At 39.0% G+C, this 125,930-nt stretch overlaps 7 protein-coding genes across 13 annotated transcripts in view; 3 read left to right on the plus strand and 4 right to left on the minus strand.

Moving 5' to 3' along the window:
• Positions 1–3,302, plus strand: part of slc25a44a (solute carrier family 25 member 44a) — an 8,026-nt gene extending 4,724 nt beyond the window's left edge. The window contains exon 4 of one of the 2 annotated variants that reach the window (XM_066668367.1): positions 1,458–3,302. In XM_066668367.1, the coding sequence (XP_066524464.1) occupies positions 1,458–1,649 (192 nt within the window). In that variant the 3' untranslated portion in view covers positions 1,650–3,302. The remainder of the gene's footprint in view (positions 1–1,457) is intronic. The other variant, XM_066668365.1, reaches the window with a different exon arrangement.
• Positions 3,303–3,619: 317 nt separating this feature from the next.
• On the minus strand, positions 3,620–10,097 carry skic8 (SKI8 subunit of superkiller complex). 3 transcript variants are annotated; one of them, XM_066668461.1, is made up of 11 exons: positions 9,959–10,097; positions 9,579–9,633; positions 9,307–9,334; positions 9,052–9,157; positions 8,318–8,490; positions 7,113–7,261; positions 6,801–6,894; positions 6,129–6,222; positions 5,833–5,925; positions 5,623–5,701; positions 3,620–4,244 (listed from the first exon to the last, which is right to left on the minus strand). In XM_066668461.1, exons 2-11 carry the CDS (start codon positions 9,588–9,590, stop codon positions 4,155–4,157), a joined length of 918 nt encoding a protein of 305 aa, XP_066524558.1. In that variant the 5' UTR covers positions 9,591–9,633; positions 9,959–10,097; the 3' UTR covers positions 3,620–4,154. The 3 variants fall into 3 exon arrangements, with proteins under 3 accessions (XP_066524558.1, XP_066524560.1, XP_066524559.1); XM_066668463.1 differs by lacking the exon at positions 9,959–10,097 and adding an exon at positions 9,918–9,936; XM_066668462.1 differs by lacking the exon at positions 9,959–10,097 and adding an exon at positions 9,825–9,900.
• A 7,684-nt stretch (positions 10,098–17,781) lies between these two features.
• On the plus strand, positions 17,782–34,623 carry crabp1a (cellular retinoic acid binding protein 1a). The gene is made up of 4 exons (XM_066669431.1): positions 17,782–17,991; positions 20,314–20,492; positions 30,678–30,791; positions 34,277–34,623. The coding sequence occupies exons 1-4, from the start codon at positions 17,919–17,921 to the stop codon at positions 34,325–34,327; spliced, it is 417 nt and encodes a 138-aa protein (XP_066525528.1). The 5' UTR covers positions 17,782–17,918; the 3' UTR covers positions 34,328–34,623.
• An 8,206-nt stretch (positions 34,624–42,829) lies between these two features.
• On the minus strand, positions 42,830–61,548 carry sin3aa (SIN3 transcription regulator family member Aa). Of its 3 annotated transcripts, none has more exons than XM_066668391.1 (21): positions 61,523–61,548; positions 57,071–57,292; positions 56,799–56,975; positions 56,503–56,609; positions 54,851–55,127; positions 54,388–54,636; positions 53,877–54,029; positions 53,556–53,711; positions 52,294–52,383; positions 52,081–52,199; positions 51,728–51,938; positions 51,017–51,133; positions 50,578–50,816; positions 49,950–50,133; positions 49,113–49,698; positions 48,650–48,819; positions 46,452–46,625; positions 45,973–46,065; positions 45,739–45,833; positions 45,381–45,576; positions 42,830–44,835 (listed from the first exon to the last, which is right to left on the minus strand). In XM_066668391.1, the coding sequence occupies exons 2-21, from the start codon at positions 57,260–57,262 to the stop codon at positions 44,605–44,607; spliced, it is 3,816 nt and encodes a 1,271-aa protein (XP_066524488.1). In that variant the 5' UTR covers positions 57,263–57,292; positions 61,523–61,548; the 3' UTR covers positions 42,830–44,604. The 3 variants fall into 3 exon arrangements, with proteins under 3 accessions (XP_066524488.1, XP_066524487.1, XP_066524486.1); XM_066668390.1 differs by lacking the exon at positions 61,523–61,548 and adding an exon at positions 59,388–59,602; XM_066668389.1 differs by lacking the exon at positions 61,523–61,548 and adding an exon at positions 57,735–58,004.
• A 1,200-nt stretch (positions 61,549–62,748) lies between these two features.
• Positions 62,749–85,767, minus strand: ptpn9a (protein tyrosine phosphatase non-receptor type 9a). The gene is made up of 13 exons (XM_066667727.1): positions 85,008–85,767; positions 79,307–79,450; positions 76,384–76,473; positions 74,524–74,648; positions 74,270–74,375; positions 73,899–74,009; positions 73,426–73,742; positions 71,398–71,485; positions 71,197–71,266; positions 71,034–71,112; positions 70,586–70,736; positions 69,213–69,420; positions 62,749–65,770 (listed from the first exon to the last, which is right to left on the minus strand). Exons 1-13 carry the CDS (start codon positions 85,038–85,040, stop codon positions 65,580–65,582), a joined length of 1,713 nt encoding a protein of 570 aa, XP_066523824.1. The 5' UTR covers positions 85,041–85,767; the 3' UTR covers positions 62,749–65,579.
• Positions 85,768–91,276: 5,509 nt separating this feature from the next.
• Positions 91,277–97,995, minus strand: snupn (snurportin 1). 2 transcript variants are annotated; one of them, XM_066667729.1, is made up of 9 exons: positions 97,745–97,871; positions 96,587–96,751; positions 95,420–95,591; positions 95,122–95,226; positions 94,197–94,293; positions 94,008–94,105; positions 93,770–93,847; positions 93,594–93,674; positions 91,277–92,589 (listed from the first exon to the last, which is right to left on the minus strand). In XM_066667729.1, exons 2-9 carry the CDS (start codon positions 96,742–96,744, stop codon positions 92,293–92,295), a joined length of 1,086 nt encoding a protein of 361 aa, XP_066523826.1. In that variant the 5' UTR covers positions 96,745–96,751; positions 97,745–97,871; the 3' UTR covers positions 91,277–92,292. The 2 variants fall into 2 exon arrangements, with proteins under 2 accessions (XP_066523826.1, XP_066523825.1); XM_066667728.1 differs by lacking the exon at positions 97,745–97,871 and adding an exon at positions 97,877–97,995 and having other exon boundaries at positions 91,680–92,589.
• Positions 97,996–98,908: 913 nt separating this feature from the next.
• snx33 (sorting nexin 33) lies at positions 98,909–120,458 on the plus strand. Its single transcript, XM_066669118.1, has 2 exons — positions 98,909–101,443; positions 117,821–120,458. Exons 1-2 carry the CDS (start codon positions 100,027–100,029, stop codon positions 118,072–118,074), a joined length of 1,671 nt encoding a protein of 556 aa, XP_066525215.1. The 5' UTR covers positions 98,909–100,026; the 3' UTR covers positions 118,075–120,458.
• The last annotated feature ends 5,472 nt before the right edge of the window (positions 120,459–125,930 follow it).

Consider the following 125,930-nt stretch of genomic DNA (forward strand, 5'->3'; position numbering starts at 1 on the left):
GTACTTGTTAGATTTGCTGAATATATTATCTACAGATAACACTGAGGCCTTTAGCTGACAGTGGAGCTGGTTTGCCAAAGGAAAGGAATTTATTTCATCTACAAGAAAATCTAAAAATTTCTTGTTGCCATTGCCCAAAGAAAAAACTGAGCCAGCATTCTCATGTTGCTAGTATGTACTGTAAATATGAACCTACTGGTGAATCTTCTTGCTTTAACCATTAATAAAATCACTCATGGTATAAACAGCGTCTCAGCCAGACACCCTGAGAAACTGAGGCTCTGTTCACACGGCAGGGCAATTAGGATTGGTTTCTTAAATCAGATTTTAAGACATTGCCCACACTGCAAGCCACAGGTGAGCAAATCTAATATGTATGGTCAGACTGTAGTCTCACTTGCTGGGGGGACCACGATGGTTGGCAGGCGTGAGGGCAGGGAGGCAAAACGCTTAGTGTCCACATTTTAAATCTGTTCTGCTAGGTTCAGAGGTTCCTCCAGTGGTCTACAAATGTGGCTTAAATCGGATTTGGAAAAACTTAGATTTCATGTGGATTTTTGCCATTTACTCTAAAGAACATAGGATCTGTTCAAATCTGATGTGCTGAAAAATCAGAAGTGTTCTGCCTGTCTGAACTAAGACTTAATGATGAAAGATTGATGTGAGAAAACCTGAAAACAATGTGTTTAGTAATCACTATGATCAGAGATGCACCCTGAATGTAGTATATTTGTCATTGCTCTAAGACCTCAACTCATTCAGACAAATGCACTGAGGATTCAGGTTTTGGAAAGTGAACAGTCAGAGTTGGTACAATTGGTTATTTAAAGGGGCTACCATATTTTTCATGGTGTGTATATTGGTTCAACAGCTGGAGAAAAGAAAAATAGTTTCCACTTTGCTGGTTGCTGGAAGGTATGAGGGGAAAATGAGTGGAATAACCAGAAGAGAATGAGACAATAAAATGGGTGCACATCAGTGTTCTGCTGAAAGACACCCTTTCCAAGAGTAATGCAGGATAGGGCTATATGGAGGAAGGAGTGAACGAAGAGTACTATTATTGGAGAATGCTGCACGATGTTGTAGGAGTAAATTACAACTTTGTGAAAGTGATCATTATGTGGCTTTAACCTAGTATAATACAATACTGTTTAGAAGTCCCTGGAATCTCTGGTAAAGTTAATATTTTTTACAACGAAATGTAACTGAATTAATTTCTGTGCCTGAGAACTTTATTCTATACATATTTTTACACATTTATCTACAGTCACTTCAAACGATTGGTCCCATTTAATTGGTATAAACAATATTGGAGCTGTAGCAGGTTGTAACTGTGTAAACACCCTGTGTTATGACTTTCATTCATTCACTATCATTCTAACATTGTGTTTAGGAACAAAAAACTGAAATATAAATCCCTTTCAGTCCTTCATAGCCTGTCACATTTTCCTTCCAAGGTCGAAGGCCGTTCATCTGTGATTGGGACATTTAAGCAGCTCTTGGCTGAGGAGGGCATGTGGGGTTTGACGAAGGGTCTTTCAGCACGAATCATCTCCTCTACTCCAACCTCAATCCTCATTGTCATCGGCTACGAAACACTGAAGAGACTTAGTCTGAGGCCTGAGCTGGTCCACACCAGACACTGGTGAGAAAAAAAAAAAGAGGACACGGGCATTAAAACACAGTCCAGGAAATGTATACCTCAGGCTGAACTTTGTGGCCCTCCCTCTCCAGGCCTTTCTGCCTTTTAAACAGTTGCCTTTTGTGATATTTTAACAAGTTTTTAGACTGAGTGGTTTTTACAATTTCATTTTGGGAAGAGGACCAGGATTTTTGCTGCGCTCATTCATTCCTATTATTTTGAATATTACATATTTGTAACCCTTGATCAGTGAAGAGACTTGGGCATTGTGTGTGTAAGTGAGTGAGAGAGAGAGAGAGAGAGGTGTGTGGGGGTAAGAGATGTCTATAAAATTTATATTTAAAAAGGTCCATTTTTCAATTCTAGAATGAGTCCAAACTGGATCAAGCTTTGTTAGTTGAAAAATAAGATCAGTTCAGTTCAGACCTTGCAGTGAAGCATGCAGTGAAAAAGCCACAGGGTAACTGCATATCTAATCTCACTTTCCCCTTCTTTTTGTAAACAAGCTCCAGTTTGCTACAAGTCAGGACACATCGACAGTGTCAAATCCCTGAAATGTGATAAATCAGTTATTTATGAAGTGGACCTGAGCTCAAGTCATGTTACTTACCAAATATTCCAAGGGCAGTCAGATTTCTTCTCACAGGAAATGCCTGTCCATTTCGGAAATCTGGGAGGTGCTTATCAGCACATTATCATGCTTCTAACAGTATTCACTGAACACATTGCACCATTACCAAGGTATTCCTTTCATAAGTATGCCAAATGTGATTTGAGTGCACTAATGCCAATATCATGATTCTTTTGTGTCCAATGTCATTTCAAGTGACTTTATCACTGATAAATATATTTTAAATAACCTGGCATCATCTGTATCAGATACATTTTATTTGTAGACACCTCTTATAATTAGTGATTTAATTTCCTTCAGGTTGCACCCATATATAACACAGATGATCAGCTTTTCATGGACAGCTTGTGTAATCTTCATTGCAAAGAATGAAATGGTATAGACCTAAGGCAGTACTTTCAATGCAGGGTGTTGGCTAGAAGGATAAAAAGTCTCCAGACAATAGGCTGTGGTCTCAATTCTGAGGAGTGAGGGAGCTCTATCACCTTTGGGGTGTGTTTGATGAGTTTCAGTGGGCTTTGTGATCCAAAAGTACTAAAACTCACTAACATTCTGACTGAATGTATCCACATCCCCACAAAGGTCTTTTTCTGAAGAAATGTTTTGTCTACAATATTTTCGCCATATAACATTTCACACTCCTGGGGGTGGTTGGAAATGAGTAACGTACAACCCAATGAATGTGCCATTGAAGTGTTAAGTGGTAGTGAATTAGCCACGACCCTGAATGAATGGTAGTGAAAGTTACACATGCATCTTCCGTTTCTCTCATTCTGTAGAACAGTTGTCCATTTGTGTGTTTGTTCTAACAGTTACCTCTGTTTTGTTTTGTTTTTTTGGAGGCCTTGTTGTGCCACAAAAGGTGGTGTGTGTTTTGTTGTCAAATACACTTGAAGTACTGTTTTGTAAATGTAACATATCTTTCTTTAGTTTAGAGTGATATGATTCTTTGTAATGATGTGAAAATATTGTTTCTTTCCAATCCTGAATGTGTGTTATTTACACTGGCGCTCATTAAATGGAGTTCATTAACACATTACACTGTAAAGTGAGATCATTTGGTTGCCGTGTATTAACTCATGAAGGACGATTTTACAACAGGATTATACTTGGCTGATCTGTGGATTGGTTTTTTTTTTATATTCTATTACAGGAAAATAAGGGGCCTTAGTACAGAATTTTGGCAGTTCCAACGGTAATGTACTTGCAATTATTAAGAAAGCTCAGCAGAGGGCGTGCTGGACAATACTTGAAAAAGTTTGGATGCTACTAGTGTTGTTTGAAGATTTCTGAAATGAGATGAAACACGTGATCATTTGAAGAAAGAAAATGTTAAATCAGTAGTATTAAAAAATGTTTAATGTCTGACAAGTTAGCAATGATTCAAAAAACAAACATCATTCCCATAGCATTACCTCAGGGACCATGAGGAACCCATTGTTAGCATGGAGTAGTGGAGGGCTTAACAGCTGGTTCACAGCTGAATTCACCAGCACACTGTACCACAGCTCATCAAAACTGAGATGACTCAATTTCTAGAGAGTGGAATAGTCCTGGAACCTATAATAAGTGAAGTTCCAGGATGCTCAGAGGACTGAAATATAATAGAATATGGGCTGAGGTGTGGAAAATAATCTGTCCATCTGTACAACATTTATAAAAGAAAAAATAATTCTTGAATCAGCTGGGACTGTACACATCATCTAACATTGCTGACCTAGGATCAGTTTTGCCTTTCATACCCTGATTGGGTCACATTTATATCTTGAACCCTGTTACATAGGAGCAGGTGACAGCTGATCCTAGGTTAGCCACCCTTTTAAAGCCTTCTGGCCAAATGGATCTGATGTAAAGGCGGCAGCTTTGGTTCCTTTAGCTGATTCACATAGGACAGTCATATATGTGGATTGCTCTGTCGTCTCCTGCGGAAATGATCTTTGAGCCAGTGCTGTTGTACTTCACGCTCCATACCTACAAACACAAATGTCTTATTTAGATTACAAATTCATATGTAACAACTGATTTAAATGTGGTATTGAATTAAAAGAAACTACATAAACAGTGAATGGTCAAAAATATTAAAAAGTACTGAAATTATTCATGAGTGGACACAAAGCCACACATTGTGATTTACCCACAGCATGAACACAGTAGAGTCACCTGGCACATTAATATATTTTATGATTCGTATCAATTCGTATAAAAGGTCCAAGAAGGGTTTTTACAACATTCACAAAACAGCACAATGTTAAACCAGCAAAAAAAATTGAATGCATGTAATACAGAAGGTACATAGAAAAACAATGATAGTTTGTGTGTTTGTTTTGATGTGGATTGAGGAAACCTTCCTCAGGGAGTCCTGGTCTGATTCAGGGTTAAAACTGGTGCGTTTACATTTGTTCAAAACAACTGCACCAACCGAAAAATCACATTAGGGTTTGGTTTAATCTTCAAAGTGTCAGGACCCCCATAGAGCAGGTATGATTTGGGTGGTGGGTCATTCTCAACTCTGCAATGACACTGACATGGTGGAGGTGTGTTAGTGTGTGTTGTGTTGTGCTGGTAGGAGTGGATCAGGCACAGCAGTGCTGCTTGAGTTTTTCAAGGCCCCAGTGTCACTATTGGACTGAGAAAAATCCAACGATCAAAAACATCCAGCCGACAGCATCTTGTATCCACTGAAGATTCAGAAGACAACCAACACAAAATGTGCATTAACAGATGAGCTACTGTCTCTGACTTTACATCTACAAGCTCAACCAACGAGGTAACCGAGTGAGTGGACACTCCAGCAGCACTGCTGTGTCAGATCCACTTGTACCAGCACAACACGAACTAACAAACAAACACCTCATCGGTGGAACTGCAGCGATGAGAATGATCCACCTGCTCTGTAGGGGTCTTGGCCATTGAAAAGCAGGGTAAAATGGGGATGAGAAAGTATGCAGAGAAACAAGCTGACTACAGTCTCTGACTGTAGAACTACAATGTGCTCCTGTATGGTCAGTGAAGCTGATAAAATGGACAATGAGGTAGGTGTTCTTAATGATCTTAGTGATCATTCAGTGTCCTAATGCACCTAGCTACTATTGCTAGCTCAATAAGCTCTTTTGCTAATGTGACTATAGCTCATCCTTCTGACAATGACAGCAATGCTCAAGTAAAATGACAGTTCAGCTACTACAGTCAGACACCATCATTTACAAGAAAAGACAAATGAAGTTTGTCTGAGGACTAACCCCCCATGAACACAAGGAGAGGTATTAGTGTTGAGACCATGCACTGAACTGCTTCTTTTTATTCTCCAAAACGTACAGCTGTACTACACAAATGAAGCAGAAAAACTCACCTGGTCCTGATGGTCAAAGAATGTGTTCACACATGCTTGGGTGCTCGCCTCCCACACCTTCACGCTTTTATCTGATGAACTGAAGACAAAGACACAAGCAACATAACATTACCAACCAACAATTTTTCAACGTATATAGAAAATAAGAGATATGCTATCATACTTGTTTTCTTCTCGGAAACCAGTTATTAAGAGTTATTCTGTTCCTACCTGGAGACAAAATGTGTGTTATCAGGTGAGAAGGCCACATTAAGGACCCAGGAAGCATGTCCACTCAGTGTGCCTGCCAGATTAGCATGCTGCCTGTTAGATGAACATAAACCTCAGTCAGTCACATGAATATTCACTGTGATAACTATTACACAGCCAAGTTAAGGAGTAATTTAATCTTTCTGGAAGTAATTTTGAATATAAACAATAGATGCCAAAACTGCAGAAAATAAATTAGAAGGCTTCAGAACTCAAGCGAAATCACCCCCTTCACACCTGCATAATGAGAGACTTACACATCATAAATCTTAATGTAGCCGTCGTCGGAGGCTGTGACTAAGAGCTGGGAGTCGGGAGAGAAGGTGAGAGATCGGATGGGCATAGCATGACCTAAAGAGAGAAGAAAGAAACAGACAGTGCAGCAGTATACTGAGAGCTTCACCAGACCCAGACTAAGCCTTAGAAAGAGATCCAAAGTATAATTCCATTCAAATTACCCTTCTATCCAGGACTTGGTCTATAAAAAAATTCTTACAAGCTTAGCTAAGTCACCCAATAACAGAGTTTGCAGTTCACCCTACCATAAAACTCTCTCCAGGCACAGCTTCCACTCATGCTCTATGCTTAAAAGCAAGAGAATTAAGTGACTGATGGAAGAAATGAGACAAGACGGAAAGGTAGAATCACAGAGAGTGGGGGAAAAATGCAGTGCCAAAGGCAGAAGAGCTGAGGTTACAACTGCAGGGGAAGAGCCACGGGAAATGCCTGGGGCAAATGCCCTGCACTTTTCCACTAGAATCCCCACACCTACATTCAGCTTTGATATATTTAACATTAAAGTTCAGCACATCTCTAATTGTATGACTGCAATAATAAAAATTAACAAATAAAAACAAAAGCAGGAGGGATACTAGTAATTTACATATTTCATTAAAAATACATCAAGGATATTTAAAGCATAATTTTACCTTCCAGCGTGTGCAGCAGTTTCCCAGTTGCAATATCAAAGATATTAATGATTCCATCGATGGCACCGCTGGCTAAGTACTTCCCATCTGGGCTCTGGGAACAAAGAGATAGGGGGAGAGAGAAAGAGAATGTGTGAGAGAAAAAAAACCCAATTCTCTTTCTTTCGACATATCCTGCCTCCTGCTGAAAACAACATGCTGTTCAATGACTCAAATATATTCACACTGCATTGTACACATCCTTCCATTGTCAATACAGCTGTTCACATAGTTATATTTTATATATAAAATGTGCAAAGGGGGATGTCTTACATAAGCTATACTCAGAATGAACTTCCCTCTGGTATCCAGGGAATATTCCTTCTTTCCACTCTCAACTCCAAAGATGTTAACCTTCCCAAGATGGCTGCCTGTGGCAATGTATTTGGAATCAGGGGAAAAAGCTACAGTCCAGGCATCAACTGCAACACGAGAAGGAAAAGGTCACTGAATCACATGACACACCTGCAGAAGCATCAGCAGAATCCCCTGAGGTCTGTGTTCCTTTCAATGTGCTCTTGCTCAAGGCAGCATATGGAGGACATTTTTAGTGTACAGCATGGTAAAAAATTACATAAAGAAGACAGAACTTTACAACTACTCTGGAATTTCTGAAGGGAAAAATAAACCCAGATAAATGAATCCCTATAATACAATTTCAGGAAATACAATGCAACAGCTTAAAATATTTATAATATTTTTAATAATTTGTATTTTGCCTTTAAACTGCACTTCTGTTCATGGTTGACAATAAGATTACTAAGATATTTCCATGTATTAGGGTACAGTTTGTTCCATCTAGTGCTTTATAGTCCCCCACAAGGTTGTAATGCAGCCTGTAGTGTGTTAATTAAGCAGTAAAGTGTAAATGCTAACACGTTTAACCAGTTACAAATCGTTTACTTACATGTTTCTGCACATAGCCCTATTCTGATCATGCTTATTATTTTATTATTGACAGCAGTGTGTTTGCTAACTGGTAGGTTATGTTAGCTTGTAAGCTTATCAAACTCCAGACATATCACTCCACTGCTGCCAACCATACCAGTTATCCACACTCTATTCAGGAGTCAGAATGCAGTTCATATTTATTTACCTGTATTCAATTAAATAACATATTTATGTTTTATTATTAATTATTAGCTAGTTAGCTAACTTTACCTTGATATCTACTAACAAAGAAATCACAATCTTCACAACATATGATGGTAGTTTTGTCACATTTATAGTTTTTGTTATCGAAGTGGTACCAAATTATCAGCTCTTATGACACCCCTATTTGTGACATAATTACACAAACCTTTAAAAATTATTTGCAGACCTTCTGCCAATTATGCCGTGGTCAAAGTTAGTCTGCATCCTGGGTATTAAACATTATAAATATAGGTGCTTTAAAACAAAAACAGCTTTCCTGAAAAAACTAAATTCTCATTCATCGTCACTGAGACATATATCTGACCATTTCAGGTTGCCCTTACCTGGGCCTGCATCCATGCATTTGATCTGTTTCCCTGATTCCAGATCCCAGAGGCGGATGTGAGAATCCAAGGAGCTGGAGGCAGCGATGGAGCCATTGTGGCTGATGTCCACCGACACAACACCCAGCTGGTGTCCCTCCAACGTCCACTGTAGCTCTAACTTTTCATCTGACCTGAACGGGGCAGTCAAGAACACAACAACAGAGAAACATTACAACAAAATTTCAGTACACACTATCTAAGAAAATAATATGAGAGTAGAAATAGTCAGCTTACCTAAATGTATACAACAATTATTTTTTTTAACATATTCAAACATAATTCCATTTGAGGAAGCATTTCTTTGATGTTGGTACAAAACCTAACATTTTGAAAATGGTAACTTTACAGAAAAAAAATATTCTCATCTCTCATAGTTTAAGACATTTTATTCCAATCATCAATTTATATTATTAGTATATTTTATTCCAACTGATTGAACTGGTCCATTCCTAAACAAAAATGTTATAATATGAAAAGGGCAAAGAGAAATTGGCAAATGGGAACTATTTTAAAATCTCAAAGAGGGACATTTTGTCCCAAAACAGACATATGTAAATGACAAAAAAAAGTGACATGCCTCACTTGACCAGTGAATCTGCACAACTTTTACAATCCAAACAGCCACAAATGTTAAACAATACAGGAACGATAGCAAAGATACATTATAACGTGAGCTGACCAAAACACATTACCATTTCCACACTTTCACCAAGTCATCCAGGGAGCCAGTGATAATAGTTTCTGACCCATCCTTGTCACTTTTCCCCCATGCTGCTGTCCATATGGCATCATCATGGGCTACAGACACAGAATCAGAAGGAAACACAAATGCATCAGAGGATTCAGCAGAAAATACTGTTTTCATTACCTGGAATCAATAATCTACAATAAGATGAGGATTTCTGTTATGCTTTATTCAAAACCTCGCAATACTTAGCACCACTTACCATGTTCCTGTTTGAACAGGATGCTGTACTGAAATAAAGAAGAGGAAAGTTTAAACATAATGTAATAAACAAGGACTTCTCTAACAACCAGTTTACTAAAAAAAAACGTAAAGGACAAAAAAAAAAAAAGATAAGGATTGCCCGATAGGATCATCATTTATCTCTTTTCTGCTTTGTGGTATACATTTCTGGATAGTACACAGCTGAGATAAGAAAAAAAATAAAGTGTACAGAAACTCCTGCACTGTTCACTCTCTGCAGACTCAATTTACCTGAGTGCTCATATTTTCGTGTTGTCTGTGGCGACGTTCTCCTTCTTAAACCAGTCTGTTACATAAAAAATAACTCTAATCAGAACAAGTCAGGTACAAAACACAGTCCAAACAGTCATGTAAACTCTCGAGTCTGAATGACTGGGCAGCGCTAGCCTGACTGGATATCTACCTAGCACACGGACGCTAACTAGCCATGTTTTACTGTGCCATTAGTAAAGGAAAATAAACCATTAAGTAAATTACTTTAAAAGAGCCCAGTCAGTTACACAAGGGAAGAGAGGTATGGTGTGATTTCAGCTAGAACAAATGTTTAAGGAGAAGAATATAAGCACTAACTCAAGTCGCTCTATGTATCATAAAAACAGCGCTGAACTCACCACACAACCGCCGCCATCACAACAGCGCATGCGCACTCCGTCTCATCAGTCCGTCTGCTGCGCCTGCGCCAGAACCACGACAACAGAACACCAGCGTAGCATCTGACAGCTCAGTTTAAAATACATAAAATGGGTTCAGTGAACATATTGTCTCAGATTTAGATTTTTGGAAACTTAATTACTAGTCTAGTTAATTACCCCCCAACCTGAGTACATTATCTGTAATTAATAGTCCCCAAACACTATAAGGGGTCAGAATTCAGGCCTGTACTACATTTTTTAAGTGTTATTCCCACATTTATGTAGACCAGGGGTGGGCAATCTTATTCGTAAAGGGCCAGTGTGGCTGCTGGATTTTGTTCCAACCAACCAGGTGGTCACATGATCCGTTGTTTTACTGAGAGCAACTAATTAAAGGCGTGAAACCCTGTGCTAAAATCCAGCAGCCACAAAGGCCCTTTGTGGATAAGATTGCCCACCCCTGATGTAGACCCTTAGACATGTGTAGACCGGGGTTTTCACATCACAGAATTTTAATTTTTTTAATGAGGATTATATAGACAACATATCTATAATGCTCTGTATAGTTGAGGACTGATTGTTTTCTTGAAACAGCTCACTAAAAGATGTCTTTCTGTTAGTCCTTACAAACTAAAATAACAGACACTTTGTCTCTACATATTTCATGAGGTTTTATATTTATCACTTACATTACTGAATGTAATACCCTGAACTAAATATGGGGTTGCGGACAATGAATAAATGAATGAGTTACTGTCCATATTTCTGAAGGTTGTAACACTGCAGCTTCTTTTTACACATCTATCCATTTATCCAGCGATATTGTTACAAAATAGACTCTGTTACTGAAGCTCAACTGCACTACGCTGACACATATTTCTTTGCTACAGTTAAGTTTGACCCTTAAAAGTTACATACATTTAAAGAAATTTTAACATTGCATGTAACTGACCTGGGCTTTGGGGAGAGCGAGACAGAGAGAGAGGGTTTGTTACTGGTATTTTGGCATTGCATAGCTTGAACTAAATTATTCTGATTTCCTTGTTCACAAAGGAAATTGTTAGAAACCACTAGGACACATGTTAACATTTAGATTCCTACCCTGGTCTGGACCTTATTATTTGTTGATTTAGTAGATGCTTGAAATAGGAGTAACTCTTTCATTCATTACTAAGAAATTAAAGACATATATGTGGTTTTTGGTTAAACCAATTACAAGAGCAATTATTTTATAGAATTACTAAAATCCGAGGCAACCCAGTTCTTGGTCAGGTATGTTCAGTGCCAACAGGAAAAGGCCTGTTGATGCCCTGGCTTTTCTGAGAATCGTACCTTCTTCAGTCTTTTGAACAGAGTACATGTATTTTCAGAAAAGCGTTTTGTGCATTAAGTGGCAATTAGTAGTTTCTTTAAAAGGCAGGTTTTTTTATGCCAAAGTACATCACTTGACATCCCCTGGCCTTTCTGAATCTGAAATAAGCTCTGGAAGAAAAGAACAAATGGACTCTTTCCCAAATGATGCATTTTTGTTTATAATGAACAAAGGTTTGTTCAGAAACCTGGCTGCTGTCATTAGGCCATGTAGTGGCTCTTTCCCAGAAGTAGCTGAAGAGGTATGTGTGTGATAACTGAACAAGGGCTTTAAGATACTAAGAGATGGTGGCCATTTTCTGCTTTTAACCAATTAATCCAAATACAATTTCTGTACACAGAGTTAATTTGTGCTTCTCAAAATACTTTCAGAGGGTTTTCTAAATATGTCCTCCCGCACACACACACACACACACACAAAAACATGTGCTCTTTGCAGGCTTGTTCCAGTCTAAATGAACTTGAAACATTTATAATGTACAAACCTTATTATTATTATTATTATTAATGATAATAATAATAATAATAATATAATTGACAAGTAAATAATAAACCTATGTGAAACATGTGAAACTCCACATTGATTTGCATTTGCACAATACAGCAGAATCCAACAGAAGACTATAATGAGTATAGGTATTTAACCTTATAAAGTCCAAATTACCATTAAATGATTCAGGGAGTCCAGAAAAATCTCCCAGACCAAAGACAAGAACTGAATGCTTAAGACCTTCAGTTCAGATGGCACTGCAGTTAAACATATCATGTTTGTATAATGGATATCAGCACATGGGCTTGAAAATACTTTAAGAAACCATTGTAATAACACACCACAATTATAAACACAAAAATTAAGACTGTTCTATATATATGTATTTTAAAAATTACAACAACTGACTTCTATGGAAATGGAACTGTATTAGTGTCCATCATAATGCTGACTTACACATCTGTTAAAACAACATTGATGCTGACATACATACACACAAAAAGACTGGCTTTCTTTTTAAACCATGCTGCAGATAATGGGTTCATAAGCTGGTGACTGGTAAACACGAGACCAGTAAAAACTATGTACAAAAGCTAAGAAGGAATGTGATTATGTGTTGTTAAAAGTAAAGATTATGTGACACAACACGACTACATGACACTTTTTCATTAAAGTGAAGTGTGTTCTTGAAAACATTTCAAAGTCTTAAGAAGTAACAGAGACAGGGTTTTATTTAGGTAAGTCTTTGTTGTGTAAGAGAATCTTTGCATTTATTTGAATTTTGCTCTGTCTGATTTCCAAATCACAGAGACAGGACAAATGCGCTTGGCAAAAAGCTTTATGACAGCATGAAGAGATGAGCGTTTTAAGCTGCACCACACCTCCGTCTCCTCATGGGATAAGCCCAGCTTTGAAGACCAAGACCTCAATGAACTCCAAAACACAAAACTCAAAGAGAAACCAAGAGAGCTTAGTCAGCAGGGAAGGCATCCTACACCAAGTCTGTAATATTGTAAACTAAGAACATTCACATTTACATTTACTTTTGTCAGAAAAAAAATCACAAACAAATCTAGGACTCCACATAACTGCCACTCAGAATTTAACTTTGAAATGATGTGAACAGGTGTTAGAAGTAATATAAAATTAAAATCTTTTAGACTATACAGTAATGACCACAGACAGAATTGGACAGTTCCAGTCAGTAAACATGAAGTCCAGCCTACAGCATTTGATATCTATAATTTTCTGCAGTGTAAGTCAGTAGAAGCCTAGGCCTTTCATTTTAATTAAAGGGGAAATCAGGATTTTGATCTAAAAACACATTTTATTATAAAATGCAGAGGATGTTTAATCACCTTTTGCTGCTCGCCAGTCTGTTCGCATGCTCAAAACAGGTCTAATGCTTTTAAGAAGCCCTGCTGTCAGTAAATGACTAAGATAACAAAAGATCTCAGTCCAGTATGCTAGGCTCTGGCTCTGTATCTCTATCTCTCTCTCTCTCTCTCTCTCTCTCTCTCTCTCTCTCTCTCTCTCTCTCTGCTTATGGCTTGGTGAGTTGAATGAGTATTTGATGTACTCATCATTAGAGTTTCTTTTTGCATTGTGATTGTCTGGATGTACACTTCAGACCTGGTCCTTGGTAGCACATGGCCTTTCTCCTACTCAGGAGTTGCACAGGGTTAGAGGCACCAGACAGTCATGGGAATACTCACAAGCCTTGAATTGTCAAGGCTGGTGACAATTCAGCTGGAGTTTGTAAATGAAAGAGTCACCTTAATGGGTCTTCTGCTTGCAGAGAGAGTAACTTTGACTGTTGTGTGTGGGTATGCACCCAACGACAGTTCAAAGTATTCCTTCTTGGAGATAGATAGAGGGGATTCCATGTTCTGACTCCATTGTTTTGCTGGAGGACTTCAATGATTATATCAGAAATGATAGGGAAAGCTGAAGATGAGTGAGTGGGAGGAACAGCCAACTAGATCTGAACCTGAGTGGTGGAATGTTATTGGACTTATGTGCTAGACATATATCAATATCAATATCAATAATGGACACAATGTTCAAACACAAAGTTGTTCATAAGTGTACTTGGTACTAGAACACCTTGGGCAAAAGGTAATTGAACAACTTTGTGGTTGGGTCTTCTGATCAGAGGATGCATGTTTTGGACACTTAGATAAACAGTGAGAATGAGTCATCAATTGATCACCATCTGATGTTGAGTTGGATCAGATGCTGGAGAAAATAGCTAGATAGACCTGGTAGGTCCAAATTTGTAGTCAGGTTTTCCTGGATAAGACTGACAGAGGACTCAGTCAAGACTGATATAAACTCTCACCTCTGAAAGAGATTCTCACACATTCTGAGGGAGGTGGGGGACATGGAGTCTGAATGAACCCTGTTTAAGAATTCTACTGTAGAAGCAGCTGCATATTCCTGTAGCCAAAATTTTGTTGGGACCTGTTATGTTGGCAACCCAAGAACACAATGATGGATGGCAGTGCGGAAAAGGCCAAGAAATGGAAGAAGAAGGCATTTTGATCTTGGCTTGCTTGATGAACTCCTGACTTAGCGGTTGGGTACCAACAGGCAAATAAGACTGCAGCTTTGGTTGTTGCAGAGGCTAAATCTAGAACGTGGGTGGACTTTGGAGAGGCCATGGTAAATTACTTCCAGGCAGCCTCAAAGAGGTTCTGGAAAACAGTCTTGACAGCTCAGGCAGGAAGGTGGGGAGGTGGGGACACTATCCAAGATAGCAAAAAAGGGCGGTGGTTCCAATTTTTAAAAATGTCGACTGGAAATTGTATGCAAAGTAATCAGGGCAACACGCTACTCAGTATCATTGGGAAAGTCTACGTCAAGGTATTGGAAACAAGAAGCCATCCAATAGTCATATCTTCAAATCGAGAGAAACAATGCAGATTTTGTTGTGGCCATGAAATGGCTCACCAGCGCTTCACTGTCCAATAGATAAATGAGTATGGGGTGCTGGGGCAGATGATGCAAGTGATTCAGTCCATGTATGCTTAGTGTTTGAGTTGCTTTCACATTGTCTTTATTAAGTAAGGCTTGTTCACTACTGGCATTGGCCTCCACCAGGACTATGCCTCGTCTCCACTACTGTCCTTCAAATTCTTGGACAGGCTTGGAAGGCACAGTCAGGAATAGGAGGGCTTCTGTCTGGGGTTCTCACAAGGTAGCATCCTTGCTATTTGTGGATGATGTTGTCCTGCTGGCTTCTTTGTATGGAGGCCTCCAGTGTGCATTTGAGTGGTTTGCAGCTGAGTGTGAAGTGGTCAGTATGCGGATCAGCACCTCCAAGTCTGAGGCCATGGTTATCTCTCCTTCAGGTAGGAGACAAGTACTCACCACATATGGAGGAGTTAAAGTATCTCTGAGACATAATGCAAAGCTCTCAATTTACTGGTCGACCTATGTCACATCCTCACCTATGCTCAGTGGCATAGCCAGAAATTGACATTTGGGTGGGCCTGGGTCTGTATTAAATATTCATTCATTCATTATTTGTAACCGTTTATCCAATTCAGGGTCGCGGTGGGTCCAGAGCCTACCTGGAATCATTGGGCGCAAGGTGGGAATACACCCTGGAGGGGGCGCCAGTCCATCACAGGGCAACACAGACACACACAGTCACTCACACACTCACACCTACGGACACTTTTGAGTCGCCAATCCACCTACCAACATGCGTTTTTGGGCTGTGGGAGGAAACCGGAGCACCCGGAGGAAACCCACGTGGACACGGGAAGAACACACCAACTCCTCACAGACAGTCACCTGGAGCGGGAATCAAACCCACAACCTCCAGGTTCCTGGAGCTGTGTGACTGCGACACTACCTGCTGCGCCACCGTGCCGCCCTTGTAATAAATATTCATTCATTCATTCATTTATTATCTGTAACCGCTTATCCAATTCAGGGTCACGGTGGGTCCAGAGCCTACCTGGAATCATTGGGCGCAAGGCAGGAATACACCCTGGAGGGGGCGGGTGTAATAAATATTAAGTTTCTTTATTTAAAATACTACAGCATGGATCCCAAGCAACGACCTGTAAATGTAGATGCTAAGATCAGAGTTTTTGAAGTGACTAAAAATAATCCTCTGTATCCACAAACACTGTACTGTGGTCCCTCCTTGTTGTGCTGTCATACAGTACATGAATTAACCACAACTGGCCATAGAAATCACTCACCCACTGTGTCTGAAATCAGCTGTAAAAAGAGAGACATGCCAACAACTTAATCTACATGGAAAAGTGTAACTTTAGGTGGTCACAATTATTCTTTCTAGCAATTGCACGCTTTATGCAGCATCTCCTTATCATATGCCTTGTGCTCCCATCACGTCTCGGGTTGCCAGCTTTCAGAAATTGAAATAAGGAATGTGAGGACGGGTGGAGACTTTCTAAACAGCAGTAGAGCCCACCAGTGGCTGCGCCCCTGCATATGCTCATAACATTTGGGTAATGACTGAAAGAATGGGATCACAGATACAAGTGGCCAAAATCAGTTTTATCCCATGGGTTGCTGGACATAGTCTTCCATCTACCATCTGGGAGGAGCAAGTTGAGGTAGTTTGGGTGTCTGAAAAGGATATCCCAGGGACAGCTCATTCTGGAGTTATATCAGGCATCAATTAGACCCAGAGCTCACTGTAGGGTCTATGGGTAAATCCCATAACACTAAGCCCTATGCAAACATTTTCCAAAATTTCTTTAAGTGACTGTAACTGTGGTAACAATGACACAACAGCTAAATTGGTAAAAGAAGGGGATAGTTGTTATAAGGGGCAGATCTTCCCATTCTAGTGTTTTAATATGCTTCAGAAAAGAGGGGTCAGAGATATTGGTTAATGCTATGCCCAAAGAGTTTCCCCACACCCATTCTTTTAGTTTCTCATTAGACAACATTTCAAATTGTGTACATCAAACAACCACATTTCTACCTTTATTTATACCTTTTATACTTTTATTAAATGTTAACTTTGTGGAATAGCCTAAAGCAGGGAGTATGAAAAGACAGAGAAATGCAGCATGCAATTTGTTTGTGTCAAATATAGATTCTTAAGTGAAGAACATCAAAGTTCTGAAGCTATTAATGCTGCTGATTTGTATTCAGCTTCTTGTTTTGCCTTCAAAGACTTCCGTCACATTGCAATATATAAATAACTAAGGGCAGAGAGTGGGTAGTGGAGAAGATGTTGCCTGACAAGAGTGTCTGCTAAAGCTTTTGCCATGGCTTACACATGCCAACGACCCACAGCACCATCTGCTTTTGTCAAGAGAATAGAAATACAGTACAGAGAAACATGAAAAAGACCCCAATGATCACTGTTAACCAGCACTGACATATCAGCAACATTAACCCCTTGAACTTGGGATTTTTTTCACTGTACTATATGACCACACCTTTGTGGATAAATTCTCATCAATTTTACTACTAAAATGTTAACAGGGAGTGTAATAGTGAAATATAACTTCAAACATTTGGAAGTATGGTATACATGCAGTATTTGTTGTATTTTAGTATGTTTAAGTACTGAGTAATTGAAACAGAATATGAATCTTATTAACTGTATAAGGAGCCTGTTTAAGGAGTTAAAATATGCTGAGTGCTTTATCAATAAAGCTGTAGGGACATCTGAATTAAAGTGAGTAAGGAGGTCTGTATGTCTATAAGAACAATCATGACATGGGAGTTAAGCAGATGCACAGAGCATTGTAGTACTTCAGCTTCTGCAGAAACAGGCTGCTTAAGGCTGTGGTTTGACAGATAGGGGCGGGACTGAGGAGACAGACTGAGGACCCTGTCTGTAGCGAGTGCTGCAGAGACAGGGAGAGAGAGAGAGAGAGAGAGAGAGAGAGAGAGAGAGAGAGAGAGAGAGAGAGAGAGAGAGAGAGAGAGGCAGTTAAAGCAAGACAGCGAGGGAGAGAAAAGCAGGGAGGGGAGGAATAGAGGGTGAGTGAAGAAAGAAGAGAAGCCGAAGAGCAGAACAGGGAAACAGAGAACATAGAGAGTGCTGCAGGTTCTCCTGGTCTAACCCTGTCTGAGAAAATGCACCCCAACTTTGCTGGCACATGGAAGATGAAGAGCAGTGAGAATTTTGATGAACTACTCAAAGCTCTGGGTAAGACCACTTCTTTTCTTTTCCTGCAGACTTTCATATTTGTCTCTTTTCTCGTGCTCTCTGCTTTTCCTAAGACATCTTAGGAAATACATTTGCTAGATAACAATCACTATCTAATGACTTAATCTGCTCATATGTTCGTTTGTGTTTATAGGAAATCATAAAATAGAAGTTCATGTTTCTTTATTGATACTCAGTGTGGTGTGTGAGGAGCTAACACTTAGACTTCAGTCAGGACAGACAATCTATTGTACAGTAAAAGATCAGGCAGCATGTAGTAGAACATTAAAGTAGAGCAGGTTGGAGCACAGGGAGCTCTCTGAGGTGGAATTCTCTGGTGTGTCTTGGTTTTTGTGTGCGTTTTATAATCTGCATCCCTTTATGTCTGTGAGATGTGTGAAACGTAGCCTTAGAGACCCCGCAGGATAATCTCCACAAACTGGGTCAGTTACATTATGAAGTTCCTGCCACGGATAGATTAGGACACAATAAAAGGATGCACTGTTTTAGATATGTAATAGTAAAGCATGGCTATGTTAGTAGAATTGTTTTAAACAAGCTGTGTCTAAACCTCAGTGATTGTACTTCAGAAACAGACTCACCCGCAAGAACTGTTCAGCTCCTTAAATGTTTGCTGTACTAGGAACAACTGAATTGAAACTGTGGTGTGACAGAAAGGAAACATGTTTGCCCCTGGTTCTTCAAGAGTGCATACCAAACCAGATTGAATTACTCCTCACAATCAAATCTGATCGAGATTGGACTCAGGATGTTTACATTCTGGGAGCAGATAAGTGAGAGCAATATCCTGCTTCATTCTTTAGTATGCAAACAATGACTGAGTGCATTAATTGTTGGTAAATGTTCACTGTCATGTGCGAAAATCAATGAAGAGATGAGACCAGGGCTTCAGCGCTGCTGCCTGAAAGTGAAGCACATGTAGCTAAGTAAAAAAAGGAAAGACGTGGAGGTACCACTTCTTTTTTTACTCCTGTTATATCATCAGGTATCTTAAAGCCTTTTCCTCTCCTCTCTTCCTAAAAGTGGGGCAAAGGGATAGGAGGATAATTATGTATGGTGTAGGTGGTCTGTATTAAATATTAAAGTTCTTTATTTAAAATACTACAGCATGGATCCCAAGCAACGACCTGCAAATGTAGATGCTAAGATCAGAGTTTTTGAAGTGACTAAAAATAATCCTCTGTATCCACAAACACTGTACTGCGGTCCCTCTTTGTTGTGCTGTCATAGAGAACATGAATTAACCACAACTGGCCATAGAAATCACTCACCCACTGTGTCTGAAGTCTTCTGTAAAAAGAGAGACACGTCAACAACTTCATCAACATGGACAAGTGCAACACGCATACAGCACTGCAGTCTTATCTGTCATCAGCTCATGTGTTGGAGCCATGAGGTTTGGCACCATGGTTTGTTGCCTGTCTGATCTGACCTGTGATCAGATTTTTTTCAAGTTTACTTATTGTAATCAGGGTTATATTGGTTTAGACCTGATCTGTCCAAATTTTGCTCTAAAGGTCTTTAGTCTAGCGTAGGTCAGTGTTTTCTCTTAATTTGGTGATTTTTCACCTATGCAGTTGTTTACCAAGTTTGGTAGGAATTGTAAGCAGGGAAAACATCAAACTGTGGTTAACTCTGATCCTCCAGACCCAGAACTTGAGACCCCAGGATTAGACAATGCAGTCACTAAGATGAAATAGAACGGAACTGAAAGAAAATGCATGATGTCCTTCAATGGAAAAACCTGTAGTTGACCTTCCCTTGGGACTATAGGCTCCCTGTATTGACAGACATAACATGCTTATGCCATTCTGTCTGAATGCCACTCACATCCTTACTAGTTTCTTTTCCGCCTTTAAAATCTCTAGCTCTGATCCAGCCCAGTGACACAGAGATTGTGTTGCTTGGTGAGAAAAACAAGTCAAATGTCTAAATCCACAGTTTCAGCATTCCTTAAATTGCTCCTGAGTGACACTGTAATCACAGTCGCTGTCTGGCATTGGTGATGTGAAGAGAAATTCTTCCCACTGGGCTCTGTTTATGCAGACAGAAAATTGAATTATATTACCTGTGAGGGTTAAGATAACGTAACTTGTGAAAACCGATCTGCGGCCACATAATAATAAGTGCTCATGAGTTTTGCAACACTGTATTTTCATTCCAGGGAGTAGTCTCAGATATTGTGTAGGGGTCTGGGATTTTGTGTTTGGGGTTCATGCTCTCAGATGCCTGAGGGCAGGGTGGGGCAGCTGTCTGGACGGCAGAGCTGCTCGTTATGACCCCCATGCTGTGCTCCCTCAGGCGTGAACGCCATGCTCCGGAAGGTGGCTGGGGCAGCTGCCGCCAAACCCCATGTGGAGATCCGGCAGGACAGAGAGCAGTTCTACATCAAGACCTCCACCACTGTGCGCACCACGGAGATCAACTTCCACATCGGAGAAGAGTTTGACGAGGAGACTGTGGATGGCAGGAAGTGTAAGGTACAAAATTCAGGACAGGTGACTCACAACTGACCTCAGATCAGGAGCAAAAAGAGAAATTAGGATCTTATATGCGTTTCAGACCTTACAGAAGCTAATAGTGTAATTTATTGGGATTTTCATTACATTTCTGCACAATTAAAATGTTAAAGTAATTCAGAAAAGTTTGAAAACGTCCATTTTATGGAAACGTATCTGGTCAGAATTGTGTAGTTTTGATGACTGACACAAGACGTCAGTTAAGTTTTGTGTCCAACAAAACTGAATGGTTATGAATAGGTTTCCTGATGAATGAGACATTGTTGTCCTCAATTACTGGTTTTTCTATAGCGTTGAAATTAGGAGCTGGCCAATAACATATTTTTATTTATCATTTGATTATTGTGGAAAGGTGCATATATGCTAATGTGAGGTAAAACCGTCCTCAATGAAAACTTTACACAATGCTTTTTGAACTGATATTTTACATTAACACAATTGCAAAATAAATAATGGGTTACTGATTGTTGTGTATAGAAAAGTGATAAATTTGTAGTGATAAAATTGATAAAACTTTTTAAAAATACCTGAATTAAAGAAGTCCTGAATTAAAAATCACTACCCTACATCATGAAATCTTCTGTGCAGAAATCTAGTCAATCTATAAAAAAGAAAACTTCAGCCTAATTTATAAACAGAGCTGATATGAGCATACACTTACATAAATAGAACTTTCTTATTTGTCAACATTTTCTGTAAATCAGTGAAGCAAAATAAGGAAGAAACAAAACCAAAAAAAAAAATTGATAATAAGTTCTGATACTGGAGGACACAGTGGGAAACACTTTTCATGGACTGCATAATGTTCCTCTTATTAAAATATTTACAATGTTACTGTGAACTCAGTGTGATAAAAATAATTTGTAATGAAGGGTTTAAAACCTTATTTTCTGTGTAAACTAAGCACCAGACATGATTGTGCAAAGAGTTCACAATGTAGACACTGAGTATGTACTGTCACAGAGCCAAGGCATGACATTTTTTGGGCCACATACAGTAAATGGCTTAAAGTTTGTGAACATATATTCAATGCATTTCTTGTGAAATTAATGGATAGGTCGTTGGACCCCCTTTTTTGCACAAATTTTTTCTTTGGTGCGGGCTTTAGAACATATGTTAAAACATGTAAGGATTGTTTGAGAGTATTAATTCAATATTAAAATCCATGCACAAATACAAACTTCAAAAATGTATGAACAGGAGCAAAGATAAACTAAACAAGCCTGGTTTATCCAGACCACCATTAGCCACATAGTCTTTGTCACAGGTTCTTCTGTTATTTCAGAAACAGGAAAGCTCAAAATAAAAAAAATAATAAAAGCACTTGTTATTGGACGGTCTGGAGAAGCGTTGGTGCTTCATATCAATGTCTTTGTTTACAATAATAACAGTCTATAAAAATACACAGTGTGTGTATGATCATGGAACAGTGAGAGTGTGTGTATGATCGTGGAAAGCCTGTTATTTTCTGTTCAAACAAAGCTAAAAAACTGAAGCACTGTGTTGAGATGACATTAAAGCAACTCTTTTACCAGAAAGCAACAAGATAACAAGTTTTTGAACATTTCTTAAACCAAGCATCTTAACATTTTATTAACCAAGTAATCTACACTTAATAAAGGAGCAGGGCACCGCTGGAACTAGATATTTATTATTGACTTACATTTCTGTAATGGTCTGACTGATAAAACTGTGCTGTAACAAATTCACAGCCTCATTTACTTTGAGTAACACCTCGTTGTGGTGTTCTGACTTCAATAATCCATAGATTTAACCCATTTTCATGTAAAGTTAAACAAAAAGCTGTGCAGATGTAAATTAATCATCAGAAAGTCAATAACGGTGAGATTTGTCCCTGTATTCGTGTTGTTATAGGGACAGACAAGATAACTTTCTGTTTGTTAAATATAAAGTAGAAAATGCTGGGTCACAGAAACATTCTCCTCTGTGTAGTGGCGTAACCTTAAGTTCTCTCTGTGAAATATGTTTGAATTAACAGTTCCTACTCACGTGTGCGCGATTCAACATTAGCTGTCAGTCAATCAGTCAGTAAGCAAAAATGCCTCTTCTATACCGCCCAGTAGGCGGTCCAGCAAAAATAAGAGAAAATATATATTCATTGTCTGTAACTGCTTATCCAGTTCAGGGACGCGGAAGATAAAATATAGTAAAATAAAATAAAAACTAACTCACACTATTACACATTCAGCAGTTTGGTAAATTTGTTTACAGTGACTACTTTTGCCCTGTTGGATATTTTTTTAATTGAGATTACACAATGTATTTGTTCACAACTGAATGTATGTGGTTGCACCTTAAAATAGCTGAAGTCTTCTGAATTATAAAGGGTGTTTAAAAAGACATTTAGTGTATCTCTCCAAATCTGGTGTCATGATTAAAATATAAAAATACTACTAAAAACCATATTTACAAAAGCATTGTCATTTGTACCTGTTTGTAAATTGTGGACATATTGCTTCATCATAATCCTTAGTTATGGTACTTTCACTAAGGGAACTCTCATCATTGGTTGTTTCACTACATACATTCAAAGTCTGTTATTTTCCCAAAGAAGAGCTCAAAAACAGTAGAATTTCTGCTGACTGAAGTGTATGATGTGATATTAGTTATTTTCAAACATGAGCAAAAATGACAGGGAAGTTAAGACCTTAGCGACATGAGGGCCATGGCAACTGCCTCTCACTGCTTCGTTCAAAAACAGCTTTGCATGCAAGATGAGGATCAGACAAATATGATATGAACACAGTAACGTTGTTTTTTGGTTGATAAAAAACCAAGAATTCTTCGCCATAAATCATGTGATGAAAAGCTCAGATAATAAAACATGGCCTCCAGTATACAGACATAAAAAGCCAGAAGCAAACATCACTGGGTCAGAATATTAATGTGGCAATTAATGTGTTTATTACTCCAGTCATAACAACCTTCATCATGAATGATGTATGAAAAATTTCTCTAATTAGGCAATCATTTAGTTTGGCCTGCCTCTTCTGTTCATTTTCCGATTAACGTGAAATAAGGCTTAAGTCTTAACTATTAAAGTGTTCTTATTCAAGTAAATGGAGCTTGTTTTATGTCTTACACTGAAGCAGTATATTCACACCAGACAACATTATCACCACATCACCGCAGTGTCGCCATATGAAATGAAAAAAAAACCCATCTGTATACGATTACATAAAGTGGAAGGCTTCATTAAAAGAGCTCACATATTATCCCTCTTAGCATATTCCAACAAAATCTCTTATTAAATACATAGCATTTTATACAATCATAAGCAGCCATGAAATGGTCAGATTTAGTGTCAGTGATCTCAAGAAAAGTATCTAATCCAAAACATGACATCATTATTCAGACAAAGTATAAACCTAAAGCTCAGACACTTCAGAAGACCCTGCCAAAGCAGAACTATATTACTCTGACATTTATAGATTCCCTTAGACGTCTGAGTCTAGCTTTTCTCAGACAGAAAGGGATGAACTAGAAAGAAATGTGTGTGTGTGTGGTTGTATGTGTGTGTGTTGGCAGGTGGGGGGGTACCCCAAGAGAAGCTTACAGAGAACTGCTATGCAATGGTGTGCAGTCATGTAGAGCTGAGTTATATAACAACAATGTTCAAAGAAAAATACAATAAAATAAAATAAACATGTACATTAAATCTGAAAATCATGAGCACAATTTTTGTCAGAAATTAAAGTCAGAATTATGAAGAAGCTGAAGCTGTGTTGATGTAATATTTGTGGTGGGAATTTCTAGGTACCACATGTGTTGACAAGGTTCAGTATGCCAAAGGGGTGATTAAAAAAAAAAAAAAACAACACAGGCAGTTGTAATTTTATGAACATTTTAGGTAAATTTTATACCTTCAAAATGAAGTAAAAACAGCAGAAGAATTGGATTTTTTTTTCATAGAATGATTAGTTTCAAAATTACTTTGTTAACTATTTGTAGAGCCAGGGCTGAGTACAAACCCCACACTTTTTCCCAGCACACTTCATATCAGAGAGTTAGTGAATGGTTAGCTGAATTTTACAAAAAGTGTATTGAATTTGTATACAGATACTTTTACTGATTAAATATTTTACTTTTTAAATTACACACATAAACATGTATGCTAATAGCATCCACTGCTGGAAAATGTAAGCTGTTACACATGCTCTACTTGAGTAAACATGTCTATTTTAAAGCCACGCTCACCCTTAAAGATGACGTTCATGATTGTAATCAAACATTTTTTTTTATAAATTAGTAAACGAGTAAAAAAACAATATGGCTTGGTCAGTCATACTAGGCTTCTTCTCTTTCTCTCTCATGATATAAAAACAGCAAAGCTTCAAACTTTGAAAATTATAAAACAAGTGGAGGATATTGCTTTGTTCCTGCTTCATAGGTGGGCGATACTGAATTTGGGAGCACCAACTGCATTAAAGCAAACAAACCAGAAATGGGGCAGCACGTTGGTGCAGTCACACAGCTCCAGGGACCTGGAGGTTGTGGGTTTGAGTCCCACTCCAGGTGACTGTCTATGAGAAGTTTGGTGTGTTCTTTTTTCCAGGGCTCCGGTTTCCTCCCACAGTCCAAAAACACACATTGGTAGGTGGATTGGCGACTTAAAAAGAGTCCGTTAGTGTGTGTGTGTGTTGCCCTGTGAAGGACTGGCGCCCCCTACAGGGTGTATTCCTGGTTATTCTCATTTAATGATTGTTAAACAAAGAAGCCTTCTTATGTTGAGAATGTTTTCATATGGTTTTGGGCTTTTTACTTAGTTCTCATCTGAGATCAACTCCAAGCTTATGACATATATTTTATAAATTTTATATTTTTTTTTCATTTTATTTCTGTCAAAGCACATAGGGCGTACGTTTAAATGTAGTTTTTTTTTCTTATACAAACAGAGAGGTGGCAGAGGAAAGATGGACAGAATAATAATGCTTTAGAAAAGGACACACTGCTCAGAAAGAGAAAGAAACTTGACCTGATTTTTTTGTTTAGTGAAGTCGACTGTCTGTGTTCTGCCTTTAGAGAGTTAGCAAAGAGTCTTTCCTTTTCTACCTGGACTATGTTAGAGCCATTATCTATCTGTCAGGGTATGTACCCAGAGAGGTAAATGTGTACAAGTGCCCCTCTATGTGCAATTCAAGATGGTTCTGATTATACGTCTATTGCACTCTACCAACCCAAGTGGCTCAGGTATCTCTCTTCTTTAGTCAGTCTTTACTATGATGTGGTTTATTAGGTAATGGAAAATTTTATTTAAATACTTGATCCTAATGTGCAAGAGTTTTACATAAATAAATACACTGATGTGTCAAACCAATACCACTATTTTCAAAATTAACAGAAATATGCTAATATTTTATGTTATGTGGAATTCATGAAAAAAGAGTGTGTGTGTGTATATATATATATATATATATATATATACATACACACAAATAATTGAATTGTCATAGTTGTATTTGGTGAGTCAAATAATTTACTAATAATGATAAACATATTATTGAGAATAGAATGAGAGTGAGAATATAATGATACTTTCTGCCTTTAGCAAGGAGTCAGCTAGCCAAGACTGGCACTGGGTTAAAAGAACTACTTAATCTAGAGATTTGAGGGTGTAATCTCTCTGAGGGGCAAAAGCAGACATACAGAGTAGAAGCTGTGTGTGTTTGTGTGTGTGCGTTTATGTGTGGCAAAGGGGACAACCATGATAATGTTATTGAGTGTGTGTATAAATGAGCAGAATGGTCGTTGATAATGATACTGTATTCCCTCAAGCTAGAGTCTGAATAATGAGATGCAGTTGCACGTGCACACACACACACACACACACACACACACGCACACAGGGACACAGAGACAGAAGTAGGCCGGCAGCTGTGTCTGATGCTAATGTTGTTTCACAATGGCACTGCCATGCTGGCAGGAGCTGCTGGATGCAGCACCTTTGAATAAAAACGCAACACCCAGTTGCCCATCAGTGCCTGTGTTTCCAGTCTGATCACCTCTGAGACTAAGGCTAGTTTCAGCCAGCTTCAGCAACACTAAACATCATCCGTCTGTGCCATTAAATTTGTGTAGATTTGTGTGAGGAAAAGGCAATATGAAATCATGAATTACACATATTATTGCATTTTACATATTATTTGTATCTGAAGGAATATTATATGTTACAAAAAGTTGTGAAAGTAGGCTATAACAAACTAAATGTTCAATATGTAAGTCTGAATGTCTGAAAATTGTTTTTGTTCAACTTTTATTTTTAGGAGTGCTTGATCAGAAGACTGTTAGATTTGGCACTCATCAAAAAAATACAATCAACCTAATTAGTGTAAATGTCCTTTTTAATTCCATTTTTATTCAAAACAAAATGGATGCCAGAAACACATTTTTTGGCCATAGAACAGTTGCACAGTTCTACAGCTGCAATAAGAATATTCCTGCCTTCCTTCTGCATTAACCAGATAATAAAAAAAGAGATATATTGCTTATTGCCACCTACAAAATATGTCATTATAAAGAGCAGAAGAGGGTCTGGTAAATCCTATTTGAAACCACATTTCAGTATTCAGGATTTCCACAAACCCTAATTTCTATTGGTAAAAGTACAATTGGTTCAGTTTTGGAGGCAGCTGCAGCTCTATTGTCTTTGCTGGCAGAAAACTGTAGGACTGAGGTTGGAAGACTTTGACAAATGAAGCCGTTTGCCTGGCTGGTTGCTATAGAGACAGACTTTCGAAGAGTTCACCTGCAACAGTGCAGGAGGGTGAGGGCAAAATGAATTTCTCGAAGCAGAATATCTTTGACAAAGAGTGAGAGAGCCTCATAAACACTTAAAACTAACCCTGATTATCACTGCTGTGCTGAATAATAATCTAGGGTTACCATGCACTGTTTACCCCAAAATTATAACAACAGCTCTCAGAGAACTTGGAGCTCCCTCACACCAGATGACTGTAAGTTTACATTCAGATGTTGGATAAACGGATCTGTGCATATGAAATGCCATTCACAGTGGCATTTCATATACAGATCAATTAATCCAACATCTGAATGTAAAATTATAACCTTCCAAGAGAAGCAGAAGCTGTTACAGAATATAAAAGAGACAAGCGCATGTCTTGGACAACCTCATTCATTTCCCAGTCGAAATGGTCACATACATTCACATATTTAAACTACAGCAGCATTTAGCTTCACTCATTTATGTTGAAATCATAAAGAATAGGTCTTTTTAAATGAAACACAGTACATGGGAACCAGTGAGAACAGAACTCATTTTCAGTCTTAATAACAAAGTTACAAATGAATTACAGGTATTTCTGAGTCCTAAACAAGGAGAATAAATAAAATTTTATAAAAATGTGGGAAATAATTCCTTTAATACCAGTAATTTCAAATGTAGTGTTGATGATGGGGGAAGCTATGGCCTAAAGGTTAGAGAAGTGGGCTTAGGTAGTGCTGGGTAATTAATTACATTCAAAATTTCAAATCAGTGTAATCATGCCTGTATCAATCATGCTTTCTTTCTTTTATTCTCATAATGTTCCCACATGTACTGCCCCCTTAAAGGTTTCACGATTTTAATAAAAATACACTTTTAATAAAATTCTGATGTTTCCTCACCATTTTTTTAGCTCTTCTATCTGTTTGGGTGCGAGAAATGGTGTAATGTGTTTACGAAGTTCCAGTGCCAGTAAGCCATTAAAAATAAAACAAAGGGGCTTGGTCCGACATGCTAGTCTTTCTCTCTCTGCCCATGACAGTGAAAAGACTGTTAGAGAGCCCTCCAAGCATTGAAAATGGAATGATATTAGGATATTGCATTGGAAGCATCATGGAGCAGAACTTAAACACTGAGGAAAACTCAACTTGTAACAAAGAAAAATGCTGTCTGTCATTTGGACATCTTTTGACTTTAGTGAAGACGACACTGAATATAAGCAAGTCAAATGTAAACAGTGACACACACACACAAAGTTGCTATCACATTAGCAAATATAAATATAAAAAAAATATAGACAATTTCAGCAACATTAGAAAAAAATGTCCCAGCTTTAATACTTCAGATTGCTTACAGTGCAGGCCTTGTCAGAGAACTAGGCATAAAACAAAAACAAAATAACTGTTAACTAACTGTAATCGAGGTTAAATGTTCATTTAATTACAATATTTCTTTACAGTAATATCACCCAGCACTGACTTGGTCTGGAAAAATGCGGGCAAGAGGAGTGAATGAACAAAGCTTTCTCTACCCTCAGGATCCACAGCTAAGGTGTCCTTGAGTGCTTAACTTCTAAATATTCCCTGGATGGCTGCTCTAGTTATGTATATATTTGCATTCAAAGCCCCTAATCACAAGTTTATGTGTGTTGATGGGGTCTAAAACATACCACGCATATCATTGCTGTTTTGCCTGTTTTATATTGATGATCTCTCACATCTGTTGCATGTGTAGTACATGCCTTCAGCAAGAGAAAGCCAAAGAAAAATAGGAAATAAATGAGACCTAGCATGTAATGCAGATAAGATGTCTGTGATTTTTCCCAGGACATTAAAAAAAAAAAAATAATGCATTTTGCGAATATAGTATTTTAGTAGAATATTTGGCCACCTCATTCCTTACATAGGAGCCAGTCTTGAGGCATTGAGAGAAGAGAGGACTGAACTCATTAAGTTGAAGCACTCCCCACAGATCGGCTTGTATTACCATAATGAGCTGAAGACACAAGACCTTTCTCTGCTTTGTGGGCAGGACAGGACAGGAGAGTTATGCTTCAAAGACAAAGCTAGCAGATGTTCCGGTCAATTAACTCTTTAAGTATTGTACAGACACTTTAACGGTAAAACCAAATGACCAGGGAGGGAAGCAGGGTGGGAGTGGGAGAGAGAGAGAGAGAGAGAGAGAGAGAGAGAGAGAGAAATAAAAGCCTGTATTCTGTTCCTCACTTCTGTGTTGGATCTTCTCTCTCCGGCCCTGCGGGCTCCCCTGATCTCCAGGCACCTTTGATATGGTGATTAACATTACCGTCTCATACTGCAGCTGTCTGAAACCATGTCTTCTGGGTCTCACTTCAAACAGTAACTGACAAAGTCTAAAGCCAGAGTCATGCTTTGTTCAAAGAGCTGAAGTGAAAAGGGCTGCAGCATGATTCATAGAAGTGTACAAGTACAAGTTTAAGTCACAGCTGAAGAGGCCAAGATACCTGCTGCTTAGACTAACTGAATGAGCTTTGTTGTGGACTTGGAGTGAGAGCAAGCGACAGCTGAGCGGGAGATTTCAATAAAACTATAGAGCTTTTAATTGAATATCTATTTGCTTTCACAAAGCTGCAGTTTTCAGTAATGGATTTAGCCGATCACTCTACTGTTTTCTAAGGTAGATTCAGCTCATTCCCTTAGTCAGTATTACTGATTCAGTTATGGGGCCCGGATACAGCCTGGATTTGGGGGGTTTGCTTGGTGGCCTGAGAACATGAAGAAGTGTAGGCCTCCAAGACAGAGTTTAATTTTAAAAGGATTTAGCATAAAGCTGCATAACTAAGTTGAGGTTTACTGCTCAGTTTCTAAGAGGCTTGAGAGAAGACATGGATGGGACATGTATTTTTTATTATTCGGGGGAGATTTTGTTTTAGCTAAGGCTGAAAATATTCTGAGCAATATTGTGACAGCAAATTAATTTAGGAGTATTTTCTATAAAATCAGACCTGTTGGTTTTGTAGAGAGACTAGTAAACACATATTCACTTTAAAATGTAGGCTACAATACTGCTAATTATTTGTGGGTATGAGGTCACAACACTTGAACATTTGGTTGATATTGATTTTATATTACTATAAAATGTAATGTGGTGGATCATATGCACAGTATCTTACAAGCATGTTTTGCTTGGCATAGTTTCACAGACAGGGTAGGTGGACTGTTAATGAAGTTAACATCTGAGGTTCGATCACTGACTCTGATGCTAGTCTTAGACCAGCCACAGATACACCCAACCATCACTCACACTCTGTATTACATTAATGACTCCCCAGCTTTGGCCATAGTATAAACTGCTGAAGCTCCATTTAGAGAATGTGTGTGTGTGAGAGTGAGATGACGTCTCCGTATGTTCTACTTCTTCTACAGAGTTTGGCCACTTGGGAGACAGACAATAAGATCTACTGCAAGCAGACACTGGTGGATGGAGATGGGCCCAAAACATACTGGTCCAGGGAGTTGAAGGGCGATGAACTCATACTGGTGAGAGTTATCAGATTTTTATACAAATAGAATTTAGAACTGTACAAAGTGCAGGTAATAATCCACCTCACACAAGAAGTTTTGAAGCTAGGTACTAACAAATAAAACAAAGAAAAAATGAATAATATTTTCAACATTTATTTCTCACATAGAACCTAAAGTTTTTAAGTCCATTAACATCTGACAAGTGCAAAATTATCTTTTCATTTTACTGAGGCTCTTGGTCATTGTGGAATAGCTGCACTTTGTATTACATGTAAAAATAAGTTTTAAAGCTTTTCTTTTTCATGTGTATTTAACATATCATCATCATCTTCTTCTTCTTCTTCGCTGCTCAATACATTTCAGGGTCGCGGTTATCTAACCTATAAAATATAAAAAATGTAAACATTTACCCGCTTTTTAATAAAATGACAAAAGAGTGGGAGAATGTTGAATTAGTTATATATTACACAAAAATGCTTATTTAAAAAATGTATTTTTACAAGTAACATTGTCCACTATGCAGTGCAGTGCTTTTATTGTTGTCCAGCCCTTATTGTTAGAGCAGCACTTTTCTTTGAATCAGAATATTTTCTGAATGTCAGAATCTACACAAGCAAGTCTTTCTGAGGACACATACTAAGTGATAAATGTCTGATGATATAGTTGTGCAGTTGGTACAGTGCTAACTGAATGGCAAAACTCCCAGTTCTTGTTGGCAACATTAGCCTTGTAGTTAAAATGTAAAGCTAAATCTAAAACATTGCTCATCAACCAAACTTTGTTGATCACACTCTCCATGCTCAAGAGTTCCAAGACAACGTTCCTCTCAGTGACACCATCATCGATTAGTTGACTGTAATTGAATTATAGAACTTAAGAGAAGCTGAAGAATTTGCTGTGAACTTCCCAAAGTGAAAAGCCATGAACCAAGCCCAGTGCAATCCACAAGTTCCCAGAGCCAGGCAGTGGGCCAGATAACACATTCAGAGCCTACCCACAATGCTGTGAGAATTGTGGGGGTGCAATTCCTTAACAACCTTTTTATGAACCTCCGCAAGCACCCCACAAATAAACAATACTCCCTATTCAGCCATTGTAACATTGGCCAAAGATAATGGTAGAGGAAAAAGCACAATGCGGATGGAGCACCAAAGTTGAGCAGTGCACTTTAATGACCTGCCACATGGGAGATGTGCTAAGAAACCTGTTTAAAGGCTCATCTATCAAGTATTCTAGTAAAGGAAGATTTATTTCCCCACCTCAGCTAACTCAAATTCATCTTATGATCCAAGAGAGTTCCTTTATTGCAGGAAAGGTTTAAGCAATTTAACTGCCACTTAAAACAGATTCATGGTGATTCTCATTTCTTAAGCACACTTCATTTAGTTTATGACTAGGATATGAGAGAGAGAGAGAAATAGAACAAAATCTTTTTGACCCTTTTTTGACTCTGACCCCTTTCTGGACCCAATGCTAATGGATTGGATCGATTGGAAGACAGAATAGCCGAGCTCTCTGAATGACCTGTTGTGGAGAGGCAGCTTTTCTCACTTCAGCCTCTTGTGACACATATGCACTTGTACACACAAATGGGCATAGGCACCAGGGCACTGATACACGTTTCCTCTACTGTTTATCCTTTTTATAAACATGCCTCTGTTTCAAAGTACTCAACTTAAAATACACCAGCAATCATAATTACAACCGGGGAAATTGCAGTGCTAAACTAAACTCAGCTCACTCTTTAAACAAACAAGAACATTTTATTTTTCTGCAGAGAAAACATGGATAGGCAATTGATTTATTTCTGTAAATTCTTGCTGCATGTCCAGTCCACCAGACAGAGGTGGGACATTTAATGGGCAACATAAACTTCTTACCCAGAAACCTGTAGAACTGCTATATCTCACTGGGAGTCCATAAATGCTGAATTAGATTTGTGTCTGTGGGCTGAAGGTGGCTATGGCAGTTCATGTCCACGTCTAAACCAGACTGCTCTCTGGAATGCACCTAAGAGTCCAATCCAAACGTGAGACTGACCCGGACCACTCAGGTCATTCTCATTAATTCTGGAACGTTTCTTAAATGTTTCTGAACAAACCGCACAGCTTAGATATAAATCAGCGCTAGAGAGAGAATTATGGAGAAAAGCAGTCAAGCAGCCTCAGTGTGATTGTCTTTGGCGTTTCATGACGAATCTAGGGCACATTTCCATAAGACATGCATGCTTCATTAAGTCTCCCTAAAGTAAAAATAGGGGGGGGAAAGACAATGTACCTTTATCTGTGTGTCTGATCCTTTTAAAACCCCAAATTGGAGCATGGTAGGCTTTAATTGCTTAAAGCTTTAGTCTCCAAGGAACTTTGTCTGCATGTGTGTGAAAGCGTATAACAACGTATTCATTTTCTGTCTTGGTATCATGCAGCCGAGTGGTTGGTGCAAAATTGTTGACGTCTGAGTGGGCACTCTCCCAAAAAATGTGTCATGTTTGATAGTAATGAGTGGGAATGAGTTTCAAGAACTTATTTAATCAAGTTAGAGGCTATACCCTAAATCACTGAATCCTTATTCTAAGCCTGTTGTGCCCCTGCTCTGAACATTATAGCATTCTTCTACTTCAACTCAGAAAGAGCTGGTTTACCAGCTATTAAAGCAGGTATATCAGAGTAGGCAAAATTAAGGAAGCGTTGATTTGCTCACATGTCATCAACAATGTTCATGACAATACCCAATATTTCCATGGACATCCAGTGGTGCTGGAAAGACTGTCAATCCTTTAGAATTTGTTATATATTTGAATAATTATGACCTAAAACATCATCAGAACATTGTGATACTCCAACCACCATGTTTCACAGAAGGAATATTATTCTTAAGGTTGAATACAGGGTTTTCTTTTTTCCAGACATAACATTTAGCATTTAAAGCAAAAATAATTATTTTGGTCTCCTCTGTGCACAAAGCATTTTTACAATATATTTCTAGCTTGTCCACATGATCTTTGGCAAGCTGCAGTCAGAGCACCCACTCACAGCTGTTTGTCATCCCTGTGATTGAAAATACCAGGCTCTAATTTCACTTTAAACTGCTAATCCTAAAGTTTCAGATACTTTTGCAACTCGACATTGGATTTTGCATGTAATATTGCATTTTTCTATAGTTAATTAAATGACAACTATAATGTGATTAACTGGGTTCTTTTTATGTTTATGTGAAAATCTGATTAAATTTACGTCATATTTATGAAGAAATATAGAACGTTTTAAAGGGTTAATAAAATTCCAAGTAAAATTTTATGTTTTAAAATGGACCATACGCCATGTACAATTCAATAACAGTTGCAGTAGTGCATCCCATTTCATCTTATGTTCCGTTTAGATAACATCAAAGTGTAAAAAGCATTTGGTATATACATACCCAAAAAGTTTAACCTGAAACAAGCAGCTAAGGGCATGTTGGTGGAGTTTTAACTGTGCAGTAATCTCTTACCTCTCACTCAGATATTTGGAGCAGATGACGTGGTGTGTACGCGGATCTACATGCGTGAATGATGCTGCCCAAATCCAGACACTGTGGCATCAGAAGGTCATAAAGCAACTCATACTTAAACCCCACCTCTCTCCAAAAACCCAGAGCCAGTCAACATTCATCTCCTTCAGTGTAATGTGGGATATAAGCAGCCACTCAACTTCAACATCTATTATCTGATCATTCATGCATGTCCAGTTCTGCTGTAGCTGTAGTTCTGTGCAGAACCTCCATGTAGACGTGCATCCTTCACCCATCATTTACTTTCTTAGACATCTATTTTATTGGTATTGCACTCAAAAATGCAGGAATAAAAAAATGGAACAAAAAGTCTGAATTGTGTGCTTTTTGGACACTGCTTCTCAATAATAGCATTACAATGCACTGATGCACAGCCCTGTGTAAAATCAGAGATAGCACTTCCATGTACTTCCAGGGAAAAATATTCTTTTGTTTAATCCAAACACTTTTCTTTTTCTCATTAAGGTTTTCCTCACAGTTATGTATCCCTTCAGACTCTTTGTGTTGAAGGGAAGCATAAACAGATACCCCTGTGGATTTGTTCAAATATGAAGAGAAGGTAGAGCTTGAGTTTCCTCTGTTTCTCAGAGATAAAAGCTTTAGGTGCTGTTTATCTGATGGAAAAGTTTTGGTGGTCCATTTTCCTACATTTTTAGTAGCGATATTAAACATTTGTAGTTCTGTTGTATTTTCCTTCGACTTTACTTTTGTAAACCTAAATTGTAAAGACTGTCATTGGAAATTAAGTAAACGTGTATCTTCTGACATTTGCACAGTACAAGAGACCTGAAAATGTCGTCTCTGCATTGATTACAGAACGCAGAAAATGATTCTAATTCATCAAACCAACATTCTGAAGCTATTTTCAAAAGCAAAATGATCAGGAATTGCTTCTGAGTTTGTTCCACTAGTGTTTAAATTCTTCCTTCAGTCCCAGATGAGAGTCTAAGAGCATAGTTGGCCTCACTAGCTATGATACTAACCCTGTCCCATCACACAGCACAATGCTAGCAAATGTGGGCATCATAGCCTGTGTGATTGTGTAACAGAATTGGGCAGTTTGTTTTCTTCACCAAGCAAGTTCAGCTGTCCAATGTTGTTGTTATGGGCAGCTTGCAAAGAAGAGGTGGCTGGCTTCACATCTCACAGGATACATGTCCTAGCTTTCACCCTACCAGCTGGGGTTGTGTAACTGCCAATTAATAAATTCATGAATTTTCTGTAATAACTTCATCCTGTTCAGGGTTGTGGTTGGTTTAGAGCCTACCCGGATTCATTAGGTAGGAACACACTGTGGACAGGGTGTCAGTCCATCGCAGGGCATCACACACTCACTGTCACTGAAAACAATACAAATAAATAATAATTAAATTAAAAATCTGAGATTTGAGAAACATACATAAATACATACTTTAATACACAAAGAACAGTAATCAAAGTGTTGTCAGATTTTACTGCCCTATTGCAAAACCAGCTCTTTAGTTTCTGTCATATTTTAGGACTGATATGTGAGGGTCATATTTAGCAGCCTCATTGAGCTTTCAGCGCCTGCTGGACTTAGCCTGCCTGTGCTGACCTTAAATGTGTCAACAGTGCTCTGCTGAAGAGAGAGTCTCTCTGGCTCTGATGGCATTTCTCAGGCTTTTCCGGATTCTCCCGTGCACCACTGCAGCGATTAGTCATAGTCTCCGCCACGTCGCAGACAATCCGGCCGCTGATCCTCCAAGCAATGGGATTAGAGTGGAGTGGGAGAGGAAGATAAGTGATGGACTGGGAGTGAGACAGTGTCGTTTCTTTACTCATTCTGGCCCATACAGGCTCTAAAACTGGCACTGATGTGATTAGATTCAGGGCTGCCGTCACGGTTAGCGAAACCTATTATCAGCAACGTCTCCCCTCGCTCTGTGTGGACAGTGGATCACTCAACCCTTTAGAAACATTTGAGAGATTGAATTCCATACGAGAGCACGACCACAAATGAGACAGCATGTGCAGGCACAGAGGGACGCTCCGAGCAGAGTCAGTGAGTTCAAGTAGAATGGCCACCTAACACTGAGTGGCCTGAACAAAGAGGGGTCGTGGTACAGCTCAGGCCTACGAGGTTTACCACTCACTCCAACATACAATAACATTACACACTGCCGATCAACAATTACTGCTGAACACTGGAAGGAAATAAGCATTTTTTCCAAACACTTTTCCTACCCCAGTCCTCAGAGGAATGTCACCACGGGGAATGGCCAGTTACGTCAACCCATTCAAGACCAGGAACCAGTCTCTAAATGCCACAGGAAAGCTGCAAAAACAAAATTGAAATCACTGATAAAATCTGACAAAAATGCATTAAAAATATATAATAATGCAATAAAAGATGTTTTTCCATGCTATAATTCTAGGTTGACCTTCAAACAAATATATTGGATTGGTGGTTTATTGAAAGATTAGACTCTTTTCACCATAAACAGATGCTAGAGAATACTTTACAAATGTCTGCTTATTCCTCATCTCAAAAAGGACTAAAAGAACCCTTAGGTCATAAGCTCAAACTTGAAAACTTTAAATACTGATCTGCCAAAACATTACACCATTTATCCAGCAATAATAAACAGACACATTGTAGTTCTGCAAGTACAGACTGTAGTCCATCTGTTGCTCCACATAAGTTATTAGACTCCTTTTCTTCTATTCTTCAATGTCAATGATTCCCAGGACAACTATAGTACTGCAGTGAAATTGGAGTGGAGGAATGGGTGTGTGATGTGCTGGTATAAGTGTATCAGACACAGCAGAGCTGCTGGAGTTCTTAAAGCCCTCAGTGTCACTGCTAGAGTGAGAATGGTCCACCAATCAAAAACATCCTGCCAACAGCTTAAGCTGAGCTGATCAAATGAACAATAAGTGTAGAAACAGAGGTCACTTAATGTTATGGCTGATGAGTTTTGCAAGGAACAAAATGTTATCCCAGTCTTGTGCTTTCTTTACTATGTTATTCTGTTCATCTGTTTATTGTAATTTAAAATGAAGGTGGTTATAATGTAAAAGAGTTATGAGGTCCTCGTATAAGATCAACAAGTTTAAAATAGAGAGGGAAAGCAGTCATTAAGACACCAAATAGGCTGTGACTCAAAGCAGCTTCTGAAACTGGGCAACCACAAATGATGAAACCGTTTAGAAAGCAGGTGCCAATAATAAGTGTGGGCATACACTGGAGTTTGGCATATGACAAGGACTGTGGCTGGAGTTAGATCAAAGCTCCACACTGAAGGCACCCAGAGAAAAGGCAGCGCTCTCAACGTTCCCTTCACTATGAAACATCACACAGAGCTGAAGCCTGCTGGAAAACCACAGGAGCCCCAACATCCTCAATCAGAGCCAAGAAACCTCGCAAACATCCTCCAACCCAAATTCCCTCCACTCCCATTGCCTCTCATCACCTCCATCTCTTTCCATTAGTCTCATTCAGGGGAACACTGATCTTGAGTGACAGTTCAGTTGATTCTGTAGTTTAGGTTTTGTTTGTGTGTGTGTGTGTGTGTGTGTGTGTGTGTGTGAGTGACCGTGAGCTGTGCTTTGCCACACAGAGACAGAAAACCACAAACCAAAACCACTATACATTCTCCAATGTGTGTGCGTTGAGGAGAATAATTTACTGTTTCTTCTGCCAGAGAAGACAAGGGTGTGACATCCAGACATTCTTTCCTAATAAATCTTAAATATCTTGCTGGACGTTTTCTTTCTGAGGTCTGATGAACTCTCTGCCCCCTTTTAAAAATGTAAAAGTCTTAAGAGAGCATGGGAATGCATTCATTGTATGAGGGCACTCAGTGATCAGAGATGTCTGACTATTGCTTGGCATAGTATAGTACTGTAAAATTTACATATGTACTTGTGAAACCCGGAAAACTTTCCAAGGCCAACATTAGCAAAAATGCTGGAAATGCATTGGCAGCAAAAGATCATTTAAACAAAGTAAAAAATGTCTTTGTTGCCTCCAAACATATTAAGCTGTTAAGTAATCTCAAACAGTGATCATGTGACTGGCTGGAGGTACATCAGTCATGTTAAAAAATATATCATAAATTCCAACTACTATTTATAACAGACTGCAGTCATATATCAGATTAAACTCAAATAACCTATTAGCATTTGACATATACATCTTCAAATGGTATGAAGCCGTTCACAAATAGGGGTCCCCAAAATCATGTCTGAATGTTATTCTCACAGCAGCTTGTGTAGAATAACAGCTAAGCAAATACACATTTTTAAATGTATGAATTAATTTTTGAACAAACAAACTGTATCTGCAGTGGGAAGGTATGTTTCTCCTCAGACCTCAGAACAACTCCCCATTGTCTGTCTGATCTCATTTGGAAATATGTTGCACCTCATGAGCGCTACATAAAACCATGCATTCTGCACTGGCACCAACAACAAAGCTGTAAACACGAAGGGCAAATCAGTCTTCATGCTGTATGGCTGCCAGGGAGCTAAAAGGCCGTCCTTTCAACACGTCTCTTCGCAGGGCTGAACGCTGTGGTGTGGCGGACGTTCCCATTAGCCCACACCACCGTTGCCATGCTTTCTGACCTGATATTCACTGAAAGAATGAGTTTCCTCCTGGGTGCATCCCAATACACACCCCTCTCTCCCTCCCCAACACTCCTCCTCTCCCACACACACTCTCACTGATGAGGCCGGGCCCTGATGGCCGCTTGCTCTGCTGAATCAAGTCATTGTTGGGGCACGGTGGTGCGTAGGGAGAAAGGAGAAAGAATGGAACACTGGGCCCTCTGTCAACAGCTCTGGATGTGCCACACAGGGCCCAGAGGCACCCGAGACCTTTCGGGGGGCACCCGGAACCGTCAGAGTCAAACAAGTGGCCGAACATGGGTGATGCATCCATCAAATGAGATAATTTAAACTGAACTGGTCTATGAGACAGAGGGATGATGTCAGAGCCTGGAAGAGGAGCGAGGCCAAGTGCCAAAGTCAAAATGCCACTAAAGCGACTCAGTGGACCGAACAAGCAACCAGGGAAACTGCAATCAGCATCATTTTCATCCTCAGGCTGGAGATGTCCTGGTGTTCCTGAGGGTCTTGTCTTCAATCTCACTGGAAATGTGAAAGACAGCTAGAAGTTTTCAAAGCAGAGAAACAGCCAGCATCAGCTAAAAACGCCCTGCCACTGTTTCCTGGCTTCAGACTACGTTGGTTTGAAAGAAGCGGCCTGCTAAATGGCAGTGGGTTGGCACAGCTGGGTACATTGACAGGCTGCCATCTACTTGCCTTGCATACATACAGTAAAGTAGGAAGGCCTCAGTGTGGATGAGAAAATTTTTTTTTTTTTAAATATGGTTCTGCATCTCAGAAATGATGAAAATGATTTCAGCAGGGTTCTTCAAACCTGGAACTGTAAAGTAGCACTTTATTGACTGGTGTGTAAAATCTTCACCTTTGTTGTCATCCACCTGCCACTATTACCAGGAAACTCATAAAGAACCATATCTGAAATCCAACTAAAGCAAGATTTAAAAGGTAAAAGAACTGCTTGCTTGAACAAGAATCCTTGCTGAACAAACCGTGCTGTAGTTTCTTATTCACTCAGAAAGAGCTGGGATTTGCCTACGTTTAAGAGATTACAAAAGGCTTAAGAAAAAATTATTAACTGTACAAATTTTAAATGTACAATTTTTAAAGCTGTTTTGTGACCATTTAACAGTCATTAAATATTCAAACCTTCTCCTGTTGTCATTTTATGGTAACTCTTGCATAGTGTTCAAAATAACCACTGTAATTTTACTCAGCAAAGTAACCCTACAAAAAAAGTTTAATACTTAATAATATGCTACAAATCACCATCATCATCCTTTTGGATACAATATTATGCTCAAGAACAGTGATGGATACATTCTTCTCCTCTACAATTGACTCTACATTTTTAGTTTATATTTGTTGATGTCTATTGGCAATAAAAACGATATTTGTAATTTAACACAATGCAGCCCTTACCATAAAATGACAAAATAACAGAAAAATGTTTGAAATTTTGAATTACAATTATGTTACACAAAAAGAGCTTTACTGTGAGGAGTTGGTGTGTTATCCCAGTGTCCGCGTGGGTTTCCTCCCAAGGTCCAAAAACACACGTGGGTAGGTGGATTGGCGACTTGAAAGTGTCCGTAGGTGTGAGTGTGTGAGTGAATGTGTGTGTTGCCCTGTGAAGGACTGGCGCCCCCTCCAGGGTGTATTCCCGCCTTGTGCCCAATGATTCCAGGTAGGCTCTGGACCCGCCGCAACCCTGAACTGGATAAGGTCTAATAGAAGAGCACTAACTACAGGGCATTCAAAATGCTCTTCAAGCAAAACAGGATACAGGGCTCCAGTTAACATAAGTGATGTTAGTTATATTAAATCTCTGGCCTCCAAGTGACAGTCTGAATAGCTGTCTTAACCCTTCTGATAGTGTCTATTTATCTTTAATCACCTACCTAACCCAGAATTGGAAAAGGACATCCTCAGACAGAAGCCAGAGCTGCCCAGCATATTGCTCAGGATTAGGTCTTGATTAAACTCGGGTGGAGTTCAGGGGCTCAGGCGGTGGAGGGCCAGGCCTAATCATGCAGAAGGCCTTCAGTGAGTCGCTTTGCCAGAGAACAACCCCCTCGTTAGCTCTCGCGGCAGGAGACGCACCTGTCAGCACGAGTGCTCGTCACACCCGGCTCCAAACCCATCTGGGTCACTCCGACTGTGCAGGAGGAGAGGACAGTCTCTCACCTGTCCAAAATCATCCCATCTGCTGCAGATATACACACAACGTACATGGCACAGAGCTAGACATGGCACACACACACACAAAAAAAATATTACTGATTTACAAAATAGTCCATGCTGCTATACATCTTATAATATATATAAATAATAAAAGTACATATACAAATTTCTGTACAGAGATACCCAGGAACACCCATCACTTTTTTTCCTTTGGAATTCCAACCCGTGGTCTGCTTCACATTGAGCAAACATATGTCAACATTAGGGATGAAGCAAACTGTGAGTGTGCATTGTGGAGCTGTGTCAATGCACAGTGGAGAATAGGCATTCTATAAATTATGGTATTGAATACAACTACATTGTTAGAGCAGAACAGCCTATCAGCAACCCACACCCCCCTGTTTATTAGCAAGCTCTGCAACAACTTGGATAGAGCTATACATTTCTTTTACATCAAACGTGAACTTTTGTAGAATAGTGGGCCAAATGTAGCCAACTTTAATCTCCATGTAATGTTACTTATCAAGACCAAGTAACAAGCACTCCCCCTTCCACACACACATTTATGGTTTGCCATTGTTGATCTAAAGAGCCAAACATGAGCCGTGAGCCTCACCCAAGGTTACCGCATTTCAAACTGACTTAATTGCATCGGCTCGGTGGCTGACTCCATATGGAATAAAATAATGACCTAGATATCACTGTCAAGCAGCCGGAGTGAGTCAACACCCTCTGTCACACTCACAGTCTGCCAAGTGTCGTTCGGAAGACAGCAAGAGAGACAGAGACGAAGAAAGAGCGAGACAAGCAGGGAGTCTGCAGCATTGTCAAACACTTGCACAGTGCCTCAGGGTTGCCGTTAGGTCACATTTATCAAAAAATAAATAAATTACACAGTTCAGCAACCGATAATTTAAGTTGAACAGACAAGATGGCTGTAGATTCATGGGAAAGCATGCATTTACTTTTTCTCATCTGGATTAAGGTTAAAGAGGTATATTGTTGTGATACGCACAGTGCAAAGTATGCTATTACAATTTAAGAATGAGAACAGTGTGAACGGAGGTAACTGGTTCTACGGCAGTTCAGCACAACTTAGAAATACTGATGGACAGGGCACGTATACTTTAGCATGCAATGATCTGTAAAGCAACCTGCTGCAAAGAACTACTTGGCTCCCCCTTCTGTTCAAATCAAAAATTGACTCTGGAGAGCAGATTATTTGACCATTGTTTTGATATTGTTTTCCTTTAAAACTCTGCAGAAATCAGTACTTAAAACATAAATAGCTGGTTCAGCTACTGAACTGCACAATTACAGAGACGCTTACCAGGGCAGAATTGTGCACGGCAGTTGTTATTCTTTAGTAAGAAATAAATGTACGGTGTCTGATTTTCTTAAAGCTACCCCAGAGAAAATAAAATAAAATAGCAGAGATACAAGGTTCAACAGAATCTTCATAAAACGTTTTCTTCCCCAGATTTACTATGGTTATCATTATCAATATTACGTACTCAGATGTGTAGGTTCACTGGTCATTTTTGATGATTAATTAAACCAGGGTTCAGAAAGCAATGAGTGTAAGGCTCTCTGCAATGCACAACTCCACATTAAACCACTTAGAACTCAACAGATTAACTATTATGGAAAATAATCAAACTCACTGTTAATTCTTACCCTCTCCTCCTACCCAACAGGTAGAGGAAAAAAAAATACTCCAAATCTGCTACAAAGTTCATTTTATTATTTTCTTAAATAATATCGAAATAAAGGGGCTATGATGATCCACAGAAAAAGACATGCTTTGTGACTTTCATTTTTAAAATTTATATATTTATATATTTATATATATATATTCTTGTCCAGCAGAAATCTATCCAGGGTGAAGAAGAAAACCTCACACAACGAACGAGACTCATTACATTCGTGGGCCTTCTCGGCTAGCCGAGGACAGTGTGAGTTGGACCGAGTGGCTTCCTCAGTGTTCAGACTAGAGAACTGGATGCATATCCAAATGGGCAGTGATCAAAGTGTGCTGAAATGAGCCCAATCTCAACGTCAAAAAATTAAAATGCTGCTTTTTATAAAAACTTTTCAAAAAACGAGAACCTGGATACATTTCTACTTTTACCAAAATTAACAATTCTTTACTATTAAAAAAGACAAAAAAATAAACACATGAAGGAGAAATAAAGAAAGAAAGGATAAAGAAAAAAATACCCAACTATTATAATCAACTCCCTTTGGTAAAAACTGTAATAAACTTGTCTTGCATGTTTTTGTCCCCCCATCTGAGCACTAACTTTAGCCGTCTCTTTCTAAATTCCACAGTAAGCCTGTAAAGTTTCACTAGCACAACAACGCAGGTCTCTGTTATTAAAAAAAGGTCTGGCAATATATACAATTTATTTACAAAAAGAGAAGTTTGTATTCTGTATGTGGATAGTCCATTTTAAATGAATAGGCGTGTGTGTGTTTGTGTGTTACTAGCTGGTGAATTGGCATTGGGCTTTGCCAGCAACTTTGTAAGGCTTGAAGCCAGGGCGGCCAGCACAAACTGTGGTCATGTCACATTCAGACATTCTAAACATATACAGTTATACGGTGTGAGCTTTTGGAAGCTCATTCATTCTTCTGCTGAACTGACCAGTGCATTCTCTTGTACTCTCCACAGCATCATGGGATACAGGTCTGAGATCTTTACTGCTGTCTCACTGTCAAGGGTTTCTTTGTCTTTTATTGTTTTGCTTTTAAACAAAAAGACTCTACTCAAGAATTTTGTTCACTCTGACATATTGGACAACAGAATGGCAAATTGGTTGAGCTTATTTTGACAACGGTGCCTCTTGAGTTTCCTACACTTTGACAGGATAACTATATATATATCTGCAAAGTTAAGTGCACTTATCCCAAAACAAAAACTAAACTTTAGTTTGCTGCTACTGTTCTTGAATCTTGTTTTTTCCAAAATGTTGTTACAGCAGAAAAAAAAAACCCTTTACTAGACAACTAGTAAAGACAACAATAAATCCCCCTCAGCACACAGGTAAAGGTAATTTCATAGTTCCACCTTTTTAACGTAGCCTTGACCTGTACATACAGTAAAATAGTAATGCCTGTCAATCCCTTCCATCAAACTTCTATATCCCAACCTGACCCACCTAGACTTATCAGCCCATCTGTGTCCTTTGCAGCAAAGAGAGCCTCAGATATATGGCTGGTTCTAGATTAATCTGTACACATGGAATGTGCAGCTCTTTGACAGACAGGTGTGCTACCCATAGTTTGGCACTGAGGGACATGCGGCACAAGTACAGCTAAAAACGCTGTTAAAAACTGAGATGTATGCCAGCCGCCACTGGTGTTACATGAAAGCTGAGGCGTAGCCTTGTCTTGTCATGTTATCCTTAGAAAGTTGTTGATAAGTCCTAGTTCTTTCCCTGCCCCCTTACTCTACTTCCTCCTCCCATTACTAAACACCCCCATCCCCATCTACTGCCCGGGGTCACGGAGTTTTGTAGCTGCTGCTGTATTTGACTCTGTACTTGTTGATGTTCCTGAAGTGGAGTGTCTCATGGTCACAGGTCGTGTTGCAAGGGATGAGACCTTCACGGCCTTCTCCCATCAACCACTTGGTAGTGTCGGCAGCCATTTCTCTGGTGACATGCTCCTTCGCCCATCCGTCCACCCAGGCTTGGAAGCGCTGATGCAGCCTTGTGCTCACCCGCTCATGGGACTGGTGCACACACACACACACACACAAACAAAAATTGCAATGAATAGCTCACCCCAAAAAAAAAAAAAAAAAAAAAACCCCCAAAAAAAACACTTTTCCCAAAATCTTGCTTGCAGTTACAGCTGCAATGATTATTTGCTAATTAGTGTTGGATATACTAAGCATAGCAATATAAGCCATAATATTAAAGCCACCTCTTTGTTTATACACTCATTTTCCATTTTATCAAATCCACTTTGCATATAGGTGCATTTTGTAGTTCTACCAGAGCAGGTTTTATATTCAAGTGGTGAATCCTACTCAGTGATGGCATGTCATCAGTGCTGTTTCACTGTCCACCAACCAATACACACGTCCAACAATGTTCTGTGGGCAGCATCTTGTGACCAATGAAGGTCTAGTGGATCACTAACAAAGTACACTGTGCAGCACCAGATAAGCTACTGTCTCAGATTGTGCATTTTAAACATGGACCATGTTTTTCTAATGAACTACATACTATATGTACATAATTAAATAGATTGGGTAAGAGAAGTGCTGTTTACCTGATGTGCTCGCAGCAATGCCGTGCGCCTGTACATGTAGTCCTCAGACTTAAACACGTACACCATTTTGTAAGAATTAAGCTTGAACATGCATTCCATTTTCATGTTCTCAGCACTCTCCTTCTTGGCTCCTTCCTTCATCTCTTTTTCCTGTTGCTCCTGTCCTTGCTGGCACTTCCGAATTCGCCGCAAGTTTCTGAAGAAGAAGAGGAAAAAATAAAAAAATAAAAAATTAAGTTCAGCCCTGTGCAATGTAATCAAATTAATATAGAAAATTTAGATAAAAATGATTTTAAAACAATGTAAGATGTTCTTCCACAAATGACCTGTAGAGCTGTATAAAGTGCCGTGGTAATACCTTGGCAGAAAAACAGGCTTTTGTGCCAGGTGTTCCCTTAGCTCTGGAGACGTCACATCAGCGCAAAGATACCGGCCCACATAATCTGACCAGCGCTGCAAACACAGGTTCACAATAATATAACAGTCTGTTGTATGCGTAACAACGAAGACAGGTCATACATATGAAAGCAAGTGTGTGTGAGACAACAAAACCACAAGACTCCTAGAAGGGTACGGTAAGGTTGTAACTCACCTCTGCCTCTACTGGCTCATCTGAGTTCTCCTCTTCTGTGTCCAGCAACTCAATGGTCAACTGTACGTTGCCTCGACTCTTAATGAACATCAACTATATAATAAATAAAGAGATTAAAATGAAAACCAAAGTGTGTGTGTTATTTATTTACTTATTTAAAACCCAATTTAATCATCTCTAAGGCTATATCCAAATAACACCCAATGTGACCTCAAAATGTGAGGGCAAATACATCCTTTCTCCAAGACATGTATAGCCAACTACCATATCATTATTTGGACAGCTAAACACTTTTGGATGTGAACGCTACGTGCCCTGTTCAGTTATTTTATTTAACATGATCAGGAAAGAGTAAGGAAATTCCTGATCAATTTGATACTTTTGTTGTGCTCCCTCTGAGGCATCAAAAACACTCAATACCACTCAGAACTCCATAAACAGGTTCTAATAAACTAGAGGAGGGTAGAGTTGAGTCTTACTTTAAAGCAGTTCTCATCAGACATGAGTTGCTCTGCTTTGCGCTGGTATGCTACTTCGGCAGTGGTTCTGGCAGACTGAGTCGAGAGCATTCCGCCTGTAGCACAGCTACTGCTCTCGGACAGATATAGATCTGTGACCTGAACGCAAATCTCATCACTCACTATGTGCTGAAGCTGTAGAAAGAAGAACACAAGAGAAATTAACCTTCACTAGAGGTTTTTTTTTTTTTTTTGTAAATTATGAAAATGTGCATTAAAATACATGAATGGAAAAAAGCAAAACATTAAAACATAAAAACATTAAAAATGCACGAAGGGGAGATGAAAAAGGATTTTTCAAATAAACTATGACGTTTCAGCTGCTTTATACATAAGCCCCAGACTGATCCAGTGACCACCGGCTTGTAATGAACTTCTCCCGACTCTCCTTCCTCTTCTCTCCTCTGCACTTTACCACTCTGTTTTCACACCACTACCAGAGCTTCTTATTTTCTTATTTTTTGTGTGGAATATTGTAGACATATACAGCACTACACAAAAGTATGACCACACAGTATTTTACTTACTTCTCAAAACATTGAGAACAAGCCCTAAACGACAGAAATGACACAGACCCCCCTAAAAATAAATATTAAACCAGGGTTTTTGATATAAATGACCCACTCAGAACTCTCCATCTCCATCTCCATCCCTCCTACACTGAGCGACTAATAAAGGATTATCTCATCTTACCTTACGTCATCTGAAATTCTTGTAAAAGAGTAGTGGACGGAAACACGACTCGTTTCACATTTTTTTCTGCCGATATTTATTGCGCAAAACATTTGCAAACGTTTTGGATAGAAACCCAGCTAATGTCTTGGCTAAGTGAAACAATGTTGAAAAGGAATAATTTGTATTCAAATAACCCTGCCTTTGCTTTGAATTAACACAGTCTGTCCAAACATTTATAGGCCCCCTCTTATAATCACTGAATTCCGCTGTTTTGTTACGTTACAACATCTAAAGTCTTGTTACTGCAGCAAAAGAGGGAAAGGAATATTGGCTGCGCCGCAATCCCAAAACTTTTCACCATCTTGTGTACAGACCTGGACGATAAAACAATAGCGAGATCCTTTCATATGTTGGCGTTGCTACAAGTGACACACAAAAAGCCAATCACCAGTAGCATTCTGCTGATGAATGATCTTGAACAGACCATTAAAGAATTGTTAATAAAATCTTATAAGGGCTGGTCAACTAGGCAGTTGGGTGGTTATCATCAGAACATGTTCTGTCCTGACCAAGAACAGGAATATATTGCTGTACACTGATTCCTGGTGAATAAAAATGTGGATAACTGGTGTGCTTGTCAGTGGTGGAGTGATTTGTCTGCAGCTTTAGCCTGCTAATCGAGCTAACACCTGACAGTCCGCAGAGGCCGACACACAGTGCTAAAAGATAGAAAATATCATTAATTTGTTTGTAAAAAGGTAAAGTTGAGTTGAATTAAAGTTGCTAATAGGCACCAACTAACCAATAAAACATGGAATTGATTATACCGTCTCCTGATATAACTTTAGCATGGTATCAGTTTATTTACAGCTAGTGAGATTTCTCCTCTTGTGTTTAGACATTGTTAAATGTAGCATCTCACTTGCCTGTAAGAGCCTGCACACTGACTTATGGAGATAGTGTTGTTTTAAGAAAATATTCATGACAGTGGACACAACTGACAAAATTAATACTAATATTTTTGGTAAATTTACATAGGTCTAGTGAAATATTTCCTCACAGAGTCATTTGCATGTTGCACATGTATATGTATCATAAGTGTATGATACATATTTGATGATAAAAGCAGTAATATGAAAAGCACTGCAAGTTATAAAAGTTCATATTTTTTAAAGTTGACAAAAGGTGATCATTATCTAATTTTATATATATATATCTATTTGCCATCACATTTAAGATGATGAAAGAGACCACAAAAGGGCCAGTGTATTACAAGTTTAAAAAAGGAAAAAAGTAAGGAAAACAGCAGGCAATGCTACTCCCTTTTCTTGAGAATAACAAAAAGACAGCTCTCCAGCTTTAGTGCCTTGCTTAATAGGCAGAAACATGTAGTCTTTCTATTGTGTTCAAATAAGGGTTGGCACTGTACTGCAGTTTATTATAATGTGTAGTTTATTATATTGAGAGAGAACTGGGACACAGACCTGCCTGACAATGCTTTGAATGAGTTTGTCCATGGTGAAGGCGATATAGGCATGGATAGTGAACATCTCTCTTAGTGAGTCCTCATACTGTGACGCCTCCATGTTCCCATCCAACAGATTCCGCACCATCTCCAGGAAGGCTGAGTAGTAGTCTTCAACATCAATGTCCACTGAGAGAGACAAAGACAGAAAAAAAACAACAACAATCACCAGGTGTCAGACACAATCTAATTCTTTAAAAGACAAAACACATCCACTAAAATGAAACTTAGCAGTGGAACAAGGCCAATGCTACTTATCTGAAGCCAGTTGTGCATTTGGATTTACATGGATTAAGGTTGGATCTGTGAACAGAAGCCTAATTCATAATCAGCTCCTCAGAACAGCAACAGCTCTGAGGCTAAAATAACACTGAATGAGCTAACTTATAAAGAATCTCATTCTAGAGAGAGCTTCTACTTACTGGGCTCCTTTAGCCGCAGCTGGATGGCAGTGTTGTCATTTTTTTCCCGTTTGAGTCCCAGCACTTCCCTCTCCCAGTCACGCTCCCTCAGATCCTCCTCTATTTGCCGCTCAGCCTGGACGTAGAGACGAAGGAGCCGTGAGCACAGTGTCTGGTGCAGCCGCAGGAAGATATACCAGTTGTTGTTGACAAAGAACAGGTTGTAGGCTTCATCGCAGGAGCGCAGCTTCTGGGCCGCTGAGTTGCTGAAGAGGAGTTTGGACTTGGAGGGGCTTCCACCACTGCCCCCTGCTGCTAAACCATTGTGCTTCTTAGAGCCCTCTTCATCAAGCTCCATGTCCTCTTCATCTTCCTCTTCCTCAGCATCAGATAGTGCCCCACGCTGGGAAAAGAGCATGTCAGGGATGAAGTGGTAGATTATCTGCTTGATCTTGTACTTGTCCTCCTTCTGGATGCTGGTCTGCCGCTTCACGTGGTGGATGATGAGAGCAGCAGCGTCCTCAAGGATCTGGCGGTCATCATAGGTGAAGGTGAGATGGGGGCTACTAAGTGGTGTCACATTCTCCTCGGAGGCCTGTTCCTGCCGCTGCACGTACAAAGGAGTCTTTGAATGAGCCGTATGCACAATCAACACTTGCCAAAGCATAATCTCAGTGGTACTGCCTTCTCAAAATATTACTTTAGTATCAAGAACACGTTGATTATAAGATACCATGCCAACCTTTTATAAGAATCTGTTGACAGCTTTACTAATATATTTTTCAAAAACAGAAGCATCCTGGGCTCAACCCTTAATTGCAGAGCATTCTTGAACTAAATGTCAGTGGAGCTGCTTACCTCATCATAGATACTCTCAATCTCGTTGAGAAGGGTTTTAGATCGCAGCACCTTGGTGTCGTTCTGTTTGAAGTTAATGCCTTGGTGGTCCAGGGACTTAAGGTAGTACTTCTCGTTCTGTTCTCTCCAGATCTTATTGAAGCCTCTCTGTGCTTCTCTCCACTCTTCCTCCTTTAACTTTAATCTAAAGAATATACAAAGACAACAGTGCACGAGCACGTTTAACTACGCATATCTCTTACATTAAAGTTCTATGTACGATGAAATATCAAAGCAGATAGATGTAAACAGAAGTGTTTACATTAGCTATGTGCTAAAATGAAAATTGGGCTTTTACTCTAGGGTCAACTGTGATTCTGAATAGTGTGTTGATTTTCTGTGACAGATGTGTTTACTCACGGCTAACAACTATCAAATTTAATTATTTATTTAATTAATTAATTTTATATGAAATTTATCTCATGGAGACTGGGGGTGGGGGTGGGGGGGGGGGGTTCAATAAATAAATAACTTAAAAAAGCTAAATGCTTATACATACAATATTACCAAGATGTTACATGAGTGAAATGAGACAGATTTCATAGAGTGAAACATAGTCACTCAGATTTTTTTTCTGATTTTCACTGACCTCTTCAGGACAATGGGGACAGAGACTGAAGGATTCTTCTTCAGTCCATCAATGATGTCAGGGGCCTTGTCTCCATATATCCTCTGAATAGCTTTGCGATGGATAATCTCAGAGGTCCCTCCCAGAGCATTGTCTAGCCTGAATTTCGCCTGCTCCTCAGCGGACATCCGAGAGAGCTTCTTCTGCACTGTCTCCAGCACCCGGATGGTGGCCAGGTTTGTCTCCAGAACCACATCAAGCTACGTAAAGATGCACAGAACATTAGCAGAATTTCCCTCAACCAGAATAAGCTCACAAATATTTAATTTCTACACTTGTGGGTGATCGGATTCACATTCTGGAGATATTAAATACATTCAGTATTATCCACATGCATAGGATTCATGGCCTCATATTAAAAGAGACAGGTGTAGAAGGGAAAAAATCTCAGATGGCTCACCTCAAAGCGCTCATCCTCACATCTATATATATGCTCCTCATACTGTGTTTTCTTAGAGCTGACAAAAGTGGAGTCCTCTGACCAGGAAGGAAAAGACACCCATGTGTCATTCAGCACCTGGCCAAACAGATGGAATGAAAATAAATGTTTTTATTTGAGAATTGCTGGTCATTCAGGGCAATTATGCAATATTTATTTAAATATAGTTTGCATGTTAGCTGTCTTTGAACTTTCAGTAATATCCAAAACCACACTTACACATTAAGCCTGCATGCCAGGAGGGACTTCCCTTACTGCTTCTTTTTATTATGCTGTATTCTACATACTGAGCCTAATTTTGCGACATTACAAAGTATCACTCCAGTGTATTTTACATTTGATTAAAACCCTTATCTCCCATGAATAAATGTATTATTGCAATTGTCATAGATTTTTTATTAATTTTTTTTTTAATATTTTCAGTCAATCTTTTTCTCCTGACAAATGATAAAACTGTGCATTTTAAATATTTTAGTCACATATCTTGTACTTATTGCCACACTGTCACTAACAATAAATCAACACGTAATAAAGACATATCACATCAAACATAAGAGAATACTTACTATTATATTTACAATAATATTATAGTAATAGAGAAAATTTAGTATTATGATGGCAAGTCTATGAAGTGTGACATAGTGCAATGAAAAGAGTTACAAGTTATGATACCTCTTTGCAAAGTGGGGTTCTCCCTGTGCATTTGGGAAGCTGGTAGCTCTTGGGCAGAGCTCTGTAACTAAAGCCCAGCCTCTTGCATGAAGAGTAGTCTATTTCCATGGCGATGCCCTCTGTTGCCCTCTCTTTAGGATAGCTCTCTAGGTGGGACATCTCCTTGTAGCCCAGGAAATTCTTAAACCAGGTGAACAACTCTGGGAACTTCCTAAAAATGTTAAACATGCATCAGCTCATTTATCCATAACCATAATTTTAAACATAATGTGAAGCATGTCACATTATGTCAAAGTTCATATAACGTTAAAGGTGAATTTGATCCCTTTAAAGTCAATACTCAAAACAATCACCCCAGAAATGGCAGCACCAGTTGCACAAGCTCAGCGCGGGAGATCACTTCCTGGTTAAATATAACCAGGCACCGTAAGAAATTGTCATAGGCCTCAGCACTTCGTAAAGCTTTCCGCACCTAGAAGAGATTTAGAAGCATTTTAGTATGACTGATAAAAATACCTGATAAATATCAGTAAAGAATAATTAGGAAAATAATATAAAACTCTCACCTTCTCAAAGAACAAAGACTCTGTGCCAACACCGTGCTTGTTGGCCTCCGCAATAGAGGAGTCCTTCAGATTCAGTAACTTGGGCTTTTTCTGGAAGGCAAAAACAGTCTGATCAGAAAAACATTTCCTACTTTCTATACAGCACAAATAAACGACTCCCAATTACATAGATTTAACCTCTGTTCACACAATATAAAGTAGTGCTTCCTCGCCATCAGGTCACAGACTGTACCAAGCAGTGGGTCATTTCGTATCATGCAACAACCACTGCTATCTAATGCATGAGGAAGTAGCAGCATAACGGCTTACATTTAGATCATTTATTCATATGTAACTGCTTATCCAGTTCAGGGTTGTGGGGTGTCCAAAACCTACCTGTAATCACTGGGCACAAGGTGGGAACACACACTGGAGGGCACACCAGTCCCCCCACGGACACTTTTGAGTAGCTAATCCACCTAACAATGTGTGTTTTTGGACCGTGGGAGGAACCCGGTGCACCAGGAGGAAACCCACATGGACTCAGGGAAAATACACCAAACTCTGTTCCTTTAAATGAGAAGGAACCATGGCTGATTTCAGCATTAGAGCCCAGAAATGAGTGAAGATCAGGAACTTCCATTTATTTATTTATTTATTTATTTTTTGTGATCTCTGATCTCATTTTTGCAATATTTAAATCAGTGGCATTATTTATTTAAGTGTTATATTTGCGTTTCAGTCTGTTTAGCCTCTGTGCTCTCTTATAAATGTCGGTTTAGAGCTTATTTGACAAACTTGAAGAGGCAAGACAAATCTAAAGTGTCTGCATTTTGTAAGAAGCAGCACAAAGTCAGAACAACTAATTTTATCCCTAAGTTTACAGATTAGGCAACCCACAAAAACAAAATAAACAAAAAAATGACTGGGTTGTAGGCTTGTCAGATCCTCAAATTAATACATTTTATAAGATCCCTTTAATGTCAATGTACTGCATCATGTCAGAACATGCCAACATGTGCAAGCATTTTGTGAACATTTTGCCCCACTTGAAAAGAATAGGCAGAGAATGAGTGTGGGATGAATTCCCCCCAAATCATCAGCCTTTCACTGGAAGAAAAGGGCAAACTATTGGAACTTAAGACTGTATTCACATCACAGTCTGTCCTATTTTCTGAATTAAAGTGCAGATACAAACACCATGAACCTGCCACAACTTCAAGGCATTGTGTTCTTTTTGCAGTCATTAAAAAGGTTGGGACCCTCTGATATATAGCATTTACCTTCACAGGTGGAGTGGGTCCGGGAGCACTGTGTCTGCGGATCTGACAGCCATTCTGGTTTGGCCTCTGCTTGTTGTTCAGCTGTGGTTTCTTCACTGTACTTCCATGATCATTCTGCACTGATTCTGCTTTTTCTGCTGTTGTTTTGCTGAGCAGCTAGAGTGTAGAGAGAGAAATATTTACTTCTGGTTGAAACCAATAGCTGCACTGAGTTCTACACAGGAAAAAATGTGACAGTTGGCCTCCACTCCAGCTCTAGAATTATGGACAGTTTTTAAAATGACACAAACTCCAAAACTTTGGGGATGTGCTGACTCTTACCACTGAGCTGTTCGCATCTGGCAGGAACTGGCCAAACTCTGAGAGCAGGTCCTCCTGATTCTTGAAGAGCCGTGCCACTTGGGCATACACCTCCTGTTCAGTCAGTGCCGGAGTATAATTCCCCCCAGCTTCTTTAGCATTACGTTGCTCTTTCTACAGAAATAAATAAAGAAACAAAAAAAAAAGGAAAGATTATGACACTCCACTGTTTTCATAGTGCACTATCTATTTCAGTAACACCGTTGCAGCTTCTTGGCTCTAACTAAGGGCATGCTGGAAAAACTCCAGACTGATCCAACTCCACGTAAAACGATCTCCTCTCATCTTTCTTTTTCAAAGACGTGTGAAACCAAAAAGTGAAAGCTTCTCCATTGGACTAAGGCCAAACGGAGACATAATCCTTTTGGGAAATCTACTTCACTTGGAACACACATGATTTAAAACCACCAAAGCGAGCATCACTCAGAAGGTGCTTGCACTTGTGAGACCATCTCACTCCATGTCCACCTACCTGGTATGTGTGCAGGATCTCTAGAAATGCTTTGTAGATATCTGGCTGACCCTGGAAGCGGTTCTTGATTTTGTTAACATAGTTGATGGCATGGTTGAACTCTACAGGCTGGTTGTTTTGCAGAGGGGGGGCACTTGGTGTACTGTTCACTGGAGTGTGAGGCTGTAGAGGAGGGGAACGGGGAGAGGCATATGGAGGAATGGACGGATTGGGCTGACTGCTCGGGGTCAATACTGGAGACTGCAAAGGCTGCAAAAAGCACAGACAGCAAATTATTTACATTTTTTTTTAAATGACTGTGGTGGCAGCACTGGCACAAATTTAACACATCTAAGCATTTCTGTAACAGTTTCAGAGAAGGTTACAAATACAGCTCTTTCTGCTATTCCAAATAAGTGCTAAATGGAAAAGCCATAAAATCTGCATGACTCTACAGGCCAAATGGCACAGCAATACTGCTCACCTTGCTTTTTTGCGAGGGCTGAGCTGGTGGAGGGGCAGCTCCACTTGTGGCTGGGGGAGCCAACTGGCTCTGGTGTGGTGCTGAGGGGATATTCTGCACAGAGATGCCATGAGGTGTAATATGGTGGATCTGACCTGGTGTGGTAACATTAACCAAATCATTGGTCTGCACCTCAATTTTATATCCAGGTGGTAGGAAGGTGTTGAAGCCCATGATGAGGTCAGGGTGGCCCTTAAAGAGCTGGGACACACGACTAATCACACCAGGCGTGTCAATGCTACACAGAGAAACAGCACAAAAAAGTCAGTTTGTGCAGAAATAATTCTAATTAACAAAAAGTTGAAAAAAGCAATGTATAGTCCATAAATACAAAACAATGTTTAAATATTGAAACCCTGAAGAAAGTTGGGACAAGGTTTTGATTACCACTGTGTTGCATTGCCTCTACTTCTAACAAAACTCTATAAGTGTTTGGTAACTGAGGAGACCGGTTGCTTTGAATTTGAAATGAATTCCCATTCTTGATGTTCATCAGCTCAGGTCTGTTGTAAATGGTTTTTGGCTTCATAATGCCCCAGGTGTTTACAATGGATATCAGGTCTGGACTAGTTGAATATATGTTAACTGTCTGAACTGAGAAATCCTGCTTTGTTGTACACCCCTCTGGAGTCCTTTTCTAAGGAGCCATGTTGTTGTAATCCATGCAGCATGTGAAATGACCTTGTCTGATGACAAAAGAAATGCCAATCCCAAAAAAGATGTTGTCTGGATGGCAGCATGTTGCTCCTATTTCGGATATATCTGTCAGCATTAACAGATGTGCAAGTCACCCCCCCTACCTGCCAACACTGATACAGCTGAATGCTCCTTGAACTCTTTAGCCCGGAGGACGTCCATGATTTCCAAAAGGAATTTAAATTTGCTTTTTTGGGGCACAGGACATTGTTTCCACTTCACCTTAACCTAAATAAGCTCAGTGCCAAAGGAGACAGCATTGTTTATATATGGCTTTTACATTTTTCATTTCTTTGATGTTTGACGTCTAACTTGCATTTGCTGATATTGTGTTCACAGACAGTGGTTTGGGAAGTGTTTGAGCCCAAGCAGTGATTTCTATTACAAAATTGTGCCTGTTTTTAATGCAGTGCCATCTAGAGGCCCAAAGATCACAGCCAACCAATATTCGTTTTGGGTCTAGTTCCCATGCAAATAAAGATTTGCCTGGACGATTTTATATAAAATCGTGTGCTGTACATGATGAAATTCCCAAATTCTTCACTATATAAAATTGAGAAATTAAATTCATTAATTCAGTGTTTACTCGTTTTGTCTTTCACTGAAGAGTGAATCCCTACTCATTTGAACATGTGAAAGACTGAGCATCGCTAAGAAGCTCTATTTAAACTCAATCATGTCAACTGACCATTTGCCAATTAACAGCAAAACCAGGCAAATATTTTACAGAAAACAATCAAATTTCTCAGTTTCGACATTTTTTTTAATTTACAAATAAATATATTGTTTAAATTATTTGCACATCAATTAATTCTGTTTAAATTCACATTTTGTAGTGTCCCGCTGTATTAAAATACTGCAAAAATAATTTTTCAAAGAAACTCTCATTATGTTAATTTATAAACACCAATGCTCACCTCTGAGATTTAAACTCTTTCATGATGTCCAAGAAGTCATTGTATACTTGTGGTTGACTTCCAAATTGCAGCTTCACTTGGTCCAGGTAAGACAAGGCATCCTCCACCTGAGAGTAAAATCAAGGATTTTCTAAACTCAGGACAATACAGTGTTGTGTAAAAGAATGATGCTGCAAAAAATGATTAAAAAAAACAACATTCTATATAAAATTACAGTTGCCAAACAATTTAAATTACATGATTTAATTTTTTTTTTTTTTTTTTAAATAAACTTTGTGCAGCGCACACACTCTCACCTTGAGTCTCTGGAATTGCTGCTGTCCTTGTGCAGAGGCAGTGGGGTTGGGTGGGTGTGCATGACCCTGGACTAATGCAGGACCATGAGATTGTACAGCTGGACTGTGATGGTGGGAGCTGCTGTGAACAGTAGGACTTGGACCATGACCACCAGAACCCTGTGCCACAGTCGGAACCTAAAAGAAAGAAAACAATTGATAAAACCATAAATAGGCAAATTATTGTTTCTGATAATTAATGACTGTTAACCAAAGATGTGGTGTGTTAGTACCTGGTACCCTTGGGGAACAGGATACTGGATGCCTGTGGTGGGCTGCATGTTATCCGTCACAGCCTCATACACTGTTGGGGCTGGGGCTGGGGCTGGGGCCAGAACCCTGTGTTGGAAGCCCTCTGTGCTTCCTGGGAGCCGACGCTGTTGCGCCGCAAAAACCGTTTCCTGATCCTCCAAACGGCGCTTCATTATGAACTCATACTCAATGGGTATTAAGCCCTGGTGGTGACACAAGAAATGCCAAAAACTGATTGGGTTCTGAAGTTATACAACTTTTAAACTGGTTAACAAATTTGATGTTTCCCACTTTCATAATGTAGAGGAGTTTAACAAGCAATAAAGCACTGTTTTTAAAGGACATATTAATCAAATGGGTATGTTGGTACTGATGGAACAAAACATCATACCTAAAAATTAAAAGCAAACATATCCCAAAATATTAGAGAAGAAGGAAAAACTTCATGTAACACGATTTAAACACATGCACCTTTGGTCCATTCCTATTGATTGTTTTGAGATTTTGATGCAGTGCAAATACTAGGTGATATTTTATATGACAAATAGAAGGAAAATGGACATACAATATTTGTTCAAAAAGTGACTATACAGTGACCAACAGTCATTACACAACAATTTGGTTTTATACTGAATATGGATGTACATTTGAAAAAAGGACTGTGGGGTCCAGCATGGGGTGGAAGGTGTAATTCCTCATTTATAAACAGTTCATCCTTGACTGTTGGTGCTGAGATCCCTCCAGTCAGGCGCATGCTGCAGGACTGGACTGGGGCCCATGACGTCATCGGGAGGCTCCGTATATACACACGCGCGCACACACAAAAGAGACACCCCGTATCTCCAGCACCGAGACGAAAACACACACTCGGGCTCAAAAGCAGCAGCACAGTCACCGCTACACATAGCACGTGTGCTTTTGCTCATTAGACTGAAGTTATAGTTTTATCCAAATGTTCCGTTCCACCTTAAATGGTGCAGCACTCCCTCGGGCGCCAAAGTGAGAGTTCTGCACCATTTAAGGTGGAACGGGAAATTCGAGTGAGGAGCCAACTTCGGCTCCCTCCTTCCTCGTTTTGAGAAGCTGGCCTCGCTGTGTTAGTAAACTGTCTCGAGCACATCTCGTCCTCACTACATCTGCCGAGTGTATGTGTTTTACGAGACGTATGTTTGTTTGCATGTATACACTTCGCTGATTTAAAGAAAGACGCGTTTACAGTGAGAAGCTTACGCGAGGTTGTTTCCGTTCCTGGAACGGCTGTACACACTTTTCAATCATTCAGTGTTTTAAATGTTAATGTTTGAATACATGTTGAATGGTACGAATTAAACGGGCTCCGGGAACCCCGGGGGTATCGTGTAAGCTCCCTTAAACACTCAGTGCCTTCATTGAAATTGTATGTAGCCGTTATAGTATTGGGTGGTTTTGGAAGTAGAGGAGACCCATTTTCCAGCTCTTATTTACATTGGAGAGTAACAGTTCTCTGATGAGAACTCGGTCCCCTCCCCCTGCCCCTGAGGCCTGGCACTAAGCGCGGAAGCCCCAGACCTCGAGTGAAGCTGCCTGGCCGACAAACACATCTCTTCACCGGGTATCCGTTAGCCACAACCGACTTATGACAAAGAGTACCTAAACCCAGTGTGTAGGTACGCTAAGTCCGGTCTACGTCTTAACGCCCTTACTGTGAAAACAAGACACACCGCTGCGAAAACAGCACTGATATAAGTCGGAGCACACGCTACACAGCGAGTAAAGTAAGCACTGCATCCCGACGCTAACTCCACTTCAGTGCAGATGTCAGCGCTCTGTATCCCAAATGGCGCCCTGCCCCCTACATAGGGCACTAGAGGGGTCACGAAACTGGCTTTCATACCCAACCAGTGCAGTGAACGTTAGATAGCACCATTTCGTTTAATATTGAGTGTTTTCTATAGACTCTGAATATCATGCACCATTTTAACGAGTCATGGCTTCAGCTCCTCCGTCGTACACTATAGAGGAATCGGAGACATTTCAGTACACAGCCTCTTCATTAGCCCGCTAAGCGGTTAGCCCACAGCTAACAGACCCTCAGCGGCGTCAGTCACTTCAACGGCGCACATGAGGAGCTCAACTACGGATGAGCTCAACACGTACACAACAAGGGGTATTAACTGGAACAGGGGAAATAATAAACCCGCACCAGTCTGGAGCTCAAGACCACGCTGTAAGCAGTGAACACGAAAGTGTGGATAGCGACGCTGTTGGTGTATTTTTTTTCTTCAACATTCACCCCCATATCAAACAGTTTAAACTCACCTCCTGGCAGTGGAACCAGAGTCGAGTTGTTTAAGTCTGTCCGCGAATTCGACCAACATAAGACAACTTAGAACAACCGCAGTTCTAAAACACTGCGTGTGTGCTTGGCGGCCACACGTGCAGAACACTGGATAAAAACAACACGCTCCTTCCGTTAAATGTTTTCTTAAAAATGCACAATACAAGAGAAATGGAGCACAAAAAAAATTTCTCAGCTGAAAACAACCCCAGTTCTGTTCGTTGTCGAGAGGCGTGGCTCACCGGGGCTTTTTCCTCAAGATCCGCCCTCTGACAGTCTGATTGGACAGACGGGGCAAGAAGAAAGAATTAGGTGCTTTGATTGGTCGCTTTGAACGTCACTCCCACAGACAGCAGGCGTCCCCTGCCCGCCACTCAGACTCCTCTCACACACGTAGGCTGCACACACAGTTTCAAACAGAGCAGTTTTGAAAGTGCACCGGTATTAAACCTGGTCTACGTTTTTCTTTTGGTACATAGACCCGAGATCGTGTCTGCACTGGTATTAACAGAAAACTGAGATCTGAATCTGCAAAGGTACTCGGTCCAAAACATGTTTGGTTGCTAGGGGTTCCTAGTAACACGTTTTTGTTTTTTTGTTTTTTTTACTTGGAAAAATCTATACATGAAGCATATCACAGTTTACGGTCAGCTTTAAAAGTGAGTTCGTGTTCAGATCTGTGTCTGAATGGGGCTGATTCTAGCAGATACAACCGAAGGCGAGTGAGTTTGAACACTTCTCCACGTTTAAAATTAGTTCAATGTAACTTCCTGAAGTTACTACCACACGTGACTCTCCTCGGCAGTGTTTAGCTCCCGCATACGTCATAAACATCGCTTTACATCGCGCCACGCCCCCGCTCTGGGCATCAGCCAATCAGAGCGCACCATATTCCCAGAGGCCACGCCCGGGAAGGCGGATCCTCTGAAATAAAGCTTCGCCCACGAGAGGCGGAGTTCAGCACTTGCCCGGGATTTCGCTCTTCGTCGAGAGCAACAATTCGCTTGCACTCGCAGCCAGCGCTAGCACAGCCGCCCGACGACCATGTTTGTGTTCAGAGCCCCGTCTCCAGCTGGCGCTTGGTGAAAACAGCAGCGAGCCGAGACGCAGCTGAACTAGCTACCGTCGCATCGACAGAGAGGTTAATTCAGCGGTGATAAAACACGAGTCCTGAGCTCCAAACAAAATAGGAAGCAGTTCTCTAGGGTTATCGTCGAAAAAAAGTTGCTGTCCAAATGTGCTTCTTTTGTTGTATAGGGTAGTTGTACAAAGTAAAAAGTGAACACACTCGACGGAGACCGCGGTGCTATTGTGTGTACCGTGTATAAAATGTGTATTGGACTCATGAGTCTGTTCCCCTTTAAAACGCCACGCATTTTTTGCTCTTGCTCTGTCCCGCACTTCCCATTGAACAATAGAGCCTCGGTCAGAGTAACGCAGGACCGACACCGTGTGGCTTTGTTTCTCACAAATTGCTCATGACACGAGACGGTTTTTTTTTTTTACAATTACAATTAATACAAGTCAGACTCTCCCGTTCGAACACGAGATGAGCGAATTTGCCCCTTAACGTCGACCTTATATCGGCCGCAAAGTCAAAATGGGCTCTAATCTGGCACCGTAAACACGAGCACAGCTTACTGACGACATGTGGCGTCGCTACAACTGAGACAGCTTCGGGGACACAGCGAGCGAGCCATTCTTTGTTTACTTCGACATTTAAGGGGAAAATGTCTAACCCCTTCGCCACAACAACTCCCTCCCCCTTCGGAGCCCTGTGTTAACTACTGCGCGGAGAGAACAGTGATACAGGAGCCGCTAGGTTTCTGCTCAGTACAACTCGACAAGGAAGAGTTAAAATCTCTCGCACACTATACAGTCGGCGAAAGGAGAGGTTTTATGAACGTGAACACTGTTCGCGGTCTTCACAACATCAAGCATTACCCTCTTTGGCTCCCCGAATTTGGCTTTACCGAGCAAACCACCCACATTTCATGCGCCAAGATAAACACGCGAATAGGTTTCCGACACGCGGCTTTAGGACACAACCAGCTATGAAACATTGGTTCGGATCAGAATCAGATTATTTTTGTTTTCTTTAGCAGCTGTTACATACCTACGAAAAAGAAGCCTCTCACTCCGGATTCGTGTTTGTAACAAAATAGTTGGTAACGCCCCCCTCTTTCCCAATTGGCTCGCCCAAAATCCAACGTCATTTCCATTTGAATACGACCCGCCAAAATATTGAGTCCAGAGCAGGGTTTATGGTGGAACCAAAGAGGGGTGCTTTAAGATATAAAGCGAAGACTACTGTCTAGGGTTTCAGAAACAGATGAGCGTGACGCTGTGAGTTGGTATGCAAAACGTCTAGGCAACTTTATATGTAATCTATATAGCATTCAGCGCAAAGTGGTGGAAGTCTTTATTAAATAAAGTACGAGGTTCATGATCTATGGAGTTGAGTCTGTTTTGTGACTTTGAGTAGGTCAGGTTATTTGACCTGTACATGCTTGTGGATTGGGAGACTTTTTAATTCAGCAGGCTTTAATTAAATATTTTTAATGTCTTTATTCAGCCATTGATTTTAAAATCCCTAAATCTTGCCTGTTTGTCAATGACACACAATGTTAGTGAATGCATTTTATTCTAAAGAAAATAGTTTAATTAGACCTGCAAGTGCCTCTGCGCTCATGTGTGTTTTGGCTGTTTGGCTACATGTGAGTATATATATATATAAAAAAATAAAACACACATATATGAAGATGATCATTTAGCATGCTTCTTCAAGAGGAGAGTGCTTGAGAATATGCTACTTGCTTGAAAAGACCAGTCTACTTGTGTGCAACTTGTCTTTGAGGAGCACAGAGGGATCTTTTAAAGTGTTCATGTCAACAATAGACATAAGATTTGATGATAAAAGAAATCAGTTCTCTCATCTACACAACTGAAGCTCATTCTCCCAACTCTGTGTTCTTCTAACAACAGAAGCTAAAAATGTTAGATTCAGCCCCTAATACTTGGCTAAATAAAGTGCACTAAAGTGTAAGAATGTGCTAAAGGACCCAATATGTCATGATCCAATGTCTAACGAGTCATTAGTCCATCACGGAAGAGCACCGTGTAAGACACTCTTATTTCATGACTGAAGTGAGTTGTACTTTGTATGGAGACTCAGGTTCCCTCCAAAAGGATTGGGGACTCAATCTTGAACAAAGGGTGCAGTGAACCCTCATTTCATGACTCTTGTTAAAAGTTATATTCTGCCCTGTGGAGTTATGTGGTGTGCAAAAAAAAAAAAAAAAAAAAAAATCCAATGCTCACTCTGAAGAAATGATAGCTTGATTTAATTATAATTTTAAATGTTTTCATTTTTTACAAGTTTCTTCTTGCACAAATAGGCATCCCTGAGTCAGGGAACAGGACTCCATTCTGCCAAAGGAGCATGCAACGTTTTAGCACAAGAGACCAGAACAACTGTTATCTCACATGTGCCAGTCTCATGTTACACATCTCTTTCAGAATAAAAGTACTTGGTCATAAAATGGACTGTTCAACATATGTGAGTGAACACCATAGCATTATTGATTACATAACTTGATTACATTACCATATGTCATATAAATGAATGAGTTATAGAATGAGAAAATATAAGTAGCTATTTGCCAATGGAGTAAGAAGGGCACAGAAGTTCACTGAATATAATAGAAAAATAAAGTCAGTCACATTGTGTGTCCCTCTGAACAACAAACAGTTCTAGAATAATGAGTGCATACACATTTGATTTAAAAGCTGCTTCACTACAAGCAAATTCAATATGAATTCAGTAGCAAAGGTTCACAGACCCAAGGACAAAATAAAATGATAGCATGAAATGATAAATCTTGAAGCTAACTGTTAAACACCTGAAAACATTAACATTAAAACACAGAACCCACAAACTCGCAGATTAGTCAAGTCACAACTACTGCAGTTTACACCACATTACATTGGTTATGGAATTTGTGGTGTTAAAATCTTGTTAATGTCAGTGAAAGCATGTGGTGAACACCTGTTTGAAAGTGCTTCCTTACAGGTCTAAGCCTATTTTACACAGACATTAGATGTAAGCAGGGCAGATGGGTACATCCTTTTACCTTGACAGTAACAACAGCTTTCACATAGGCACATAACCAGAGCAGAACGCAATGGTGTTTTACTTGAGCAAGAACACTTGTTTATGGTGCAAGGAAAGACAGCAGTATCTGTATTTACAAACCACCTTAGGAGCAGAAGGGGCCAAACCAGTTTGGGTTTTTGTATCAGTGATTTTCAATCAGTCTTCTTACTCCAAGACAGAATACAGCCACAGAGTGTACTGCAGTGGCTATTAAATCCAGTGAGAGGTCCAAACAACCAAAGTAGCCAAGTGAAACTGTCAGAGGAACATTCCACCAACATGGGTCCTAACGACAAGGCAAAAACCCATACATCTAAAAGAGATACACAGGCTGGAAGAAGGACACATTTTTGTCAAACATCATGAAATGTGAATCATGTTTCTGCTCAGTGCCTTTAAAGTTCAGTGGATCTGACATGTCACAGTACGCAGTTGTCTGTCCAATGCAAAAAAAAACCAAAAAAAAACAAAAAACCTTTGTATTCGAAACAAAACCATGCCACTTAAATACACAAAAATGCTGGATTTGCAGTTTTTTTTGTATTCATTCGGGGGCAGTGTCGGTTTTTGGTGTCCTACTGCATGAGATGAGTATAATTTTTGAATTTGGCCATACCAAAATAAAAAATAAAATAAAATAAATTGACAAGGCTTTACCATATAACAGAAGAATTCGCTTTTTACCCTTAATATGTCAAGAACACTGTACAAGGTAGCAGGTGGAGATGGACACCACGCCCAGAACAATGTATGTGGAGAATAGAATTGTAATATTTTAAAACTGGCTTAATGGGAGTTTAGCCTTATTAACGCAATTTTAAAAATAGTTCTGGCTGAAAATGAAGTTGACACTCAGACTGTAGTTAGTGTGCTCACTGTATCATTTGTGCAAAAAATAGAAAAAAAAAAAGGTCACAGATTTTATATGCTTAGTGCACGCATATACAATACATGCAGAAGTGTAAATTGTTGATTGTCTGCTTCATTCATCACTTTACACGTCACTATTTTGAAATTAAGTTGAATCAAAGACTGACCTCTGCAGTTTAAAACAAGTGTTGCCTGCTTTTAAATTTTAATCCAACACTTGAATGTCTGCAGAACCTTAGTTGATTAATAAAAGCCTGTTACAGACTGTGTTTCCAGTGGAGTGGTGTAAAAAGTGCTTTAAATGAAATGTAACAAACATCTAAGTCAAAACCACATGCAAATAACTCCAATAAATGTTGTATTTCGCATGGGAAATTGTTAATTTGTTTATAGTGTCACAAAATCATCTTGGTAATTAGAATAAATGATTTGGTAAAATGAACAGGTTAGATTTAAGCTGTTGGAACAGTAATATGTCAAATCCACTGTATATTTTGAGTTTAAAACAATGTTGATAGCAATGTTTTGCAGTTAGTCAAATATGTCTGAGCACCACTGGTCATAATCAGTGTTTGTGTGGCTTCAATATTATAAATAAATGATGAACTGTTAAAAAGATTAATTCACTTAGCCGAGATGGGAATTAAGTTGTTAAATACAATTCTAATGGGGGAGTTATCATTTAAGACTGCTGAATTTTCAGCTAGTGATTACTGTTGAACACGAACTGAACTGTTAGGTGACAAATATCCCCACCCCAAAAAAAAGAAGAAAAAAAATACACTTCTGAACATTCACAACATGAACACTTCGTTTTCACACAGCATTAGTGATTGAATATTAGACAGATGGACCCTTTCATTCTTCATTTGGATCCAGTAGAGATTTAGCTCTCTTGGCAAACAGTGTTGGCTATGATTGCTATGACTGTGGCACATTAAACACCAGTTTCTTAAAAGAGTTGAATGTACTGTGCTTGGAGTGAATGTCAGTTACACAAGTGGATTGTAAAAAAAGTTTCCTTCAGATTCAGTTAAACTCAGTCTATTAGCATGTAACTCACTGATTGGCTAATAGCAATATGAAAGTCACAGATTGGCAGAGAGATGCCTCTGTCTTTCCTTACTGACAGAGCAGGTTTGGTCTCTCACTGATTGGTTGAAAGCAGACCCTGTCGTTGGGCATGCTCAAGGATGGCAGTATGGCAGAAGTAATACTGTTCTGGTGTTTGGATGCTGAAGGCACGCTGTGTCCTCATGCGCCTCACCGTCAGGCAAACGTTCAGTGTCCCGACATCCTGCAGCTGGGACAGACATATATCCAATGCACAGAATGTACCTGAGGAAAGAAGAAGCAGAATAGTGTAATATCTTTTATCTTGGAGAGAACAAAGTTTTCATTTCAATGTTAAATTCACTTAAAAGAGCAATCTGTAATACTGGCACCAAGTGTTTACTATTGGAACTATAATACACTTTTAAAACAGTGGAGAGATTTATCTGCCTCCTCCTCCTCCTCCCCAGATGTGAACGAACAAGCAAGAGACGAGTTTAAGAACTATGGACCCTAATGAATAAGAAGAATGTGCCATAATCAACACATTTACACAGAAAAGTGTTCATCATTTCACTAAAACATCTACCTACGGAAGAATAGGACAACAAAATGAACGAGTGGCTGCCATTTCCCTGCATTTACAAGCCTTTAATGTCCAAATCCACCTTAAGTATTTTGACTATGCAAGGCTGGTGATACTTATCGATTTTCCCTTCCATCATAAATGTTGTTTAGGAAGCAGAACTTTGCTTCTTATTTACAATTTTCATAGTCAAACATTTGACTACGTTCCTTTTGAAACTTTTTGAAGCAACCGTTATTCCAGTTTATCTCTTTTAAAATCAATTTCAGGCTTCAAACATAAAGATATAAAATAAAATTTTTTGTGAAGAATCAACAAGTGGGACACAATCGTGAAGTGGAATGAAATTTATTGGATGTGTGAAATTTTAACAAATAAAAAACTGAAAAGTGGGGCGTGCAATATTATTCGACCCCCTTGCGTTAATACTTTGTAGCGCCACTTTTTGCTGCGATTACAGCTGCAAGTCGTTTGGGGTATGTCTCTATCAGTTTTGCACATCGAGAGACTGAAATTCTTGCCCATTCTTCCTTGCAAAACAGCTCAAGCTCAGTGAGGTTGGATGGAGAGCGTTTGTGAACAGCAGTCTTCAGCTCTTTCCACAGATTCTCGATTGGATTCAGGTCTGGACTTTGACTTGGCCATTCCAACACCTGGATACGTTTATTTATGAACCATTCCATTGTAGATTTGACTTTATGTTTTGGATCATTGTCTTGTTGAAAGATAAATCTCCGTCCCAGTCTCAGATCTCTTGCAGACCCCAACAAGTTTTCTTCCAGAATTGTCCTGTATTTGGCCCTATCCATCATCCCATCAATTTTGACCAACTTCCCTGTCCCTGCTGACGAACAGCAGGCCCAAACCATGATGCTGCCACCACCATGTTTGACAGTGGGAATGGTGTGTTCAGGGTGATGAGCTGTGTTGCGTTTACGCCAAACATATCGTTTTGCATTGTGGCCAAACAGTTCGATTTTAGTTTCATCTGACCAGAGCACCTTCTTCCACATGTTTGGTGCGTCTCCCAGGTGGCTTGTGGCAAACTTGAAACGAGACATTTTATGGATATCTTTGAGAAATGGCCTTCTTCTTGCCACTCTTCCATAAAGGCCAGATTTGTGCAGTGTACGACTGATTGTTGTCCTATGAACAGACTCTCCCACCTCAGCTGTAGATCTCTGCAGCTCTGCATCTCTGATCAGTCTTCTCCTTGTTCGAGATGAAAGTTTAGAGGGACGGCCGGGTCTTGGTAGATTTGCAGTGTTCTGATACTCCTTCCATTTCAATATGATTGCTTGCACAGTGCTTTTTGTATCCAAATCTGGCTTCTCCACAAGAGTATCTCGGACCTGCCTGGTGTGTTCCTTGGTCTTCAAGATGCTCTCTGAGCTTTGAACCGAACCCTGAAACTATCACAGAGCAGGTGCATTTAAACAGAGACTTGATTACACATAGGTGGATTCTATTTATCATCATCATCAGAGATTTGGGACAACATTGGATCATTCAGAGATCCTCACTGAACTTCTGGAGTGAGTTTACTGCACTGAAAGTAAAGAGGCCGAATAATATTGCATGCCCCACTTTTCAGTTTTTTATTTGTTAAAAAAAAGTTTGATTTGACACATCCAATAAATTTCATTCCACTTCATGATTGTGTGCCACTTGTTGTTGATTCTTCACAAAAAATTAAAATTTTATATCTTTTATGTTTGAAGCCTGAAATGTGGCAAATTTTGAAAAGTTCAAAGGGGCCGAATATTTTCGCAAGGCACTGTACCTACTTAAGTGAAAGGCAAACATGGAAAAAGCCCCTGCTATTTTCCCTGCATTTACAAGAAGGTACTGTCAAAACCACATAAAAATGTTAGACTAGACAAGGCTTGTGTCATTTTATAAACATAACCTGTTTTGAAACACTTCTTATTGCCCATTTAAAACACACGTCCAAGTGTACATCATGTCACTAAACCATCTACCTACTAGTGAAACGCTTATATTTGCTGTGTACTACCACGTTTGATTTCTCCATTCCACCTTAAATAGGTGAACATGCAAGGCTTTTCAAACACTATTCTTACTCCTTAATTTGTTTAAAACACACACACACACACCTGATTGTTTAAAACAAACAATATTTACGTTTCAATCATGTTATTCACCTTCTTCATATAAAACACACAAAACACAGTCCTAACAACTTTTCAAACGCCACTATGCCTCACTTTCTTTAAATGAAACACACAACCTATGGCGTTTACTCCTTTTAATCTATACATAGATGTCTGTACTTCTACATTTTTTCCATAAATGTTTTGCTGTTACCTGTTCAGGAGAAAATTAGCCAGCTCTGGCTCTGTTCTGTAGTGCTTCTAAACTACCTCCACATTTCAAACACAGGGCCAATATTTTCCTCATTTCATGGAGATTTTTAGAAGGGAAATGGGACTTTTTGGGTCCAGTCAGATATAACATTAACTCTGTTCACTTGGTCATTTCATGGCTGCAACACACTATGTTTTTAGACCTGGCAGCTGTGGGCTTGAACTGTAAAATGATTGGACAGAGGGTGGGATCACAGGCAGGACCTTGGGAGGGCGGGATCTTAGGAACTCCGCTCGGACTGGGCACTTCTCAAAGAGAATATACTGCTTCAGCAATAACATGAGAGGCATCAGTGTTTTAGCTTTGAGTGTTTCCTTAAACTATGATCATACACCCTGGACATTTCATGATTAAGTACACTAAAAATCTTACAGATTTTTCCTTTAAAACCTGCCATTAACATATATTTTTCTCAAACATGCTAGTCATGGAGATTTCCACCCACTAGGTGGCTTCCTCCTAGATATGTAAAGCCAGCTACAGTTTCTCATTGCAGCAAAAACAATGTCACTGGAAAGCAATTCTGTTATATTAGTGAAAAGATGCATTGAGTAGAATAATTGGTGTTTGATGAGCGAGAGACAATAGCAGACACAGGATATTCATCAGTAATTTAAATGTGACTGAGTGAGAATGAGACAGAGTAATGAGCAATCATGTGTAACACTATTTCTATTAATGAGGTTCCCCTAATATTGCACATGTTGTTAACTTTCTTTTCCAGTTATTGGATGTGGGTAAACAGTTGTTTACCTGTTCTGCCAATGCCTGCACTGCAGTGGACAACCATAGGTGGTCCAAGAGGATGACCCCTCCATTGTGACCCCAGAGCCTTCACTGCTCTCTTCTGCTGCCTCTTCACAGCACCCAAGAAGTCAAGCAAAGAGAGCGCAGAGGAGGGGACACCGTAGTCAGGCCAGGTCAAGAACTGGAAGTGAGTAACCTGCCTCTGCTCGCAAGTCTGATTAGAAGAAAACCAGAAAAAAAAAAAAAAAATGCTGATTAGTATATCAAGGCAACTAGTTTTTGGTTCATATGTGAGTTTTCTAGAATTATCTGTGCAAATGTACACACACTCATATTATATATATATTTCTAATATTTGAGCAGGACTTGAGTGAGGAATTGTTTCAGAGAATTTTACGCCCCTGACCATAATTAATAGTCACAAATTTTAGATGCTCCAAAGCTCCAGCAATACTCCAGCACAGCCTCTGTCTGTGAACATAGAGCTGATGTGACTCACCACAAGCTCAATTTATTTTCATCTGTCCAAAATCAATGTGGCCTGACAATATGCATTTTAGCAAATTCCAGTATGGCTTATTAAGTTTTTCTTAACATGCTCATCTAGAATTTTCTTTCTGATCTCCTCACAAAACTCACAATTTAGCCTTTTCTGCCTGGTCCAAGATCAGTGAGGTGCACATAATATTAACATACAACAGAGTGAGTACTTTTCTCCATTTAAATAGGCTGAATGATTGTTTTTAAAATTGAAGATGTGATATTTATACTTATTGGTTTTATTTGTGTTTTTGTATATTTATTGTATATTTATGTTGTTTTTTAAAACTTTTTCAAGGTACCAACAAATCTGTCCAGGCCATTTAAGAAAACCCTTGTAGAATAAACAATCATTTATTCTCTTTTCACACTTTAATTTTTTAATCTATGACAAATATGACAATATAACAAATGCATGCAGTGATACATGAGACAACTGCTTTTGATTTCATATTTTTTTCTGAAGGAATGAACCATTGTTTCAGTGATCTCTAAGGATACCAATAAATTTGTCCATGCTTGTATGCATAAAGTTTCTTTCCTCACAAAGAATTAATGAGGGCTTAAATGATTTCAATGATGTTAACAACAGCACAGTAAATTCATGTGGTGTAATAGTATTAAGGCTATAAATGCATTAATCTACAGCATAAATACCAAATCATAGCAACAACAAAAATATGTCATGAGTTTTGGCCAGAAACACTTTCTCGAGTTTAGGCTTGCTGAACATGTGTCTCACTTTTATAAAATCTATTTTCAAACAACAAATGCGGGTTATCAGGGTTTGTATATTGCAGTCTTTACTATCTGTCCGTCCATGCAAGTGTGTTAATTACCTCTGTGTTATGCAGCTCCAGAGTGGTCTGGTTATAATATGAATGGTTGTCTACTCTCTGGTTGACCACAGCTATGTGTCCATACACCTCCTGGCCCCCTTCCAGCAGGGGCCAATACTGACCACACTTCCTTCTTCCGCCCTCCTCAGTCCTACGCATTCACAAACAGTGCAAACACATCAAGACTTTCATTATTTAATTCAAAGAATTTGTAGGAGGAGGAAGGAGAGAGAGAGAAGAACATCTGACCCATTTCCCTCAAAAAGGATGTGAGCTTGAAGTGGCCTAAACATAAAATATGCTGTAGTGGTGAAGGTTAGCTAGCTGACATGCTGTATTTGGCATTATCCTGGCATCACTGCAAGCTTATCCCCCTTATTTATAAATCTCTGGTAATATCTCTGGTTTTAACAATGTTGTAGTGTGGTTTGTATGGCTTAAGCCTCACCTTGTTGTCATGACAATAACCAGCACATTTTGCTCCCACACCATTCTCCAGAAATCTCCATATGTTTTTTCCAGCGGTCCTGTGGAGAATTACCCAATTCAATTTCTATTTGAACCAAAATGCCCAAATACAAAATTCAGACTTAACATGTGTTTTACTGTACCTTGAGTCCCAATATATGCATTTTTCTGTTTGTAGCCATCCATGAAGCTGGCATTGATGTAGTCTGATCTCTGAGAAAAGGAAATATGTTTTATATGAGATAGTACTTAGATGGTAAAAGCAATATAATCATGCTTAGTGTTCCTGAAATATATAGCAAAGGATAAATTAAGTTTTAGGACTTTAATCTTTTTTTACGAACCTCGTTCCTTCTGCCTTTCAGATGTACCCGTGTTTGGTCAAGACAAAGAACATCACCATACCGATTCCTCTCCTGGTTGTATGCAGCCCTATATAGGTATATGAGAGTCAGCCCTGAATAAGGACACTCAAAGGCTCAAATAGAGGCAGTGAATAGACAAGGTAACACCTGCATCTGTAGCTGTCTACATCTCAACTGAGGAACAATGCTATATGTTATAAACATATTATAGCCAGGTGATATGGCTAAAAATATAATCAAAACTACATTAGTTCTTCAAAGGACATCATTCTAAACAAATGCAGACATAATTCACCAAATTTTCATTACTAAACAGTAATTACCTTTTTTATCATCAGAACATTACATACATGCACATAGTATGTAAACTACTGAAATCCACAAGGAAATATTTCACTGGAATGATGTAAACCATTTTATTTCCCTCAACAGATAATGAGAAACTCACAATTTTCTTAACATAAAAAAAACTGTTATTTGTGTTTTGCATCATGAAACATTTAGGACACTGCCACATGAAACATTTAAAGAAGTAGAAAGTTTAACAAGATAAATTAAAGGATGATAAAGACAAAAAAACAAAACCACTCCCAGTTGAAATTAGGAACTGTATACCTATTGCACTTAGAAGGCTTATAACAGTGGGAAAACGAGAATGCTTGTTGCCAAGAGGAGGACCTTGACCACACAGCACACCATCAGGCATATATATGCATGCCATTGGAGTAAATGAATGTGCAGACAAAATACACACAAAACGGAAATGGCTCTCTAATCCCCAAATAGTAGCATGCTAAATAGTGATGCACCATTTAGTTCCATAAATAGCACTAAGAATCACAAGAGAATTGGGACATTATGATTGTCTGTTGCTTAGTAACAAAGAAACTCACAATGCATCCTGGTCCACAGGATGCATTGCTCATGTAGTGAGCTATGATGTCTACTATAACTTATGAATTCATTGTGGGAGATTGTGCTCCAAAAGTCATTCTCCAATTACACTCAGAAAAATGCCAACAAACTCAGTAGTGCCCTAAAACGTAAATTGAGAGCCATTTTGTATACAGCCAAATTCTCACAAGTTCATTTACTGTAATAGTATGAGTATATGCACCCGATAGTGTGCTGTATGTTCAGGCTGCTTCCATTGTTGGTGCTAATTGGGAAATAGAAACCAGTGTTTATTGAACACTATTGCCCAAAGTTTGTCATTTATTATGAGCAAAAATGTATCAAAAAACAAATGAAAAATGTTTAATTACCCAGGACTAATACATATATGGGGAGGAAAAAAAACATGCTAGTTAACATTTTACATTTGCATGTGATATGATTTATGGTGGAACTGCACCTAAATTATATTTCTGAAAACTTTCTGAAGTCGCAACATTAGGCAATATTGCCTGTGATATGGAAATGAGGAAGTGTAAAATTCAATCATTCATTCATTGTCTGTAACTGCTTATCCAGTTCAGTGTTGCAGTGGGGAATTACTGGGTGCCATGCTGGAGGGTAACAGCAGCATTCCATATTTTCAATTCGTATTTTTAACCCTTTTTATTATTTTAGAGAGGTCATAATAATGCAATACACAACTGTAATGCCTAGTGATGATGATAACTTTATCGGGCAAATTTGACTGTGCCTCCTGAGGCAAATATTTACACTTAAAATAAATCTGCTTTTTTTCTTTAGCTCCACTAACAATGGTACATGATAAGGGTATATGTATGCATTTACCATTCAATGCAGCATCAGCACATTACACATGATGTGGACATACTGGCTTTAAATTATGTTAAAATTCACTATTTTAAAATGTAACGCATTACTAATGAGAATTTATATTAAATTATAAAGAATCTAAATTTTGATTCATATTAACACATCACTGATCACACATTACTGATCACCCACACTCCGATTATCATATTTGCAAAGTACCTTGAAAAACATATTATGATATAGTAAGCAAACTGCATTTAATCAAGCAGCTCTACTCACAGTGCACAGTGGAAAGTTCCAGGAGGCTGCTCTCTACGGAGCTCTTCGTACTCGTGGTAAATGCCACTTCTCTGGGTTCGAGCCAGGTGAGCCACAAACTCTGGCAGGCGCATGGCCTCATGGCCCGGCATGTGCACTGACGAATCGTCCAGGGGGATGCCCACCAGCTCATCAACAGGGTCTACATGTCCGTTCTGTTCTGCCAGCAGCTGCTTGTTCCAGCCATGCACATCCAGAGCCAGACAGCCACCAAGGTGCTCAGGCAGGCAGTCTCGGGGCAGGTGCTGCCGCAGGTCAGACATCTTCACCATTTGGACCTGGAGAAGACAGAAGAGAACAGTGTTGCCTGTTAACTAACCAAATAAACAGCTATAAATAGAGCTTAAAGTAACTAAGGACATCACATTTGAACAGGAATTCACTAGTGGCTACAAGTGATCACAGGTATGCTGCCTTGGCCAAAGTGCACTGACCCTTTCTCTGAGTTTCTCTTTAAGCAGCAGACTCAGCAGGTTGTAGGGCACTCGAAACCAGACTGGAGCTCCAACTATGAACACCTTCTTTAGTCGGGCAGGGAACGCACCCTATTCACAAAAAAAAGGAAACATAATCAAAAAAACTCCATCAGTTTACTCTTTTACAGTTTGAGATTTTTATTTCATAAAATGAAATTATAATTTAAAATTTGGAGGTTGTTAGGGTCATTTAAATACAATATTCTATATTTGGTTAACCACTAGTGTTCTATTTAATCACCTGTACTACAATATTAATTTATAATATCAAGCACATCTTTAATAGTATCTCTCTCTCTTTTTTCCAAAAAGTGAAAAGTGCAAATAACCTTGAGTAGATTGAGGATTTTCTTGCTTAGATCCAGTTCAAAGTTTGTATAGTTGGATCCTGCCATGTCATAGATGAACACAAGGCCATTCCTCTGAGTCTCAAAGCTACAGGGAGATAATAAAAGAGAGTCCAGTGGAGACAGACTCAATATTTATGCATGCTACTACCAAATCTGCAATAAGAAGAATACAGAGTGCATATATAAATGTAAAACTTCAAATGGTACATCTATTTCTTTTAAGACACACTAACCTCTCGACTGCTCTGTCCAGCAGGTAGAACAAGGCTTGTAGCACCACATGGTTGCCTGTTTTATTGGGATGGTGAAGCTTAGCTGTATACAGAGCTATTGAGGCACCAGAGGGGTCCCTTACTCCCTAAAAGAGGATAAGGTACAAATTTTATTTTAGATATAACCACGGCAACTCAGAACCAACTGCTAATCACAATAAAATTTAATTTCAATCTGTTACAAAATGCACAGATTAGTGTTACACAGATTTGAACATTTTGATGAATGACTTGACCATAAACCATGACTAAATATTATGATATTTTCTTTGGCTGATAAGGTCCTCTGAGTGCTATGTGAAGCTATTTAACATGACAATGAAGGTTTAATTTAAAAGCAGATTCAGCACCTAGTTATAATAAATGACATCATAGAAAATTACATCACAACATTGGAGTAACTCGTGTGATGTTCTTGAGATGTCCACAGGGAGGCAGAGTAGCAGAGACAGCTGATCTTCTGAGTTCTCATAAGAGCAAAGACTATGACTAGAATAAAAAGTATTTGTTATAGGGGAGTGTCCACGGTTTATAGGTTAATAGGTTTAATAAATTTTTGGAAACACCATTCTGTGCAGAATAACACTTAAATGTTAAAATTAAGTGTATAATTTAGTGTGAATATGCCACAACCAATACCTGTTCATTCATAATCCATAGGACACAAGATGAAAGCCAAAAATAAAACATCTGAATGAATGTAAGCATTAAAAATTCAGTAAGGTTTTTGTTATTTATTGGATTATAAGAAATGATATGTGTAAGAAGTGAGAAAATAACACAAGAAAATACATTTGTTAAAACCCGTGTTCCTGCTGCACTGCTGTGAAGGAAACACTGACCAAGAAAGCTGAAGTAAAGAGTCTATTACTGGGGATACAGCACTATAAATACTTCTGGCAGGATGCAGAAAATAGGAGAGGAAAAGAGCAGTTTGATCGATTGATCCTAGGGCAGCGAGAAGAGAAGGATCACACTCACCGTGCAGGTACATTATATTCTTTGTGAATGAAAGCCTGAATGAATGCTCATTCACAAGTGCACTGCTAAGTGACATTACATTATAGTGAAGGTACTGCCTGTTCCTCTTATAGCACATACTCTGCTACATAAATCAGACCGGACTCACTCTCCTCTGTGACACACCCTGACAAATCAATTGACATTTCAACTGTGTAGCATGAGCAGTCTTATCCACCTCAAATGTTCCTGACAAGTGGGAGTGTTCTGATGAATCAGAGGCTTCCTCAAAGTCTGAGAAATGAACCAGTTTAATTGCATCTGCCACCCTCATCTTTCAGCTATTTTAAAGTATTACAGTCTGCTGTGAGTAACTGCTTTCACATTGTTGTTAAGCACATTAATTCAAGAAGTACACCTACTGAAGCCACATTATAAATCAGCTACCGTCATATCTGAACAAACACATACAACCACACAAGTTGGCTGTCTCTATTCGTTTCTCTCTCCTTTCATTAAACAAACTGAATATAGGCTAAGTGATATATGACCTAGCAATATGAATACACTGCAGCAGAGAATGTTTCTCTCACTTTAATTCACTAGAGAGAGGTAAAACACATAAGCTGGTTTGAACACCAGCTTAGAGTGAACACTAATCAATCTGTTTTGTTACTTCATCAGCCTTCCTTTCAAATGCTGTCCTTAACGTTGCAAGCTTTCATCTTGCTGCGCTTCATGGAAAAGGGCTGAAGCTAAGGGAAGCATGCAAGATTCAAGATGGTTCAAGATGAGTATCTGCTGCCAAACAGTAGATATCGCAATATCCCTGAGGCAGGTGGTCATGGCTACGGTACTCACCAAGATTGTGAACTTGCCACTAAGAAGTTCAGAGCGCAGCGGCTCTTCCTGTGGCTGCAGTTTGACAATACCTTCTCTCAGTCGTGTCTCCTACCAACAGAGAAAGAAAGACAATGAAGTTACACTTCCAATATAAAATTTGCTAGCACAGCAAAGCTGCCCCATGTCTTTACACACCCTCTATCATACATTACTATTGGGATAAGGTTTGTGTGGGATGTTTGTGTGTACAGTTTCAAGTATTCAACAAACTGTAATCCAGTATATCTGCAGAACACCCAGGATGTCTTTAGCAAACTTGCTATGGTCAGCACGAAGCATTTTTAACAATTTGTTTAGTAAAATTATTGTACTTTTATTTTAATCTTATGATCACAGACAAAATAATTTAAAACTAAAAATCAATAAAATCTTTGTAAATCTTTTAAAATAACACAACTGTATGATCAGAAAGAAAACATTTATTTCTTTTTAATAAATGGAGACATTACTTTGCACCTGATTCTGATAGTAAATTTAAGGCTAGCAGTGGTTAGAGGCTTTAGAACCTGTTAAAAGCTATTTACCTTGTCTAATTCTTTATGTCTTATGAATAATAAAATGACTAAGCTGTTAATTTTGTACCGTGTAACTCTCCTGAAATAGTGGGCTTTGGCTACAGTGGAAGAAACGGCTAGTAATTCAGAATCAAATCAGCCTTAACCAAAGTCATTATGGGTGAGAGAATGGAAAGTTCCCAAAGCCTTTGTTCACTCTCTAATTGCTTTAATAGCCATCAGTACGTGGCTGGATTCTGCAGGCAGAATTAGGCCTGGGGAGATTTCTGTGTAAGCTAGATTCAGCCATCATGGGTGTTCCTCTCCCACAGGAGAGCCTGCAAGGGCTTAGTATTTCAGATCATGTCATTGAGAGCTTATGCTTGTGATGGAGCTGTTATTCAGAAGAATAAAGCTGTTCCAGAGGCACAGGAAGCGTAGATACATTTTACCGATATAGTATGTTTTGTATTGCACATCATCTACCATATGTAGCTGTTAAACTGCAAATGTTGTCTAAAATATATCAGAAATTTAATTATGTCTTCACTGAGTGATCAAATATGATAACATAAGAATAAATGCAGTGCTGATTCATATATTTTCTTAGACTAAAAATGGTTATTAAGCATTCAAAAACACAAAATAGACTTCTGTTTGCTTGTATTTCTGAGCAATTGTTTTAATACAGCATAAAGGGACATATAAATATATATAAATACATATATGCCATGTATACTGTGTGTGTGTATACAGGATAAATAGTAGGTATGGAAATAGTGGGTCAGTTAAAATTACTTAAGTGTCCTGTGTCTTTCAAAAGAAGTTTGAGGTTTACACAGTTGTTTACACAGTTAGTACACCACGGTTAGTTTATGCAGTTTTAGTTAATATTTGTTCAACTGGGAAATTTACATTTAGACTGATGTTCTCAGCTTTCACTCAATTTCAGTGTGGTATTTCAGAAATATCTAGTCCCTTTCAGTTTTATGTAAAGATCAGATATGAGGACAACACCTTCATGTTTCATGATCATTAACAGCTAGAAGTTTTAAAATGCTTTTCAAATTAACACTGGGGTACACAATCATCTTTAAGATAAAAAAAAACTATTAGTAGGATTTATATTTACTTAACAGTGTTTTTAATTACTGAAACTAGTGGTTTACATTTAAAACAAATTATGTTCTCTTTGTAATTAAACATGCTAGCATTCAGTGTTTTTACAGACAATTTTCATTGTATGCTTAGAAAAGAATCCAGTTTATCACAATAAATATTAATATGGTCACATTGCCCATCATTTTAAAATTATTTTGTCTGTGATCAAGACTTACAGATTTAAAAAAGTGCAATAATTTTACTAAACAAATTGTTAAAAATGATGTGTGCTGACCTTCTCAAGTGTGCTAAAGACAGTTTGGGTGTTCCGCAGATATACTGGATTACCATTTGTTGAATACTTGCAACTGTACACACAAACAACCCACACAAATTTTATCCCAGTATGATAAAGGGTGTGTAAAAACACGGGGCAGCTTTGTTGTGTCAGTAACTGAAAGAACAAAAATATTTCCAGTACAATTAGTTAGGGCAGTTAAAAGTTATTAGTTAGTTAACGATCTTAAGCAATTGTGCAATACAACCTGACAATGATCCAATTTACACAGTATTAAATCAACAACAGAGTGGCTCATATAGAGGAAGTTAAAAATTTTAGAGTCCTGACCTTAGTCCCACTAAAATGCTGTCATAAAAATAATTAAATAAACAAACAAACAAACAAACATGGGCTAAAATAGTACTGTTTAAAAGGGAAGGGCCAAATACCTAACTGTTGAGCATGACAGTCAGCAGATACGGAAAACTAGAGTTGCAGAAATTGCCAGTAGTAACTAAATAAATAGATCTGTCAATTCCCATAATTATACCAATGCTAGCACTGCTGATTCCAAGCAAAAATTATTTTGTGCCCTCAAATTAAGCATGACAAAAAATAAAACTGCATCAAACCAAAATTGAGTGATTCCTTAAAATGACAAAATAGCACAAGTAACTAATTTGTTTACTTTTAAATGAATCAGTACCATATCTGTATCATATTTCCCTTTTTTGGTAAAACAACACAGGGATAATCAAGGTAATTAACTGAACATAAAAACAACTGTTTAAAATGTCCCAGTGATATTTAATGATGTATGGACTGAGTAATATTAATAATCTATTTTTATTGTACCTAAGAAAATAATTACAATTATTTTAGATATCACCCAAACTTAGGGACAAATAATTATTTTTAAACATATCTAACCACGTCATTTGGAGTGTGTTATTGTAATGAAAACGTGAGGTTTTTTTTTTATTATTATTTTAATATATACACATACCCTATAGCTGTGGAAGAGCTCTATGGCACGAAGAACATCAAACTTGCGTGCCATAAGGAACTTCACAGCCACATCCCAGGACAGAGGGGAGACGCCATGCTGACTGGTCCACTTATTGATCTCTTCCAGGAACTGTTTAGTGGCCTGAAACACAGACCCAAAACATTAGGCCAGCCTTCAAAAGTGGAAGACATCATATCACATATAACATTTAAAAGATGTTGTAATAAAACAAATGTAATCTAAAAATTACATTATCTAAAAAATTATATATTTCAATAGCAAATAAAAATATGGTAGCATTATGAAGTCTATCAGATGTAGATTTAATGCTGTACTTGTGTGTTCAGAGGAATTTCTCTTTTATTTTTTACAGAATTACTGAAACTGATCTCAGTTCTTTGGGGTATTAAAACTGCACACATAGCAGATATAAATTCTCATAAAATGCCTTGATGGAAAAACAGAAACAGATGAAATGCCCTGTGGATCCAGAGCACAAACTGAATCAGGTACATGAGGAAAATATGGAGGCTCATTTTTATTTATTCCCCTCCAAGATCTGAAATGTTCGCAGGCTAAAATCAGACACATATTCAAGTCTGTTTGTATGTGACCACTGTCATTTCCCAAAACTATTAACCTACACTGCTTTTCTCAAACAGTTTAATCAATAACATCAACAGTGATTGGATAAACTGAGTGTGTTCTAATCTGTTAGTACTCATTGAAGTGAGCTGGATGATTGGCTGGTGGAGAGCATCATCAGTAAGATAAACAGTTTACACTGAAAGAAGCCTTTTGTTGGTGTTTGTGAAGAGCCTGCTCTCTGTGCTGTGATTATAAAGCAGGAGATGCAGCAGCACCAGCAGTTAGCTCTTTCATTGGCCTTAAAAGTGGCCTCAGAGAGAGAGAGAGAGAGAGAGCAGCAAAGACCTCTTTCAGTTACTCATCAGCACTTCAAAATGGTCAATTAAAACCAAAACTTCCTTCTCACCTGGAACAAGTCAATATTGATAAGTTAAACTTGATACCAAGCCCAAAACAGAACTTGCCTTTTAAAACTGTGCAGTCCAAAAATTAGTAGTACACAATTTCTCACTTATAAAACAGATGATGGTTAGCTTATGCAGAAAATGTGCTATACCACTTTGCATTCAGTCTGTATAAAGAGGTTGCTTTTGCTTAGACATTTTGGCTTGGCTCTGCCTTGAGGGACTGCATTCTTTGCTCTTTACAGTACAACAGACAGAGGCCTAAAATGAATCCATGCGCTTGTGTGTGTGTGTGTTGGGGGAGTGGGCTGAGATTATTCTACTGCCAGGGCTCAGATGTCCTTGTGGGGGGGGGGGGGGGGGTTTACTGCCAATACATGTAAATCACTTCCTGTAAAAGCGTAATTACACACACCAGGACAGGGTAAGCAAACACAACAAGAGAATCGTCATATTTTAAATATGCTTTCAGTGTATTTCACAAAATCTCTACATGGAACAATGCTTCACTGAAAACAAATTACACAGAACAATCACAACATTAAAAATATCTCTGTGGTTCTACATTCATTGTCCATTTTACCAACGGCACTATCCATGTATGTGCATTTGGAGCTTCTGTATTTATAGATGGCCATTCATCTATTGCTCTACCTACTTTATTACCATTTTCACCGTTATTCAAAGGTCAGGACCCCCAAAGAACAACAGGTATGATCTGAGTGGTGGTTCATTCTCAGTGCAGTAGTGACACAGTGTTGTGCTGGTATGGGTGGATCAGACACAGCAGTGCTGCTGGAGTTTTTAAAGCCCTCTGTGTCATTGATGGACTGATACAGCATAGCAGCATAGCAGAGAATAGTACAAACTGTGCAGTAACAGATGAGCTGCTGTCTCTGACTTGGACCAACAAGATAGGTGTGTCTAAGAGAGTGGACAGTGAGTCGACAGTATTTAAAAACTCCAGCAGCACTGCTGAGTCTGATCCACCCATGCAAAACAAACTGACACTCCACCACCAGGTCAGTGTCATTACAGCTCTGAGAATGATCCACCACCCAAATCATATGTGCTCTGTGGTGGTCCTGAGCATTGAAGAACAGGAAGAAATGGGGGCTGATAAAGTATGGATATGTATTAAACTGTATAATTGCAGAGCTACAAGGTATACTTATATGGAAGGAGGAACAGAGAAAATGGACAGTGAAAGTAGAAAAAGGGTGGGTTTTTATTTTATGGCTGTTCAATGTGTGTACATAAACTCTCTTCTGAGTGACTGCCCTCTATTGTGCCTCATGCTGAATAAGCTGATATATGCGTTATCAAAAAGTAAGCAAATAAATAAATTAGAAATGTTATTAAAATTTTATATAAATATATATAAACTTGTGAAAAAGCAAAGTCTGGTTTCAAAAGATGAGGGTGTATAAAAAGGCTTTTGCCGCTTGACTGCATTTAGTTCATCAGTGTAACTACAAGTCAAGAGAGTCTCTTCAGGCACAGCAGCTCAACTGCTTAGTCAGCAGTTGTAGGTTAATTCTGAAACTTGGAGGAAAGATAACTGTCATCCTCCGTGGAAACCACATTGAGTCAACTAGTCTCCTAAGTAAAGAAAGAAAACTCACGGAAAAGCAGCACTCCTTTCAGTATTTATGAACTTTCCAAATAGTGTTTAATTTCATTTAACTCAGTCTAATATTTACGGTAAGTCATGTGCTCATTTCCTTATTGCAGGTTAGCTACGTAAAGCTTTCTTCAAATGCAAGTTTATTCATTTAAAAAACAAACTTCATGTCACTATTTCATTATATGCTCAACGATTGGTGATAGCAGAAATGTTGTGGTTGCTGGTAGGAAGAGAGTGAGCTGGGCCCTATGTGAAGCTCCAATGGACTGACATAGGATATTTTACTTATTATCCAGTGTACAATTACAAACTTGGTCATTTAATTCTGTTTTTCTACCCCAAACATCAATTTCTCTAAACAACTTTCTTCTATCTTGGACCATATTCAGCTGAACTGACAACTAAATAAGCATCTTTCCTGAGGGACTAAAACTCTAGAACCTTCCACATACACATGGCTTACAACCATAAAAGGATATAACATTCTCTCGTAAGCAGATGACAAAGATTCCTGAAAACTGATTTTACCTTGAAACGTAAAAGCAAGAGAGAGTATAAGTTGTGCTCAGCAGCATCCATGTAATGCCCATGGACCGGCAGCGTGGTACAGTGGTCTGATAGACCTTTTTAATTTGTTTAGAAGCCAACCTTGTGCCGGTCCATGTGTGATTAAGTGAACTCGCTGTCTATTCAGACATGGATCGATACTGAACAGGAAGAGCCATGCGTCATCAACTCCATCCATGTCTCTGTCTTTCACTTCTCTGTCGCTTTCTCTTGCACACCCAACCACTCGGCTCCCACTCTGACGCTTCCTGGGAGATGGTCCCCCCACCCCACCAGTGAGAGTCCTGAAGCACAGCTCTCGTTCAGTGGAAATGCTTTTAGCAGCTGCTTCAGAGAACAGTCGCTCTACTGGGTTGCTTGTCCCTCTGGGCCCCCAGAGCTCCGGACATGTCCAGCCTGAGATGTAATTACCCTCACCACACACACACAATCAGGAAACTAACAGTGCAGATAAGGCCCACTACCCTGAAACTCTCCTGAGATGGCAAAGTGGATGCTAGACCTGGAGTGAAAAGAGATTCATTCATTCACAAACAGGCAGACAGACACCACTGGGAAAAAAGATAACAGCATTGCTTTGTTTCTTTCTGAGAGAAGTGAGTTGAAGGAGTCTGAGAGATGGCCGATAAGGCAGGGCCTCATTCAAATCAACTGCAAAAGCAGGAAAGAAGTGACAGAAGAGCTTTGTTTGGAGACAGAAGTGCTGATCCTTCCTTAAGCCTTCAAAACAGGTTATTGAACAGGTTGTTAGCAAGCCAACAGCAAAAAGATACTAATTTGTTACATTTACATTGCCATTTAATTTAAACTATTCAAACTGATATAAATATGTAGGCTGGCTGTTTTCTGTGTGTTTTTCTGCGTGTGCTCTCACAAAAGCGCACTGTAAATAACAGGCAAGTATTATATAATGGCCATTTCCTGTTGGGGGCCCTCTTTTATAGAAACACTGCCCATTTGCTGACAAGAATAATGGCACCGCTCAATGTTTGCACACTTTAACCCAGGTTTTGATCTGATTTTTAGTCCCTATTCACCTTTTGAATTGAGGTGAGTAAACCAGATTACAGTGACATCTCAACTGGGTGATAACCAGGTATAGCAACAGTATTTTCGATTGCAAAATGTGAAGGTAAATGTGAGGACCCTTCCATTCACACCCTTCCAATGAGAGGATATATGAGGATTTACCTCAGTTTTTTTTCTGTTTACTCATTTGTATTCCCTTTAACTTCTGATTTGCAGACAGCTGATGGAAGGTTGGAGGAGTACATGAAGGGACTAATTTCATATTCACAGACCCACTATGTATTGAATGAAGGTGAAGACTTAGAATAACACCTTAGCCACTTTTAAGAACCTAGGGGATTCCTCTCATTTTCTGAAATGTCATTTTGATGAACAGAGATACGTTTAATCAATATATTTTTACACAAGCCAATGCTAGCCAATGGTTCTCCTGTGAATGGTTTGACTTGAAGTAAATCTTTGAGCTGCAGACAGTTAATAATAATAATAATGGCATCAGACATCAGGTTCCACTGTCATCAAAGAGAAGCCTTCTTCAGGTTCGGCTCATTTCAGCCTGACAGAGCAAACTGAAACCTACAGTCCTCTTCATGGAAAGATTGCGAAAGAGCTGATTCCCTAAGGTTCACCTCATGAAACCAGAGGACTGTCACTACTGCATTAATATCACTTTCAAAATGTGACTGCAGTGGCCTGTAGTCTTGGTTGACAGAGAATCTCCATGTACAGAGAAAAGATAAGGGCAGGACATTGTATCATCTTCACTGTCAGTCAGTGGAAATGTGTATGTAACTAAGTGTGATAGATAGAAACAGAGTGAGCGAGTTAGTTTAAACTCTCAACGTCAGGGTCTGATGAAACCTTCACTTCATTTCATTTTCTAGGAAGTCGGGGGGGGGGGGTGTTAACAGTTCATTTTAGGAGTCAAACAGCGGTGGGTAACCTCTTGTGACAGCCTACTGAAAATATTGTAATTAATAATGAGAAACGGTGGTCTAGGATTGAGCCAAACTGCCATATTTTCCTTAATGACTTTAGGCAGGACAGCACAGTGTTATATCCTGTTACAAATAAATAAGCCGTTAGCTAGCGCTACGTCTTGGAAGGATACGGAGCCCTGCTAGTGACATCCCTTCAAAATAAGGCGTACAAACCCCTGTGTAAAGCGTGGGGACGACTTTAAAATGTTTAGCGCTAAATAGCTCGTTCCCACGGATTCGTGAGTTGTTCCCACGTATTACAAATATCTTGTTGCTAAGATTTAAGTTGTTGGTAGGCTTTATTTATTTGCTTGAAAAGATGTAACTCTTAAGGCTACACAGAATGTATTATCTTTGCTACCTTTTTATAATCCAGTGTAACTTTTGCGCCTAGGGAAATGAAAAGCCCGCTGTAACATTATCAGCTTCCCCGGAGCGTATGTCGCCTGTGTGTGTGTTAACGTTATTTCTTTCCCTTTTTAAAGCGGCAGTATTTCACATACCTGCTCTTCCTCTGCTGATAAAGTGGCGGCCATTCTTCACGACTGGTCCAGCTGTAAAGGCACCTCTTTTCGCTCTCTCTTTCTCTCCTGACAGTGCTCAGACTCAGTCTTGTAAAGGGTTGAGACCTTTTTCCCGAAAACAGCCGACGACGTCAATTCCAGGTTCACGCAGATAGACCTCCACTAGCCTGCTAGTCAACTCTCTCTCGGTGTCATTGTAGCATGAAGCTAATCTGAGGCAAAAACGCAGAGCACACGGAGCTCGCCGTTAAGGTTCATCAGGCAGATAACGTTGCGTCGGCTGTTCTCGAGAACAGACTCGGCATGTTGTCGTTGGAAGGTTTATCTTAGCGTGCCGATGCGCAGCAGCGAGTCCAGAGCTGTAAAGTCTCAAACACCAGCGGAAAGGGTTAAATTAAATCATAATTCTCCGGGGTCCTGAGACCAACCAAAGTCCACACGCTATTCACGGGCTACACCTTAAATCCTCCGGCTCCCTTAATCTTAGCTCGGCTCCTAGGGTCGAGTAGCTTTAGCTAACGTTAATGTTGATGTTGTGTGCTGGGGTTAGCTCAACACAGCGCTCAGCGCCAAGTCCTCCGTCCCTCAGCGGCCGGCCACACACTAACGAGCTGCCCGTCCCTCCCGGAAAATACAGCAGAGAACACGACCAAACCTGACCCTCTCACTCCGAGAACAATACGAGTTACCAACACATCTGGAAGCCTCTTCTCGGGTTCAGGCTTTTATCTTTAGTTGGGAAATGGAGCTCGGAAAAAACGCAGAGCCCTCAGAGGCCCCCTGCTGGACACACTCAGATGCTACAACACCCCCCTTACTGCTTCATTCATAAAAATACCACACACGCGCGGGTGCGCGCGCGTTCTTCACTCCAGAGTTTCAAAGGACACGGTGCTTCGATCCTTAATCTTAAAACACGTCTTCACCGTAGGTTTTACCACATGCGTTATGGAGACATGCTGTTGGACCCGTATGTATGACAAGACCTAACTATGTGTGTTAACAGACATTGGTTCTCATAATGCGATATATACACCGACCACACACACATACACACATTTAGCAGTGGGAAGTGATAAAGTAATAATCGTGGCAGACATTAATATCCATTTTTCTACATGTAAATGATCCACTACAAAAGGCCTTTTCATCAATCCTAGACTCAGCTGCTTTTACCCAAAATGTAATAATACCCTTGATTTAGTTTTGACTCTGAATGTCAGCATAGATGACCTAATATTCTTCCACAAACCACAGTTAACTCAGATCATTACCACATTTTATATGAGCTACATCTCAGTAAAAATGTATGTACATCCCTACGATATCCAGTAATGCCAAATGCAATATTACATTTTATTGAAAACCTTCACTGATCATCAAATTCATTTGAACTGGACAGGCTAACAGACTGTTTAGAAACTACCCTAAGATCAACATTAGACATTGTAACACCTCCAAAGTGTAAAATGATTAGACAGAAAAAAGCTTGGCCCATGGTACAATGCCCAAACACTTACCTTAAAAAAAAAAAAAAACAGTAAGAATATTAGAGAGGACATGGAGGCTGACCAAGCTGGAAATTATGGAAGAACAGTCCGTATTCAGTACAGGTAGCACCTATATCAGTATAGAAGCTTAGAATATTTGGCTTCTCTGATTGAGAACCACAAAAACAATCATAGAATATTATTTAGCATGACTTTAAAACTTACTAACAATCAGACAGGTACTGAACCCCAGATACCAACTATCTACAATAGTAATGATTTTATGGACTTTTTCAATAATAAGTAAATATATTAGACAAAAAATTCAACCAGTAGTACTTATTCCAACCTTCCTGTCCTCTGATGTTGCCGATATTGTACAGAACATAGTTATAGAGGAGAGGTTAACCTCTTATGCAGACAGAATTGGTAAAAATGATTTATTCATCAAATTCCCCAACTTGTGCACTCAACACAATTCAAACAAACCTTCTTAAAGAAGTACTACCAGTTATAATCAAACAGTAAAACACTTCTCTTGATCTAAATAACATACATACAGCCTTTAAATTACCAGTTATTATACCTTAGATTAAGTGTCACAGTCCGCTCTGGGTGACTGTCTGTGAGGAGTTGGTGTGTTCTCCTCGTGTCCACGTGGGTTTCCTCCGGGTGCTCCGGTTTCCTCCCACAGTCCAAAAACACACGTTGGTAGGTGGATTGGTGACTCAAAAGTGTCCGTAGGTGTGAGTGTGTGAGTGAATTTGTGTGTGTGTTGCCCTGTGAAGGACTGGCACTCCCTCCAGGGTGTGTTCCTGCCTTGTGCCCAATGATTTCCAGGTAGGCTCTGGACCCACCGTGACCCTGAACTGGATAAGCGGTTACAGACAATGAATGAATGAATATACCTTAGATTAAGAAACCAAATTTTGACCCCAGTGAACTGTCAAATTATAGACCTATTTCTAACTTGATCTCGAAGATCTTAGAAAAAGCTATAGCCCAACAGTTCTGCTCACATCTACATAGAAAACACAACTATGAAAAATTTAAATCTGGATTCAGGCCATATCATAGTACAGAGACAGCACTTGTTAAAAATTACAAATGATCTTTTTCTTGCTTCAGATCAAGACTGTGTCTTTGCTTGTTCTTCTCTTGTGTTGCTTTTGATATCATAGTCCACAATATTCTCTTAGAAAGATTAGATGGTGGGAATCACAGGAACAGCCCTTGCATGGTTCAAATTTTATTTAACTTATCAAATCTCATCAGTTTGTATAGGTAAAAGTTATACAGTTATACAAAAGTGGCATATGGAGTTCCACAAGTTTCTGTTTTAGGACCCTTGTTATTCACATTATACATGCTACCACTGGGCAACGTCATAAGTAAAATGATGTTAATTTTCATTGTCATGCTGATTAAATTCAGCTGTTGAAAAGATGTAAAATACCAGATGTTGAATAATTTACTTCTGTGTCTAAAAACTGCAAGAAGTAAACTGTCAGACTGTAGGTTAAATACAGCAGATTTCTCTGTAGCCCCTGGGTCAGCAGCAAAAAATCTTGGCATCAAAATCGATCTGTAAAAATCTGTCATTTGAGGAACACTTATGTGTCATTACTAAGACAGCTTTCCTTCATCTTTGAAATATTGCTAACATAAGAAATGCCCTAGTCCTTCATGAGGAAGAAAACATAGTGCCTGCATTTATTACTTCCAGCTTAGATTACCGTAACGCACTGTTGTCAGGTTTAATTTGTTTAATTGGGTTTTTGCTGAAACATCCTGACAACAGTGCGTACTACTACTGCATAGTACTACTCAGGTAGTTCAGAATGGGCTGGCACGGTGTTGCAGCAGGAAGTGTTGCAGTCACACAGCCCCAGGGACCTCTCCAGGTGACAGTCAGTGAGGAGTTTGGTGTGTTCTCCACGTGGGTTTCTTCCGGGTGCTCTGGTTTCCTCCCATAGTCCAAAAACACACAGTGGCAGGTGGATTGGTGAATTAAACGTGTCCACTCATTCATTCTTTCATTATAAAACTCTGGACCCACCACAACCCTAAACAGGATAAGAACTTACAGAATGCTGCAGTCAGAGTCCTAAAGCAAACCAGAAAATGTATTCATATCAACCCAGCTCTATCAGCATGGCACTGGCTTCCAATTATACTTCATATTTATAATAAAATTCTTATATTGACATACAAAGCCCTTCATGGTCTTGCCCCTGAATTTTGCAAGAAATGTTTCCTAATACAAACAATCACGTCCACTAAGGTCACAGGTCTCTGGCTTTCTACTCGTTTCAATAATTCAAAAAAATAATTAAAAACATTTTTCTAGTCTAGGCTGAAAACGTAGTTGTTTAGAGTAGCTTTTAGTAATAGTAATCTTTCCCTTTAGATAAATGCTGTAGATCCAGGGGTTCCGTTACATAGGGAAATGTGGTAACCTGTGATGTTGTTCCACTGCCCACACCTGATCACACAGGTTTGTTGATGGCTGGGGGGATGCCAATGATTCAGGGTGCCCTCAGGTCTGTGACTGTTGTAGTTTAGATCTACCAGCGTAGTTCGCCACACTCTGACAATACTAATATACTCTAGAATCCACAAATACAAACTGAACTAACACCACCTCTCTACTCCCTTCGATTTAAGCCCTGTCCACATGGAGATTTTCCTTTCCTCTCTGAAATGACTGAATCTAGATCTTAATAGTACATTATATATTTCTAAAACAGAATCATTAATATTTATTCATATTTGGGACTCTGAAATCTAGTGCTAGCTGCATGTACATTGTAGTTTAATGACTTTTTTTACGTTATTACATAGGGAGAGAAGTTTTTGCGTTTCAGCCAGATAGAGGCATGCTGTGTGACATAATTTCCGAAAATATCAGTTTTCTTTCATCCACGAGAACAGTGAGTCTCCACATTGGAGAGCGTTTTTGAGAATGGGAGGCCAAAACACAGACAGAAACCTCCGTTTTTAAAAATAAATCTTGTGACTAATGACTACCCTCCTTTCCAGGTGACACTGATGGAAGACTGTCTGCCAAAGGCTACTGCTTACCTGTCTTGAGACCAGTTATCTGCCTTCCACTCCTATTATCTGCTCAACTCTCAACTCCATACTTTCACGCCACACCTGTTGTCACCATGCAGCAGCTTCTGGATATCTGATATCTGATAATATATATATATATATATATATATATATATATATATATATACACACACAGACTCCAAGATGGCTCCTACCTGCAGTTTTAAATTTAAATTCTATTGGTTATAATTTGTTTGACTAGAGGAGGATGGGTCCCCATTGTGTGTTTTGGTTCCTTCCAAGGTTTCTCTTTGCCACAGACACTTTTGGCTTTCTCACCCAGGGATATTAATTAAGATATTGTTTTAATTCATGTCAAAATGTTGATTCACTATCAAAATGTGACAGGCATCACTGCTACAAAGTGTGATCTTATTATTTACTAATCCTTAACTGTTCTCTCAGTTTCTATTAAACAATTCCCATGTACAGTCATGTACAATTATAATTTATATGGTAAAGAAAATGAAATGGAACTTACATGTACTGCAAAGCAAGATTTCTCAGTTAGCCATATAAATTAAGCTCAAAGCTGGACTGTTCAATATGAATATGGGCTTTAGGTGACTCGCTTACTAAGAAATCCTGCTTTGTACCTCTTTGACTGACCTAAAATGAAGTTTTCATTTTTAATTATTTTCTTCTTCTATAGAATTACCTTAGATTAGCATCACAGCAGTATTAAGTATGAAAATAGTTTTTGACTTGATAACATGTAATGTCATGGTATTTATTCACTCTGAAGCTGGAAAAGCTGTTAGTCTCATGTGGGCAAACAATTTGAATTAACTATACACAAAATCTACACTAAAGAGAAGTAACGTTAAGTATATATTCAGGGGATGTTATAATCAGGTCAGAGGTATACTCTTATTAGTGTTCTCAGTTTAACAACCGCCCATATCTCTTGAATGATGTAATGTGGTGAGCAGGTTTACTCCTCCTCTCTCTCCACTAGCCAGTTACCATCTTACAATTTGATCTTTCTGAGAAGACAGGTGATATGTTTCCTGGAAAGAACAACTGACCTATATTTTCCATTACCCTCAAATCAGTGTTCACATTTAGGGGTTTGTGTACGGTGAAAAATTGGGGCCTAATATGTGTTGGAAAAAAAAAAAATCACTGCAATTATTGGCAAGAACATTTGTAAATGAAAGCACTGGCATTTATGCATTTTTTTAATGGTTCAGTAAATATTTAATGTTTCATGAAAAATCTATTTTGCTTTATTTTTAAGCCTTTGCAAAAATGTTCCCTGAGGTTAAGTACCAGTGCCATAATTGAATATTTAAGTTCAGATGTGCATGAAAGGACTGGAAAAACTGCATGGCAGCAAAAATAACCCAAAACAAGGTTATGACTGCCTCAGTACAGCAGAAATGATGGTGAAATGAGTGTGTGTGTGGTTTTAGAAGTGTCTTGGAATTAGTCATCATATCTGCTTTCCAGGAACAGGCAGGTTAAAAAATCTACTGCTCGTAATTAAACTAGCTCTATCAAACATGCATATGAAAGTGTTTTAGTAACGATCTGAGGTTAGCACACACCTTCGCAGCTAAATTGACAGAATAATGAAAAGTATAGTCAAGAATTGGATGACTAAAATCCTTCCAACATTTAACTGCAGGCTATATTTAAATGTAATGGGAAAATATGACACGACTAGCTGTAAACTGACACAACAGTCCAGCCACAACTGGGCTGATACATAAAAGGTGCTACATATATTAAGAACTCACAAAAACTACAAAAATGACAGCCATGAATGTGAAACTTGAACCAGTTCTGAAAGTTGCAGATTTTCATCTTTCTGTTCCCTTTTCAGACATCAACCCCTGACTTCTGAGTATTTGAGTTTGTTCAGCAAAGTCATCTGGCGCTGAGCTTTGTTCTGTATTAGGTATTACTCTGTAAACAGCATTTTCATCAGACACATTTTCCAGAAAAAAAAACCTTCTGAAATCTGGTTAAAAAGAAATAAAATACTATTCTGGAAATCATATTATTGTGCATTAATTTCCAGAATATTTAAATTAACAAGTGAAGCAAAAACAGTCATAATGTAAAATAAATTTAATATGCCCTACAAAACAATTAAAATATTCCACACAAGTTGCTAAATTTAAAATTTTAAACATAAAAAACGTTTATGGAGAAGGCATTCATATAGGACGTCACCTGACATGCTGCATTATTTATCTTGATTTCTGAATACTACAGGTGCAGAAGTTTGCTTCTATGACTTTGCACTGAATTTTGAAGGTTATAACTTAAGAAAAACCTAGCGGCTTCCACCAATGAACATAACAATATGATTTTCAAGGGTATAATAACTACAGCATATGACCAGGAATGTACAGATGAAATGAATAACCTCAAAACCTGTCTTAGCTTCCTCTCGTTGTTTCACGGATTTGATTGTAACTTTGTCAGTTAGAAATACTGAATGCATTGCATTATAACTTTTGAAGTCACCCACGTATAGTGTGCTTCAGAGCCAAACGGAGCAAATCTAACCTTAACTCGGCAGGAGTTTCAAAATCTGCAGCACATAGCAAGCCAAAAATCCCCAACCTCTAGTCTGTTGAAATCCAATTTTCTCAGGTATGTCCAGAAACACTGAGATTAAAGAATCTACTGTCTTGCAGTGCCGTTCAGATTTCCATGCCCTCTCTTTGGTTGCTAGTTGGTGTCTGGTTCTCTGGTGTGGAGAGATGCTCCAGCTCGTATCTGCCATTCTCCTCTGCAGGCCGAACGTCAGTAGAAGTCTTTTTGTGTTCCAGAATCTGCTGCATTTGGTGACTTGCATAATCCGGCTTTGCGGTAAGAGGGCAGTGTGGCACCTCTATGCCTAGGATGTCTGCCACCATGTAGGGCCTAAGCCAACCCACCAGAGGGGTGCTGCCAGGGGTGTAATGAGTCTCACGGTGGTAGAAAAGTAGGCCATCAACCTAAAAAGGAACAGCTAATGGTTACTACTACTATAAAATGTTAATGTTAATACTATAAAAATTATATTCTGTGATTAGATAAATATTAGGATATTTGTGTGTGAAATCTGTACATTAATGGGTACCACGTAAGCTAACATTCAGCTGTATTTATTCACTGTACAATTCTATGTGATGTAAGAACAGAGAGGTTTGACCTAGAATATACCACCATGACATTTCCCTAGCTGGTTCACAGTTTCATGAATGAAGACTGTCTGTATTATAATCTTCCTAAAATTCATGTTACAGAAATAGCTGACCACTATTTATTCAGCAGGTAATAAGCAATATTATGTTATAGTTACATATAATGATTTCTCTTGATCCAGTCTTTCATTTGCCAAACAATGAATGTCTGTGCATCTGGGTTTCACTCAAGAGCAAGGTGATAAATCAAGTTCTTATCAAAACCAGTTGGGCAAAGAACAGAAACATATGTTGTAAAATGGCATCAAAGCTGACAGCCATTATTTTCCTTTGAGACAGCAGAGATAAGACCATTGGCAGTAGCAAGTCTTTAGTCTTGTTATGGTTTCATTTAAATTCTCACACAGCACCAATCTAACCACACATCTACATCATCAGAACAAGCTGATTTTTCCAAATGAAAAATATCTAGAGAAATGGACCACTTCTTAATCAGTGCTAGACTGAATCTGTGAGAAACAAAAAAAAACTATAATACAATTACAATAATACAATTAAACCAACCAAAAAAATTCTGAAATATATTTTTTAAGAGCTGTAAGGTATGGTCAGTTTGAAAAAGTACTGAGTGAAAATTGGACATAACACCTGCTGCTCTGCCTCATTTATTTACAGGCTTTACTGTCTGACTACTGAATATTGGTGATCAGAACTAAAATCTGAAAATTATTCCTTTGCTGGATGCATCAGCAAACAATCCAAAAATCTTAATTGAACATTCCAATAGCTTAATCCACTGAAATGATGGTTCTTACACTGAAGCTATAGTCATGTGCCAGGGCCTTTTGTATAGACTCTGTTGAACAGGTTGTGTATTTCAGGCTCACAAAACGAAACTGCAAAAGAAAAAAACAAAACAGTAAAACAAATGTCCAATTATTGATTCATACATCACTTTTTAAATTGTATTTAATGCTCATCATTTACTTACAGGGTTTCGTTTGCCAATCTCTGATAGTCCTTCATCCTCTTCAACCTTTGACTGCAACCAATAAAACCTAAACTCTGTCTGTTACATTAAAAGCATCTATTACTTCATAGTTATTGAATATGTTCAAGTAAATATATTTAACCAATCTGAGAACACAAGAGTGTAAAAAGCAGGGACAACTTGTGACCTCTGAGATCAAACAAGCAAAACAGATTAAAAAATAAAAATAACACCTTACTGGACAGTCATACACAGGATGCCCCCTCCAGCACATCACATCCAGGATGTAGTAGGTTCTATCCACTTCACTATAAATGCAGTCTAGGATAGTGTAATCTGTAGGGATTAAACATTCCAGTTCTCTTATAACAAGAAAAGGCTATCTGGTATGTTCAGCTATGTCAAGCTTCAGGTTATTTGTGCTAACCTTTCCCCATTGCAGAATTGTGTCTGTTCCCTCCAGGTAGCAAAGATGGAAAACGGTTCACACAGTATCCACTTTTAGTGTAAGATGCAGTAGAACCCTGTTCAACATCAATTTGCAGTTATTGGTATCATTTTGCATTCTTTATGTATAAAGCTCTTGTCTTTTATTTAGAAACAGAGAAGGAGAAAGGAATTAACAGGGTGAATATACTCAAACCACAGCACCACTTCCTCACACTGTATCAGGGAGGGTTGCTAACAAAGCATTCTCACTTGATGATACATGAGAGTGAAAGGCGAAAAGTGACATACTAGTTTTTTATTCTTTCCCACCTACATAGTGATGTACTCTTTGATAGAATACTGCAAGAAATCAAGATTATTTCATTTAATATGATTTCAGGGAATACTTCAACCAAGCTATTTGCAGCAAGTTGGGACCTGCAGTTTTAGAATGAAAAATAATTTGCCATTAAATGCGATGAAATGTGATGATCTATTAAAACAGAATTACAGCTGCATTAACATAGCTACTTCTGGTAAGGTCAGGGTATCATCTAGTAACTCCACAGTTACTAGACTGATATTGACCTTCTATGCCAAAAGCACACTTACTGATCATATCAAGTAAGCAAAACCACTGAAACAACACTTTTCATGAGAATCCTATCATAATATTTCCTATGTGTTAGACAGTATCTTGTTTCCCTGTCCTATTTTAGGTCACTTCCTGTAAGACATGGCTGTCATCGGGTTAACTAACATTAATCAGATTGCACCCAGTAAAACTTCATGTCTCAAAAAGTGTGAAGGGGCAAGTGGAATTGCAAGTAATATTAATATTCAACAAGGTCACCACAATTCTTCACATTTCCTTAACCGCCAAAAGATTTTATAGAGAAACAAAAACACTGACTGGTCCAAACCTTAGAAGCAACAACAAGAGACCGCTTGCCCACAGGACAGACCACCAGAAACCAATCGCTGCTAAGATCCGCAGGCACATCCACCAGCCACTCTGACAACATCAGCTGTAAACACAGTTTGAATTTTTGATGAGGCGCCAAGAAACAAAACAAAAACACCAAACTACAAGATCACTGTAGCTCTTATGAGAAGTAAGATGAGGAACATTTTGGCTGCCTTAATTGTGATATAAACTGAGGCATTACATATCATGTTTAATAAAACCTAACAAACAAGAGATATTTATTTCATTTAGACCTGGTTGGCGTAGTGCTTTGGCAATTTTTTATTCTCAATCTCCATTCCTTCGTCCACTGCCTCATCCTGCTGCTGGATTTTCTGTGTCTTCTCTTCCTCTTCATCACTGTCCACCCCCGTCCAGTCCCCATCTGCCAAACGGCGGGCGTGATTCACATAGTTCAGCCTTTTTCTATAAACACAGGAAAGGATAAAAACAGCCTCTTTAATATGTTACTGAAAAACATCATGCACATATTTCAGAGTACTGATAGGGACCAGAGGTTGTCCTCAGGCATATGTTAACTTGCAGAAAAGTTCCTCAGTGGCTCAGCAGTCAAAGCATTTACCAATCATCAGGGGATATCGGGTTCGATCAGGAGTCCTGAGAGAACACGGCTCTCTCTGAGTAGGTAGGATGGCCTCCTCCCCTCCACAGATAGCATGGTGCCTGCCAGCATGGGTGTCAATCAGCTGACGTGACAGCTGAGCAGTTAGTGCTTTCTTTTGTTGTTAGTGGCTGTCTAGTGACAGGCCATTAGGGGGAGAGCATAAAGGGACATTGGTTGACAAATATCAATGTCACATGCTTATCCTCACTCTCCCAATGCTGGCTGCAATGTGTGATAGCTAATAGGGTTTGAATTGGAGATGACTAGCTTTACTAATGATTGGGTGAAACGCCTATGTTCCAAAAAAAAAAAAAAATATATATATATATATATATATATATATATATATGGGCAATGAAGAGAGGACACAAAAACGTTCTTCATTTTAATAAAAATATTTTAACTTCCTACTAAACTCACCTGGGTGAATTCATGAATCTTGAAAACAGGAGTCAATAAAAAACAAAATTGTTTTCTTGGGCAAAAAAAACTGAGAAACTGCTCCTCAGTCAGCAGTATGTCACTTGTCATTCAGAGTGGTAAAAAGATAAACAGACCGGTAAACTAGCCGTGAAATAGACAACACGGCAAAAACCATATGGAGTTTCAAGAATAATCTCAGATGCTACATTTGTGAATGTTTGCAGTAGACATGCACATGAAGATTATAAGAAAATTATATTGGCCCACAATTCCAGTCAGTCAATCATTGTATTCCTAGTAAATAGACAAAGTAGGCAGTTATAAGTTCTAGCATTTCAACAGTACACAGTATGACATAAAATGTTAATATTACTCTTTCTGTTGCTCAAGGTATCTCCGTCGCCGTTCACTCTGCTCCAGGACACTGTATCTGCTCTTGTACTGGGCAAGACGGGGATGGGGAGCAGATGTGCTGTTGGCCTCTCCAGATACTGAGAAACTGGATGAAAGAGCCTGAGTCAAGGCATCCATTCTGGCTCTAAAAACACAGGAAAACATTTCTGTAAACTGAGAGTGCTGAACCCACCTATACAATTAGGCTCTAAGATCTCTTTCTGTCATTTAATTTATGTGAATTCATTCATTCATTGTCTGAAACCGCTTATCTAATTCAGGGTCACGATGGGGCCGGTGGGCGCAAGGTGGGAAACACACCCTGGAGGGGGCGCCAGTCCTTCACACCAAACTCCTGACAGATAGTCACCTAGACCTTAAACCCACAACCTCCAGGTCCGCGTGACTGTGACGCTACCTGCTGCACATGCCGCCTATCTAAGCCATTTCCATCTGTAGCTGCAGATTGTCTCACACACAGTCTGTTGCCAGTATATTTTGTTCCAGTGAGTGTTGTTCACTCTTAAGTAATTGATTAATGAATGAGTGGTTGATAAACCTGGCATACATTAGCATATTCATGGATGTTCTCAATAAAATGTCCTTGCTTATATAAATGTAATCCAAAAAATTTAACATTGAAAGAGTACAGAAAGAATTACAACCATGAGTTGCAACATGAGCACAAGTCACTTTTCTTTTTTTTGCTAATTTATGTAATTTTATTTAATTGCTAATCTGTCCCATCAAAATTAAATATTTATAAGATTATAAATACACTAATGCCCCAAATGTGGCTTAAATGTAACTCTTACAAGTGGCATCGTGGCTCTAACTTGTTATTTAATATGACCATTCTTTTTTGAATCTCCTTAAATGTTATCGCAACATATATAGTGTCCAGGCTCTTATATCTATATCTGTAAGTGTAGCTAGCACTGCCGTTGGTGGACTCGAGGTATAAAACTGACTGAAAACGAATCCACAATGCATTAACGTTAGATATAAACTAATTCTTGCACTGTTCCGTTCCACCTTAAATGGCGCTGATGCACAAATTTAAACTGCTGCACCGTTTAAGGTGGAACCAATAATTGGAGGGAGAAGCCAACGTTGTCACACTCTCTCGCCCGCTAACCTTGCTAGCTACATTAGCATGTTAACCGCCACTGTAGCTGAGGTCTCCCACCCCGTACGTCTGCTCGACCCTCAGTCAAAGGAGAGACAGCATTAAGTTAAGTGCGGTTACAGACAGGGTTATAAGCCGAACCTGTTGTTGTAGAGGTAGCTGTGTGGAGAGAGGAGAGTTTGTGGACACGCAGCAGCAGTGTGTGCCTGGACCGCTCAGAGCTCCCTCCGCCCAGGTGACGTCACTACTCGGCTCGCCCGCACCGCTAACGCTGAAGTGTAAACACGATATTTTATACATTTACTCCATTCGGGATAAGAATATAACCGCTTTTTGCGTCAAAGTCGGTCTTACAGTCGTGTTTGAAAACATGAAAAATGTCGAAAAACCATAAAATATAAATTTATTAAAAGTCATAAAAAAATCAGCTTTAACGTACAAAATGCCATGTATTTTAGTGTAGCTATAGTAGAATGCAAATTATTTTTTCTACATTTGTGTGCACTCTTCACGTACTTTACGTAAAATACGCTTAATTCTGAATGTTGTGTAAAATAGCACGCCTCACCCATTGGGTTTAATTTAAACTTTCTTTCTTTTTATTTGTTTGTTTGTTTGTGAAGGTTTGTTGTATGGAGGCAGTGACTTGTGCTTTTTGTGTGTAAGATAAAATTGCGGGCTTTTATTTATTTATTTATTTATTTAATATAGATCTTTGTCTACATAGCAATATTAGACATAAAATTGTAGTTATTTTATCACATATTTGAAACTGCCCCAGCTGCGTTTAATATTAAAGTCACCCAGAGAGAAAAGTGTGAATGCGTGGAGAGAGAGAGAGAGAGAGAGAGAGAGAGAGAGAGAGAGAGAGAGAGAGAGAGAGAGATAGATCTCCATTATGGAACGGCGAGTGAGCGGCTCGCTATAAAATTTTAATGATGTTTACCTGCTCTATGTCTAGGTGAAGTGCCCCTTCACACAACCCTTACTCGTATACGTGCCCTGTATGAGGGAACTATGATGTCTAGCTCTAAACAGCGAGTGAAATCCAGTATAGAATTGTGCACATTTTGCTGAATCTCTTTTTGCTTATATCATTTTCTGCATTTTAATGCAGGGATCAGTATCGTAGCCCCTGCTGAGTTTAATGGGGAAGGAGTAGGGATCCTTACAGAGATTTAATAAACAGGCCTGTGTGGTATTTCCTCAGTTCTTCCACTAGACGGCGACACAGAGTTAGCTTTAATCCGTCCTCTTGTCTGATATCGGGGAGCTGAAATATCCCACAAAAACTTTCCTGCACTCATTGTCCGTGCCTCACGTCATGGAAAGACTTGGGTTGCTTGGTCGCTGAACGTAAAGAGATATAGTGGCTTAGGAGAAGAGACCGGGGCCTTTAACTAAAAAATTGCAGTATCAGGAGTGAGAAGAGGATTTTCCGCTGAAGAAGAGCTGTTTTTTGTGTTGTAAAAATGGAGCGGGCTGGTGGCGGAGCGAGAGGATCCCGGGATTCCTTCACCATGTCTGCCTTTGTGCTGCAAAGATAATGTTTTGATATTAAAGTGGGTATGTTTGTGAGTGAGTGCGTGAGGGTGCCTGTGTGTTTGGGAGGCGCAGACCTTTATATTTTCCTTCCTTCTGTTCCTCTGGGGAGAGCAGTAAACATTACCACGGGATTACCACAGCAGTGGAGTGTGTTTCGTGAATTAGCCGGCGTTTAAAGAACCGAGCACAGGATTTGTTTTCCTCTGCTGGATTTCGTCGGCCTTTGGATTTTAAAGTTTCTCTCGTAGACTCTTTTTTTTCCTGACTGGATGCTGGATCTGCTGGGTATCATAACTGAGACTCCTCACACTCCCAAGGGCTGTTACAAATGAAGAATTAAAGATGCAGCATTCAGAACAGCATTTGGATAAATGTTGTGTAAACCTACATTCTGTATTCATTAAAAATAGTTTACAGACTGATATATAAATACAGTCTGTTTTTCGTTTTGTAACACTGTAAGAGGCTGCTTTGCTCTGGCCATTGTGTGGTACGTTTGATTTTTTTATTATATATTTGTTAAATTTCGGCAGAAGACTGAACACTACCGTTGTCAATGTTCAACAGTATGGAAGGAGACACTTTTACAGTCTGTAATCAAGTGAAGCCTTGACTTCTGCTTTCTGTTTACTTTTTGTTTAGAGTGGTTGTGTAACTTTTTCTGAGATGAGCTGAATCACTAAAGAGACTGAAAAATTGATCTTGTGCCACATTTGTGAAACACTTTCTTATCCTGCTTGCTGGTTATGGAAGAAGTCAAAATGTCACTGAAAGCTAAAGCACTTTACACTTTCCAAAGTGAGAACAAGGAAGAGATCAGCATCCAGGAGAATGAGGAGCTGGTGATTTTTGATGAGAACTCAGTGGACGGCTGGCTGCGAGGTGAAAACAGTCGTGGGGAGAGAGGCCTTTTCCCAGCTTCTTATGTGGAGATCATTCGGCCTCGCTCTAACTCCAACCTGACTGACTGCTCCCTCAGCCCTGCCGGCTCACCTGGAAAAGACTCGCCTTACTTTCCCCACTCCACCTGCTACGACGACGATGACGATGACTGGGACGACTGGGATGACAGCTCAACGGTGGTGGAGGATGAAGACCCTCGCAGAGCGGTGGGTGCGAATGGTCACGCTCACCAGAGTCCATACACCAACCCCAATGTGCATTATCGCGCTAAGCCGCACATGGAGCGACAGGACAGCATCTCCAGCTCCAGGAAAGGCAGCATGGTGGGCCGGAACCTCAACCGCTTTTCCAGTTTTGTGCGCTCAGGGGTGGAGGCGTTTGTCCTCGGAGATGTGCCGATGATGGCCAAGATAGCAGAGTCCTACAGCATCGAAATGGGCCCTCGGGGTCCTCAGTGGAAGGAGAATCCTCAACCTTTCTGCTGCTCCATCGAGGACCCCACCAAACAGACCAAGTTCAAAGGCATTAAGACCTATATATCCTACAGGGTCACTCCCAGCCACACTGGCAGGCCTGTGTACCGCCGCTACAAGCATTTTGATTGGCTGTACAACCGCCTGCTGCACAAGTTTACCGTCATATCCGTGCCTCACTTGCCCGAGAAGCAGGCCACCGGGCGCTTTGAGGAAGACTTCATTGAGAAAAGGAAGAGGCGGCTCATCCTGTGGATGGATCACATGACTAGTCACCCTGTCTTGTCTCAGTATGAGGGCTTTGAGCATTTCCTCATGTGTGGAGATGACAAACAGTGGAAGCTGGGCAAGCGGAGAGCAGAGAAGGATGAGATGGTAGGAGCCCACTTCATGCTCACCATGCACATCCCCAACGAGCATCAGGACCTGCAGGATGTAGAGGAGCGCATCGACTCTTTCAAGGCCTTCGCCAAGAAAATGGACGATAGCGTGATGCAGCTCACACACGTGGCCTCTGAACTCGTCCGCAAGCACCTCGGAGGCTTTCGGAAGGAGTTCCAGAGACTAGGGAACGCTTTCCAGTCCATCAGCCAAGCATTCATGCTGGATCCTCCAAACAGCTCGGATGCACTGAACAATGCCATCTCGCACACTGGACGCACATATGAGAACATTGGGGAGATGTTTGCGGAGCAGCCTAAATATGACCTGTTCCACATGCTGGACAAACTTTCGCTGTACCAGGGATTGCTGTCCAACTTTCCAGATATCATTCATTTACAAAAAGGTAATGTGAAATGCAATCACAGTTATTTTTTTTCTATAATATCATAATTTTACACAAGTAGCACCTTAAAGTTCAAGACGCCATCTTAATAGAGCAAATTTAAGAAAAGGGTGGCGCAGCAGATAGTGTCGCAGTCACACAGTTCCAGGGACCTGGAGGTTGTGGGTTCTAGTCCCACTCCGGCTGACTGTCTGTGAGGAGTTGGTGTGTTCTCCCTGTGTTTCCTCTGGGTGCTCCTGTTTCCTCCCACAGTCCAAAAAACACACATTGGTTGGTGGATTGGCAACTCAAAAAGTGTCCGTAGGTGTGAATGTGTGAGTGTGTGTGTTGCCCTGTCAAGGACTGGTGCCCCCTCCAGCGTGTATTCCTGCCTTGCGCCCAGTGATTCCAGGTAGGCTCTGGACCCACCGCGACACCGAACTGTACTTCATCACAACATCACAAACTTAATGAGGCTGAAGTGCTGGTAATTAGGTTACTTATATTTCAGCATTCTAGTGAATTTAGCATTGTGGTTCTTTTGAGAAAAATATCTCAGTGTGCTGGAAAACATCTTAACATGTGCAATTTAAATTGTGTGAACTTGAAAAAGTAAAAAAAAAAAAAAATCAGCCAAGAAAGATGTCAGTGGAAATGGAATTTCATGGTGAAGAGGCAGTGTGATGAAGAATTTCACAGCTTATGCCTCTGAGCAAAGTGTGATGATAACAGCAAAGGGAGATCAGAAATTAAACATCTTAAGTGTTTTCATTAGTGTCTAAAAACCCTTTGCACATCTTTGAAGCAATGGAAAAGAAATGTTGATTTGGTGTCATCTTACCCCTATCTGTATCATCTCATTAAAATGTAAGAGGTTTTAGTGTTCTGGACTTTTGTAGAATGATGTCAGTGCATTAATCTTTGTCTCTCACTCAACAGCTGTTTCCCTTTTTATAAAATGCAGTTAAAACAGGGCACTGCAGTTTCCAGCTTGCTGAGTTCATGCTTGCACAGCAAATTTTTTACAAGTAACTGTTATGTCTTATGAGCAGTATGAGCCAGTAATCACTAAGGGACTGCAGGGCCACATTCACAAAGGGAACGTGTTGTTATTTTATTTCATTGCATTTTATTGTGAAAGAGCTGCTCTCTTTTCCATCCAGTTTTTAAATACTTGTAGTGCTGCCAAACTCCAGCTGTCACTATGTAAGGTTTTAAACTTAACCACGTCTGTTTGTATATATTTATATAATAATATTATTATGACTGCTTCAGTTATAGTTTCAAAGATAGTCTTTTGTGTCACTGAAAGGAATCCATTCAGACATGAATTATTTTAACAGCTTTTGTGTAGGAGCTCCAGATTATTGAGTGAGTTGTTAGGTTGGTGTGTTTGACTTAGGCAGGACCATCCTCTCATAAGCGGTGTAAGGTCTCAGATGCATCACAAGATGGATATTATGGTTTATGTTAAGCATTGGCTGTTGATCATCCTTTCAGGAGGGAATTGTGATGATATCAGAATAGTATTGGTATTGTAGGGTGGAAAATTTAATTGAATATCTTCTAATATTCTATTTTTAGATTATTTGATTAATTATTAATATTTTTAAAATTAAGGTGTTCTCGTGTCCACATGAGTTTCTTCCCACAGTCCAAAAACACACGTTGGTAGGTTGATTCGTGACTCAAAAGTGACAGTGTGTGTGAGTGTGTGTTGCCCTGTGAAGGACTGGCGCCCCCTCCAGGGTGTAATCCCACCAGGTAGGCTTTGGACCCACCGTGACCCTGAATTGGATAAGTGGTTACAGATAATGGATGGATGGAAGGTCTAAGCTATGCCTTTGTTAAGGTTTAACGAAACAGAAAGTTCTTTGCTTTTTCCATATTTAAATATTTTTAAAAGGTTCTAAATGAGTGAGTGATAAGATGATTTCCATTGTAGAGAAATATCATATAAGCAGGTACAGTGAAATGGTCCATTGAGTGTTCATGGTTCTGTTTAAAAAAAACACCAAAAAACAAAACAAAACAAAAAAACAACACCTTGAAGAACAGTTTATTATGGTGGATTTTTGGTCACCATCTTGGTTCAGCACCGGTAGATCAGTCTATAATTCCCAAATGTTTGATTCCTTAAATCGGATAAGGACAACACTGCTCGTGAAGGGTCAGAGTCTGTAAGAGTTTGTTGAAGTTCTTAACTGCTCAGATTAATTAATTTTGTTAACTCTCTTTATGAGATGCATTTGAAACATTTCACAATGATGGGAAAGGAGAACAAGGAAATTCTCACCCATCCAATTCTGGACGGTGCCAGCCTGAGTAAAATTTAATGGCAAGAATTGTATGAGGTTACCAGCCTATAATAACCCCATTGTAGCAAGTACAATACAGAGGTTTGTGTATTAGGGCACAGGCGCCAAAAAAGTGGGCAATAATAATCGTGGTGCATATTAATGTCTTTTATTAGTTGCCTTGAAATCCTGCTCCAGAGAACAGTGTGTTTGAATCATGTTGTATCTTTGTTTACAGTCATGTTATTGTGCGGTGCTCACTGAAAAGGCCACTCTAGTTGTTCTGCTCTTCTTGTAGTAAATGAGCTATTGGAATCTCAGAGTAAAGCCCTGAGGGTATGGCGGGGCCACATATGGAATTGATGTAAGAAGGGCAGGGGAAGAATGGGAGGACCACAAAATATAAAACAGTCCGTGTCCGTGTCACTTTCTGACTGCGGCTGTATCACAGAGATGCTTGTTTGTTGGATTAGGGCTTGGTTGGTTGGGTTGGTTGTTGAGTGGAATGAAAACATTGCACTACTGATACAGTTGATTTTGTGTTTTGGTACAATGGTTCATGACTCTTAAGGAATGTGGGTGTTATCATATCGAGAAAACGATATAATAAGTGTTGCCCACCCTGAAACAAGCTTTCAAAATGCTGTTTTTCAGGCTGTCATATGGGTCGGTGTTTGTGTGCTGTGAAATGAGTATCTTAGGATGATTGGAAACACACCTGCTTGCATTTGGTTTCCATGAAAGCCAGGGTGGGAGACAATAGAGTGGACCTGTGTAGCGTCTCTGGTGTCAGTCTCCTGCTGATGTTGAAATATTTTGGGCAATAGAAATATGACCAGCTATTTCCCTTACCCCTGTACACTGTGAGCATGCAGGGAACGATCAAAGCTAGCTAATCAACAGAGGAAAAATAACAATTGTACAAGGGGGAAAGAAAAACAGTCGCTTGCTGGAGTTCGCCTACCCGAGCATGTCCACAGTTATGAACTCTGTTCTGGAGATCAGGAAACTTGTCCTGAAGCTTTGGGTCACCCTGCTGCCAGTGGGGCTGAACGAAAGGTTTCTAGAACTTGCAGGAGCATACCTTAATGTAAACAGTGACAGACTTATTTTACTACTCATTCATATTTCAGGGTTCTCTCATGTTTGTGGATAGTTTGTTGTTATATCATCTTAAAAAAACATGATTAAGTAGTTTCTGGCATGTTTTTTTCTAGATAACTGTATGTCGTACTGTGTTCAAAACCACAAAAGCATGTCTAATTACAATTAGCACAGTTTGAGGCAAGCTTGGAGTAATGGAGTTAGGAATGTTGTTTTGGAGCTGTATGTATTAAGGTATGTTAATTGCTGCAGAAAAAAACATACTGTTACTTTTTAGCTATACTGGCTTCCTAGCTCCTGTTGAAAACTTTATTGGATGGTTTACGTTTAGGGTATGCATAAAAAAGATGGAATTATTAAAGTTTCTTGTTTAAAGGTAATTGTTTTTATAGGAACAGGAATTATTTGTCTATTTAGAACCGTAAGTACTATATAGAACCATTTGTATGGTCCAGTCATTCTTTGCATTATGAAATGGTGTTCCAGTTGATGGAGAACATGTTGTGGTTGTGTATAGCACCAAAATAGGTTCTTCTATTGTTACAAGCTGGTGCAATATCGAAAAAAATATATATTTAAAAACATATGCAACATTTGATAAAACCATTCACCATGCAAAGAATTTGTTTAACATGCAAACATTTCTATGTGGAGCTCATGTTTCTAAATAAAACTTTGTCATTAATCAAGAACTTTTGAAGAACTTTCTTATTTATTGAAAATTATTACAATTATATTTGATTTTTTTTTTCTTTAAAATGCAGCTAGACGTGTTTAACAATCCCTGGCTAGTTTTACCCCTACTGCCTAATGCCAACTATTATTTTGGACCTATTTTTTCTAATTGAAAAGGTTTGGTTTTGATGAAATACTTTTCCGGTATTATAAAGCATTTTTTCAACAGAGCAACAAGTGTTAAAGATTTTGTTGCGTGACATGGCCAGCAAACAGTCTGGATCTCAGTCAGAGTGAAAATTTATGGTGGAAATTTATAAAATTACTCCATGACAAATCTCCATCTGCAAAGCTTATTTATCAGCTCTATCGATATTGTTTATCATTAGTAAAGTCTATGCCTTAGAATTTAGGCCTGAAGAGGAGCAACTAAAAACAAATATCTGTCTTGGACTAATTGCCATTAATTATAATAATTTAATGTAATTTAATTTGTTTGACTTATGTTTCACAAAGGCGTAATGTTCAGCTACTAGAAAGTCTGTCATGTGATTTATTTGTTATAAAAAAGTTAGGGTAAACATCTCTTCAGCAAGACTCCTGGTTGAATTCGTTGTAACATCAAAATACAAGTAACAACAGCTTTCCTGCCAACCTCACACCAAAGGATCGAGATGACTGGAGCACACTGCAAGATTTTATTCTACCTTTGGATATTGGTCCGCAGCAGTGAAATTCCTTGAAAGATCATTTGGTGTAAGGCTGTTATTGTCACAATGTGTAATAGTGTTTCTTAAAGGTACAGTAAATTCTCTTCTCCAGAAGTACAGATGAATATCTGTAAGCTTTTGTGAGGGTACCACCACAGTGATGTTTTTTTTCTGAGAGCGTACTGAGGAATCCAGTTGCAGTCTTGTAAGTGATTGTCCTGCAAGATTCTCAGTCTTTGCAGATCATAGTTTGTGATTAAAAACTTTTCAGATGTGAAAGGCTGTCAGAGCCATTCATAATATAGAGCAATATGCTCATTTCTGACCATGCTTTTCAACCTTTAATGTTCTCTCCTTTGTGTAAAATAACTCCAGATACCCATGAGTCCTGTCCCATGAGAGATAGATAGAGAGATTTTACAGGCTTCGTAAACACATTAGACCGGTTTCCAGCAAAGAGTGGAGAGCTAGCAAATTGTGAGGAAACATTATCTGAATCAGAGCCTTTTCAGAGTCTTCTAATATATGGTTAGCATTGCCCATACAGGGAGGAGTTGGAAAGTAGTTATTCATTGAATCAGGCGTGCAAGGTGAGACAATACAAACTGTAGTCATAGTGTATGGCCACCAAATGCAGGATTGGAAACCCCTGCCCTATATAATAGTATGTAACAATTTGAAATATTTAGTAGTATATTGCCTTGCCAAAGATTTGATTATACATACACTATGTCACAGGATCACCTAGGAAGACAATCACAAGACAACCCTGAAAACTTTGCAGCTATCAGGAGGACAACTCAGTCTGTGATTGTGGATGATAACAGACGTATACGCAGGTATTCAGACTCAGATTAGCTTGGTGTGGCGTGCCAATGGCAGAGGCCAACAGCACTTTGACTCCCGGTCCCACGCGTTCACTGAGCAAATGTGATTTACTATGGCTTCCTGGCATGAAGCATGAAAGAGCCAATGCTTTGATGTGGACCAGACGTGCGCACACGCGCGCACACACACACACACACACACACACACACACACACACACACACACACAGACGCAGACTGGCTAGTCTTACCAGAGTTTAGGAGGACCCTGTTTCATTTAGGGGAAAGGGGAAATGCTGCAATGTGCCAAGGGAGGGGACAGGACCTAGAGCCTGCCAAATGACCTTTCCATCTGCACAGCTCCAATGGGAAAGTATGTAAGACAGCAATGAAAAGTGAGACAGCGCTTTGTTTTCATTTTACACCCACAGAATAAATAACTTAGCAGTGTTCTGACACATGCTGAGAAACCTGAAAAGCATATGCCTGTGTCATAGCTTGAGCTAATCAGCACGTATTATTGAGTAAGTCATGATGGGATCATGGTGCACCCAGCCCAAAGGCATCCTGTCCCAACATGCAGTCTTAATCGGCTGCGAAATTTCTACATGATGCTATACAACATGCAACGTGTATAGAATCTCTGCGGCACAGAAGTAGTCTAGCGTTAGAGAATGCTTCTTTTACTTGAGCCCAACTAAAAAGGGAGAAGGCTGTGTCCCATGGCTGTGTCACTTAACCTCTTCTCCATCTGGCCCAACCTTTCTGCTTAAAACCACTGTTAATGTTGTACTGGAGTTGTGTGGAATTGTGGTGCAACAGGTAGTGTCGTTGTCTCACAGCTTCATGGACCTGGGGTTGTGGGTATGAGCCCTACCTCAGGTGACTGTCTATGAAAAGTTTGTTGTGTTCTCCCATTGTCTATGTAGGATTCCACCAGGTGCTCTGGTTTCCTTCCACAATGCAAAAAACATATTGGTAGGTGCACACCTATAGACTAGTGCCCCGTGCAGAGTGTTTCTGCCTTGCGCCTAGAGATTCGGGGTAGGCTCAGAACCCATCGCAACCTTGAACTGGATAAAGTTGTGGCAGATAATAAATGAATGTTCTGGAGTTTCCAGTCCAATATTACAGCAATTAGCATTGTACTAAACAATAATACTTGCATAATCACACACTTGCCAGGACTGGCTATATTAATAACAGATATTAGCTAAAATAAAAATTTATCTTTGTTGTAAAAAATAAATAAATATATAAAAGTGCTTGGATTTAAATCTTTTTTGCATTGACTTTTCTGAAAGTTTAGAATTTTTTTTTTCCTTCTCCTGTAAAGTTACTATTTTGGAGATACGTTTTTTTTCATTGAACAGCAACAATGTGTATCTTGAAGATGGCAGAACTTAAAAACTACAACCTTTATTTCTTAGCTGGTGAATGCTGTAATAAGGAATTGCTTCGTGTACTATCTGTAGTTTGTTTGTATTGTTTAGCTTCAGTGGCTAGACTAGCACACAACTGGTGTTTTTCCACTGCATGGTACCTACTCTACTCAGCTCCGCTCACTTTTACCCGGTACCTGTTTTGTTTTCTACTACAATGGCTTCCTCCTGAAATGAAGGCAAGGATGTTGAAAAAAACCCATCACTAACAGGGACAGCTGAGATTTTACTAATGGCTAATTTGTGCTGGATGTCTGCATTTCATTTTGTTCTGTAGAGTGGTAGGTCTCTCTGGGTGGTCAAAGCTTTGCAAGATTTACACATAACATTTAGTCCATACTTTGCTCACATGGAACCAAGAGTGACTAAGCAGGGGCCAAATTTGCCTAATGGAAAAACAAGAAAGTAGAGCAGGGTCGAGCAATGAAGGTACATAGTTGTACAATTAATTTTTATAATGTGTGCTTGGTATTGTATTAAGAGCGCGTATTAAGAGATGGAAACAAAACTGCATAACATTATAAATAATATGAAGGGCAAAGGTATGCCACAAATAGAGTTACTTTTGTGGGTTTTTTGACCACTGACCTACTGTTATCTATAAAAAATTTACAAAATGACATTTATATAGGTAAAGTAAGCTGATTTGATTCCCTGATGTTGTGAATTGAAATCCTGTGTGAGGAATGCTTCATGATGTTAAAAGTAAACCATAGGTGTGAATTGACTTGTAGAACTGGAGGCTTAAAGTGAAGTGTAATTTGTCTGGCCGTGCTTTAAATAACAGATGTAAGCCTGAGTCTGACTCAAGGCAGGAAGAATCTGTGTAAAGCTTCACTATGTGGAAGTAATACTCAACAGGTAGAGAACAGCTGTGCTCTATAATCAGGCCTGTTGCTCCACAGAAAGAGAGAAAGAGAGGCTAGCTGGCTCTAATTGCAGAGTTACAATGCAATTTTTTTTATGTCTCAGATCATGTTGCTTGGTGTATTGCAAATAAAATTCCTGCATGCATTTGTGCAACCTTTTGTGATATCAGCGTCGTCAAGGGTATTATGATAATCATACACCAACAATGTACTGCTTAGGCCTTACTCTAATTGTGTTTTACACTTGCTGAATCTTTAGTTTGCATGTCGGTATTTGCTTGCAGATAAATCCAAGTAAAGGGATTGACTGTTTTTCCAGCTCACACCAAAGAGTTTGACATTCCTCGCAGAGTTTCTACAGTGCACTGCAGGGCTGTTAGAGACATTAAAACACTGCTGACTATTTATTGTCTCTTGCTACTGCTTCCCGCTTTTGCTCTAATGCACAGCATGCAGCAAGAATGTTTAGGCTCTGCTACGTTTTATATGACATTATACACAAGTACATGAAATTTTGCTTTCTTTTCTTTTGTCTTTTTCTCTCACTCATGCTCCATTCAATTCTTTTTTTTTTTAATTCTCTCTCCCTCTCTCAGTGGATGAATGTGTTTTAAAGCACTTGCTCTATTCTCACTGCACTCTATGACCCTGGTGCTAATCGCAAGTGATGGGTCATTTACTGTGGCAGGCATGTTAATCAATCAAAGCCTTGCAAAGTAGAGCAGGCACATCAAGCTACATTTAGGTCATATCTGTGATCCGTATGCAGCTTGACAAGCCTTATTTCACCCTGGAGCATCAGTGTCCTAATATTTCACTGAACCATCATTCAGATCCAAGAAAAGCCTGACTGTTTAGGAGTAAATAGCATTTAAATTTGATATGGTTTGCACTGTCAGAGAAAAAGAGAAATTGAGAGATTTTTGTCAGCACTGTGACTTCTGATTTAGAATTTCAGCAGTGCCTGTGGTTTTCATGGTCTATCTGGAGCTGTTGTGGAGCCTTTAAAATTTTAACTGATTGTGGACACTCCCTCAGATCGGTCCATAACTACAGCTGTGTGACCTTCTTTGCCAGTTGTATTTTTTTACTCTGGGGAGGAAAAAAATGTGCTCTGCCACAGATCTATTCCTGTTCCTCCTACAGCAAATAGGAAGCATATATCGGACACGCACTGATCACAGACACTATCTACTTAACTGTTTCCACGCTTCCTGTCTCGTCCCCTGGTATGATTTAGGAGCCTTGCTCACTGGAAGAATTTTATTTACAAGAGCTTTTATTACTGTTTTTTTTTCTTCAATGTTTTATTTAAAGCCTTGATTTAAAATAAGAGTAAAATTTGCATTCCCTTTATTGCCAGACCTTAGATATGCCCCCCCCAGCACTTCTGTAACTATTTGATTAAGACTATCTATTGTTTTGCTGTTGGACTTATTTATCTCCACCCCATTAGGCATAAGCTTTATTGCCATACCGTAGGTTTAAGGTCAGTTTCCCTGACAGGAATTAAGCCTAGACCTTGGTATTGTTAAGACTTGCCTTTGAAATGGAAATGTAGTGCAGGACTACTCTTAATCCTTTCTGGGACACTGGCCCTTAGACTTTTTAACCTTCCAGATATCAAATTGATCCTTTTTCAACACAGTTGGATGACGATTTCAGAGATTTTATTGCACTTAATTTGCACCATGTGGTCAAACTTGCATGCAGCTAAACATACTTTTACACAGTTAAAAATTATGATTTAAAAAGCAGTCGCCAATGAAAAGCCTCATGAAAAATTGCTTAGCTATATTTAATTTTATTAGTAGAAAACAGTATGTTTCACATTATAATTTCTGTTTTTCCCTTGTAGTATCCATCTCAGAAGAACTGGAAAGTGAAAGGCATAGCCATTTACACATTGTAATTAGTTTAGAATGTGTATCCAGTGACAGTTTACAATTATGTTTCTAAGGGTGCCTTGCATATATGTATACTAAGTTAGTCTCCTGTTGCATGGACAGCTAATGCAGCTTTTGTAAATGAAAACAAACACGAGAGGGGACAAAAGAATAAAGGTAGGACGCTGATTTTGTCTTTGTTGTGATAACACTGTTGATTTAGGTGGTTGTTTAATGCTCTCAGGAATGCATTGGTATTCATTTGTACTCGAGTGAATGGTTTCAGATTGAGTCTCTGAGATGCATTGGACTCCTTTCACATTTGTATTTAGTAAACTCCATTTAAGATTAGATAATCCAAAACTGTGCTACTGCCAGATGTAAGCAGGGTCACATTCTGCTTCATTAAATCATTTTTATGAGACAAGTATTGATTTAGATATATAAATCATAATGTGCCAGGCAGAACAAATGCTGACACGAGCAGAGGTTTAAAGGTAGTATAGTAACATTACTCGGTTAGATACTAAGCTAGTTAAGGTAACTGCTTATTGTCAGAATTATTCAGGAAATCATTTACTTAAAAGTACTAATGTGTTTGATTTAATCACATCGTACAATTTTGTGCTGAGTAGCGGTTTCATGAACCCATTTCTCAAATGTTAAATCATGGTTTCTGTTGTGACTGAGTTTCAGATAAATTTCAGGTGTATTACAGAAAGCTTTTCATCGTGCAGCACTAGTGTATTTAGTTTCATATAGGATTAAACTTCAAAATTTCAAAAATCCAACCTTACTGTGGTCTGCAAAGTAAGGTTCGACAGGTGTTAGTCTACAGTCACGCTGTTCTTCAAAGAGGTATGAAAGAGAATTCTTTAAGCTGCATGAGATGGCAGAAAGATCTGTGGAATGTTAAGCTCAGAGAACCATAATGAAACCAGCGTGCCCTGAACTGTACAAGTGGAGGAACTGCTCTCTCTGTGCTGTGACTAGTTTAGGCTAGTTCTTCAGTTATCGGTGAACTTTGCATTACCCTACAGATAAGCATTTGATCCAGAATGTACTGTAGTTACTGATCTCCTTCAGTACTCTTCTTAGCACTGCTTAAAGCATGTTTAGCATCTTGTGCCCCTGGAGTCAGACTTGTATACTCTTTGTAACCTGTTTTCTATTAATGTTTAATAGAACCGCCATCTTGTTTGAAGTTTGCCAGACTAAGCCCTGCACATTTTCTGAGTATTTTTAATTGTTTAGAACTATGATTATTGATTGTATTAATCAGATTGTAACAGAGATGAGTGTAGGGCTATGGGATTTTAAACTGCTTTATTTATTTACCAACAGTGTATGTTGTGATATGACATAATAATACAGGAATTTTCACCAGATGACGTGAACATTTAATTAATTAATTAATTGTCTGTAACCTCTTAACCAGTTCAGGGTCACTGTAGGTCCAGAGCCTACTTAGAATCACTGGGCGCAAGTTGGGAATACACCCTTGCGGGAAAGCCAGTCCTTCGCAGGGCAACACTCACTCACACCTATGGACATTTTTGAGTCGACAATCCACCGACCAATGTGTTTTTTTTTTGTTTTTTTTAAACTGTGGGAGGAAACCGGAACACCCGAAGGAAACCCACGCGGACACGGGGAGAACACACCAGTCACCCGGAGCGGGACTTGAACCCACAACCTCCAGGTCACTGGAGCTCTGTGACTGCGACACTACCTGCTGCACCACCGTGCCACCCATGACTTGAACAGCTCTATTTAAAGCTAATTAATTATTATAATATTATTGGGTTCATATTGTACGGGAGCCTGTATGCATTATAAATAAAAGCTGAAAATCTGTCAGCTGATCAAAAATAATTATGATCAAGACTGTTTGCTGTGCATGCGATCCTGCATGTCACTAAACACCAACAATCCCTGGATATGTAATATTAGTCAGGGAGAATTAGTTTTCTTTTGGTTTCAATCAGCAAAATAGCTGTAGTACAATGTTTGATTTAACATGACATTGCATATCCTGCAAAGTTACTATGGCGCATGTGCTGATCATGTTGGTGCTGAAGCAGTATGTTGTGCATTGCTACAAATGTGCTTTAAATAGACACTACAGCCAAAATGACAAATGTAACTGTCCTTTCATCAGTTAATCGGCTAATGATCTGAAAACTTAGTTGAAGTAATTTTACCTTAAAGGGGACTCATTTTACATCTTTTCCACAAGTTAAAACAGTTCTCTGGGGTCTTAATGTGCTAGAGTGAAACAACACAGCACCATCCTCCCCATGTCTAAACAGCCCTGTTCAGAATGACCGGCTTTACGAGCAGTAGTGCTGTTTTATTTTATTTTTTTAGTTACCTTCACTTGGTTCTATATTTTGTATTTGTTTTGCTCAGTTTAACCTTGTCTTTGTGTTCTCACATAAATGTGTATCTAGTGCTGTAATTGGACATACTCAGCACACTATGTAGGATGCAGCACAAAATCAGAATGACTCATTTTGTCCCATGTTTTTCTGAGTGTGCACACCTGTACCAGGAAAGATTCCTGAGCCTTTTATCTAATGTAAACTGAGGAATAACAGTAACCCCAGGTTATATTAATCCCATCTAAATTGACAGGTGAGGGCAATTTCCATTATATCCCAAAGAAAAATAAAATGGTTTATTGCAGGCTTTCTTGAGAATGAAGGAACTGAGAAGGAGTTTAGTGATGTAATATATGGTTCAAGTATGTTATGAATATATGTCCTGCTCATTAAGTTAACAATAAATGGTTTATAATCTAGTAAGCCATCTTTTCACCCATTATCAGGACCATTTGAAAGACTGGAATAGAGAAAACAGTGTGAGGGCTCTTTTAAGAACACACTCTCTGCTGTGTGTGATCCACACTGTGACTGCAATGCATGAATCGAGTAGCCATTCCCATCCCTTATGCTGTGAATCCACTGTAAATATTCCTGAAGTCCTTTGGTAAAATAACATTACAGCACCCCACCTAAAATTAATCCTGTTCAAATAGAGCTATAAGCAGCCCACAAACTACTGAATGAGTTTTTTTTTTATTTCACAGTGTTGGTAGGAGCTCCAAATCCCCAAATAAGAAAATGTGATTTATTTTTATAATGTGTCCCCTATAATTTCCAGGCATGTTACATTCTAGGATGTTTAATTCAAGAACTTTTTATTCAGTAACTATACACTGCAGTTCAGACTGGTTGTATTCATTTTCTTTCTGTAATTTATAAATGAAAGTCTTTTGAATGAAAGCAAGGAACCTAAGACTATTTACCTTTACATTTTTGTGCTAAATGAAGGTGGAATCACTTTCCGTTTTGATTTATTTTTACATCCCTGTTAAGCGCTAATCTAATGCTAACATGATTGCATTTATTAGCCTATGGAGGAGATGCTAGGCTAACAGGCAGTACTAGCTGAAAACACAAGGATTACCAGTGATTTCTTGACATATGTGCATGATTCTCATATATTGTGAAAAAAGTATTTATGAGTGAAAACTTTACTGCAGCATGATGTTAAGTTGAACAATGTTGCATAACAGTAAAAATAGCATATTAAATGACTAAATGACGCAGAATCACTTTTTGTTTTTGCTTTGACCTATAAAGGTTAAAGCTGGAGATTTAAATCAGGGATGGATTCTGCCCAACTAGCCATACAAACTTGATTATAGACTTACGAAGTTTGGTTTGTGGGCTTGCCTCTCATCTGTGTGTGCATTATGCTTTTTGCCAATTAGATTATGGAACAATAGGGTGCAACTGAGAATAACATTGTGACCTCGGCTATCAGAGAGGGAGAGCTGTGGGTGTGTATGTGTGCATAGGAGAGAGAGAGAAAGAGACTTGGAGAGCAGTGTTCTGTTGTGCTTGGCACTGAGGATTGTTTCATTGTCCTGTATTTCTTTAGCCCTGCTGCAACGTCAGTTGAGAGCTTGTACCATTTTTGCATCCACTCACACACTCACTCATATACACACACACACACACAGAGACAGTCTCGTCTCCATAGTTTGAGAAAACTTCCATTCATTTTGGGGAGATTAACCTGGACTGTAACAATACTACCCTAACTCTAACGCTATCCCTAATCACATATTTATCTTTAAATGTAATTATTTACATTATATCTACATGAGTTTTATCCTCATGAAGAGAACATATTCTCACAATGTGTTTATGTTCACCTAAATTGGTCCCCACACCAGTATGAATACAAAGCATGCGCACATAATTTCAGTATTTAACTTCCTGTTTCTGATTACAGAGGGAACAGGCTGCTATGTATAACACTACAGGAAGAAGAAGCATGGAATTAATTTCTCTCTCTATATCTCTATTTCTCTCTCACACTCATAGCAAAACGTAGTATTTTTTTGCAGTATGTGGAACTAACACTGTCTAACAAGCCAAACAAAGAGGTTTGATTTGATTTATTAACAGAAAAATAGCAGGCAAGATAAACCATATAAATAAATCAGTCCAGTTTCTTTAGACACTTCAAATCATCCTCTTTTCTGTTGTTTTTTTTACAATGTGCACTCTTTCTATCCCTCTTTCTCTTTCACTCTATCAGTCTTTGTAAGAACTGTAAAAACTGTATTATGTACAGTTTCTCTTTCTCTCATTCTCTTTCACTCTCACTTTGTCTCTGAGGGACAGTCATAAGATGAATTCATGAGTGCTGAGTATGTTTCCAGGCAAATGGACATTTATGTGGCCCTCTGACCCAAAGGCAGTTTTTCCAAAGTCCCAGCTCTGCCTTCCATTATCTGACAGAAGCATTGCCTAATGTCTAAACAAGTCCTGTGTGTCTGGTTAGACAAGCCACTGTACGACCATCCTGATTCAGTGTAGTTCTATTGATCTCATAAATCATACAGGCCAGGACAGTGTGTGCCATGCTACCCCTCCTTTGTGGCTTTTTTTTTTCTTTTTTTCTTTCTCTTGTAAAGCGTAGTAACACAATGTGTGCTAAACACAATGAATTGATTTAGGCCACACCTATACATGATGGCAGAGCCAAGAGCAGTTGCACTTAAACCACTCTTAGCCTATTCTGTATCAGTGGCAGATAGCTGTGCAGTGAGTTATTATTAGAGTGAGTACTGAAAACCAAATGAGTTGATCCTTATAATAATCTTCATTTAAAAAGATTGATGCATACGTTATCACAGTGGGAGTGCATTACTTAACCCTGAAAGGAACATTAAATAGACACATTGTGTTAAATAAACATCCACACAGATTAAACTATCTTCAATTTCAAAAGTGTGTAAATCATCTTTGCTTTTTTAATTGTTAATAGTACTGTGCTATGCAATTTGTCAATGTCCATATTTAAAATTTAAAAATTCAGCTATGTGGAGCCTTATCCATTGTAAAGTTACTCATATAAAAGGCACAAGTTGTATTCAGTGTCATTTGACGGCTATATCGAAACCATATTTTTTGATGTATCGATACTTAATTATGATTATATTCCACTGAATAATCATGTAATGGCATTACTCCAGGGGAAGGGAGCATTTTCCTGTTAGTTCTGCATTAGTGAGGGTGAAGGTTAAATAATTTTTTCATTCTTAATACCTGCTTGTGTTCCCTTATTTCGCACTCCTCTTCCTTGCTGTCTACCACAGCAAGGACAAGTAGAGTCCTGTTCTCAAAACACCACATATCATTTCTGAACAGGAAACCATCCAAACCCGGTTCAACTTCTTTGACCAAAGCTCTCAAAAGTATGGTATTATACTTGGGTGGTATCCCTCTTGTTATTTGGGTCCTCTTAAAGGTGCTTTTAGTTACGGAAAATATCTGTAGCATATTCCAGTACAACAATAATACTTTAAAGGTTATGAAAAAGTACAGTATCTAACATTTCACCTGGAAAACTGATTTTAATGATGCTTAATTTACAGAGTTTGACTTTATTATATCTTTGAGTGTACATTTACACTGACTGTACCCTTGGTCTATTTGTAAAAATCTTTTTACAATGCTGTGTGAGATATTAACCCTGCTCTGCTTAGACAAAGGCAGACAAGCCTTGAAATGACTCTTCTTTTTAAATTACTCGTCAGTTATAACTCATTAAAACAAGCAGTGACATTTCCTTCTGATAATCCACATTTAAGTTTGATCTGTGTTTGTTATCTGACAATGGGGATGTTTATGATGGTTGAAGTGTCATGAATAGATGTTATGTATACAGTTTTTGTTTAGTTTTTGTGAAAAGAGAAGCCATTCTTTTTATTTATGTGGTGGTGATGTTCCTCATTTTTCTTTTTTGACAATAACCCAAACAGGAAGATGCCAGAAGTGCAGTCTCAGATGTTTTGATACAGAATTAATAGCTTCTATATATTTATTGTTGCAGTCCAATTGAAATCATGTGTCTCCCAAAACAGTAACTCCATAGCAGAATGGAAAAAAAACTTCTTAACTTTCAGTGGATGACAATGTAAAAAGATGTTATTCCAAGTAATTTAATTACAGGGTATGAGTTTCTAAAAAAACTGTGAAACTTCTAACTGTTCTTTCTGCACTGCAGGTGCGTTTGCGAAGGTGAAGGAATCTCAGCGGATGAGTGATGAGGGGAAGATGGATCAAGAAGAGGCCGACGGGATTCGGAAGCGCTGCCGGACAGTGGGCTTTGCCCTGCAGGCTGAGATGAATCACTTCCACACCCGCAGAGAAGTGGACTTTAAAGAGATGATGCAGGCCTACCTCCGTCAGCAGATTGCCTTCTACCAACGTGTCGGTCAGCAGCTGGAAAGAACCCTGCACATGTATGACAACCTCTAGAAGATGAGCTGACCTTTGGAAAGGTTACTAGCCTACAGGAACGTAACACATGTGGAGGGCTTGACTTGCTTCTACACAAAGAGCCGCATGGATTCAGTTGTTTCTAAGTCATTGAGTCTGTGGATTTTACAGAGATGACTGGACTAGTTGTGGATTTGGAGATGGTCAGACTTTAGAGAAAATGAGGACCAAGCACTAGCTCATGCACTTAAAAATGTCACTTTCTTGGCTGCCTTTATTAGCCAACACACACAATTCCAGGGACTCGCACAGTTCACGTTGCCTTGATAAAAAAAAAATATCCACATATTTGTTTCTTGCATCTTATTTTGTTATACATTTTTCATTTAATTTAAGTATATTTGAGGAGTAAAGTAGGTCCTTGCATCATGATTTGTACTCTGTTACCAGTTGTGACCTCCCAGACTCAGGTTGAGTAGGTTTTTTTTTGAGCAAGGTCTTGAAGCAAGCCAGTCTCATCCCTGTTAGTGACGTTTTTATTCAGAAGGCTCTGCAGGTGCCAGAGCTGTATCTGAGTGTAAAGTGTGCTTTCTCTCAGACTGAACAAATCTAGAATTAGTTTAACTGAAGTCTGATGACTCTGACATTTGCTGTTCCTAAAAACTTACTTGCTAAATTTCTACATGTTTACTTTTATTATGTGGTTTTCTTCTCAGACAACAAAGTTGCATTTTGTTGACTTTCCTGTTTTTGGCTACTAGGTCCACCAGTTAAAATATGCCTTGGAAACATTCCAGCAACACCAGCCTTTCAGCTTCAGAGAGCACAACACCTTTAAATTTCCAAATAAATGTTCCACCAGGAGCAAATTTACAAATGCTGGCACTGATTTAGTCGGAAGGGTTAGATTTCAGTTGTTCTAGAGTACAACAACACAAAGGGACTCCATTTTCACTTTCTTATTTAGGAGGAGTTGAGACGACTGGCACTTTTACTGGTGAATTGTTAGTTAGAAAAATCTAGATTGTACTTTTAATTATTTTTAGGAAAATTTGTTTTACTTGGACTATAACGAAGTATGATGGGGGAGTGGTAGTGATAGTAGAGTGAATTGTTTTTAAGAAATGTGATGTTTACTACAGATGTAGTAAATACAACGCCTATTAAAATGATCAGTGTTTAGAGTAGGGATGAGGGTAGCTTTTGTAATACTTTTCTGTCTGTTTTTAGCATTCGCTTAATTATTTTGTTTTACCAGTTTGGCACAATTTCCGGTCATTAACACATTTCTATCTTGATACCAGACTGATTTTAAGGGCCACTGAACTTTCCCTTAGAACAGATTGTCTCAGTCGAACAGCTAACTGGACAACAACAGTGCATCAAGAGTGCTACTACTAAAATGTTAAAGATAACTACATGTACTGAGAAGTGGAGCCAGTACCAGGTGCTGTAGCCATGGTGCTTGGAGCTTTGTCCATAAAAATCATTGGTTTCCTCTTTAATGTCACAATATGAGTCCCTAAACTACTTTCTTAAAGAATGACAGCATGCTGTTCAACTGCTATGACCAAACTCTTAACTATGAATGTTAACCAGTGATATTCCATTACAGAAGTAGTGTTAGTGGTCAGAGAGTCTTGCTTGAAAACCTGTCCTGATACTGGTACTGTGATCCATGTCCTTTAATAATCATTTTTAGATCAGTTCATTAAAGGAATCATGCATTCATACAGTGTTCAGATTAACAGTGTCACAGAATTCCAGTTCCAGTAAGAAGTTCCAGCAGTTTGCTCACAGCTATTGGTTTGATTTGTGGAGGAATGACACATACAGTATTTGAGGGAAAGCAGTACAGTCCGTTGGGGGATTTCTTTACTGACAGTTTAGCCAGATAAACAAATCCCTCTGTAAACTGAAAGCTGTGGAGTGGAGTCAGGTCATGAGTCAGGGCTGAGTCTCTCCACTTGGCCAAAGCATGCATATTCCTAATACATCTGATTTACATGTGAGTTCTCTCCCTTTTAAAGCAAAAACATTTACATTCGCTGACAGACCAAAGTCTTTTTTTTTATTTGAATAAACAAACAATGTTTTTGTTGTAATAATTGTGGCAGTGTGTAGTAGGAAAGGCTAAAGACTGTTGGAGATGAATTGCCAGCAAGACTGATAACGGCCCATAGGACAGACTGCATAGGACTCTACTGGTTGGACTTGAAAGAAGAGACGAATGTACTTAAGCCATGTTAACTAAGAGCTCTGGGGGACCACAGGCCTCACACAGATGATTTGGACTCTAATGATGTGTGAGTTTCTTTTTTGGTGAAGTTTGTGATTACTTTTGTTTAGGAGAAACCTGGAAATACGAGCATTGTTTTCCACTGCAGTCATTTGCTGAAAGTCTTAATAAAGAGGTAATCTGAAATTGCAACCACTGTTTGTGTATTTTGTTCATGTTTGAAAATAAACCATGCTGCATAATAACTTCTGTCTGGAAGAAAACTGTTGCTAAAGCTTTGAAATCATATAGTACTGTAAAGTCAGAGACCACCCATTGAGCAAAGATAGACATTCATTGTCAGTAAAAGACAGGTCTATGACTTTTGTACAGCAACGTACCAACTAAATAAAGACTGAGACCGTTTCTGCTTTTTGGTATTTTCCTATGCAATTCTAACTGCTTCCAGAAATAGCTACTAGAAAATGACAGATTTTCATACGTTTCCTGATCTTCAACATTTTCGGCAGAGGGTGGGCTGAGGTGACAGCATATTTGGGACACTAAAAGAAGTCCTGCCCATAATTAGGCAGCAGCAGAATGCCTGCTAGATCTTGTTAAATTTCTCAGGTTGCATTTTAAGCATGTCTATTGGAGCGTACAAAAAACACTTATAACTGAAAGCTCCTTAAAAGGCTTTTAAAGGAGGGCCTTTCTGAATGAGAAGATGGAAATCAGTGTGAAAATGTGTAGAAAAAACTTTTAAGGAAAAACCCACATTTTTGTCATATGATTGAGCCTTTTGCTTTCATATTATTTCAGCCATTTACTGGCTAACAACGTGTGGTGACCATTTGCTTTAGCATGGAATTATTTACAAGTGTTGGCAGGGTGATGCTTAACAGATTTGATTTTATGAACTAATGCAAATACAATCCAACTGTGCAGTATGATATCAAAGAGGAAAGCTTTTTTGTAGACCACTGTTCTGTTCTATGTAGATACAAGAAAACATTATATTCCTATAGTGACAGTATGCAAGATGCATAAAAATAGAGGCCAGAACCTTGCAAACAGGAACTTTAATAAACTGCAGAGCACTTGAGCTGTGTTTGTGTTTTGTGGGAGGTATTTTTTTCACACCAGAAGAAAAACAGAGTCCAGATGGTCATATCCTCTCCCTACATGATTCCCCTAATCCCACTATCCCACAGTCCTCCACTGATCACTTTGGGAAAACCTGGCTGCACCAGAGATCTCCCATCATCTTATATACAGTGATCTCCAGTAACATTTCTATATACAGGCCTACTTTACACTTGTAAGGTATAGCCCATGATAAAATCATTGGATAATTATGCCTAAAAAACTATAGTCTTATTGCCACAGTTGTTTTACGTGAATTGCTCCTCACTATATGAAACTACTACATTGGCTGAAGGTTTTATAATTGATTTACCCATTAGAATCACTGTGATAGGCTATATGTTTAAAGGTTTATAAGCATAGATTATAATTAGTTATGTGAACCCACCCGTTCAGTTGTACATGCAATGTACATTGTGTTATTTCCAAAGAGTCATTAAAGGAATTTAATGAGATGTCCTGGAACATCAGCACAAAAAAGTCACTTATGGCAAGAAATGAGACAGGGGAAAGCCTGCAGACAGCAAATTTTTGGTGATTTAGAAAGCCCGGCTGGACGCAATTTTTAGGTACCAAAAATAAGCCTTGTCTGGGGAAAAGAGGACGTCTGGTCACCCTAGAGTGGAGCATTTTTGTTGGTAAGTAAAGTGGCCATTGTGGTTCCTTTCTATTGTCATTTTGCCTAGACAGATTGATATGAGCCAGAGGTTTATTTTAGTTTGAGAATAGCTGTTGTTATACCAATAAATCCATGTTTATTTAAGTCTGTGGCTAATTGCTCACTGTCTGAGACAGATAGATAGTTATTAACAGCCATTGATAACGGCTTGTTTATGAGAAACCCGTTCTCCCAAGCAAAAATATGAAAGAAATGAGCCTTATGCTGCATTCAGGTGCTCATTGGAAGTATGTATATACTGGTTTCGGGTGCTTCGCTAAAGATCCACCCACTGTAAACCACATGTCACCAAAAAGTAATTTATCATTAAATAACAAGTAAAAGTTTTTTGAGTAATAACAAATCTGATTATAATATTTAAATTTTATTTAGATAAAACATTCATAATTAAACTATTCAAAGGCATATTTGCCATTTTCTCTAGGGGAAAAGGTAAAAGGTCAGAATATATGTCACTTCTCGTAACCTCGTTTATCATCTACATTCCCAAGTTTACCAGTGGTAAATATGACTGGCTGCCGTTCGAGTACAATTTACAATTTGAACAAATTTCCCAGTTTCTGACATCGCTTGAATGAAGCATTCTAACTCCAGAATACCATCCTGTTTTAGTCATGCACGCATACTAATAAATCAATCCTTCTTCCAAAGAAGGAAAGAAGTAAGTTGGCACTACTCAAACTTGCCATAAACTGTGTTTTGATTGTAGAAGAGAATGGCACTCCCAGATTTCCCCTCAGTACTTGCCTTCAGGGGAATCTATGCTGCAATCTTGCAGGGCATTTTGATTCTCAAAATAATGAGATACGTTTGGTAGGCTTTATTTCGCTTGAGTTAGAAAGTCTTTAAAACTGTTAACTGCCTAAAACTGTTAAACTAATGTCCTGAGATGGATTTAGTTTGTTTCTCACAAAATTGTGGTTAAGTGTTGCATTCATCAACTAGACACAGAATTACCCAGATGGAGAGTCTCAGGGCCTTTAGGGAAGGACTTATAAATGTTGTTAATTTTTAGAGTAGAGTAATACTTTTATTGCATTTTAGTTTTCATTTGGAAACAAAAAGCTTACATTTTTGAAATGCCCTGTGGGACACTGTCCAATCAGGACACCGTAGTATCCAAGTGAGCTCATGGGACTGTACCGGGCAGAGCTGAACTGAAGGCCTAAGGTGTTAGGTTAACAATTAACATGTAAAAATGAAGTAACAACATGGCTTTATAGAAATAAGCTGAGTAATATTGACTGACCTGCCTACAGTCCAGACCTGTCTCCTATGGCACATCATGGAGAGGCGAATCAGAAACGAAAACCACAGACTATTGTGCACCTCAAGTCTTAAATTAGCCAAAGATGGGCATAACTTCCTCTAGGAAAACAATAAGTATCCTCAGTTCACAAATTATTATACAGTGTAATTTAAAGGAAAGTTGCTGTAACGCAGTGGTAAACATGCCTCTGTCCCAACTGTTTTTGATGTGTTGCAGACGATAGGAGCCAGGTCTTTTAAGACCGCAAGTTTTGCCAATTTTGTCCCTCTAAGTGGACTGGCTTAATTGTGCTGGTATGGCTGGTATATGCAGGAGTAGGTTAGGTGTTTCATGTTGCAGACCCACCGACATTAAACAACAATTCTAATGCCTGCCTCATTAAGTCCAGATGGTTGTGATTGGCTGGTTGCTGCAGTGAAATGTGTTCATTACCAAGCAGCACATTGGGCAGTGGCCAGTCCACACCCTTGCTCCATACTGACACCCATTCTGCCAAACTCAGTTCCTATGCAGGAGGAACTGAGAGGCAGTGCCTCTCTAAGTGAGACTTAGCTCAGCTGTAAAGCTTCTAGACTCTGTAGATCTGGAAGCCAACTCATCCACACACCCATTATGGCTGGTATATATCATGTTTCAAAGCAGAATTTTGTTAATCATTACAGAATCAAGTTAATCATTCCCTATTTGACTTTTTTGGTTGTCCACCAGTGAGCTCACAACGCTCTCTTGCTAATGTTTTGTGGGGTGTTGTGAATTTTAAAGGACTGTGGGAATATGTCTGAGATGTGTTTTTACCAGTGCACAAAATCTATAAATCACTTTTTGTTTAAAGAGTTTAATGACATTTTCTGGCTGTTCTGTGCTTTTAAAATTACACCACAGTCAAGGACTGATGTGAAAACTGCCTTTATAAAGCATAATATTACAATAAAAGCTGGATTTTCTAGTGTAAAATAGACTAAACTACTACAGACTGGAAACTAATTTATCTGTCTAAACCTTCTACTGGTAAGGCCTATGACCTTTGAAAATGAAAGTGCCCATATGAAAGAGCACATAGAATTCTCTAAAGTGATGCCTTATAAGAATCAGTTTAGTTTTCCTCAAGATTTATATTGGAATCTGTGTGTGCATGAATGACTAAGGAGGCAATGTATGTCCATAAAGTATAAATCCTTTCCAGAATTGTTTTTCAAATGTCCTGAAACTCTTAGACTGCTTGAGATGTTTAGAGAATCAAAGGCAGTTGGAATGATATTCTGGAGAAAAAGATTAAACTTTATTTATTTACATTTAACAACATAATATGATAAAATGTCTGTAGACCAGTGGTGACCAAAGACCACAAACCATGTACTTGAGTAAAAGTACAGATACTTAAGGTAAAACATTACTCCAGTAAAAGTAGAAGTCCTCATTGTAGATCTCCACTTGAGTAAAAATACAAAAGTATTTACCTTCAAATGTACTTAAGCATTGAAATAAAAGTACCATAACGTATTATGGCTCTAACATCCTATTATCGTTATTGTAACAAGACTCATACTTAACATTGTAGGTGAAAAGACTTCAGTATCACCCTTGATTACCCAGTCTTTTAACAGATTGTCATTAATTAGTCTGACACTGAACACAGCAGAAATGGCCAAAGATTAAATACAATGAATGATGTTATATCAACTATTACATATACCCAAGGTGCTGCCCTCCAAACCAACATAGGTCGGTGTCTCCTGAGTATTAAGCCCAATTAATGCTTCTGTGTTGAACCTATGCTGTAGGCAGCGTGGCCTGACGTGCACCTCTCCAGAAATGTAACTCATCATGTCTACACAGACCACAACGACTGTGATTGGTCTGTAGTCAGAAGAACGAGGTTCAAGTTGCTCAAACCAAGAAGTCCAGAAATATTAACTTCTCTTCACTACACTCCCTAATAGTGTTCCATTAAGCTCTCTGTTTTGTCTACATAGTTTGAGCGATTTCTGCAGTTCTGAGACACCTGGCAATGTTTTTTTTTTTTTTTTTTTTTTTTTTTGTCTTTTTATCTCTCTGTACTGAATTTTGGGCTTTGGAACATTTCTTCTGGTTTTGACCTCGCTTCATGTATTGTGTTTAATAAATCCCCAACTGAATCTCACCCTTGGTGAGTGATTTGTGACATCAACAGATCCATAAACCATGTATATGAATGAACAGCAGTTACTGATGACTCAAATACAACCAAGTACTAAACGGTACAAATCATGTTTATTTATTCATAACGTTTCTAAGAACTGAAAGTGATTACTTACAATCTCAAATTTACAAAATAGTTGAAAACAAAGCCTGCCTTTAGTCTTATTTGTTTTAGGTGGAGAAATATTTTCACTTCTTTTAGTGCGGCGACTACGTTTCCTAACAACAGAGCCGCTGTGTGTCACATGGAGAACTGTGCAGAGCAGGGAGATTTGTTCACATTATGGTTTTATTCACACATAAACCAAAAGGTAATGACAGATTTTCATAATGTATTTATATATCTTTTAGTTATAATATTATCAATTATTTCAATCAGTTATTTAAGTAAAATCGCCCAAAAT

This window comes from Hoplias malabaricus, chromosome 4 (genome assembly GCF_029633855.1).
Source record: "Hoplias malabaricus isolate fHopMal1 chromosome 4, fHopMal1.hap1, whole genome shotgun sequence".
Classification (NCBI taxonomy): domain Eukaryota; kingdom Metazoa; phylum Chordata; class Actinopteri; order Characiformes; family Erythrinidae; genus Hoplias; species Hoplias malabaricus.

Excerpts from the sequence above, each read along its gene's own strand:
- skic8 (XM_066668461.1), bottom strand. Across the intron at positions 9,158-9,306 it reads CCTGTTCAAACAGGAACATG|CCCATGATGATGCCATATGG; the intron begins GTAAGTGGTGCT and ends CTGTGTCTGTAG. Across the intron at positions 8,491-9,051 it reads TTGGTGAAAGTGTGGAAATG|GTCAGATGAAAAGTTAGAGC; the intron begins GTAATGTGTTTT and ends TGCCCCGTTCAG.
- crabp1a (XM_066669431.1), top strand. The coding sequence starts at position 17,919 with ATGCACCCCAACTTTGCTGGCACATGGAAGATGAAGAGCAGTGAGAAT. Across the intron at positions 17,992-20,313 it reads TGAACTACTCAAAGCTCTGG|GCGTGAACGCCATGCTCCGG; the intron begins GTAAGACCACTT and ends GTGCTCCCTCAG. Across the intron at positions 20,493-30,677 it reads TGGATGGCAGGAAGTGTAAG|AGTTTGGCCACTTGGGAGAC; the intron begins GTACAAAATTCA and ends CTTCTTCTACAG.
- sin3aa (XM_066668389.1), bottom strand. The coding sequence starts at position 57,788 with ATGAGGAATTACACCTTCCACCCCATGCTGGACCCCACAGTCCTTTTT. Across the intron at positions 48,820-49,112 it reads GCTGCGGCTAAAGGAGCCCA|TGGACATTGATGTTGAAGAC; the intron begins GTAAGTAGAAGC and ends TGTCTCTCTCAG. Across the intron at positions 45,577-45,738 it reads AAGCCTGTTTTTCTGCCAAG|AAACTTGCGGCGAATTCGGA; the intron begins GTATTACCACGG and ends CTTCTTCTTCAG.
- ptpn9a (XM_066667727.1), bottom strand. The coding sequence starts at position 85,040 with ATGGCCGCCACTTTATCAGCAGAGGAAGAGCAG. Across the intron at positions 79,451-85,007 it reads TATCAGCAGAGGAAGAGCAG|GCCACTAAACAGTTCCTGGA; the intron begins GTATGTGAAATA and ends TCTGTGTTTCAG. Across the intron at positions 71,267-71,397 it reads TGAAAGGCAGAAGGAACGAG|AGATCAGACTACATCAATGC; the intron begins GTTCGTAAAAAA and ends TCCTTTTCTCAG.
- snupn (XM_066667729.1), bottom strand. The coding sequence starts at position 96,744 with ATGGATGCCTTGACTCAGGCTCTTTCATCCAGTTTCTCAGTATCTGGA. Across the intron at positions 95,227-95,419 it reads CAAAGCACTACGCCAACCAG|CTGATGTTGTCAGAGTGGCT; the intron begins GTCTAAATGAAA and ends CTGTGTTTACAG. Across the intron at positions 93,848-94,007 it reads ATCCTGTGTATGACTGTCCA|ACAGAGTTTAGGTTTTATTG; the intron begins GTAAGGTGTTAT and ends TTAATGTAACAG.
- snx33 (XM_066669118.1), top strand. The coding sequence starts at position 100,027 with ATGGAAGAAGTCAAAATGTCACTGAAAGCTAAAGCACTTTACACTTTC. Across the intron at positions 101,444-117,820 it reads TATCATTCATTTACAAAAAG|GTGCGTTTGCGAAGGTGAAG; the intron begins GTAATGTGAAAT and ends TCTGCACTGCAG.